Source organism: Mustela putorius, unplaced genomic scaffold (genome assembly GCF_011764305.1).
Source record: "Mustela putorius furo isolate JIRA1106 unplaced genomic scaffold, ASM1176430v1.1 tig00537350_pilon_pilon_pilon, whole genome shotgun sequence".
NCBI classification, from domain to species: Eukaryota; Metazoa; Chordata; class Mammalia; order Carnivora; family Mustelidae; genus Mustela; species Mustela putorius.
Window position 1 is genome coordinate 15070833 of NW_025422471.1, and position 144179 is coordinate 15215011.

Sequence of the window (144179 nt, forward strand, 5' to 3'; positions counted from 1 at the left end):
GATGTCTTCTTTGCAGAAATGTCTGTTCATGTCTTCTGCCCATTTCTTGATTGGATTATTTGTTCTTTGGGTATTGAGTTTGCTAAGTTCTTTATAGATTCTGGACACTAGTCCTTTATCTGATATGTCGTTTGCAAATATCTTCTCCCATTCTGTCAGTTGTCTTTTGATTTTGTTAACTGTTTCCTTTGCTGTGCAAAAGCTTTTGATCTTGATGAAATCCCAGTAGTTCATTTTTTCCCTTGCTTCCCTTGCCTTTTGCGTTGTTCCTAGGAAGATGTTGCTGCGGCAGAGGTCAAAGAGGTTGCTGCCCGTGTTCTCCTCAAGGATTTTGATGGATTCCTTTCGTACATTGAGGTCCTTCATCCATTTTGAGTCTATTTTTGTGTGTGGTGTAAGGAAATGGTCCAATTTCATTTTCCTGCATGTGGCTGTCCAATTTTCCCAGCACCATTTATTGAAAAGGCTGTCTTTTTTCCATTGGACATTCTTTCCTGCTTTGTCGAAGATTAGTTGACCATAGATTTGAGGGTCTATTTCTGGGCTCTCTATTCTGTTCCATTGATCTATGTGTCTGTTTTTGTGCCAGTACCATGCTGTCTTGATGATGACAGCTTTGTAATAGAGCTTGAAGTCCGGAATTGTGATGCCACCAACGTTGGCTTTCTTTTTCAATATCCCTTTGGCTATTCGAGGTCTTTTCTGGTTCCATATAAATTTTAGAATTATTTGTTCCATTTCTTTGAAAAAGATGGATGGTACTTTGATAGGAATTGCATTAAATGTGTAGATTGCTTTAGGTAGCATAGACATTTTCACAATATTTATTCTTCCAATCCAGGAGCATGGAACATTTTTCCATTTCTTTGTGTCTTCCTCAATTTCTTTCATGAGTACTTTATAGTTTTCTGAGTATAGATTCTGTGTCTCTTTGGTTAGGTTTATTCCTAGGTATCTTATGGTTTTGGATGCAATTGTAAATGGGATTGACTCCTTAATATCTCTTTCTTCTGTCTTGCTGTTGGTGTAGAGAAATGCAACTGATTTCTGTGCATTGATTTTATATCCTGACACTTTACTGAATTCCTGTATAAGTTCTAGCAGTTTTGGAGTGGAGTCTTTCGGGTTTTCCACATATAGTATCATATCATCTGCGAAGAGTGATAATTTGACTTCTTCTTTGCCGATTTGGATGCCTTTAATTTCCTTTTGTTGTCTGATTGCTGAGGCTAGGACCTCTAGTACGATGTTGAATAGCAGTGGTGATAATGGACATCCCTGCCGTGTTCCTGACCTTAGCGGAAAAGCTTTCAGTTTTTCTCCATTGAGAATGATATTTGCGGTGGGTTTTTCATAGATGGCTTTGATGATATTGAGGTATGTGCTGAATGAGGAGAGATCACAACTAACACCAAAGAAATACAAACTATTATAAGAACATACTATGAGCAACTCTACGGCAATAAATTTGATAATCTGGAAGAAATGGATGCATTCCTAGAAACATATAAACTACCACAACTGAACCAGGAAGAAATAGAAAGCCTGAACAGACCCATAACCAGTAAGGAGATTGAAACAGTCATTCAAAATCTCCAAACAAACAAAAGCCCAGGGCCAGACGGCTTCCCGGGGGAATTCTACCAAACATTTAAAGAAGAACTAATTCCTATTCTCCTGAAACTGTTCCAAAAAATAGAAATGGAAGGAAAACTTCCAAACTCATTTTATGAGGCCAGCATCACCTTGATCCCAAAACCAGACAAGGATCCCACCAAAAAAGAGAGCTATAGACCGATATCCTTGATGAACACAGATGCGAAAATACTCAACAAAATACTAGCCAATAGGATTCAACAGTACATTAAAAGGATTATTCACCACGACCAAGTGGGATTTATTCCAGGGCTGCAAGGTTGGTTCAACATCCGCAAATCAGTCAATGTGATACAACACATCAATAAAAGAAAGAACAAGAACCATATGATCATTATTTTTTTTTAAGATTTTATTTATTTGTCAGAGAGAGCACGCGAGCGCAGGCACAAGCGTCAGGGAAGGGACAGCAGACAGAGGGAGGACAGGCTGCCCACTGAGCAGGGAGCCTGATGACAGATTCCATCCCACCACCCTGGGGTAATGACCTAAGTGGAAGGCAGACACCCAACAACTGAACCACCAGCGCGTCCCAATGACTCTTCTTCCTCTCCCAGAGGAGATTGTCTTTTTCATCCTAACCTCACCACTCTGGGAACCACCCATCCCTCAGACCTCAGCACTTGATCGCTCTCAGTTCTGTAGATAGCTCACCCATTCAGCACTCATACTGTGCAAGAGGATCTTACTGTGTTTGATTCAAAGTAACTGTCTGTCTTCAAGTGGGAACAAGAGTTCTTTCTTAAATCAGATACTGAAGTTACTATTCTCTCCGGTATTCTTAATTTTTCTTCTCTTTCTTTTTCATCTTAAACTAACACTTGATAAATACTGTCTCATTGAACTTTGCTATTCTATAACGCAGCGAAGGCTTATCTGGAGAAAATCTGAACCTAAAGCAAGATTCCATACCCTATTTCAGATCTAACATAGTCCACTTTTCCTGATTCCATGCAGCCAGTTCCTGAACTTGGAATACCTTTCCTTGACCATTCTTCAGATTGTCACCTCAGACTGCTGCTAGGCCATTAGTGCTCTTTGTCATCTATTTTTTTTTTTAAGATTTTTTTTGACAGAGAGAGAAACATGGAGAGAGGGAACACAAGCAGGGGAGTGGGAGAGGGAGAAGCAGGCTAATGGCTGAGCAGGGAGCCTAATTCGGGGCTCGATTCCAGGACCTCGGTCGGGATCATGACCTGAGCCGAAGGCAGACGCTTAAGGACTGAGCCACCCAGGCACCCCTGTCATCTATTTTTCGAGTCTGTCAGCATAGTTTTCCTATGTTCCCCTGTATCATTCGCCTAGTTTCCTTTTAAGTCAGTTGATCAAGAACCATGTCCCATTTTATTTATGTTCAGAATTTTGTACTGTGTTACAGATACTTATATCTGCTTCTAGCTAATGAGACTCTCCAGGGGAAAGTACAATCTTCAGAGAGAAATGCTTCTTCTAAATTGTAGTATCAGTTTTATAGTTTTGTGTTAAGTTTAACTACTGGAGGGAAAAGGATAGAGATATTTTGAACCAAAGATCCCATTTTTATAAGAGATTTGTTTTAGAATTTCCTGGGTTGGCAGTTACTTAAATAAAGTTAAGAATTTAAGACTAGATACGAAGTGTCCTGCTTTTCTTTTGCTTTCAGGCAAATATCCCTAACACTGGATTCACCATGATATCACATTTGTGAAATTAGTCTTTATCATACATACTGAACATAAAGTGGTGCCTATGATTAAAACAGTTTTTTTTTTTACCTCAAACTGTAAAATTTGCAGCAAAAACAATGGGAAAAAAACATTTATAGGTGTTAGACTCTATCTTTGCTACTGTATGTGTATGTACATATATGCTCAAAATTATGTATGTATGCTCATATACATATATGCTCAAAATTACTATTCTAAGAAAGACCAATTAAAGTAAGATAGAATCAAAAGTGAAAAGATAGTAGTACCTCCCTTTTAAGTGAAAAAAGATCCCTAGTCCAACTAGGGAGTGCTGACTTGGAAAAATTGGTAGTTTGACACTGTGAAAGAAATAAAATTGTCATGAACAAAGGTGAAAAGGGATTATATTTGTCAAGAAGGGACTTCTACTGAATGAACTGTCTGAAGGCTGTGGCATGTCACATTTTGTCTTGGAGAGTTAATGACTGGTAATGTTGAAGGAATAGGTCTTTTGTCAGATCATTAGGGCAGTCCTAGTTACAACTGCCTTAAGATGTAATGACTGGTTCAGATAAGGGGCCAAAATACTTGAGGTGAAACATGACTCAATCCAATCACGTTTTCCCTGATTAGGACAGAGAAGCCAAGGCAGTTTTACCTAGAAAGCACTGAAGGTAAGCCCTAGGGCAAGAACACAGAAGCTGCTTTTGGTCCTTAGGAAACTGAGGGCTGAAGAGTTTGCTTGGCCTCCAGTTCTGTGCTTGTAGTAGACCACACGCTGCTCAGTCTTGCTCTACTATAGAATATACTCTTTTCACTTAATCATTCTGGAAAAGTGAGAATTAAAAATTAAAACCGGTAAATCAAATGAGGTTGGATAAAAAAATATTACTGTTCCTTAGAAGAAAGGACAAGATCCTACACAGTTAAGGCACCTCAAGAACATCAGGAAAACAAAGGGGGAGGAATTGTCCCTTTCCAAGGGTGCTGGAGGTCAAATTCATGCCTGGGTATAATGAAGGAGCATTGGTTTTTCTCAGCTATTACTATATCCCAGATATTAATGAGTTTCTAGAACTCATCTACTAATCTTAACCTAAGGAGGACACAGAAAGACTCCTAATGAGAAAAACACCAAAGGACCTAATTAGGGTGGGAAGTAAATTATCTTCTGAACTGCACCTTAACAGTTAGTTTTAAAGATATTTTCTTATGGTTTAAAAAAAAAAATGAAGTTTAAAATGGAGCAGTGTCTTCTTCAATACCTAGCACATGATAGGTGATCAGCAGATATTAGTGTCCTCTTATTCCCTTATTCAAAAAGAATTAATATCCTTCATTCCAACTGTAGAGTAGGTCAATTATAGAAATTTGGACAAATTTTAAAGACCATGAAGGAGAGAAAAAAATCACCTTATAATCCAACTGTTCAAAGGGAAACACTTAAGATATTGCTTATTCATTTTCTTTTTTTTAACATTTAAAAAATTAGCATATAATGTATTATTAGCCCCAGGGGACAGGTCTGTGAATCACCAGGTTTACACACTTCACAGCACTGACCATAGCACATACCTTCCCCATGCTTATTCATTTTCTTACCAACATTTTAAATACTTCACACACATATCATTGATTGAACTTCTTTTTATGATTCCTCCAGTAGTTAGATTCCAGGGCTAACAGTGATCCATTAAAGAAATATAGATCTACTAGTGAATTATTTCAACACCTAGATTCATCAGACACTAAATGAAGGATATTGTAACAGAATTGATAAGAGCTGTAAAAATTAGGTCCTTCCCCTGACAAAGGGAGAATATCTCCTATTAAGCAAACCATTTTACAAATAACAACAATACATATGGAAAAAATATCAAAAACAGTTATCTGAAAGCATGGGAATATGACCGAAAGCAATAAAAAATTGGAAGGGAATAGAAACATTAGTTGATAGAGTTAATGACACTAAGTGAATTTCCTGTTTCTCTGGGGTTTTTTTGGCCAGTTGCTGTCATGCTGGGTGACTAAAAACTAGATGGAAACCTACCATCTTATTACCTTAAAGAACTAATATTCAATTAGCCTAAAATTTGTGATTAGGTCGATACAGAGGAATAAAAAAAGCTGATGAGACAAACAGCAAGTAGTAAGGTCATAAAACTAAACACCACCAGAATACTAGTTACATTAAGTATAAATTGATGAAAAACTCCAGAAAAGCAACAAACAAAAAACCCAAAAAGCTCTTTGAAAGGATTAACATAAGTGATGAAACATCTAAGTAGACCCATCAAGAGAAAATAAAGCGAAAACACAAGTTACCAGTGTCAAGAATAAAAGGTGTATCACTATACATTTTGGGGCGCCTGGGTGGCTCAGTGGGTTAAAGCCTCTGCCTTCGGCTCAGGTCATGATCTCAGGGTCCTGGGATCGAGCCCCGCATCGGGCTCTCTGCTCAGCGGGGAGCCTGCTTCCTTCTCTCTCTCTGTCTGCCTCTCTGCCTGCTTGTGATCTCTCTCTGTCAAATAAATAAATAAAATTTAAAAAAAAAAAAAATAAAAGGTGTATCACTATACATTTTAAAGACAGTAAATGTATAGTATGGAAATAGATGAATATCTTCTTTGCCAACAAATAGAACAATTTAGATGACATAAGCAAATTCTTTAAAATACAACTTCTGCTAATGACAAAAAAATGAAAAAAATCTGAATATCCCTTCAATCGAAGAAATTGAGTTTTTTTATGAAAAAACCTCCTACAAAGAAAGCTCTAGGCTTAGATGATTTCATTGGTGAATCCTATCAAATGTTTAAAGAGGATAACACCTGTCATATATAAACTCTTAGGAGAGGTAGCAAGAGGGACCACTTCCCAAATAAAATAAATACTAGCTATTTTAAAAGCACTGCAATATAATTTTAAACAGAGAAAACATTAAACATTTGAGTCCATAGCAGTAAAAAAAAGTATCTTAGTACATTTGGGCTGCTATAACAAATTACCACAGACTGAGTGGCTTATAAATAACTGAAATTTCTTACAGTGCTAGGGGCTGGGGAATCTAACATCAAGATACCAGGATGGTTGCACTCTGGTCAAGAGAATCTGAATCAGAGCCGGTACCTTCTCACTGTGCCCTCACAAGGTAGAAGGGGCAAGGGATCGTTGTGGCATCTTTTATAAGAGCACCAATTTCCTTCATGAGGACTCCACCCTCATGACCTAGACACCTCCCCAATACCCTATCTGCTAATTTGGGGGGGGGGTGGTGTTAGGATTTCATTATAGGAATTTGTGGAGGAACTAAACATTTAGACCATAGCAGTATCATTTCTAGTTTATAAATAGACAGAAAGGGGATGCCTGGATGGCTCGGTTGGTTAAGCCACTGCCTTCAGCTCAGTTCATGATTTCAGGGTCCTGGGATGAGTCCTGCATTGGGCTCTTTGCTCGGTGGGGAGCCTGCTTCCTCCTCTCTCTCTCTGCCTGCCTCTCTGCTTACTTGTTCTCTTTCTCTCCCTCTCTCTCTGACAAATAAATAAATAAAATCTTTAAAAAAATTTTTTTTAATTAAAACAAAAATAAATAGCAGGAACAGGTGTAAGGAGAGTTCACTACCTAGTTTAATAGTTTGTGTTTTCCTTTTGGATCTTAAAAGACAGATTTATTTTTTGTTTCATAAGTTGAATAAGTAATAAATGTACATAGAAAAGAAAACAGCACCTGGGTGGCTCCATCGTTTAAGCGTCTGACACTTGATTTCAGCTCAGGTCATGATCCCAGAGTCATGAGATTCAGCCCTGTGCCAGGCTCTGTGCTGGGCATGGAGTCTGCTTAAGATTCTCTCACTCCCTCTCCCTCGGCCCCTCCCCCTGCTAACGTGCTTTCTCTCTAAGAAAGAAGAGAGAAGAAAAACAAAGTTATAAGAATGTAGACAGTGAAAGGGAAAATCTCCTTGTCCTTCACCTGCCATCCTCTAGTTTCCATTTCCTATCCCTAGAGGCAACCAGTGTTTTAATTTATTAGTTTTTACAATGATACCCGCTGCATACATAAGTATATATGGGAGTATATATATAAGTATATATGTGTGTATTAATATATATACCTATCCTTTTAAGAAACTTCTTTAAAATATAAAAGTCAAAAATTTTTAAGTATTTTGTTAAAATAATCATTGGCCACTTTATTTTTCTATGTGTTCTCTGCTATACTTCTCAAGACAGGCAGCATTGGATAGTCCTGGATACTTTGGGAATTTGGCAAGGGGACAGTTGAGTTGAGGAAATTATTTAATTTGTATTTAGGGGAATATATTTGGGTGTTTCATAGTCCATTTGTGAAGTTAATTTTTCTTTCTAGCATGCCCCCATGTAGGAAAGGTCTTAGAAATTATCCTTGCTGTCCTGACTCCAAGAAAACTGTAGAGCCTAGGGTTGTATCATGATGTGAGTATGTCCCATCTACCCAGCACTACAGGTTATATAGATTGGTGGAGGTAGTGGTAGAGGAATAAGCTTGATATATACATAGCTAAATGATAACTTGTGGATTAATCTTCCAAGAATCAGAAATGTAAAATTATAAGGAAAGAAAATTTAGGGAAAAAGGTACTCTAGAAATTCCAGGCTATTAATAAAAAATATTATATTATTTTTCTGCATTTTGTTATGTTTGTAGAACTATCTTTGTTTAAGATTTATAACTTCAAGGGGTGCCTGGGTGGCCCAGACTGTTAAGTGTCCAGTTCTTTTTTTTTTTGAAGATTTTATTTATTTGTCAGAGAGACAGAGAAAGCACAGGCAGGCAGAGGCAGAGGGAGAAGCAGGCTCCCCGTGGAGCAGGGAGCCTGATGTGGTACTTCATCCCAGAACGCTGGGATCTTGACCCCAGCCAAAGGCAGCCGCTCAACCGACTGAGCCACCAAGGCTGTCCAGTTCTTGATTGTAGCTCAGGTCATGATCTTGGGGTCATGAGATCAAGCCCTGCCTTAGGTCCCATGCTCAGCACAGAGTCTGCTTAAGATTCTTTCTCCCTCTGCCTCTGCCCCATCCCCACTCGGGCACCCCACTCTTTCTCTGTGTCTTTCAAATAAAAAAATAAACAAAATCTTTTTAAAAATTTGTGGGGTGCCTGGCTGGCTTAGTTCATAGAACATGTTGATCTCAGAGTCATGAATTTGATCCCCACAATGGGTGTAGAGAATACCTAAAAAATAAGTTTAATATTTATAAATTTGTAAAATTTAAAATTTTATAATTTGTTCTGATTTCTTTTCTCATTCTTAACATTTACTTTCTTACCTAACTTTTAATTTTAGAACTACAAATTATTTTAAAAAGGAATCTCAAAATTTCTAAGCTACAGGATATACAGAAACTGGATCTGCCCTATTTAAGGTGTAGGAGAAAAGGAAGGAGAAAGATGTGAAATTGATCAAGGGCAGGATACAGATGCTCCTTAATTCTAGACTTTAGGAGAAAAAAAAGAAAAACATATATAAATATAATGGAGGTTAAAAGTTAAATATTTTGGAGCAGAAGAAAATAAAATATATATTTCTAAAGTGATAAAAATGAGAATGCAAGCTTGATTAATTCCACAGAATATAAGAAAGAAAAAAAAAGTAGTAAGTAATATAAATTAAATGGCAGGAAGAAATATAATCACAGGGACATCTGGGTGGCTCAGTGGGTTAAGCCTCTGCCTTCATCTCAGGACTAGATCCCAGGGTTCCGGGATGAGCCCCGCATCAGGCTCTCTGCTCAGCGGGAAGCCTGTTTCCTCCCTTCTCTCTCTCTGCCTGCCTCTCTGCCTACTTATGATCTGTCAAATAAATAAATAAAATCTTTAAAATATATATATAATCACAAAAAATATAAATGAGTTAAATCCCCCTAATAATAAAAAAAAAAAAACCTTATCTAATTGAGCTTTCAAAAATCCAGCTACATGCTTTTTAAAAGAGTAAAATGTACTTTTAAATTATGTTGGAATATACTCATATCATAACCACCTAGAAACTTTTTTTTAAGATTTTATTTTATTTATTTATCAGAGAAAGCGAGAGAAAACACATGAGTGGTGGAGGAGGGGCAGAGGGAGAAGCAGGCTCACTGCTGAACAAGGAGCCCAATGTGGAACCTGGGATCATGACCTGAGCCTAAGGTAGATGCTCAACTGACTGAGCCACCCAGGTACTCCCCACCTAGAAACTTAATATCAGAATCACGTAGAGAAGTCATTACATTAGAATCAGGGGGTAGACTTTGGGATAAGGGGATTTCTTTTTTCAGAACTCTAGGAATTAAGTAGATATGTTTGGTATATCTGGGCATTGCTATACCAATGATATGCCAATTGATATGCCAAGCAGTCATTGTGGTGACTGCTTATGGAGAAAGAAATGGGGTACTGATGAGCAGCATAAAAGGGACATTTACTTCTACTCTGCACCATATGCTATTTTGGGCCCTTTAAAACTTAGTTTTTTTATTTTTAAAAATTTTTTTACTGATTGAAAAATTGTTCACCAATCAAACAATTGTACTGTTCACTCGAATAATTAACAGCTTTAATAGAATATTTGGGGGAGGTCATCACCCATATGCAATTATGTGATTTATGACAAAGGTGCAAGTCATTGATGGAGAGGATGATCTTTTGAATAAATGATTCTGGATCAATTGGTGACCTATATGAAAAATATGAACCCTGACCCCTTCATCACATTATATATAAAATTAACTCAAAATGGATAAAAATCTAATGCGAAGGGTAAAATAAAGAAACTTCTAAAAGAAAATATGGGAGAATGGCTTCATGACCTTAGGGTAGGCGATGTGTTCTTAAATACAGAAAGTACTAAACATAGAGGAAAAGACTGATAAAATAGGCTTCATTAAAAAGAAGATCCTTTGTTTACCAAAAGACACCTTTAATAAAATGAGAGAACAATCCACAGAGTGGAAGAAAAATGTAAAACAATTACTGAGAAAGGACTTATGTCTGGGCACCTTGGTGGTTAACTTAGTGGGTTAATTGTCTGCCTTTGAGTCCCACATTGGGCTGCCTGTTTAGCAGGGAATCTGCTTTTCCCTCTCCCTCTGCTTGCTGCTCTGCCTACTTGTGCACTCTCTCTGTCAAATAAATAAATTTTTAAAAAATGGAAAAAAAAAAGAAATATATTTGGACTTATGTCCAAATATATAAATTACTGTTATAAATCAGCAAAAGAAAGACAACTCAATGTTTTGAAAAATGGGCAAGACTTCAACAGTCACTTCAAAACTGTAGTATCTAGGGGCACCTGGGTGTCTCCGTCGGTTAAGTGTCTGCCTTTGGCTCAGGTCATGATCCCAGGGTCCTGGGATTTAGCCCTGAACCACCCCCCCCAAAGGTTGTTGGGCTCCCTGCTCAGTGGGGCGTCTGCTTCTCCCTCTGTCCATACCCCACCTGCCACACTCAGCACTCTCTTTCTCTCAAATAAATAAATACATAAACAAATAATCTTTCTAAAAATATACATATCTCAAAGGTCAATAAGCAGGTGAAAATGTTTTTTTTTTTCAGGTGAAAATGTTTCAATATCATTATTTATAAAGGAAATATAAAATAAAACCATAGTCAGATACCACTATACAGGAAAGTTTTCAAAATCAGATACTACAACTCTTGTACATTGCTGTGAGATGTAAATCGATATAACTTCTCTGTTCCTACCATTTCTATCTCCCCTACACACCCTAACAAATTTTTATCATGCCACAAAATTCCTTTGCTCATCACAAGGTGATAGTTTTTCCTTTATAGTTCAACTAGTAAATATGGAGCACATAAGAATAGTTAGGCACATAAATCTGTACACCCTCCTTTCTTATTCATTCATCCTAGCTTTACTTTCTGCATGCTCCTTGGTTCCTTATTATAAGACAAAGGGACCTGTGTTTCCTCACTTATTCATGGAGGGATTCTCAATCTATCATAGCTTAACAGGTAAATGGTTTTTGCATTGATGTTATTAGGAGAGAGGGCATGTGGAACAGCTCCTTAAAGACAGAAAACTTAAAATTTTGTATTAGCCTCAAGGGGCTCTGTATATACTAATCAGTCTATAAAGAGGTAATAAATTTAGCATGATTATGGTCTGAAAAAAATGACCAGGATATTATGGAAGTAAAGTTGCTCTCACACTCTTGGCATGTCAGTGGAATGACCCTCCTATTTTGTCTGAGCTTTACTTTCATTCTATCTCATATATTAACATATTTTTTCTTTTTTTTTTTAATTTGTCAGAGAGAGAGCACAAGCAGAGGGGAGCAGCAGGTAGAGGGAGAAGCAGGCTTCCCACTAAGCAAGGAGCCCAATAAAGTACTCGATCCCAGGACCCTGGGATCATGACCTGAGCAGAAGGTAGATGTTTAACTGACTGAGTCACCCAGGCGCCCCACATACTTTTTTTTCTATTATAGATGCCCAGAGAAGCAAATGAAAACAAAACAAAACAAAAAACCTTTTTCTGTTTCTTCTCATAGTCATCACACCCTGAAATCACTGTTTTCTATGGCCAGAGATTTCCTCTAGTCTCTCTTCAAATGTAGTCTGTGCTGTTCCAACTTTTTCTCTCCACAGCACTCCTGTAGTCAAATCAGAGCTTTCAGAAGCTAGAGTTTCCTCTTGATTCTAGTGATTTCAAAATTCACTTCCAGGAAAAGGAATTGATAAAGAATTCACTTTTTTCCATACATAGGTAACTCGTTCAAGGAATTATTTTTTAAAATGTAAAAAAATTTCTAATGGAATTTTAAGTTCTAACAAACTGGTTGGTAAAGGGATGGAGGTTGGTTTTTTTAGGCTAGTAATCTTCCCTGTAACCTTTCTTCTGCTCCTTATAGCTATAAATGACCTCTTTTCCAGGAAGGCTAGTTCTGTTTTCAATAGACTATAAAGTATAGCTATCTGGTCTGCTTTTAGTCCCATGTAAATTTGATCTATTTTCTTTCAGAGGTATTGCCTCAAAAAGCTAGGTAGAACTGTCAATGAGTTGAAGTTGAAAAGAGCTTTTTTTTTTTCTTCCTTCTCAGACTAAAACGCCCTAAGTTGCAAGGACCAGGTGATCTCAGTTTTTTTGGGAAGTGCAAAATGTTATTTTTCATGGTTGGTATTAAACAAAGAACAGAATGCATCATTGGCAACACTTATCTAAATCAACCTTTTGGTTATTCATAGCTTACAATGGACCTGTTTGTAGGTATGGGCCTGAATATTTAAAAAAAAGACCAGCATTCAAAACTTCTGTAAAAAGCATTAGCAGCTAATCAAGGTTCAACCATTGCTGCCTTTGTACTGAACATGCAAAATGCTTCCACTTTCAAAAAGAGATACCTTTTCAATAGTTTATAAATATATGGTGTTTAATAGTTACAGACCTGCAGTTTTAACATTTTAAAGCCAGTGCCTCAGAGTATGGAAGGTCCATAATCCAGAGTAGTCAATGGTATGTACGTGTTATATATCATACACACACATATATGTATACTGTTAATAAGTTGTCATTATTTGAAGTACAAGTAAGTAACAATGTAAAAACTCAGAAAAATATTGTGGGCTCAGTTCTTTTAAGTGTGTAAACTGTTTCCTAGTAAAGGGTATAGAACTCTTTGAGGTTCTCATTTCATTCAAACTCTTCTTCCTTGGTCTTTTTTTTTTAATATATTTTTAAAAAGATTTTATTTATTTATTTGACAGAGATCACAAGTAGGCAGAGAGGCAAGGAAGCAGGCTCCCCACTGAGCAGAGAGCCCAATGCGAGGCTCGATCCCAGAACCCTGGGATCATGACCTGAGCCGAAGGCAGAGGCCTTAACACACTGAGCCACCCAGGCGCCCCTTGGTCTTTTTTTTTTAATAAATAGTAAATATACTTTTTAAAAAATTAATAGTAAATTAACAAATAAACACCTGTTATATGGGATTTAACATTAATTTCCTTGCACCTTATTTAAAACTTGATAATGCAAAAAAATTTATAAACTCTCTCTTTGATTTGTGACATAGCTTCTTGTTTTTACACAGACATTTGAAATTGGTTATCTATACAGAAAGAATGGAGTTATCCAAGGAACTAGTGACTGTGGCCCAAGGGACTAGCAGGACAAAATTATTAGGTGTATTAATAATAATAGTTGCAGCTACCATATGTAGTACTTAAAATAAAAGGAATGACTTTAAGTCTCTATATATACAGATCATTTAGTCCTTGCAAAACCCTATAAAGTAATTATCATCCCCAATTTACAGAAGATAAATCTAAGGCAAAATACATAAGCCTAGTTAGGAACTGTCAAATTTGAACCTAGGGTCTGGCTCTGAAGCAACATTCATAACTACCTGAATTCATTCAATTATCTAATCAGTTTTCAGTCTTTAATCAAATACTTATCAGGCGCGTGGGTGGCTCAGTGGGTTAAGCCGCTGCCTTCGGCTCAGGTCATGATCTCAGGGTCCTGGGATCGAGTCCTGCATCGGGCTCTCTGCTCAGCAGGGAGCCTGCTTCCCTCTCTCTCTCTCTGCCTGCCTCTCCGTCTACTTGTGATTTCTCTCGTCAAATAAATAAATAAAATCTTTAAAAAAAAATCAAATACTTATCAAATTTGTATTATGTTCTCAGCACTGTGGTAGGCTCCAGGGCATACATGAATGAGTTTAACCAGATATGGTACCTGTTCTTATAGAACCTAAGGTCTAGCAATGAACACGAGCATTGATCAAATAACGATACAAACAAATGTAAATTTACAATGTGACTGGTATACAAAGGAGATATATGTGATACTATCAGGGTTAGGGAGATTGGGAAAAGTTTGGCTGCAGAACTGACCCACGCACTAGATATGAAGGATAGGTAAACTCAAACTAGACAAAGAAGAAAAGAAGAGATTTCAAGGCAGAAGAAAGATCACATACAAATCCTCTATGGTAAAGGGGAACAGGAGGAGTTCTAGTAATTGAAGAAAGACCAATGAGGTGGGATCACAGTGGGTAAGAAGGAGAAGAGTGCAACACATGGTTTGAAATGTTAGTAAGTCCAAGTGTGGCATTGAAAGATGTTAAACTGGGACAGGGGTGGTGGTAGGATTACATGAATGGATTGGTGTTTTAAAAGGATCATTCTGACTTTAATATTAACAGTAGAGGGCTCCTGGGTGGCTCAGTGGGTTAAAGCCTCTGTCGACTCAGGTCATGATTCCAGGGTCCTGGGATCGAGCCCCACATCGGGCTCTCTGCTCTGCAGGGAGCCTGCTTCCTCCTCCCTCCCTCTCTCTCTCTCTCTCTGCCTGCCTCTCTGCCTACTTGTGATCTCTGTCTGTCAAATAAATAAATAAAATCTTAAAAAAATATATTGACAGTGGAATAAATAATAAATGGATAGTGGATATAAATAAATGAGCAGGAAGATCACTGTAGTAGCCCAGGTGAGAGATGAAGGTAGCCTGGACTGGATTGATGGTGGTGATAGACAGAAGTGGATAGAATCAAGCTAGGGTTGACTATAGTAGGCAGAGAAATCAATAGGGCTCTCTTGCAAAATGATTTAAGCCAATTTGGTCATACACAGCCGTTCTGGCTTTTTTATTTTTTTATTTTTTTAAAGTAGGCTCCACACCCAACGTGGGACCTGAACTCACAATCCTGAGATTAAGAGTCACATGCTCCACTGACTGAGCCAGATAGGTACCCCTATTTTGTTCTTTTTGACAGGAAAGAGGAGCGACCGACTTTTGAAACAAATGTGTGGGGTACTTTGACACACCTTGATACTAAGTTAAAAGTAAGTCTCAGACCAAATTCTGGCATATTAATAGACACTTCGAAAATAAACAGTTATTAATAAAGACACTTATATACACAGGTCATACAGCCTCTTCTGTAAGCTCAGTTAAGTTCCAACTCTCCATCCTTTTATGTACTGTCATGTCGTTGTTATCTGTTGCTGCATAATAAAGGGCCCCCAAATTTAGTGACTTAACACAACAATAAATATTTATTATCTCATTGTTTCTATAGATCAAGGCTAAGTCAAATTGGTTGGGTTAGGGACGCCTGGGTGGCTCAGTGGGTTAAAGCCCTCTGCCTTCGGCTCATGTCATGATCCCAGGGTCCTGGGATTGAGCCCCACATCAGGCTGTCTGCTCAGCAGGGAGCCTGCTTCTCCCCCTCTCTCTGCCTTCCTCTCTGCCTACTTCTGCCTACTTGTGATTTCTCTCTCTGTCAAATAAATAAATAAATGATCTTAAAACAAAAAGACTGATGAATCACTGAACTCTATCTTTGAAACTAATAATATATGTTAATTAATTGAATTTAAATTTTAAAAAAAGAAAAGAAACTTAAAAAAAAAACCTTACGATGTCATTTAGGTATAAACTCCTAATTGTAACCTACATACATTCTGTTTTATATATGATACATTTATTGCCTGCTGAGTAAAGTAGGCAATTCTCATAATTATGGACAAGATTTATGCTTGTAAATCTATTTAAATTAAACAAAAAGTACCTTTCAAAATGTTTTTTCTGATTGGAATATTTTTATTATCTTGCTAGAAAATAATCTTGAGCCGATCATATTGAAAAATCTTAAATTATGGGTTAAAATGTGTTTCAAAGCAATGGTTAAGATCTTTTATATAAGTTACTACTTTTTCTCTTTGGAAATCTAATAAAGCTTTTCCAAAAAAAAAAAAAAAGACTTAGCTTTGGAAATCATGTATCTTCATTTACAGACTATCTTATTGGTTACACAGGTTATCTCTCTTTAGTGTAGGAGGGAACTACACAAAGGGTTGAAGAGTAAGGATTATTCATATTAAGGTCATGAGGGCCAATTTGAAGACTGGCTACCACATACATGAAAGGTTCACTTAAGGTAGATGTAGCACAAATTTAGAATCTTTCAAGTAGTCAGAATCCACTGAATCATGCTGGATACAGGATGTTTCCGGGATCAAATCTTGGTGCCTTCCCTAAGGATACAGATTATGGGGCTTGTTAGATTTTGATTGCCTTTTCTGATAAAGTAGAATGTCTAAAATATATTAGTCAATTCACATAGCTAGACCAACCTCAGTTTCATCAATGAAAACCAACTGCTAATATTCTTCATGTTAATTAGCAAAATTCTGGAGTTCAAGACAAATATAACTAAAATGTGTATCATCGCTTCCTCTAGAGTGTAGCCTTTTTGACTAAATATTAGCTGCCATCCCTGGGAGTATGAATTCCCAGTTATGGCAAGCAATAGCATTTAAGCTGTAGCCTAAGTCAACACACATATATATTCACAAATAGTATCACATCGTCTATGTACAATTATTTTAAAGTAAATTAGACATCATAGTACATTCTGTAATTTTGACAGTGCAACCCATAAAAAAAGTAACTGTATGGCCAATGAGTTACTGAATGGGGCTGCTCATATAGGATAAAGTAACTTACAGTGGAAATTACTAAATGATCATTAGCGCACCATTTCTGGCACTGTGATATATTGTAGAAAGCACTTACATTGTTTTTTTTTTAAGATTTTATTTATTTATTTGACAGAGACACAGGGAGAGAGGGAACACAAGCAGGGGGTTTGGGAGAGGGAGAAGCAGGTTTTCCGCTGAGCAGAGAGCCCGATGTGGGGCTCAATCCCAGGACCCCGGGACCATGACCTGAGCCAAAGGCAGATGCTTAACAACTGAACCACTCAGGTGCCCTTATTTTTATTTTTGAAGATAAATCATTTGAAACTATATTGTGTTATTTTATAGAATTACGTGTGTGAATAATTTCAAACACTTAGGACAAATGCCTGGCATGTAGTAAAATTGTTGGTAAATGTGATAATGATGATGATGATGGTGGTAGTGATCATCTAAAATTTCAAATAGATACATGCCTCTATGATTATCAGGTGTACTGGACACTGAGGTAGATCCCACTGATACAAGATTCCTCTTCAGGACTAAAGGGCTTGGTTATCCAACTGCTGGGAGTGCTGTTGGCTCAAGATGTCAGCTCTGTCCTTGAATTGTCATACCCAAGGGCATACCTACTCCCTGGGGGCAGTCTTTATCCAGTAACTGGTCATCGATGAGTATAAGAAGGCCCAGCCCCCCTACCTCAGCTTAGGCTCTGAAGGGCCACCTAGCTTCAGTCATAAAGAGGGTTGACTTAGGCTATGTTAAAACTCTATCACAAATCCTCGCTTTACCCAATTCTGCATTTTGCCACAAGTGTTAATTCCATGAAAATTCCTAATAAATTTTCCTGCATGCAAATCTCCATCTCAGGTTCTGCTTCCCAGGGAACATGACTAGAAACATCAGTTGTTAGTGAATTAAAAGTCTGCATTAACAGACATATCCTGGTGAGTGCCTGACTGGTTCAGTTAGTAGAACTCGTGACTCTTGATCTCAGGGTTTTAGGTTTGAGCCCCACGTTGGGTGTAGAGACTACTTAAAAATAAAACCTTCAAAACAAAACAAAAAAAACACAAATGTATACTTTTTTATTGGTTGGCAATGATTAACACAAGGTGTATGTTTGACATATATATATTTCATGTGTATGTGTGTCTGTGTGCAGTTAAAAGTATTATTCATTTAGATTGGACATTCGAGATCTAAAGTTGCTGGTAGAGGCTAGCAGAATAAGTCATTAATAGAAATGTTTATCATATTACATATATTCTTATTAGAAAAGCTGGCAACTTAAATATAATTATTCATCTAATGTATAGAAAACACGGAAGGCCATGAAACCTTTTTGTTTTGTTTTGTTTTTTGAAAACTTTTAATATGGGCAGCATTACTGTATAGCATCTATTTGACAGGACAGGCTAGGTAATACTGCAGTAATGAACTATAACAAAATCTTAGATGTTTATCACATAAAAGTTCTTACTCAGGCAAATCTGCTCTAAGAGTCTAGGAATTTCTCCAGGGCAGCCCTTCATGTAGTGGCTCAACATTCAACATCACTTTCTTCTTCAGATATCTCCATCTCATTTTGATGCTTCATTCTTTGTGCCAAGATAGACAGCATCGTGAATCATGTACTAGAAATAACACAGCAGCTCTGGCCATTGTCTGTCAGTAGAACTAAGACATACCACCTTTTACATATCCAGAGAAGGGAAGAGAATGGAAGATATTGGTGAACATTGGTAGTATTAGTCACAAGGACAGTCTTAGACACTATCTAAGAGAGGTTAATATTTTAATATCCATGAGAATCCATAAGACCATATCCATAAGTATCCATAAGACAACTTTACTCTTGAGACAAACTCTCTGTGTAAATCTTATCCTAGCACAGGAATTAATTTTAAGCTCCTGTGTTTATCAAGAAATTTAAATGGAAATAAATTTAGTCAAGTATTAACAGAATCAGCAGCTAAAGCAAAACCTGGCAAGATATGGATAGTCTCTTTAGTCATAAGATAAATAGTAAAAAAGTAGATCACAATTGAGTGAGCTGTGGAAATTTATGTAAAAATCTTTTCCAGGGGCTTCCTTGAAAATGTGATTATAAAGTTAAAAAGAAGAATAAAATATAAACAAAAATGGGCATTGCCTAAATTTAATTTTGCATTTGACCATTTACTCCTCTAAGGAAAAGGAGTAAAAATTACCATCAGGTAAGTACACCCTACACCCTTCTTTCTATGGCATTCTTCAACAAGAAAAATGTTTCGTATGAGAAACATTTCACATTATTGATTACAAGATAGCTAAACATAAAAAAGCCATTGAAAACAAAAAGTGAATGTAGATACAAATTTACTTGCTTTCTAGAAACTTGAATATAAACATAGTTTTGTATGTCTGTCTAGTTCTCTAAAGTTTACCACATGTAATAGATTAATGTGGTGATCACCACAATTAGGATACAGAACTATCCCATTCCCCCCAAAGTAACTCCCTCTTGCTACCTCTTTATAGTCACACCTTCCTCTTACTCTAACCCCTGGCACCACTGATGTGTTCTCCATCACTGTAATTTTGCCATTTTGAGGATGTTGTATAAATGGAATTATACCTTATGTATTCTTTTGATCCTGGCTTTTTTCAGTCAGTATAATGGCCTTGAGATGCATGTAAGTTGTTGTGTGTATGTTGATAGTTTGTTCCTTTTTATTGCTGATAGTGTTCCATGATGTAGATGTACCACAATGTATTCATTCACCCATCAGAGGACATCTAACTGGTTTCTGGTTTTGGTCTGTCACATAGAGTTAATATGAAAATCCATGCATAAATTTTTGTGCAAACTCAAGTTTTCATTTCTCTAAATACTGAGTAGTTAGATGTTTATGTGTATTTAACTTTGTAAGAAACTGCCAAACTGTTTTCTAGAGTAGCTGTAGTATTTTACATTTCTGCCAGCAAAGAGATGCGTTGTTCTACATCTTGTCAATACTTGGTATCATAAATATTTTTAATTTTAGCTAGCCATTCTAACAGGTGTGTGGTGGTATCTCATTGCTTTGTTAATTTGCGTTTTCCTAATGGCCAATCATTTTGGACTGTAATGATGTCATACACCTACATAGTGTTTTACATTTTTACAAAAATTCAGTTAATTCTTACTTCTTACTTCTGTAGTGTGTTGTATTTCAAGTGATAAAAAGATGATATAAATCTGGAAAAGACAGACAAATGTAATTACACCAATGGAGAATCGAAATTTTAAAACTTGGGGTGCCTGGGTGGCTCAGTCATTAAGCATCTGCCTTTGGCTCAGGTCACGATTCTAGGGTCCTGTGATGGAGCCCCACATCGGGTTCCCTGCTCGTCGGGAAGCCTGCTTCTCCTCCCACTCCCCCTGCTTGTGTTTGCTCTCTTGCTGTCTCTCTCTCTCTCTCTGTCAAATAAATGGATAAAATCTTTAAAAAAAATTTTTTTTAAGCTCAAACGGAACCGAAGGTAATTTAGTCAAACTTTCCCATTTTACAGAGAATGGTGTATCAGAGAGGTTGAATGATTTCTCACACAGCAGGAATCATACAAAAGCCACACTTCTGTTGCTTGAATCTCTTCTGTAATATCCAATCAGGTAGGTGAAAGTTTATGCCCGAATCTTTCAAGTGACTGTGAATTCACTTTTTTTTTTTTTTTTTGCCAGTTCCATTAACAAAGTTTCTTGACATTGGGCTGAAATGGCCTATAAACAAGTGAACAAGTCTGTAAGTGTTTTGACATTGAACTAAAATGGCTACTATAGTTCCTGCCAGTGGGTCTAGTTTCATCCTCTGGGAATTTGCTGAGGAAGTGTGGTCCCTTTTCTACATAGTTCAGATAGTTGAAGACCGCCATCATGCTCTCTAGGCCATTTCCATTTTCCTCTAGCCATGTCTTACATGAGCTCCTTTATCATTCTTCCTGCTTATATATAAACTGGCTCTAGATTTCTTACAGTGCCAAATACTGAATAAAATATTTCCAGTAACACAGAGTGTACACATTTTCCAATTATACGTATTCACTGTAGGGGATAATGAGACTTCTTTGCCTTTCACAGAGTGTCGTTATTTAAAATATTTAAGCTGAATAATGTATTTTTAAAATTGTATTTTTTGTTGGTTGTGTTATGTGCACATGGCACAAAATTCAAAACGTTCAAGAAAGTTTATAGTGAAAAGTCATGATCCTTAGCCTTCCGGTTTAATATAGTATAATATAAGATATAGCAGAAATGCTCTTTTTAAGACACTTAATACTGATTATGATTATGACATCCCATCAAATAAGCTGTATATATCTCTTACATTTTTTATTTTATTTTTTGAAGCTTTTATTTATTTGTCAGAGATGGATGGGGCAGGCAGAGGGAGAAGCAGGCTTTCTGCTGAGCAAGGAGATGCATGTGGACTTGATCCCAAGACCCTGGGATCATGACCTGAGCCAAAGGCAGATGCTTAACTTACTGAGCCACCCAGGTGTCCCTGTACCTATCTCTTAAATCATTCATCTTATATTTTTTTGCTAATATAAATAATCTGTTATGGACTTCCCTCTGTATACTTTATGTATATATTTTAGATTATTTCTTAAAGCAGTTTTCTAGAAAAAAAAAAAAAGCTGCATTGCATAGTATGACTTATATACAATAACTTTCCCCCAAATTACCATTTTGTATTTACTCCAATGGTATGTAAATGTCCATCTCACCACATCTTTGCAAACATAAATACTATTATTTATTGATTTTCTTTAAATTTGTTGTCTCAATTTCCTTGTTATTGAGAATACACTTTTAAAATATGTTTTTATATCTTTATTGGCTATTTGTTTTTCCTCCTTTAGGTACTTAAGCCCTGATTAGTTTTTAGAAAATTGTATGAGCTAGAATAAGAAAATCAGCCCACTGTCATATTCTTGAAAAATATTTTTTTTTCGGTTTGTTAAACTCCTAAAGATGTTTTACACATGCTAGAGTCAGTTCATCTTAAGCAGTTATATGTAGTTAATTTTTTAAAAATTTTTACTAAATATGAGGCTTTAAAATGAACTTATGGGGCGCCTGGGTGGCTCAGTGGGTTAAGCCGCTGCCTTCGGCCCAGGTCATGATCTCAGGATTCTGGGATTGAGTCCTGCATCGGGCTCTCTGCTCAGCAGGGAGCCTGCTTCCTCCTCTCTCTCTCTCTCTCTCTCTCTCTGCCTGCCTCTCTGCCTACTTGTGATCTCTCTCTGTCAAATAAATAAATAAAAAATCTTAAAAAAAAAATGAACTTGTGTTGTGATATAACTTATCTCTTTATAAGTCTGTTTCACTCACCAGATTTTAAACTTCTGTAATCCAAGGGCAATAGTTTAGTCATCTTTCTAAGGCCTACAGAGTAGAATTTTCATAAAGTTGTGATGTCTAAGTGAGAGAATAAACTTTAAAATCCCTGTTAGGGGGCACCTGGGTGGTTCAGTGGGTTAAAGCCACTGGGATCGAGCCCCGCATCAAGCCCCTCCTTTCTTCCCTTCCTCTCTCTCTGCCTGCCTCTCTGCCTACTTGTGATCTGTCTGTCAAATAAATAAAATAAAATATAAAAATCCCTGTTAGTTGGCTGGACTCTGCATGGGTACAGACTCCCCAAACTTTATGAATTTTAATTATGACTACCTAGAATTTAGCCAAGTCAACATTAAGCTGTTCAAAGGTTTGTAAAATATTCTGCCCTTTCCACTTTTAAACTGGGTAAAAACTTGATAAATATAGGTTCTGTGTCCTCTCTCAAATCAGTGAAATGCAGTGTTGACCCACTGTGGTTCTACACTAAAAACCTTTGGAGAGGCTGACTGACCTCTAGGATTCAGTACCCTTTGGCAATGAAGTCATTCCTTGAAGGTACTATCACCTACCTCCTCCCAATACTCAGTCCTGGCCCCAGTTACTCAAGAATGTGAGGAAAAATGTCAGTAATGCCTGTTGGGCACAGATAAATATGGCCTGCTGCATTTTGTTGGTGTACTAGTTAGGTAACCCTCAGGAAAAAATGAAATTAGACAAATTCCAGTTTGCAAACCCATACTATATTTGGTTGATTACTGCTTTCTCTTATAGATGTTCTCAGAGGATCCTTTTAATATCCTTTTAGATTCTTCCATAGGATCAATGTGGTGCTGGCAGAGAGTTGGAGATGTTAGGGACTCTCAACTGAATGAATAAAGTCCCAGTCAATGAAAGATTGAAGGGAACGCTTCCAGTGATATGGATCTCCATTTTTTATCCCTGGAACCTTTTAGTTGCCTATAATTGTTTCTATTACTGAAGGTTTGTGACTGCCAGGTTATATTGAAAAAGTACTTTTTCCAAGGGTAGTTTGGACAGGATTGAGTAAAGTATTGGCATAGAGCCAGCTATTAGTGCTGCTATACAGATCAAGAGGGTGGGGAATGGAAAACATTTGTCAATCAAACAGAGGCTGTCTCTGATGACGTAAAATACTCTTTGGGGAAGCTGATTATTGGCTTGGTTATCATGGTTTTGGCAATGCATGGGGTAACCCTTCAAGTCTTTTTCAAACTCTGACAATCTCTGTCTCAGCAGAGACTGTATGGTCTATATTTTGCTAACGCCAGTCTGGTTCACATATTCCCTCCATGATGTCCCTCAGACTTTCTCCACCTTCTACCATCCATTTCACAACACCCACCCCCATCCCCTGTGCATTCCTTCCAACCCAAGAAAACCTAAGCAACTTAAAGATGTTACTGGATTCTTTTAAACTCTGTGCACTAACTTTATAGGGCTTCCATAACAAGTTACCACAGACTGGTGACTTAACAATAGAAATTTATTATTTTACAGTTCTGAGGCCAGAAGTCTGAAGTAAAGATGTAAGCAGAGCTGCACTTCTTCTGAAAGATCTAGGATAAAATCTCATTTTTTACCTCTTCCAGCTTCTGCTAGCTGTCACCATTCCTTCAGTTGTGGCCACATTACTCCAGCCTTAGGCTCTGTGCTCACACTTCCTCCTCATCTCTGTCCCTTCTCCTCTGTCAAGCGAGGATACTTGTCAGTGAATTTATAGCCTGGCGGATAATCCAGGGCAACTTTTCCCCTCATCTCAAGATCCTTTAACTTAATTACATACACAAAAGACCCTTTCCCCAAAAAAGGGTAACATTCACACTTTCCACAGTGGTGGGACATGGATGTCTTTTTTGGGTGCTACCATTCAACCCACTACATCTTGCCTGAGGATACAGTTTTTTCCTTCTTTCAAGCTGTACCTTGAAGCTTTGGAGAGATCCAAGAGGACTGTTCTTTCATCATCACCTTGGTTTTCAACACTTGTGTCTTCACTTTAAGTAATTCTTTGGAAAATTCAGTCTGTTCCTTTGTTTCAGTTGCTTTCATTTGGAATTCTCCCCTCACTGGGCAAGTGAATACTACACCAATGGGAGGAACATCACTGAGTCAAAAAGCAAATAATTCCAAGTTTTAAATTTCCATTTCTTACCCTACGGCAGACGTTTGTCCATATTTTATGTTCTGGCACCTGTAGTTTCCCATAATTCCTCAGTGACGGGGATCATTGTTCTCAGGCCTCATTTGTGCTCTTCTCACTGGCCTTCCGCTCTAACGCCCACAATAAGAGCTGTTCATATCAGCTGACATAATGTAAACTGGAGCTCGTAGGTACTTTTTAAGAATTTCTTCCCCAATTTGGGAAGAGTACTGTTTCCTGCTTATATTTTTCTGACTCTTGAATATTAATAAGTTGCTATTTATTGTCACTACTGTGAGCCTAGCTTAGCCTTTTGAATGTGTTACTTCATTACTCAGAACAATACTATGAAAAAAATATGGTTGTCTCCATTTTATAGAAAATGAAGGGGAAAAGAGGAAAAGGGGATGCAGGGTTATATAAGAGAATATTTATATACCATAAATATATTTTAAAATATATTATATTAAATATATATTATATATAATATATATTATATTAAATGTAATATAATATATTATATTAAAATAAAATATATTATAAAAATAAATATTATATTATATATACTTTATAAGGTTATATAAGAGAATATTTAATTCTCTGTTTCGACACTTTGTATTTATATAACTACAAAGTGTCGAAACAGAGAATTAAACTCAGATTTGCCTGACCCCACAAACACACATAGTTCTTTCTACTAAGTCCACCTTCTTCTCATGTTTCTTTTGTAGAGAATGAAGCAAAATAATATTTAGGGAGTTCTGCTTTCTCTGTCAGCTCTAACGTTACACCAGAAGCTGCAAGTGGGCTTTTCCCTTCCTTGATCATCTTCTGACTCTGAATAGAATTTTAAAAAGCCCATTCTTTGTCCTTTCTTAACATTTTTTTGCAAGTCTCACCTCATTTGGGGGTTTCAGTTTCCTTGACACTATTCTTTTGGGCCCATGTTACCTTCTTATAATTATCCTTGTATGTGGTTGCTTTCTCCCAAGGTTTCTGTCACTTCCAATTAGCCAGGCAATTCCTCCTTGTTGGTCAGAATTAGGCTCCCCAGTTGCTCTGCTGGGACATCAGATCATGAGAAAGGCAAATCAAAAACTTCTCAAATGTTTGCTTTTAGCTCAATAAAACTTTTGAAAGGTGTCCTGTATTTGAATTTTCTTTTTTGATTGGTGCGCTGCTACAGCTATTGACAAATAGTGTACGATTGGGCACTGTGGTATCAATAATGAATTCTTTTATAAATAATTACACGTGACAGTACATATTTGGAACCAGTTTTAAACCTCTCAAATAAAGCATTCTAAAGCAGTTCCAAGCTTCCCATAAACACCTGGTTATCCTAACACATTCCTGTTTCTCATCTCTCACTCAAGTTCACTGGAGAACTACATACAATATTTCTTTTTGTTTGTTTGTTTTGTTTTTATTTTTTATTTTATTTTAATTTTTTATTTTTTATAAACATATATTTTTAGGGACGCCTGGGTGGCTCAGTTGGTTAGGCAGCTGCCTTCGGCTCAGGTCATGATCCCAGCGTCCTGGGATCGAGTCCCACATCGGGCTCCTTGCTCCGCAGGGAGCCTGCTTCTCCCTCTGACTCTGCCTTCCACTCTGTCTACCTGTGCTCTCTCGCTCTCTCTCTGACAAATAAATAAATAAAATCTTAAAAAAAAAACAACAAAAACAAAAACATATATTTTTATCCCCAGAGGTACAGGTCTGTGAATCACCAGGTTTACACACTTCACAGCACTCACCAAAGCACATACCCTCCCCAATGTCCATAATCCTACCCCCTTCTCCCAACCCCCCTCCCCCCCAGCAACCCTCAGTTTGTTTTGTGAGATTAAGAGTCACTTATGGTTTGTCTCCCTCCCAATTCCATCTTGTTTCATTGTTTCTTCTTCTACCCACTTAAGCCCCTATGTTGCATCACCACTTCCTCATATCAGGGAGATCATATTACAGTTGTCTTTCTCTGCTTGACTTATTTCGCTAAGCATGATACGCTCTAGTTCCATCCATGTTGTTGCAAATGGCAAGATTTCATTTCTTTTGATGGCTGCATAGTATTCCATTGTGTATATATACCACATCTTCTTGATCCATTCATCTGTTGATGGACATCTAGGTTCTTTCCATAGTTTGGCTATTGTGGACATTGCTGCTATAAACATTCAGGTGCACGTGCCCCTTTGGATCATTACGTTTGTATCTTTAGGGTAAATACCCAGTAGTGCAATTGCTGGGTCATAGGGCAGTTCTATTTTCAACATTTTGAGGAACCTCCATGCTGTTTTCCAGAGTGGCTGCACCAGCTTGCATTCCCACCAACAGTGTAGGAGGGTTCCCCTTTCTCCGCATCCTTGCCAGCATCTGTCATTTCCTGGCTTGTTGATTTTAGCCATTCTGACTGGTGTGAGGTGATATCTCATTGTGGTTTTGATTTGTATTTCCCTGATGCTGAGTGATATGGAGCACTTTTTCATGTGTCTGTTGGCCATCTGGATGTCTTCTTTGCAGAAATGTCTGTTCATGTCCTCTGCCCATTTCTTGATTGGATTATTTGTTCTTTGGGTGTTGAGACATATAATATTTCTAATTAACTTTTTGTGCATCTCATTTTTAATATAATCCCAAACCAGAAAGTGCATGGTGGGGTGGGGAAAAATGACGTTTCTGAAGTAAAATATATAGAGGGCTATGAATTTCAATGGGAGAATATTATACCTTAATTTTTGCTACCCTCTAGGTGAAAGTTAGCATTTCTTTCTATTGTAACATATATAATCAATTACAGTGGTACCATAAGTACTGATGACTTTTTCACTAATAAAAATCACAGATATTTTCCCATCACATTACTACCGTTGTAGTTGGGTTTTGTTTTGTTTTTGGTGTTCACTACTTTTAAATTTTAGACATCATTAGATCCTCTCCTAGATTTTGTTATTGATGCATTAATAAAGAAGCACATATATAGCACACTTCTGTTGAATACCTTGATTACTGTATTTTAATATAATTTGTTTCATTAACAATTCTATGCATATATTATACATTTAAAAACAAGACTCTAAGAAGGGCTTTATAAGCTTCACCAGATTGCCAAAGGGAGCCATGAAACAAAAAAGATGAAGAATGTCTTTTGTGGGAGCACCTGGGTGGCTCAGTGGTTTAGGCCTCTGCCTTTGGCTCAGGTCATGATCTCAGGGATTGAGCCCCACATCGGGCTCTCTGCTCAGCTTCCCCCTCTCTCTCTGCCTGCCTCTCTGCCTACTTGTGATCTCTGTCTGTCAAATAAATAAAATCTTTAAAAAAAAAAAAAAAGAATGTATTTTGTGGACTCTGGCATTGTGGTTAAGAGCAGGTAGTTTGGTCTCACATTGCTTGGGTTCAAATTCTGCTCTGTCACTTACGGTATGATTTTGGCTAAGTCATATATACTCTTTGTGCCTGAGAGTCTTCATGCGTATGATGGAGATGATACTTGCCTGAAAGTCTTGCTATGAAAATGAAGTAATACCTACAAAGACCTAAACATGATGCCAGGCACACAGTATATTATTTATTTTATATCCACCCAGATGGTAAGGTTTCATTCAAATCCTGTATACATTTACCCTGTATACAGATTTTTTGCACTATACTGTCACTGTCTAAAATTTTAAATTATATTAGTTGGCTAGTTTCAAATGAACATTTGTAAAATATATGTGTGATATAAGGAAGTATGATACAATGAATATCAGTATGTCCTCCATCCAGATTAAAAAGAAGAAAGTTGCTTTAGAAAGGATGAACATATAATTTATTATATAAACCAGAGCACATTTGAGAGTGACAGTGCTATTTGTTATAACACCAGGAAAATAGGTAAGCCAGGACTGTTTTGGCTAAACCAAAATATAAATCACACTACTTTCATGTTCTTGTGTGCCCTTCCTTATTCCATTCCCTTCCTTCTATAGCTAGAGAAAATCACTATTTTGACTTTGTGGTTATCATTCATTGACTTTAATTTATAGATTTATATCTTATGCTTGTGCTCTTCAACAACAAATTGTTTACTTTTATTGGCTCTTTAATTTAGAGAAATGGAATCCTACTGTAATATTCTTTTGTGAATTCCTTTTTCGGTTAACATTATTAGATTCATTCATATCCATGGATTTGTAACTCATTTTTTCCACTGTTGTATTCTAATGTATGAGTATACACAATGTACTTAACCATTCTACTGTTGATGGACAGTTGGACTGTTTCTAGTTTTTGTTGTTATAAGTAACACTGTTAAGAATTTTCTTTCTTATATACACTGGAACACTTCTCCTGGACCATAGAGGTTATACCTCTTCAAGTTTAGTAGATAATGATAAATCATTTTCCAAATTGATTATATCAATTTATACTCTAAATAGCAAAGTATGTGTTCTGGGATATTGTCACTTTTAAATTGTTGCTTATGTGGTAGGTGTGAAATTGCATTTCCTTGTGTTTGAGCATTTCTTCAGGTTTTCTCATCTATGAATTGTCTATTTGGGGTAGTGGGTATGGTGTAGAGCATTATCTTTTTTTAAAAATTAAATTGTACTAGTTCTTTACACAATATGAATGCTAATCCTTTTTTTTAGTAATAAGGGTTGTAATGATTTTCTTCCAGTTTATGGCCTGTCTTCTACTTTCCTTATGGTGTTGTTTTTTTTTTGCTTTTTATTGCAGGAAATTATTATATATTCTATTTATATTATATATTCTATTTATATATATTATATAATATATGTTCTATTTATATATTATATATTCTATTTATATTATATATTTATATATCTATATATTCTATTTATATATATTATATACTCTATTCTATATATATTCTATTCTATTTATATATGATATTTATTCTATTTATATATTCTATTTATAAATATTCTTTTCTGTTTATATATTATATATTCTATTTATATATTCTATTCTATTTATATTATATATTATATTATTATATATTATATATATTAAAACATATATAAAAGTATACAGAATAGAATCATGAGTTCCCATTTACCTATTATCAACTATTATCAACTCATAGCCAATTTTACTTCATTTATGCAACCACCAACTTTCACCATTTCTTATTATTTTAAAGTATATCGCATACATTATATCATTATATCTCTACATGTTTTAATATATATCTTTAAAAGATTAAGGGGCTTTAAAATTATTATTAGAACATAATAAATAATTTATAAATACATAATATTATCAAATATTCAGTAAGCATTCAAATTTCTAATTATCACAAAACTTTATTTTTAAAGATTTTATTTATTTGACAGAAATACAGTGAGAGAGGGGACACCACAAGCAGGAGGAGTGGGAGAGGGAGAAGCAGGCTCCCTACTGAGCAAAGAGCCTGATGCGGGGCTCAATACCAGGACCCTGGGATCATGACCTGAGCCAAAGACAGACACTTAACAACTGAACCACCCAGGGTGTCCCTATCACATCATACTTCAATTTTTTTTGAAGTATGCTTGAATAATGATCCAGACAAAATTCTGTGGTAAGTAGGTTCCAAAGTGGCACCCAGTGACTCCTACTCCCTAGTATTCACACCCTTGCATAATTCCCTCTCACAGAGTATCTTGGTTTGTATGTGTGATCAAGATGATCACCTATCTGTTTGATGGTATGTCACTTTTGAGGCTAGATCAAAAGAGATATAAAAGCTATAGTAGCCTCTGCCCCTCTCTCTTGAATAACTTGCATTAGGGGAAGCCAGACAGCTCTTTGGTGTGCTGAGGAACTAAAGTATTATGCCCAGCAGCCAATAAGGAATCTTGGCAATAGCCCCAGGAGTAAGCCATCTTGGAAGGGAATCCTCTAGCACCAGTTAAACCATCAGATGATTGTAGCCAGCTGACAGCTTGATCGGTACTTCACAAGACACCCTGAGCTAGAACCATTCAGCTAAGCAGCTTCTGGATTTCTGACCCTCAGGCACTGCATGAAATAGGAAATGTCTCTGTTGCTTTAAATATTGAGTTTTGAGGTCGCTTTTATAAAACAAAAAGTTAGTAAAGATTTTGGTATCTGGAAATGGGGTACTGCCATAACAAATATATAAAATGGAAGAGTGTCTTTGAAAGTGGCAGTCGGCAGAAAAGTGGAAGGACTTGGAGGACGGTATTAGTGAAAGCTTGAAAAGCCTTGAAGAAATTTGTTTGTAGATGCTTGATAACTTTGAGGAGGTGGCAGATGAGGTCGTGTCAGATTAGTAGAAAAGTGTTATTGAAAATTGGAGGAAGGTGGCAGAAAGTTTAGCAAATTTGTCAGCTGAAGTTATATATAAGATAGAAAATACTCCTAATTTCCAACCAGAATGTTAAAGATGTCACCTGGTTTCTTCTCGCTGCCTACTGTAAAAATGAGAGGCAGGAGATAAGTTAAAGGAAGGACTGGTAAACAAGGAGCAAGAACTTGCAGAGTTGAAGATTCCCAACTCTCTAGGTGATGAATGATGTTAAAATTAGAAAATGGCTCTGAACAAAGAACAAATCCAGGGACTAACAGGATAATATGAAGTTAAGGGTGTAGTTAGTAAATCCCTTTAGACCTCAGAAAAATCTAACATGGCACCTCAGAATAATTTCATACAGACAAAAAGGGTGTGCCTCCCAGAACCTCTCAATCAAATTACGGGACTTCTAAATTCAAGGGTGTGGTGCATCTTCCCAAGGTAGAGGAGGGTTTAAATGGAAGAGAAGTATGGCTGTTGCTTTGTCTAATGGCATGAACTCAACTAGAATTCACATGAACTCAACTAGAATTCACAGGAAACCCACAAAGTTTATAAGAGAATTATAATAGCAGAATATACTTTTTTCGGGCGTGTGGGTGGCTCAGTTGGTTAAGCGACTGCCTTCGACTCGGGTCATGATCCTGGGCTCGAGTCCCACATCGGGCTCCCTGCTTAACAAGGAGTCTGCTTCTCCCGTTGACCTCTCTCCTCTCATGCTCTCTCTCTCTCTCAAATAATAAATAAATAAAATCTTAAAAATATATATATACTTTTTTTAAAAGATTTTTATTTATTTGACAGACAGATCACAAGTAGGCAGAGAGGCAGGCAGAGAGAGAGGGAGGAGGAAGCAGGCTCCCTGCTGAGCTGAGAGCCCGATGTGAGGCTCGATCCCAGGACCCCAGGATCATGACCTGAGCCGAAGGCAGAGGCTTTAACCACTGAGCAACCCAGGCACCCCAAGAATATACTTTTTTTAAAAGAGACATTTTAAAGAGAATTATATTACCAGGCTGTTTTCCAGCCTGTACCGGAAGGAACAGAGTATCAAATGAAATGAGGTTTTCGGACATCCAATTTTCTATAGGCAAAAAGCAAGCAGTGGGTGTTGTGGAGGGCATGTATTGCATGAAGCAGTTGGTGTGGTGCATAAACAGTGAATTTTGGGACACAAAAAAAATTAAATAAAAAAAAAAAGAAAGACTACTATAGTTATAAACATGGACACCGAAGAATAACTCAGTGTGTGGATCCAAAAGACCAGAAGGCAGAGTGAAGAGTCATGGAAAATTACTCTCAGGTCTTGAGTCTTTATCAAGGAACTACCAGCCTGTTGCCAGGTGGATTTAGTAATTTCTGTCAACCTGTGTGCTCATTCCCCTCCTTTTGAATACACATGTCTATAGTATAGGAGAGTAGTTATCCTACCCATTTTCCATTACATATGTGGAGACAGATATTGTGTCTTTAGTTTACAGGTCTTCAGAGCAAGAGGAACTCCATTTAAGGAGCTTTGCTTAAGGAATTATACATGAAAAACCTAATCCACACCTGAGCTTGATTTATATTTCTAAGATTTGAATTAGAGCTATAATGGGTTGAGAGTTTTAAGGGGTTTTGAGATAGGATGAGTATATTTTGAATATTGGAAGAATGAATCTTTGGAGCCCAGATTGTGGTAGTTTCCCTCCACATTGCATCAGGAATCATCTGTGGAATTAAGGAGAAGTAATGGGATATCATTTTGATGGCTTTGTCTTCCTCTGTCCTTTTCTCAGTCACTTGGTCTGGGAAAAGCCAGGTGCCATGTTGTGAAGACACTTAGGCAACCCTGTGAGTGAGCCATCTTGGAAGTGGATCTATCACCAGTCAAGCCTTCAGAAGACTGCAGCTCAGACGACAGCTTGACGGCAAACACAGGAGAAACTCTGGGCCAGAATACCTAGCTAAGCCATTTCTGGATTCCTGACCCTTAGAAACTATGAGAGAAGTATTTTCAGTTTTAAGCTATTAAGTTTTGGGATTATTTGTTGTATAGCAGTAGATAACTAATGGAAGTTCACATATTGCTTTATATGTGTTATTTTATTTTTAATTAATTAATTTATTTTAAGTAAGCTCTGTGCCCAACATGGTGCCTAAACTCATGACCCTGAGATCAAAAGTCATATGCTCTACCAACTGACCCAGCCAAGTGCCCCACTTTATATGTCTTTTATTTTTTTCTTTTATTTTACTTTTAATTATGCTCCACACCCAAAATGGGGCTTGACTCATGACTCTGAGATTGAAGAGTCATGTGCTATCCTGACTAAGCCAATCAGGCACCACTTTATATGTCTTTTATTTATTTATTTTTAAAAAAGATTTATTTATTTGAGAAAGAGAGAGAGCACATGTGTGCGGACAATCGGGGAGGGGCAGAAGAAGAGAGAGAGTCTCATGCAGACTCCTCAATGAGTGCAGAGCCTGAAGTGGGGTTCAGTCTAACAACCCTGAGACCACAACTTGAGCTGAAACCAAAAGTCGGTGGCTCAACTAACTGAGTTACCCAGGCACCCCTATTTGTCTTTTAAATAAGTCTCTTTTAATCTATCACTTTCTCTATCCTCCCTCTCTGGCAACATATTTGTTAAAGTTAATTTGTCCCATGATTTTCCATAGATTGAATTTTCCTGGTGTTTAACATGGTCTCTGTATTTTTCAGAACTAGGTTCAATTTTTTTGTCAAGACTTTTTAGTAAGTGATGATGTGTTTTTCCATTCAGAGGCATAGAAAAGCTTCCTTGTCCATCATGTTAGTAGCTGTTGATGTACTATGAATAAATTTATTTATTCACTAGGAATCTCAAAATGGCAACTTTCTAATTCTATCCTTCTATTTTCATTATTTAGAGAAACTTAACCTCGTTTATTATTTGGTTACCTATAGTACAGTGCACATTAAAAAGGCAGGACAAATGCTTGATTAATTTTATAATATATACTTTTTTATTGGTTTTCAAAATAATGAGTTGATTCCAGAGCATCCCCCAGTGTTGACCAAGTAGATGATTTTTGTTAGTCTTACTATTATTATAAACTAATGGATTTAAACACCACTGATAATCTGATATGTTCCAATACACTGCTTTCGTATGTTCCTGTGCTCAGGGAGATATCAGAATTTCTATAAACCTGTATGTCCTGACTGACAGTAAAGTTGGCCTACCTTTGGGCAGTGGGATGACTCTCAGTAATCTCCTGAATCCATTTGACATGATTCTAGGACAACTTACTTGCTATCTTGCAAAACAAAATGTTCCAGGCTCATCTTCTACATTTCCTGTACCTAACTGAAATCAACTGCTACTCCAAGAGCTTTTCGTGTCCTTTAAACATGGGTTTTTAATACATTTGAATATAATTCTTTTTTCTTTATTGAGTTAGCATTTCCCTACCATAAGACCATAAAGATAATCTTGCTATCTTATCTTTTGAAGGTTTAATGGGTTTTCCTTTCACATTTAAATTTTAATTCACCTTGAACTGATTTTTCTGCATGGTGTTAAAATAGGGAGCTCCAATTTCATTTTCTTCCATATAGAATATCCGGTACCATTTATTGAACTGCTCTTGCTTTTCCTGCTGGCCTGCAATGCCATTTCTGTCTTAAACCAAGGTTCCTAATAAGAGTACATCTCTTTATAGAGTTGTATTCCAGTATAAATCATTTTTTCCATCCCTAAGACAATATCATACTATCCTTATTACTGTAGTTTCAACAAATTTATTGAGATGTAATTCACATACCATATAGCTCACCCATTTAAAGTGTTAAGATGGGATGTTTTTTAGGATATTCACTGATATAAGCAACAATTGCCATAGTTAATTTTAGAACATTTTCATCACCTCAAAAAGCAATCCCATTTCCTTTAGCTATTACTACCCTGTGCTCCCATCTCCCTAAATCTCACCATCCCTAAGCAATTACTAGTATACTGTCTCTATAGATTTCCTATTACAGAAAGGTTATATGAATGGAATCATATAATATGGTCTTCTGTGATTGGCTTCTTTCATTTAGGATACTATTTGCAAACTTCATCCATGTTATAGCAGGTATCACTACTTCATTTCTTTTCTATAGCCAAATAATATTCCACTGTATGGATATACCACATTTTGTTTATCTTTTGGTAAGCTGATAGACATTTGTGTCATTTCCACCTTTTGGCTATTATGAATACCTAACTAGTATAATTTTGTAATACTTAGTATCTGACAAGTTAACTCTTTCCATCTTAAATCTGCTTCTGGAGTACCTCGAAATTCTTGATCCTTTGTGCTTTCATAGAAACTTCAGAATTCGCTTGTCAAGTTTCTGGAAAAACTCAGCTGGGATTTTGAATGCAATTGCTTTCATTGTAGGGGAAATTTGTTGTCTTAACTCTAGAGTGTCTAAATCCTTGAACATGATATATTTTTCTTATTAGACATTCTTTGATGTCTTTTAATGTTTTGTGGGGGGTTTTTTCCCTTGAAGGAAAAAGATTTAAAATCATAAACTTACTCCTATGTAATTCATGTTTTCAAAATAACATGGTAAATGGTATTGTTTAATAAATCATTTTCTAATAGTTCACTCTGCTGAAGAGAAATGCAATTCACTTTTGAATATTAACATTATATCCAGAATCATTATAAAGTCTTATTTTAAAATTTATCAGTAAATTGTTTCTTCATTTTCAATCTTTTTATCTTTTTGTTTTTACTGTCATACAATGTTGGCTGGAATCTCCAATATGGTACTTGTTCCTGATTCTAAGGGACTGTTCCAAAAATTTCAGTTAAATATGTTGGTTGTAGGTTTTATTCTAATTTGGCAAAAGGTTTTATCCATGGCTATGTTAATTTTTTCAAAGTCTTTTTCTGGGCAATGTTTTCTTTTTGCAAAATTTCTACTGATTCAGTCTCTTACATAGTAATCAGACCATTCATATTTTCTATTTCTTCTTAAATAATTTTTGAAATATTACATTTTTCTGGAAACCCTCTAGTTCAATTATATTTTCCCATTTGTTGTAATAAAATTGTTCATGACCTCTCCTCAATCTCGACAGAATTTGTAATAATGTCCCCATTTTCATTTCTAATATTCTTTGTGTCTGCTTTCTTTCTTGGGTCATCTTGTGGAAAATTTATCAATATTATTATTAAAAGGTAAAACTTCGGGGCACCTGGGTGGCGCAGTGGGCTAAAACCTCTGCCTTCAGCTCAGGTCATGGTCCCAGGGTCCTGGGATCGAGCCTCACCTCGGGCTCTCTGCTCAGCGGGGAGCCTGCTTTCCCCCACCCCTCTCTGCCTGCCTCTCTGCCTACTTGTGATCTCTGTCTGTCAAATAAAAAAATTTAAAAAAAAAAATAAATATTTTTTAAAAAGGTAAAACTTCTGACTTTTTGCCTCTCTGTATTGAATATTTGCTTTTTTGTTTTATTCATTGATTTAATCTCCATTACCCTTTTCCTAATCCCTCAGGTTTAGGACAGATTATCAGATCTAGAATTTTCAGTCTTCCTTAATTTAATATTTGAAGTTTTCAATTTCCTTATAAGTACTGTTTTAGCTATTCTGTAGGTGTTAGTTTGTAGTATTTCTGTCATTGTCCAGTTCTGAATATGCATTTTCTATTTTTCATTAAGAATTCTATTTTAATTTGATCCAGCATATATGAGAATGAATTTATTTTCCAAATATATGAGTTTTCTTAGATTTCTGCAAAATTAGTTATACTGTGTTTAGAAAATGTGATCTAATAATACCAATTGTTTTAATTTTTTTTTTTAAGATTTTACTTATTCATTTGACAGAGAGATCACAAGTCAACAGAGAGGCAGGCAGAGAGAGGGAGAAGCAGGCTTCCCGCTGAGCAGACAGCCCAACATGGGGCTCGATCCCAGGACCCTGAGATTATGACCTGAGCTGAAAGCAGGGGCTTAACCCACTCAGCCACCCAGGCACCCCTTACTTTTTTTTTTTTTTAAGATTTTATTTATTTGGAAGAGAGAGACACAGAGAGAGAGGGAACAGAAGCATAGGGTGTGGGAGAGGGAGAAGCAGGCTTCCCGTAGAGCAGGGAGTCTGATGCAGGGCTTGATTCCAGAACCCTGAAATCAGGACCTGAGCCAAAGGCAGATACGACTGAGCCACGCAGGTGGGCCCAATTCTTTTAAAGTTTAAACAATTCTTTTATGATTAAATTTCATAAATAGTTCATGTGCACTTAAAATATTTTTTTATTTCTATTTTTTGTAACGATGTACTTGGTAATTTAGAATAGTCCTTCTTCTGTAAACAACTAGAAAAGCTGGACAAAATATAAAACAAACATTTGACAGCATTAGAGAGCTAATGAAACAGGGGTAAATCTAGAAGAAAAAAAGAGTTGTTGAATCCAACATTCATGATAGCTTTTCCTCTGAGGTATCTGCTGATTCCTGAGAAGATGATCAAGAAACCTGAATAGAGCTTCTGTCTAAATCATGGAGTTACTAAGACAGAAATTGTAGTTCAGGACCTGCTCTGCTAAACTCTACAGGCTTCAGGTTGAGACCCCAAAGATCTATACCCTGGCAAAAAGTATGAACTAGAAGTAGACCTGCTCAGAGTCCAATCATCTCAATCACTGACTTGATTAAATTGATTTTAGCTTACTAGTGCCCAAAACTTCTGCCAAGAAACATAAATCCTTTCTGCAGAAAATATAATTTTAGACCTAAAAGTATAATTTCTTCCCATACTAGTTCTAGTATTCAATCAATAATAACAACATAACTGAACAAAATGTTATAAATAAAAATAAACATAAATAAATAAAAAAATAACATAAGTAATACAAAATAAAAAAATATGAGTACAGAGGCACCTGGCTCACTCAATCAGAAGAGCATGTGATTCTTGTTCTTGGGGTCATAAGTCTGAGACCCATGTTGGGTATAGAGATTACTTAAATAATTAAACTTAAAAAAAAATATGGAACATATAACTAGATGAGACAATATTATAAACAACCACAACAAGAAACAAAGGAGCTTCAGATAGTAGCAGATCCTATAGTTAATATACAGAAGTTTTAAAATAATTATGCTTAATGTGTTTGAGAAAATAAAAGATTAGATTGAGACAGATAACTGCTAGACAACTGGAAGCCATAAAATGGAAACCAACAGAAATGCCCAAACTGACAACAACCAAAAAAGTAGTAACTGAAATAAATGAGTCAACAGATAGGTTTAATAGTAGTTTAGAGACTATTCAAAGGGAAACAGTGAACTCAAAAAAAGGTAAGAATTATCCAGAATGAACCATGAGGAACAAATGAATGGATACATAAGGGATAATGTGAAATGATCTAACATACATTTAAGTGGAGTACCAGAAGGAAAGGAGAAGGGAGAAGAATGGGGGAGAAGCAGTACCTAAGAGCTGGGAATTTTCCAAAACAGAATAAGAACATCATATCCCAGATTCAACAAACATTACAAACCTCAAAAAGAAAAACAAGAAAACCTAAAACATTTAGTTATATCATAATTCAGTAAAAATGTTCTTTGAAAACAAGGGTAAAATAAGTAGTTTCAGGATACAAAAACTGAATTTATCATCAGCAGACATTACAAAAAGAAATAATGAAGTATGTTCTTCAGGAAGAAGAAATAAGACCCCAGGAAGAAGCTCAGAAACTCAAGGAGTCACAAAGCACAAGAGACAATGGTAAATGGTTGAGTAAATATAAATGCACAGTACTTGTAGAAAAATGATGCCTTGAGGAATTTAAGACATTAAGTAAGAGATTAAGTATACACTATGTATATAACATGAGGTGGGGTAGTAAATGAAGTTGATGTGTTTTCAGGTTGTTATATCATCCAGGAAGAGGTTCAATACAAACTACTAAAATGATATTTAGCTCTCAAGCTGGGAGAAATAGAATAGGTAAAAATTAATCTAAAAGAATGGAAAAAAGGGCAAAATCAACCTAGGAGAGATAGGACAAATAAAGAGCAAATCATATCTTAATAGATTCAAATCTAGTCATATTAGTAACTGTTATATGTAAGTGGATTAAATACTTCAATTAAAAATATTATCAAAGTAGATTTAAAAAAATATATTGTTTTATCCACTCCTCAGGTTAAAATGACTTTTTCATCACACTCAGAATAAAATCCAAATCCTTTCCTGGTTTTCAGTGCTAATATAACTTAGCTCTTTCATACCCCGCTAAACTTATTCTTTTCTTAGTCACCATGCTCCAAACAGGTAGGCTTCTTTGGTTCTTGAAATATTCCAAATTAGTTCAAGCCTTACGGTTTTGCATTATGGTCCCCTCTGCAAGCATGAGCAAGGGAGCAGGAGGGGCAAGGGAAGAAACAGGATCCCCAATGAGCAGGGAGCCAAACTTGGGACTCCATCCCAGGACTCTGGGATCATGAGCTGAGCAGAAGGGAGATGCTTAACCAATGAGCCACCCATGCATCCCTATGTCTGTTCTATTTGCCATTATTTCCCCAAGTCTAGAACAGTGACTGGGACACAATAGGTAATTAATAAATATTTAATGAATAAAAAGTTAATTTAGGTTTTAAACAGTTGATATTTTCTTATGATTTTGCTTGCTTATTGCTCTTGGTGGTGGTTCAAAAATTTTCCTAGTAGCAAAGGTATCAAACGATACCAGGATCACATTTATGTAAGTTAGTGATCCTTGAAAATGTGCATTGTATAATTTGTGTACAATTTGCAGTAGTTATTCTAATTAACTAGGTATGTGATATGCTCCTAGCTTTAATTATGGTAATATATAAATAAAGAAAAGTTTCAGAGGAAGACTACTGAATTAATTAGAAGGTTGCAGGCGCCTGGGGGGCTCAGTCGTTAAGTGTCTGCCTTCAGTTCAGGTCATGATCGCAAGGTCCTGGGATTGAGCCCTGAGTAGGGCTCCCTGCTCAGTGGGAAGCCTCCTTCTCCCACTCCCCCTGCTTGTGTTCCCTCTCTCGCTGTGTCTCTCTCTGTCAAATAAATAAATAAAATCTTAAAAAAAAATTAGAGGTTGCAACGTACTTCTGAAGAGCTTTATCTGTTTTGTTATTCCCAAATTAGGAAAATGAGAATTAAAGGGAGGTTACAAAGCATAATTTTGGGAAAGAAAGAAAAGAAGCTCCTTTCATCCATTGTTAAATAAAATAAAAATTTTAAATTACCCCTTTATGGGAAGGTTTAGAAGGTAATTCTAGGACTGGTGATTGATATATTTGGTTACTTCCTTTTTTACTCTTTATGTCTAGGATTTTTCTTTTTCCCACATCAAAGCAATCACACTGCTTACAATTTTGTAGCCTGCTCTTTTAAGTTGGAAAATAAACTTTTCCCGTTAGAAAGACTAATTACTTTTAAAAGTAGCTAAGTAATATTTCAATAAGTATACATGATAGAATTTGACCAATCTCTAATTGCTAATAATTGTTTCTAATTTTTTACCATTATAAGTATTGCTATAACTAACGTTTTTGTCCATAAAACATTTTAAGAGCAATGTAACTGAAGTGATTTTGTCCACAACATTTATTTAAGTGGTATTTCTTAGGGAAAGGAGGTGTTCAACGCAAACGCAAAAAGAAGGTTCCACTTTATAGGCATTTGTGTCCAGTTAGGAAAATAATATATGTTTGCAAAATTACAAAGGCCATATAAGCACATAATAATCATATTTATTAAAGAAAAGCAAAAGTAATAGAAAGTTCTCAGAAGGGAAGTTTATCAGGAAAAGATTTTGCAAAGAATATAGAACTGGCCTTTGAAACAGTGATAGGTGTTAATGGTTGAAAGTGTTCCAGGTCAGTGTGGGTGTTGAAGCAGGACTTTTTGCTGGTGTTCTTAAGTATTTGATAACAGTTCTCACTTAGGAAACTGCAACTCAAAACAAAGCCCTAATAAGCAACTAGCACTTTTATCGAAGTTATCAAAGATTGGACTTCTGATTCCCTTGCAAGACTACTTAATTTCTTGCTAATCTCCATTGTGCACATATTTTATTCCCTTTCATAATTTTCTCTTTTCTTTGAATCTCTTAAGACTCATCTACTTTAAGGAATGAAAATAGGTAAATCCCTCAACTTCAATATATGTAAACAATACAAAACATTATAATTATTCTGTGGGATAAAAAAGACTGGGAGGTGCTGCCTTTAAACATATATGGTATGCATTTTAATCTTTAAAAAATGTTCCTTGTAACAGATTTTTTCACCTTGTAACAGAAACTGGAATATTAAAGGATATTAACCAAGGGTTATTTATCAACTTATCAAATACCTAATAAGGAACACAGAACCCCATGATCTATTAAAAATGATAAGCAGATAACGAATACTGACTGTGATTTCCTTTCATGGTTTTACTCTGGCAGGAATAGATTCCATCCTGATAATAATTCCAGTCTTACTGTCACATAGAAGGAGATGCTTTGTGAACCTCAATGAGGCTGCCAGGTTTAGGACGGATGTAAGAACCAAAGTGTCAGAAATGAAAGAGTAAGACTTCACAGAATGCGTTGTCACTGACAGACTGATAGCCAGTTTCCTTCTTCACCTTTTCTTCCTCAAGGATAGCAGCTGCTTCCCACAGATACACAAGCAGAACGACTCTAATCCTCTCTACCACACTTAGCATCTGCAGATGCCCTGGGGCATGTCTATTTACAACGTTGTCCCTATACAGCAGAGGTAGAACCCTCAGGGAAGTTCTGGATTGATTCTCAGCAGGACTGTTTCACAAACTATTTCCCAGCCCCAATCCCACCTCCAGCTGTTTTCAATGTTAGTACTTACAATTCTTCTATCTTGTCCGCCACATTATTCATCTCCCCCCAAAGGAGAATTCAAAGTAAAAACAATTCATAACTCAGTCTCTAGCCCCCCTTTTTAATACAAAGCAATTGCCCTGTGCATGCTGCTTCTGGATGGCTAAGAAGTGATTCCAAGGGTCTTCCAACCATTTATAGACTGGACGTCAGGCTCTCCAGGTACTTTGACAAGGAGGGTGAACCAACATCCATAGCCACCCCTGCCTGCTCAAACTTCTTAACCTCTTGTCAAGCGTCCTAGTTTAGCTCCCCAGTTCCAGCTTTATGACAAAACTAGACAGTGGCAAAAAGAGATCTTATCAATGAAATTGTAGATACAGTCACGTCTTAAGCAAGGGCCCCCAAGTTGTGAGACTAATTTCTGGGTTAAAGGTGTTCTGTATGTCCACTTCAACCCTGCTTCCAGTACTGTGACTTACAGCCAAATAAGAAGGCACAGAGTGGAAGGGTACAACTCTTGGGAAAACAACAACACAAATTTAAGAGGTACATGGGAATTTCGTGTGTGTGTGTGTATGTATCAACATCCACTAAAAAAGTGAAACTCCCATGCGTATGTGTGTATGTGCATATATATATATACTTTATAAATAAAAGGAAACCACCCATATTGGAAGGTATTTTAAAATAGGCAGAATTCTCTCTCTGGTTACTCTGGTCTTGGTAGATGTTCTTCTGGCTTCCACTGGTATATGTGAACGGTGAAGAAACGTCTCAGGATCAAACTCCACTGCCGTAAGGGGAGGGCTGCAGGACGCACTAAAGCAGGTGAAGGAGACGACAGAGGGACAGAGAGGTCTGTGGAGATCCGGAAAGTCTCCGACGACGGTCAGCCTGGAAAAGGAAAAGGTAAAAAGGGAGTGGCTCCGCTGAAGAAACCACTGTCGTCCCAGCACGAGCACGGCCTGTGGTTTTTCTCCCTCACTAAATCCTCTCGGGTCGGCTCCCAGCCGGTTCATCAACCTGCCCTTCCATCACCTCCCAAGGGCGAGAACGCGCTCGGGCCCGAACCACCCAACCTACCTCAGGATCCTCACTGGCGCCGCAACCGCGCGCCCGCCACCCGCCCACCTACCTGAGCTGCGCCTGCGCCTCCCTCGCGCGCTCTCAAGGTCAACACCGCCCCCAGCTTCTAACCTAGCACCCACGGAAGTGGCATTAGAGGACGTCCTGCGTCTCCTCACCTCTGCGTGGCGTGGGGTCGCCAGCGTTCAAGAGAGGGGAGGGACTTCCTGTCCCGCGCGGGCAGAACTTCCGTCAGAGCCGGAAAACTCTTTCCCTCGCGTTGTTTAAGAGGCTCCTGGCTGCAGGTTGGGGAGGGAAGGTCCAGGACGGCCCCGGGGACTCCAGGGCGTCGGGCCCACGACCTGTCCTTGGCGCCATGGTGAGTCTTTCTGTGAAGGCTGGAGTAACAGTGGGAAGCTAGGGGCCAGGAGGTTAGCCCTGTGAAGGTAACCAGTCGGGTGCCTAACTGAGGATGGAGCGGGCGAGAGCAATGGGATGAACCGCGGGGCAGGACTCCCTACCTGTCCCGGAGTTCCTGGGCCCCTGAGGAAGAGGCATCTGCCCTGCCCAACCGTGAAATCTGCCCAGGAATGTGGAGTACGTAGCCAGAATGTTCGTGGCCCTTTCCCTGTGTACGGCGTGTGGCGCCAGGTGGTCTCAGAGTTGACCTTGCTGGGTTGATCATTTCCGCCCCTCCCTTTTTCTTAGCAGCCTGGTAGTAGCCAAGAACTTAAGATCTTAGAAATCCCTTTAGCATTTCCGGGTGCACACAACGGATTCTTTTGTAGAAGATCCACACTTGTCACTAAGAGAAAAGGAAAGTCAGCTTATCTTTCATACTCAGCCCATTTGAAATTGGGAAGGGTGTCAAATGAAAAATTCAGACTTAGTAAGGAGAGATTTTATTGGAAAGGAATATCGCAAGGGCTTGGGGAACTAGGAAGAATGCCCTAACCGTAAGATAGCAAGAGTCTCGAAGATTTGGCAAAAAGGTTTTTCTCTTTATTAGGGAGGAGTAAAGCAATCCTAGAAAGAACCTAGTGTGGGGAAGTGAGATGAAAGGGAAGTACCATTTAACAGTAGATCAGATTGTTTTATCCTCAGGCCAGAGAAGTTTTTGCTGCTTCAGATTGAGGGTGGGCCAAAGTTCAGGAACCTCAGGAAAGAGGATCTTAACCAGAATTTGAGTAACAAATATTTTGTTCCGGTTAATCTATGGGGACATGTCATTCATCCAGTCATTTATGAAACAAAAAAATGGGAATTTGCGGGCTTTGTCTCTGACTTTGTCAAAGGTACACAAGTGAGGGCATCTTTGAGTCTTACCTAAGTCCTGTGGGGACCAGTGTTTCTTTGCATTAAGCCCTTTCCAGAACACAAAAGGGCATGGGGGTGTGGGGGTGGGTATTAACCTTTGGTGTTTTCCAAGATCCCAGGCCTCTGGTTAAGTTCAACACTGTTAATTATTTGCCTATATAAAATATTTCAAATTTTCATCCAGAGGGCATTCTGTCTTGGAATCGCCTCAGTGTACCATGCTTTTTCAGGACCAAATGTTGACATTATTCAGCTTATAGTGTTGGATGTTGGACTTTTGAATAACTTTTAGAAACAATGTGAAAGAGATGCCTGGGTGGCTCGGTTGGTTAAGCCACTGCCTTCAAATCAGGTCATGATCCCGGAGTCCTGGGATTGCAAGTCCCATATCGGGCTTCCCCTGCTTTTCGGGGAACCTGCTTCTCCCTCTGCCTCTCCTTCTGCTTGTGCTCTCTCTCTCTCTAATAAATAAATAAAAATAGGGCTCCTGGGTGGCTCAGTGGGTTAAGCCCCTGCGTTCGGCTCAGGTCATGATCTCACAGTCCTGGGATCCAGCCCTGCATCAGGCTCTTTGCTCAGCAGGGAGCCTGCTTCCCCTCTCTCTCTGCCTGCCTCTCTGTCTACTCTCTCTGTGTGTCAATTAAATAAACTCTATAAATAAATAAATAAATAAATAATTTTTTTTAGAAAAGGTGAAAGAAAAGAACTTCAAAATAATGTGGTTTCTGGTGTGCTCTCCCAGCTAACGTAACCTTTGAATCTTGGGCACTGTGTATGTCTTTAACCTCAGTGAATAGCTAATGCTTTGTATTCATAAAGAGGGTTTTTTTTTTCTTTTTGTATCAGTGAAATTAGACAAAGATACAGAATAGTAGAATGAGAAGGAGGGAAAGAAAACAATTAGCTTAACCACCTCCACCCCCTGCAAACTTCCCTAATTTTACATAAAGAAGAATCTGAGGTGTAGAAATAAGCATTGGTTTATCTAAGGTAACAATAGTTTGGCATAGTCTGGACTGAAACTCAGATCTCCACTTCCTAAATTGAAGCTCAATTTTTTACTTCTTGGTCTGAAAAGTTAAAAAGTATAATAAAAATCCTTAAGATAGTCACAAAGAAGCTCAGTGTGAATTTGTTCCAATATTCTGTAATACTAGAAGAACCCATCTCCTGCCATCTCAAAATTATAATTTTGTTTTAGGTTAAGGTAAACTCATGCTCTTTCTCAAAATGTCACTTAAGAGAATGTCATCTGGAGAATGTCACCAGCTACCAGCCCAGTAGTTGACTCCGTTCTGGTATTGCTCACATTTCTGTATTAACTCCACTTTAGTGTTCCCAGTCATGAAATTGATGATATCTGTTTATGCATGTTTGGTCAGTGCTTGGAATACCTCAAAGAAAAGTGTTTAACTATTAAATGAAGTGAGGGGTTGAATTTATTTTGAATACAGCTTGGTTAAATTAAGAACCTTTGCAGTGCTTGGGCCTAATGATATGCAAAGCATGTAGTACTTGAACTCAGAAGATCCAGATTCTGCCCATTCTTAGTTACATGAATTTGACAGAATCACTCAACTTGGTAAGAGTTCCAGTTTCCTCCTGCATAAGAGCAATGGGGATTAAAACACCTACTGACTCTCACATTTCTGATTCTCTGACTTCAGGACATTTTTCAGAATAGGTATATGTTTCTGATTAAATAAAATGTAGCCTGATTTTCACAATTTTCTTTATCCTTTTGATTTTTCTTTAAGATTTTATTTATTTGACAGAGAGAAAGCACAAGCAGTGGGAGCCTTAGGCAGAGGGAGAGGTAGAAGTAGGCTCCCTGGTGAGCAAGGAGCCTAATGTGGGGCTCCATCCCAGGACCCTGTGATTGTGACCTGAGCGGAAGGCAGATGCCTAACTGACTGAGCCACCAGGATCCACCTCCCCTTCCCCCTCCGGCTTTTGATTTTTCAAGTTTCTTTTGTTTTGTCATCTTTTCTTTACTTTCTTTTTTAAAAATACATTATGTAGGAATCTTTGGGATCTTTGTAGATCTGTTTGGGCATGTATTTCAGTACTGTCTTAAATACTACTCCAGAATGGAGAGTGAAGCCTTGGGACACCTTGATTTTACTTATTTATTTTCTTTGTAAAGATTTTATTTACTTATTTGACAGAGAGAGAGATAGTGAGAGAGGGAACACAAGCAGGGGGAGCAGGAGAGGGAGAAGCAGGCTTTCTGCAGAGCAGGGAGCCTGATGCAGGGCTGGATCCCAAGACTCTGGGATCATGACCTGAGCCAAAGGCAGAAGCTTAACGACTGAGCCACCCAGGCACCCCATACTTATTTATTTTAAGAGATTTTATTTATTTATTTATTTGAGAGAGAGAGAGAGAGAGAGTGCCTTTGGCTTAGGTCATGATCTTGAGGTCCAGGGATTGAACCCCAAGTTGGGCTCCCTGCTCAGCCGGGATTTTGTTTCTGCCTCTCCTTCTGCCCATTCCTCTGCTGTATGTGTATGTGTATGCTCTTTCTCTCTCAGATAAATAAAATCTCTAAAAAGTAAAATAAAATCTGTGGGCAGAGTTATTCATAGTGCTCCTTTATTAGTCTTTTAATGTCCACAGGGTCTGTAGTGATGACACCTTTCATTTCTGATACTAGTAATTTGTGTCCTTTCCATTTTCTCATTTAGCCTGGATAGAGGCTTATTGATTTTATTGATCTCAGAGAACCAGTTTTTGGTTTCATCGATTTTTCTGTATTGATTTTTTTCCAATTTTATTGATTCCTGCTCTATTTATTATTTCTTTTCTTTCTGCTTGCTTTGGATTTAATCTGTTGTGGGTTTTTTTTTTTTTTTTTTTTTTGGTTTTTTTTTTTTTGGTTTCCTAAGGTGGAACTTGGTGTTCGATTTTAGATCGTCTTTCCTAACATTTGCATTCAGTGCTATAAATTTCCATTTAAGCGCTGCTTATGCTGCATCTCATAAATTTTGATCAGTTGTGTTTTCATGTAATTAAAAATATTTTGAAGTTGTCTTGAGTTTTCCTTTTTGAACCTTGTGTTATTTTAAAATGTGTTATTTAGTCTTGACATGTTTGGGGATTTTCCAGTTACTTTCTGTTGCTGATTTCGAGTTTAATTGCATTGTGATCTGAAGGCAGATGTTGTGTGATTTCTGTTATTTTAAATTTGTTAAGGTGTGTTTTATGACCAGAATGTCATTTTGCTTGGTGAATGGACATGTGTATATTGAGGGATAAATTTTCAGGATTTTTATCAGTTAGCGGTACAGTGGCAGAGATGTGTGTTTCTTCTCAGTTCTCTGACTTTTCCTGTGACTTCTCTCCACTGCTTCTATCCTAAAGAAGCTTAGCTCAAATAATAGAGACTGTTCAGGGTGCCTGGGTGGCTTTGTTGGGTAAGTGTCAGCTCTTGATTTTTGCTCAGGTCATGATCTCAGTGGTTGTGAGATCTAACCCACATAAATCTTAAGAACTAAGGCTCTCCCTCTTCCTTCCACTAGCCCTTTCTCACTTTCTTTTCAAAAAAAAAAAGAAAGAAAGAAAAAAAAGAATAATAAATAAAGAAGTAGACCCTATTCTTTTGGTTAGCATTTGGTGGATTCAAGATTAATTTTTAAATACTAGCTTATACTCTGGACTATGGTCCACTTTTTAAGTAATTTAGTTCTTTTGTTTGGCCTGGAGTAAAAGCATAAAGGGAAGTTTAGTTGATTTTAGAAAATCAGAAGATATTTGAAAGTATTCATTTCTAAGAGTGATTTTTTTTTTTAATCTTCTTAATATTGTGCTGTGGTTTTGCCCATGTTTAGTAAATCAAGCATGAACACAACTTGTTGCCAAGAAGCTTTGAAGAAATAAACTTGTCTGTAAATTCTTTCTACTCTTTATGTATCACCACCTGCCCTTGAGTTAGGGGGGAAAAATCTTTGAAGTTCTGGTAAAAGGAACATTCTCTTGGTTTTGATTGGAATGATAATACTTTTTGTTCACCCAACATTTAAAAGTCATGCTTTTGTCTCAAAAATATTATTCAGTCAATCATTCATTATTTATTAAGCATTGTCTGTATGTCAGCTATATCTATATTCTTGGCAACAGGGATATAACTGTTTATTAAACAGAGACAATCCTGCCTTTGTGGAGCTTATGCCTTACTGGGAGATTCTGATGATAATCAAATGAGACATAATATGTGTTGGTGGTGATAAATGCAACAAAGATAGATAAAGTAGGGTAAGGGATAGAAAATGATTAGGTTGGTTATTTTAGATAGGGCATTCAGGGAAAGCCTTAACGAAGAGGTGACATTGGAACAAATATGAGAGTCATATATGCCTGGTATCTGTGAGTACATATTTATGAACTGTGCCCTAAAAAAATCCTGTAATACTGGCCACAAAGCTTGTATTGTCTGTAGCTGTGTAATTCTTTCTTTCTTTCTTTCTTTGTTTTTTTAAGATTTTATTTATTTGAGAGAGAAAGAGAGAGAGCATGAGAAGAGGGAGGGTCAGAGGGAGAAGCAGACTCCTTGCCAAGCCAGGAGCCTGATGCGGGACTCAATCCAGGAACTCCAGGATCATGACCTGAGCCGAAGGCAGTTGCTTAACCAACTGAGCCACCCAGGCACCCTGTAATTCTTTAAGTAAAGTTAAACATTAATCATTTTTCCAAAGAATGAACAGGAGAATATTTTTTTTAAAAGGCTCTGGTAGTAGGTGATATTTAGTAGATTGATTTATGCCACCTATTTTTTTTTTTTAATTATTTTAAAGAGATGAGAGAGAGTAGGGCAGGGAGGGGCAGAGGAAGAGAGAGATTCTCAAGCTGACTCCAGGCTGAGGGTGAAGGTTGACTCGGGCTGGATCATCATGAAGAAATCAAGAGTTGGGTGCTTAACCACCTGAGCCACCCAGGTTGACACTGTGCCACCTGTGTTTAGTCTTTTAAGCTAACCTGTAGTTCTTGAGAGAATACGACTGATTCACTCAAAATACCCTGATTTTGTATTCATGTCTTTCAGTTATATAAAACAGACTTAGTAATTCCATTGTTAAGGTAGATAAAATATCTTTTGTGTTTGGCCCATAAAGAAAAGATTTAGAATAACCTGAAATCATTTCAGCTTTTGATACTTTGATATGGAGACTCAGGATCTTAATGTCCTATGATAAAGTTTTATTTATTTTTAAAAAATCTTTACGTAATATGAAAAACCTATCTGCTCATACACCTGTATTTTTTTTTTTTTTTTACGATTTAAAAAAAAAATTTGTTCATCTGACAGAGAGCACATGAGAGCACAAGCAGGGTTGAGGGTCAGAGGGAGAGGGAGAAGCAGACTCTGCACGGAGCAGGGAGTCTGATGCAGGCCTTGATTGTAGGGCCCTGGGATTGCGATCCGAAATCAGAGGCACACACTTTACCAACTGAGCCACCCAGGTGCCCCAAGGCATACGTATTTTTAAAAATGACTAGAGAAAGTACAATAAATCTATGGCATGGAAAGTGTGCTTGAATTAGAGTTAGATGGCCTTGGTGGTATGACTTAAGTTCTGTGATTGTGAATATGTGAAACTGAATGTTGTTGATGTAGATTTAGTTCAATGAAGGGAAGATAGGAGGGTATATTCAGTTTGGAGTTTCGAGTTTCACAGAGGATTGATTGGATTAAGTCTTTTAAGGGTAAGTAGAAGTTAGGTGGATAAATTGAAGTTTACTTTTCTTCAATAACAGTAATAGTGACTTTTACTTAGGTGTTAGTATTTATCTACTCTACTTACATTAACTTATTTGAATCTTCATGACGTATTTAATCTTGGATTTCTTTAACCACCACTTGTTTACCTACTTTTTTTTTAAACCTCTATTCTACAGGTTTAGAAATAGAGGCATAGCAGGATTGGAGTAACACTTCCAAAATCATCCAGCTAGTGGTGGTGGAATTTGACTTGAACCCAGGTGGTTTGGCCATTATACTGTTGTGCCAGTCTTTTTGTTTATATTTGATAGGTTTTAACTTAGGAGAGGATTAATTTCTGAAACATTTTCCTATAGAAATAATATGCTCTTACATTTCTAGAAAATCTTTCCCAACCTAGTTGATAACTAATACTACATCTCATATAGTATTAGAGAAATTGTTGCTGACCTTCATGGCACTAAAGTTTAGCCTGACTCAGGTGCCAAACATGACTGACACTGCTGTAGTCATAATAAAGATTCAGTCATTCACATTCCCTCCACCTTAACTGCATCCAGTTAAAGCATTTCTTCTCATACTGTATTAGTTTCCATTGTGCTTAGGAATGAACTTCTAGTAACACTGATCAGGTGAGGAGTATTTCGAGAATTGGGGATGAATTGGAATTTCTTACATTGTAAGTATTTAGTGTGTCACACTTGTTGCAAGCCTGTCTCACAGTTAGCCCATTTCTTTTTCTGAGGGCTCCTTTTCCTTTCATTTGGACTGCCTGTTTGCAACTAGAACTTAGTATTATCCCTGAGTTGTGAAAAAGAATGTATTGTAGGTTACCTTACTTTCCCTCCCATATATTCAGCACACATGATAAAGGTTTTTACTGCTAGGAGAGTTTTAAAAGTCACCTTCCTGTGTTACTTGCAGCTGACCATAAACTGTTTATCATAAAGATCTTTTAGGGAAAAAAGTAGAGGCTCTAGGTGATATTGATGAGTCTCTGCAATAAATTCTTTGAAGTAGAGAGGTTTGGATTGTGAAGAAAAAGTGAGATGGAAAATATTAAGGGACCTTGGAGAGAGGAAAGGGAGACTTTCTCCACCAGAACTTACTTACGAAGAAGGAACTTGAACAAGCTGTTGTGCTCTGTATTATAAATATTTGATTATAGACTGCCATTAATTAATGTCACAAGTAAGGCACTGTAAGACTATGCAAGGCTATGGCTGCTTTACTTTTTTAAATAAACGTAACACTTTTTATCTCTGTGCTAAGTAGTAGAAGCCTTTTGAAATACTAATCTGATTGCTTATTTTTTTATGTAGTTATCTATGTCTGCCCTTTACATAGAACTTAGCTGAGTTTTGTTATCTTTTACCTCTTGATTGCCACTGTTTCCCAAATACAATAATGTACTTAGAAAAGCAATGCCACACTTTCCTTTTTTTCCTAAAAGAAAATGTCTGTCACATTGGAGGATTCTGCTCCATCATAATTCCTCTAAGTTGAATGTTTATTAAATATTTTTATCATTTCAGAAGATTTTGGTCATTTTTATGATCAGTATAAATGACTGACTAAAAATGTTTCTTTATGGTTTAGGTATTCAGGTATGAGTGTTTTTATGACTAGAATCATTTGTTTCTGAATACAGTCTTGCTCAAAAAAGAAGCCATAACTTTTTTTCCTGAAAAGTTTTGCTTTTATTAATAGTTAAAAATACATTTTAATTCATGCTTAACTGTCTCTTTCCTCCCTTCCCCTATTAGATTAATTAACATGAGGACAAAGAAGCCTCACTGTATCATTTACTAGACAGCTTAGTTGGTTGGGTAGGTCAGATGCTAATAGAATACAAATAAGTTGCAAACTAAATGTGTTTTTTTTTTTTTTTTAAGATTTTATTTATTTATTTGACAGACAGAGTAAGAGCACAAGTAGCCAGAGTGGTAGGGAGAGGAAGAAGCAGGCTCCCTGCAGAGCAGAGAGCCTGATGGGGGGCTCGATCCCAGGACCCTGGGATCATGACCTGAGCCGAAGGCAGTTAACGACTGAGCCACCCAGGTACCACCTAAATGTGTTCTCTAATCAGGAGGGACAGATAAGAGAACTTGGGTAACATTCATTATAATGTTAAATTATAACAGTAACTGAAACATTAGTTCTTTAAGACTAACACGATTTTGTAACTTGATTTTAACTATTATTTGAGTGCTTATTCTTGGTTTTGATAGAGAGCTTCTCAATTGTAGCAGAAGTATTTAAAGTCATCCTAGTTCTCTTGATAAAAGAAAATTACAGATTATGAAGAGAGTGAATCATTTAATAAGAGAGAATTGGCCAAGTATCTGAGATAAACTTTTAAAAAATTTCAAATTAAAACAATAGGACTATTGGTATTCACAGATCTCTGTGAGAAATTCCTATGCACCACCATTGAGGGGAGAATGCTGGGAAGTGGGCTGGGTATACTCTTTCATATCAACTTGTAGCCCTGATTTACTTTCACTTCTATAAATGTTAGTTCATTTAATCCTTATGAAGAAGGGATAATTAGTCCTGTCAGCAGTAACTACACCTCACAGGCTTTGTAGGTGGTTTAGAAATGGTAAATTTGTGAATGCCAACAATCCATTATGTTTTTAATTAAAATATTGCAGTCATCAACAATAAGATCTTTGAAGATTTTGGAGATCATTTGCCAACACTTGTCATTCTGTAGATAAGGAATGAGTCCCAGAGAATACTTGTCTAACTGCTGTTTGTGTCAGAGAATTACTTTGATTCTAGTATGTTTAATTATTCAGTACATTAAAATATTTGCGATAAGTGCATGTTTCTGATAGTTACCATTAGTGCACATTAAATTTTCTTGGCTTTTGTATATGGCTTAAAATTTAGCGCTAAGCTGAAATTTTTATTTTAAATTATTTGATGAATATTTGTGTACTTACCAAAGTTGTAATTTTTAGTTTGTTTAAAAGCAAGTATTTCCAAGGCGTACTTATTGCAGTAAATTGAGAAGATTATCTTGAAGAAATAGATAAACCTGTTTCTCTGAGATGCAGTATATTGTCTGTTGATCTTAAAGTGAATAATTTTCTTCTTTATGCTGAAGTTCAGTGGTTGGCACATACTAGGAACTTTAATGTAGTGAAGGACAGTGGGCAAATTTATGCTTTATCTTTTTATTTCATCAGCGTAACTCGAAAGCCTGTCATGTTAGGTACTCTCTGGGGAGTGGGTTTAGGACTTTAGAAATGAGATGAATACATTTTCAATGGGGGAGAGACCCTCAAATTGTTGGTGATGGTTGAGCATGATAAAAGCTGCTCAGAGTTGTGCATATGTTTTTTTAACAAGGAAAGTTTTATAAATGCAGTGAATGTTGAAGAGGTGTTGGGAATTGGTCTGAAGTAGATGACTTATAAATGTCAAATATAAATTTATTAATTTTGACTAAGAGCTTTGGATATAGATCTGTAAGGATATTTTCTCCAATGTCAAAAAATACAGTTAAGGAAAAGTATCAGGTTTAAAGATCTTTTCTTCCATTGAACCTTTTATTTGTTACTCATCAGTACTACAATGAAACACGCACGTGTTAGAAAGAGGTGAAGTGGCTTGCTAACATCTTTAAAAATATTTCATTCTTCATCAATGTTTTAATTTTTGGCTAGTATTACTTTATATGAGATACTGTATCATTCACTCAACCTACTGTAACAGGAAAATTCTCTTTTAAAATAAATAACGGTTAATTTCAACACTAATATGTTGAAATGGTTAATGAGTTATAATTTATTAAAATGCACTCTATTCTTGTGGAAAAAATAATTTATTTTTGTCCTGTTTGTTATTGGTCTTCCACTTTGGCCTTATCAATTTATATCAGAACATGTCTTAAGTTTTATTTCTAAATTTAATCAAATTCCAAGGAACGGTTTTATTTATTTATTTTTAAAGTTTTTATTTATTTGAAAGAGAGCATGGGAGGGGAGGTCAGAGGGAGAAGCAGACTCCCCACGGAGCTGGAAGGCTCATGAGGGACTTGATTTTGAGACTCAGGGATCATGACTTGAGCCGAAGGCAGTCGCCTAACCAGCTGAGCCATCCTGGCATCCCTAAGGAATGCGTTAGAAGTCTAGAGCTGTTGTTTTTGAATATAGTTAGGTCAAATTCATGCATTCTTCTACCATGTATGTCTAATTAAGATATTTAGGACTACCAAGGCATTTTATTAAGGGTTTTTGATTTTTGACCTTAAAGTACATTAAATTTCTTATTCTGAGTTGGAAAATGGCAAAAATTTCTGCTCATACTTTTTACTTTAAGAATTAAAAAAACATATTTTGTGCTGTGAAACGTGATGCTAGCACACCAAACAAATTCTGTAAGCAATTAAATGTGAAAACCTATGTGCTTGAATTCAGATCAGAGCTGTTGATAATTGTGTTTTACAGTTTTCTTTCTCTCATTTCACCTTCTCTCTTTTGAAATATATGAAATTGCTGTTTTGTAGGTCAAAACAATTAAGTATGATTTCACATAATTCAGTTAATAAATTTATATTAAATCAGTAAGTAACCTTATCCTAATTCTTTGCTGGCGCTAAATAACCTTTTGTTATTTTCATTTTTTTTTTTTTTGAGATTTTATTTCTTTATTTGACAGAGACACAGTGAGAGGGAGTACAAGCAGGGGGAGAGGCAGAGGGAGAAGCAGAGCGGGAAGCCCCAGGCAGGGCTCCATCCCAATCACCACCTGAGCCGAACGAAGGCAGATGCCCAATGACTGAGCCACCCAGGCACCCTGTTATTTTCATTTTATTTATTTTGCAAAGTTTTCCTTTTTTTATATCCAGACCTGTTTACTATCTATAAGGGCTGGAGCTATATTAAAAAAACCAGATAAAGGCTGGAGTAGACCACGTGATGAACCCTGAGATTCTAAAAATGGCCTATGGGCAAGATTTTCCTTGCCTGCTCATGATTGTTTTATGCTGTTTTTAGCTGCATTGGAAGGATTTCCCATCTCGATTAAATCTAGACAGTCCTCAGTCCTATCAAAGACCCTATTAGGAGTAATATTTTAAAAATCAGCTTGGGTCTGTCAGTCATCAACATGTATAAGTTTATCAGACCTTTGTTCCCTGAGTTTCTAGATCTCCCGGTCACATTGTCAAGATCCTAACCTTGGTGTGGTTATTCTTCAAGGTCTCTCAAACTTTGTCCACTCAGTTTTTAAACTTAATACAACTCTGTATCTATTTGTGTTTCTCTTTAGTAGAACAAGGTCTCAAAGTTTTTTCAGCTTACACCTTTGGTCTCATCTTTTTCTGATTCTTACGTGATTAAATTCCCACACACTTCTTTCTAGAATATTCACCACCACCCCCCAACATTTGTTCCTTCCCTTTTGCCTTAAGCATGTATATTTTCCCCATTATGAAGATATATTTTTTATATATTTTTGTATGTCAGTTATTCTCATATCCATTAGATTTTCCTCTTCTCAGTTTCTTCAGAAAATAATTATGTTCATTTTTTCCATTTTATCCCTACATAATCACTTAAGTTTTAGCCTTACTTACTGATGATACTGTCTTTGCAGAGATAATTATTAATCTTATGTCTAATTCCCTTTTTTCTCTAAAAATCTTTATTTTTTGGTTTTGCTTTTGCTTTTTTTTTTTTTTTTCCCTTTTTAGTAAGGTCAGTGTATAACGTGGGCCTTAAACTCACAACAGTGTGTGCAGGAGTTGCACAATCACTGAGCTTACTGACTGAGCCAGCCAGGCACCCCTGGTTTTGCTCTTGTTTTTTAAGCTGTTTTAGTTTAGGCTCTTACAGTGTTGGACTATTTCAAAGGACTTCTAATTTACCTCTTTCCTTCCAGTTACTTTTAACTTTTCGCTTTAATTTTAGACCATAGTGGCATTTGGCTTTCTAAAATATATTTGACTTGGTTCATTCTAGCCTTGAGATCATGGACTTACTTCTAAATACCTGCAGAAAAGTCCATTGTGTGCAATACATATCAAAGTCTACAGCATATGGAATTGCTCATTATTTGGGATCATGCCATTTACTTTCTTTGTATAGGTGGGTATATCTGAACTTTTTTTTTTTTTTAACTTCTCTGTGAGAGTGGGATACATCTTTAACCTTGTAAGACTAGTTCATATGTCACCTCTGTAAACCAGCTTCCCCACGCTCCCATTTAGATTTAATCACTGCTTTTCTTGGAGTGCTCCCGTAACACAGGCATTGACCTCTACCATACCTTTATCACACATAATTTGTAGGTAGCAGTTAGGAGTAGCTTACACTTTAAGAGTTTGATAAAATTATGAAAGATACGGTGAAAGAGTTGTTTATTCACCTTGAACTTCGATATGGATTGGTTCCAAGACCTAAGATAGATCAGACTGTAGCTAAAGCAGTGCTATTTACATACCAAAAGATAGACTAACTTTTAGATAGGTTTTTGTTTAAGGAAAGAGTAAATCGGAATGCAGCTTTATCAATTGAAAATCTAGAAGTTTCGAAGGCCAGAATTGAATGTATTTATCCAGAACTAACTATTAAGGGTTGAGATTATTTCACATTCTAGCTATTCTGTATATTTAAACTTTAACACTGCCTGACTGCTATCCCTCAGTGCTACCCTTTGGTCTAAATCATTCATTACTCACCTTGAGGAGCCTGGCAGCTCAGTTGGCTGAGTGTCCAACTCTTGATTCCATCTTGGGTCATGATATCGGGGTCATGGGATCAAGGCTGGGGCTTTTGTGTTCAGTGCAGTCTGCTTGGGATTCTTTCTCCCTTCCTGCTGCCCCCCACCATGCCCTTCCCCTACTTAACACTCATGGGTTTGCTAAGTAAATAAATGAAGTCTTTAAATAAAAATAAAAGTAAATTATTACTCACCAAGCAGCCTCCTTATAATTTGACTTCCAAAGGATCATTAAGACAGTGATCCAGTGGAACGCTTAATGAACTTGAACTTCTGATTTCCTTGATAGTTTGTTTCACTGTAAATTAGTTGATAAAATTGTTACAACCTGATTATTGTTAGTCAGTTTCATATAGATTATACCAGCAAAGCATGTATTCCTTTGTTTTCTGAAGCTGAGGACCAAGCCAGGTTGCTGTCCTTGGGAGACCTACTTAAGACTTGTTAGTCCACTTGAGTTTCCTTCAGTCTACAGTTTTCCTGCCCAGTGGGTGTAGGAGTCTGTCAGTCACTCTGACTAAAACATCCTGAAATAATCTTTGAGATATTCCTCATATTTATTCTACCGTTGTTTTCCTTCATGTTCAGTCACACTCAAAGTTAATCTGATTGGTTTTCTTTTGACATACTTTTATCTTTTTTTTTTCCTAGTTTCAACTACTTCTGCCTTAATCTTAGGTTTTCTCTTTAATTGATGAATGTATTGCTATATCTCTTTTTTTCTTATGTTATTTGCATTATTTTATCCTCATACCTCTGCTTAAAAGTGTTCCAAGGTGATCTTTTTAAACATCTCAGCTAAATATGCTCTCGTGATTATAAAGACTCAGCAATGTAAAATTTTGTTTTCATCATATTGCTCACAGTTCTTTGCCATATGATACTCAAGTTTGCTTCGGTTGAGCTAGGATTTTCACTGTCCCACAGTTACCCTGTGTTCCTGTTTGTTATTTAACCTGGAATTCCCTTTCTTTTATTCTTCATCTCTGATTTCCGTTTTCATGTTAGGTTTCATCTGTTAGAAACTTTCATATTCAGTTTTTTCAATTTTTATTACTTTTGTTCATAGTACTATGCAATTTTATTCTGTAATATTTTCTTGACATAATTTTTGTTATCTAGTATGATAATCTTGGATTTTAAGTTCTGTTAAGACTGATTCTTCTGTAGTGATCCCTTTCATTCAGTCATTCAACAAATATCAAATGCCCTGTTACATGCCTTGAACTATTCTAAGTGTCATTTTGCTAAGTATTTGGGATATAATAGTGAAACAAAAAATTGCTCTGCCAAGTTGCTGATAACAGCCAGCAGGATATTGGACGTATGTTAGGCAGACAGCCTGTACTTGTAAATTAAATTTTTGTTTGCTTTTATTATATATAGATATAAATAATTTCTATAGTAATATGAGTTGGACTTACATGATTTTTAGCATTGAGTTAGACCCTAACTCATTTGTCACATGATATATAGCTCTTAGCACAGAAGTAAAAGACACTATACCCATAGTACTGCTACTGCCTTTAGTACAGCTCTTCCTTTCCTGATCTTAGCTGTCCTAGTGCTGCTGGCTTATCCCTCATCCATTCTTGACATGCTATTCAGAGCGATTTTTCTTAAATAACGATCTGATGATACTACCTTTAGTGGGTTTTCTATAGCCTTCAGATTAAATTCTTTTGTTTTGATGGCTCACCAGACTGAGTTCATTGGGTTTTGACTTGGGCTTTACCTTCCAAAATGTCCTTTCACAGCTTTTTCTTCCCCTTAATTTCTCTCTCTCTCTCTTTCTCATTTTGCTGTGTTCTCAGAATCTTGTGCCTATCACTTTGTATCATAATGATGCATTTACTCTCCTGGTTCCCTGGCTGCTTATTGGTGGCAGGAACTGTGTTATTTCTCCCTATTGTGTGTGAGTGATCTAATGATCATCAAATTCGTTGCTCATCAAGTGTTAATCAAATGCACTGAATTGATTTAGTGGAAAAAACATTAGGTTGGAAATTAAGGGTCTGGGTTTTGGACAAGTCTATAACTTTGATCTTAGTTGTTTGAACCCTGATTTCCTCATTTGTAAATTGTTCAGTGATGGTTTGTTTAAGTGCTTAAAATGTGAATTTTATGTTTTGTGTAAAAATAAAACTAATACCTTTAAATTATTTGAGTGTCCTTAAGTCTATCTCAAATGTTTAGCTATCACTAAAATGTAAACAGTCAAGAGACCAAAAAATAGGAAGGTCATTAGATAATGTGGGCACTCCAGTCGATTGGCAGGGCCACCAAATTTGGGGTGTTCAGATTGGTTGGGGGCCAGCAGCACAGGCTCTAAAAGAATTCACCTAAGGCAGAGCAGTGGGCAGGACAGCAGAGCAGAGACTATCTGCAACTAGGCTGTGGTGAGGGGCAGCATTTATTGGGTAAACTAAGGAAGTATGAGGGCATGGAATTTTCTGCTCTTTTGGTAATCTTGGGAACTGTAGTTGGTTGTAATTGGTCAATTAGGCGTAGCAGTTATTTTAAGATGGGTGCTTAATGAGCTTCTTCACATTCAGCTCCATGGTCCGAAATGATTGTTCTTCTAGAGACTTAAAGGCAAATAACTGTCTTGCTCTTCATGGCCTCAAGTTAATTGATATGGAAAGGTTGAAACCTAAGTTGCCCTAATGTTTCACCTTTCTTGGGTGCTTAAGAGCTATTTCCTAGGGGCACCTGGGTGGCTCAGTGGGTTAAAGCCTCTGCCCTCGGCTCAGGTCACGATGAGCCCTGCATCGGGCTCTCTGCTCAGCAAGGAGCCTGCTTCCTCCTCTCTCTGCCTGCCTCTCTACCTTCTTGTGATCTCTGTCAAATAAATAAACAAGATGTTTAAAAAAAAAAAAAAGAACTATTTCCTAAATGACTTTTCCCAGTTCTAGTTATCAAGATAATCAGGGCCTGGGGCAGTGAATTTAGACTGAAACCATCTTTTTGGTCAAGTTATTATTTTGATACATTAATAAAAGCATTAAGGCTACTTGAATCACTGATCCATATGGCTGTTTGAGTCTTCAGCCATGATGGACTTTGTAACCTCACTACATCTCTGCAGTTCTAATAGTTTTCTGTTCTGGAATATATGGTTGTTTAAGGTCAGATTTATTTCATCATTCTCACTAATTAAAAATGAGAAATATTTGGGGCACCTGGGTGGCTCAGTTGGTTAAGTGGCTATCTTTAGCTCAGGTCATGATCCCAGGGTCCTTGGAGCAGTACAGGGAGGGAAAGGAAGAAGTAAGCTCCCCACTGAGCAGGATGCCCAATGTGGGCTCTATCCCAGGACTCTGGGATCATGACCTGAGCTGAAGACAGACACTTCACTGACTGAGCCACCCAGGCACCCGATAACCGCTGTAATTTAAAGGTTCGTTATATCTGGTCTGGGTCATTGTAAAAACCTAGTTGATGCTCCTAATTTTAATCAAACCATTTGCTGATTTTTGTTTTTTACCTTCATATGATTTACATCTTCCATACTGTATCTATCAGTGGTATCATGCTTGGTGATTGGGAATAAGAGGAGAGAGTTGAACAAAATCTCTTTTCTTCCCCAGTTCATCACATTCCATCATATATATATTTTCCATATTGGTCTTTCTGAAATGCTATTTAATGCCTGTAACATTTATTAGATATGACTAAGATATGATTTCTGCTATTAAGGAGCTTACACTCTAATAAACTGGTGTATATGTTGGTGAGAGATTATACAAAATGACCTTGAAGATTCTGTGATACTATCACTTATTGCTTTAAAGACTAGACTGAGATTCACTTTGTCCACAAAACTTTCCTGACTAAAAACTTATTTTCTGCTTTTACGTATATAATCTCAAATAGACCAACCTTCTGACATACTCGTTAATATATTTCTTGGCCTTGTTCTGCCTGAAAGAGTTCTTTGTAATGGCATTCATTGTATGGAGATTGCAGAACTTCTATCACAAACTACACAGAAAATAGGATAGTAAATTCAAGTGATAGGAAATGTGAAAGTAGAAAGGTAAAAATGTAACCTTTGATGTTAGGTGAATATAAAAGTGGTCTGAACTTTAACCCAGTTGGTAGAATTTAAGGCAGTAAAATATCCACAGTAAAAACCAGGGTTGAGGCAGGTTTCAGAAGCATTTTAAAAGCAGTCCTGTTTAAGAGTCATTTTTACATTTTTTTTTGGAGAACTATCTGTTCATGTTTTTTCCTCATTTTTTAATTAGGCATTTGGTTTTTTAGTACAGTAGTTACCCGCCATCCCCCTCTCCCAGCCTACCATCCTGGGTTTTCCTTTCCATGGTTTTTATTACCTGCTGTCAACCATGGTCTGGAAGCAGATGGTTCTCCTTCTGACATACCAACAGAAGGTCAGTAGTAACCTAATACTGTATCACAGTGCCTGGGACATTCATCTCATTTCATCTAATCACGTAGGATAACTATAGAATAATAAGATATCTTCTGACAGAAAACACATTCATTTAACTTATGTTACAGTATGTCATTTTAATTGTTCTTTTTTGTTATTAACAATTCTTTATCTCTTATTGAACCTAATTTATAAATTAAACTTTATTGTAGGTATGTATGTATAGAAAAAAACACTGTGAGAAAATGTTCAACATCATTCAGCATGAGGGAAATACAAATCAAAATCACAATGAGATACCACCTTGCGCCAGTCACAATAGTTAAAATTAACAAGTCAGGAAACAACAGACGTTGGTGAGGATGTGGAAGAAGGATTCCCCATTTACACTGTTGGTGGGAATGTAAGCTGGTGCACACACTGTGGAAAACAGTATGGAGGTTCCTCAGAAAGTTGAAAATAGAGCTGCCGTATGACCCAGCAATCACACTACTGGATATTTACCCCAAAGATACAAATGTAGTGATCCGAAGGAGCAAGTACACCCCAGTGTTTATAGCAGCAATGTCCACAGTAGCCAAACTATGGAAAGAGCCCAGATGTACATCAACAGATGAATGGTTAAAGAAGATGTAACATATACGTACAATGGAATACTACTCAGCCTTCAAAAAAAAATCAGATCTTGCCATTTGCAATGACATGGATGGAACTAGAGAGTATTATGCTAAGCGAAATACGTCAGCCAGAAAGACAATTACATGATCTCACTCGTGGAATTTAAGAAAAAACAGCAGCATAGGGGAAGAGAAGAAAAATAAAGACAAAATTAGAGAGGGAGACAAACCATAAGAGACTTAATCATAGGAAACAAACTGAGGGTTGCTGGAGGGGAGGGTGGTGGACATTAAGGAGGACATGTGATATGATGAGCACTGGGTGTTATATAAGACCGATGACTCACTAAACTACCTCTGAAACCAAGACTACATTATATATTAATTAAGTTTAATTTTTTTTAAAAGAAAAAGCTTAAAGGAAAAAAAAACATTGTGTATGTAGGATTTGATACTATCCAAGGTTTTAGATATTCAAAGGGGGTCTTGGAACATCTGCAGAATGGGGGGGGGCCGGAGTGGGAGGGGGGACTACTGTAGTTGATTCATGAGAACTCTATTTATAATATAAGGAAGTAATCCCTTTGTGATGTGAGTTACAAATGCCTTTCCCAGTTAGTCATTTGACATGATACTGTTCTCTATTACAGAAATTTGATTTTTTTAATTAATAAAGCAGTTTTTGGTTCACAGCAAAATTAATAGAAAGTACAAGAGAGTTCCTGTATACCCTTTCCTTGTACATGTTTAACCACCCCCCACCATGATTTCCCCCCATCACTGGTTCACTCCACAGTAGTACATTTATTACAGTGATGAACAGTCAGTCGAACAGTTTGTTATAATTAATGAAGTGTGATTTTTTTCAACTTACTTCTTGGTTTTTTTATTACTTAGGAGACTTGTCATTTTATGATATTTATTCTCTGTCTTGAAATTTAAAAAGTTGTCTTATAGAATTAAAACAAAAACTTTAAAAGAGTTATCCTACAATAGTAGTAATAACAATGACATTAACAACAAAAAGTACTAATACATATTGAGTTTACTCTGTGTTAGGCATAATCCCTTAACCACGTTAGGTAGGTTGAATTAGTAGCTTTATTTTATAGGAGACATAATAGAAGTACAAAATGTTTAAGTAACTTGTGAAAAGTCATGCAAGTCGTAGATAGCTGATTTTTCCCAGGCAGCTTGGGTCTAGAATCCGTGTTCTTAAGCCTGTATACTGTACTGCTTCTTTTTAAACACTTTTATATTTTCTATGGACTTTTTTGGTTTAATAGGTTTGAGGTAGGAATTCAACTTTATTTTTGGACTGCTTGGATAGAGGGAAGAGCTAGCAAAGAGGAGTATGAAGACTTGTTTGTCATGCTGTGAGTAAAGTAAGGCATGTTGTAGATGTTGTGGGATACTGCTGTGATTTAAAATAAGGAAAGGTAATTTTGCAAGATGAAGTGATCTTGATGGTAGATGTTTCAGTGGAATGGGCTGAAGCACAAGTCAAATAGGAACTGTGTGGGGGCATAAGAACATAGAAATAGTGAAAACAAGTCTTTTGTCAAGTAGCTGTGAGTATGAAGGAAGAGGGCTATAGAATGAGGGAAAATTACTGTTTTATTGCAGAAAGATGAGAGAGACATACAGATGCTACAATGCTGGTAGGAAGGATTCAGATGCAGAAGAGATTAAAGAAAATATATTAAGTAAACTATTCAGTAATTGAGGTTCCTGAAAATCAAGAGGATAGACTCTGAAGCACAGATGCAGGGATTTGTATAGAAGATGTTCCATTATTTCTAGAGGGTGCAGGAAAAGATGGGTGCAGATACAAGTGATTGTGAACTTGTTGGTAGCAAGTGAGAGTTCCCATTTGATGGTGTTTCTTTTCTTTCTTTCTTTCTTTAATTGATTTATTTGAGAGTGGGGTGGGAGGATCAGAGGGGAAGAGAGAATCTTGGATAGACTCCCTGCTCAGCAGGGAGCCCCAGGAGCCCCACCTGGGGCTCGATCTCACAACCTTGAGATCATGACCTGAGACGAAATCAAGAGTCTGATGCTTCCCTGACTGAACCACCCATGTGCCACAGTGATACATACTTTCTTTGTGAAGTTCAAGATGTCCTCTACTGAGTGGAGAGTTAGAAGATTGAGGGAGATTGGAGGTATAAGGAGTGGGCAGAAGGTTTTGAGTTAGTTAGTTGAGAACAGGCAGGGATTAATGAAAGTAAACTAAGGAGGATTTTGTACATTGTTGAAGGCCTATCCATTAGAAGTTGGTGATGACATCATGAGTGAATTTTTTTTTTTTTCCTAGTGACTTTCAGGCCGATTCTGTCATCATATTTACTGTAGTTAATGTTCTTTAATCATTTGCTTATTCATTTAATTGTCAGTACCAACTTAGAAGTAAAAGGTAGGGCATACTCCTTTTAAAGCTTGCCAAACTAGTGTTTTAAATGTGTTGAATAGAGTAAGTTTGGAGAAAGATGAAAACACTTCATTTTGATACCCTTAAATAATGGAGAAAAGTTTCTTGGAAATTAATTTTAAATGTGCATGCTAACTCATTTAACTTGTATTAACATAGATGTTATCCTTGGGTAATTTGTACAGGATTATGAGATTAGATGTCTTGAGTTTAAACATGTGGTCTTGAATGTTTAAATGCCAGAATAATATGTATTTTATTAGTAAATTCATGTTTTTTTAAGGTATAATTTTCAGAATGTATAGAAAGGTTTCCACCACTGTCCTCAAATTTAAATTCATTCTTTGTTAAACTTGTTTTGTTTGTTTGTTTTATACAGGGTGTGATAGGTATACAGCTGGTCGTTACCATGGTGATGGCCAGTGTCATGCAGAAGATTATACCTCACTATTCTCTTGCCCGGTGGCTACTCTGTAATGGCAGGTAAGGCAAAGATAGGCTGATTGTGTCACTTTCAAATCTCAGGCTGATTGACTTGCCAGAAGTAAGTTCAATTAAGTATGAATTCCTATTTTTTTAAAAACTTGACAAAAGGAACGTTATGAGAATAATTTAGCTTCCTTCTTTTTCTTACTTGAGATATTGATACTTTATTTTTTTAGTGTAGAGGTAATTGGATCATGGTGAAGAATTCACTCCTTCCTCCTGTCCACTTTTGTCCATGGCCAATGAAAATACCAAATAACTTTTCTGTAGTTTACCTTCTTAAAACATTGGCCAGCAGGAGGATGAGACTATAAATTGAAGTGTTTAAGTATTTTCACTGTTGCTGGAAAAAATGACCGAGAGTATGTGTTCTACTATTGGTGACTCAGTTGAGACTTTATTATAAGAATTAGGGATTCTTTGTTCTGCTGCAAAGAATTTTAAACTTTAACTTGACAAGGAGAGAGCAAAGTTACTTTTTATGGTTTTAATTGTGTCTACTGCACTATAAGCTTACTACTATTCCCAGTCCCTCCACAAAGGAACTAAGTTTCCTTGCTGATATTTGTGCAATAAAATAATAAAATTGAAAGTAAAGATGTTGAATTTAGGGGCTATGACATAAATGCAGGAAAATTGCATATAGAACTAATTCTCAAAATCCTATGTAATTATGAAAGGGAAGTTGCAGATTTGGTACCATGTTTATAGTTTTATTCTAATTATTCATCCCAGTAAATAACCAAATTCTGTTTACTAATTTGTAGGTCCATTTTCTTTTGTTTAGACCTTTCGGACTTAGAAAACAATGGATAGCTCTTATTCTCCTAATGATTTCATACACTGCAAGACAAATAATAAGCCTTTATTATTAGTTCAAGGCCATTCTATCCACAAAGCTTAAATTTCCATTAAAATTTGTTTTCTAATTTAGTATTCTTTATGCTTCATACTTTTTTCATATTGTTTAAATATAGAAAAATATTGGACTGCTTAAATTTTTTTGACCACTAATACACACACACACACACACAGAATAAGAAAAAAACAGCTGCTTAAAAACATCTTTTATTAGCAAAATAAATAATGACTAAAGTTTCAGTGAAGGTGAAAGCCTCTATCAAGAGTTATAATTATAAGAGAAAAATCAGTCACCTACAACTAGTTTTTAACTGTGTACCCCTATGCCCTATATGTAGTCTTATTTACTTTTTTGCTGATTAAATAAATCATGAAAAGATAAATATCAGTCAGGCAAATTATCATTCATTCTAAATAAATGGAATCTGAATTAATGAACTAGATAAAAAATGTGTTAAGGTAATAACTTGTTTTCTACCAAGAATTTCATGTTTATAGACTCTATGATGAGTCTCCAGTGAGACTTCCATATCTCTTACTGGCTCTAAAGATCTGGGCAGACTTGTTTTAATTTCCATTTTCTTACATTATCTGCTTTCCATTTGTTTATAAAACTTAAATTCACCAGTAAAAACTAAAACGGCAGAGATTGAAAACTGAATTCTTTTCTCTTTGATAATATTGGAATTACATATTATAATTAAGATCTTTACTTTTTTGATAAGACTGTTTAGTAAATATACATAATACTAATTTGAGGGGGGGTCAGCCCTAAATATAAACATGAATTTGGTAATTTTTTTTGATCCTGGTTTTTGTGAACAGATTAACTTTAGTGTTAATTAGTGCTGTTTCTAATTCCAAATCAGGTTCTAGGGATAGCAATCAGGATTTTCTAGTAATAGTTAACTTTTATGCCATAATTAATTTCATTTTTCGTTTTCGTTGTTTTTTTTAAGATCATCTGTCTTTCTTTAATGTTAATCCTGAAATTTTTAGGTCATGAAGTCAAATTGCTAAATGTTGTTGCCAACCTGTTGAATATGATCATTGATTTTACCCTTTTGGCATAATTATTGTTATATCACCCTTTTATGTTACAAAATTATACTGTTTTAATATTAATAAAATGTAAAATGCCTTCTAAATTGCTCTTGTGAAAATATTGATCAGAAATGACCACTTGCGTTTTAAATCATATGATGCTGTTGAGTTTAAGAAAGAGATCTGAGGGCATTCTTTATCGTCTGTAAAATGTCTAAAGGAATTTAAAGGGTGAGGCTTATGGCTTGGGAGTGACTATATTGAATGGAACTATTGAATAGGACTATTCAAGTGAATAGACGTGTAGATTGCATGATAGCTTAATCATGAGTATGACAGAAGAGACATGTTTTTAAGTTCTGTTTCTATTGTCCTAATATTTGTTCTACTAGTATCCCATCTTCATATTGTAAATAAATATTTTTCTTAAAAGTTATGGCTTGTCTTTTGTGTCACAAATTTATGTCCATGTCTCTCATCAGTCTGTGTCTTTTTGGAATGGAAGGTTTAAAGTGCCATTGGATTTTATTATGTTTACTTAATGAGTAAGCCTCCCACCATTTACTTGAAGAAGTCATACCTTGAAGGAATAAACAGTTTTGCTTTAATATTAGCAGCTTATTGATTTATTTTTTATTTATTTATTTTTTAAAAATATTTTATTTATTTATTTGATAGAGACACAGTGAGAAAGGGAATATAAGCAGAGGGAGTGGGAGAGGGGGAAGCAGGCTCTCCACTGAGCGGGGAGCCCGATGCGGGGCTTGATCCCAGGACCCTAGAATCATGACCTGAGCTGAAGGCAGATGCCCAGTGACTGAGCCATCCAGGCACCCCAGCAGCTTGTTGATTTTTAATATAAAAAAATCAACTAGTTTCCTAGCTCTTGTTAAGTAATATATATTGCTATTAGTGTTGTATATCTCTAGTTTTTTTTTAAACTAGTTGTTAACGTGGCTTAGTTAATATTGCTTTTATACTATTATAAAACTTAATACTGATAAAAATTTTTATGTCTGTTATCCCATTTGGATCTGTACACTGAACTAGATAGGAGAGGGGATGTGTTCGGGATATGTTAAGGCCTCAGAAATCTCAGTGTCTGAATTTAGTTTCTCATTCCATTTGCCCAGGTGGGAATCAGGGTCAGATGGGAGATTCAGGAAGGGATTGGACAGCTCTCCAGGTAGTTTCTTCATGAAATGATATTTTAAGGATTCAGCTGTTCTTAAAGTGGTGACTTAGGGAGTCTACGCTTTTTCAGACTTGTTGGCTCTTTTGTTCTTCCTGCTACCTTGGAATCTTGTGTTACAGATGCTTTGTCACTTGGCAGCTAAAGGAAGTAGACTGTGGATCTTTCAGGTGATTCAAGGGGCCAAGCTTAGAAATCGATCTCTCAGTTCTGCCTACATTGCATAGACTGGGGCCCTGTGACTCCAGGCCACAGTGCAAGGGAATCTGGGAATTCAGTTGTCATTGTACCTAGGAAGTAAAAGCAAGATTGCGGTCTGGTCCTTCTCTGCTGCAGGTGGTGTGTTTATAGATGAGAAAACAAGGTGTTTTGTTTTGTTTTGTTTTGTTTTTTAAGATTTTATTTATTTATTTGACAGAGATCACAGGTAGGTAGAGAGGCAGGCAGAGAGAAAGGGGGAAGCAGGCTCTCCGCTGAGGGGCTCAATCCCAGGACCCTGGGATCATGACCTGAGCTGAAGGCAGACATTAAACTTACTGAATCCCCAGGCGTCCCTCTACTGGGCATTTTTATTTATTTATTTTATTAAAGGTTTTTTGTTTTTTAAGATTTTTTATTTATTTGACAGAGATCACACAAGTAGGCAGAGAGGCAGGCAGAGAGGAAGGGAAGCAGGCTCCCTGCTGAGCAGAGAGGCAACGAGGGGCTCAATCCCAGGACCCTGGGATCATGACCTGAGCTGAAGGCAGAGGCTTTAACCCACTGAGCCACCCAGAAGCCCCGAGAAAACAAGTTTTAACTTTACTCGTATTCGTGAGTAAATGAAACAGATCTAGGCTTCTTATCATGAAGTTCAGTTCACAGTGTAGTATTTATTTAACGTATGGCTGCTCATCAACTCTAGATACTGTCCTGGAACTGACGTACTTAAACAGAGTTTGGAATTTGGTGGTGGTGAACTTTTCTACAATTACTATGACTTCTTTTGGCAGTTAACAGAGTAATTTATTTAAGATTTTTTTTTTTCTACCTCTGTTCCTAGTGGTACTTAGCCGTGTATAAGCTGTCCTTCAGGTTATATGTAGTTGGTGTATAATTTGTCTTTGCTTATTGTATTCTGGCTTTTCTATGACTGCATAGCCACCTTTTATTTTGAATGATAAGGCACCTCAACATTGAGTTTGATGACCACAGATGTGCTTAGTGTGAAGTTGAATTTTTAAAAAATCATCTGTTCAAATTATACCTCTCACCTCACTATTTGAAATTAAAGTTATACCACATTACGAAATAATAAATATTTTGTATTCCATTCTTCCAATTTTCTTTACTAGAAAAATATTTTTCTTCTCAAAAATGTTCTTAGTTCTCCTTTTTTACATGCCTTTTTATGTGACTGTCAGAGTTTATTGATGGGATTCTGCTTTAACAAGAATTTAGGTAACAAAAATCTCTTCTTCTGTAACCTGTGAGCATCTATTACTAACCTTGAAAATCAACTGTGAGGAGTCTGCTGCTCTCACTGTTCCATTCCTCCCTCTTTCCCCAAAGGGAGGAAAAACTATGGGGAGTTGGTTTCTTTGTACCTTTAGTGTAAACTGCTGTCCCTAACATAAAGAACACTTCTAACAGTTGCTCAGATCATCCAGAGATTTTTTTTTTTTTATCATGTCCAGCCTACCACTGTATAGTAGCCAAAGAATTCTCTACTTTCTATTGTAATTAAAGTTCCTTTTTGTTTTGAAGTTTGCTTGGCCCCTCTTTTCATGGAGAGGTAAGTGATAGGTTACATTCTTTGTACATTTGAATAGTGGGTTTTGCATGAGGAAGTAGGATTTTGCTTTTTTTTTTCTTTTTTCTCCCCTATACTAGCTTCTTTGCTGACCTGCTTTCCATTTCATTGATTGTTTAGCTTAAACCTGCATTCTTCTTTACCCCCTTTATCTCCCGAGGCTCTCACTTTGATCTGCTACTTCTTATCATATGTTCCTCGCTGGAAACATGTTATGGTTGGATTTATTCTGATTTTGTCTCATCCTATATTGAGTAAATGGCGTGCAACACCTTCATATTCAGTTGCTCTAATTCTTTTTGCCTGTCTCTTTTTGCATGTTGCCTGATCCAAGAATCTGCAAGTTCCCTTTGGTGAGAGAAACCTACTATTCAAATGCACAGTAGGTGGGACCTAAGACCCAAGGGAAAGTTTAAATTGTCAGCTACCACCCTTACGGAATGCCTGAGTCCTTGCTCTCCTTGCCTTTAGTCCTCTTAACTTCCATCTAGTTCCAGAATGCCATGCTGTTCTAGTAAAGCTTCCAGTAAATAATGAGAGTGTGTATGTATACTGATATTTTAGTTACATGTGCTGAAAGGTTTCTAGGTTTTAAGTGGTATTTGTTTTCTTTAATTTTTTTTTCACTTGTTATAATTACTGAGACTTAGAATGAAGACTGAGAATATCTATAGTTCATTGAACACTATTACATCAAAAACTCGTGATGTACTATATGCTAGCTAACTGAAATAACAAAAAAGTAAAAAATAAAAAAATAATAAAAAAGGAAGTATCTATAGTGACCTGTTTTGAAATAGTTTTGTATAATTAATTATGTATTAAGATCTTTTTAGCTTGCTCTCAGTACTAAGCTTTTCTCTACTTGTTCATGTTTGGATTTCCATTGTAAATTTCTGAAATTTTTACTTTTGAAAAATTTTAAAGTGGTTTGCTTTAAATGACATTTTTAATTTGGTTTATTTATTTATTTATTTATTTTGAAGAGTCTGGATCAATGCATTCTGTATTTTCTGATACCTATATTTTCAGCGCTATTGAACTTTAGTAAGAAAAGTTATAGTCTGATGGTATTTTATGTAAGAGGCTTATATAAGAAAAGTAGTAAAAAATTATTTCAGTGATTTAGTGAAGTAGAACATCAGGTTGGCTTTATTATCTGAGACACTGCTGACAATTTGAACATAGGTGAACAAAGCCACTGAATAGCCAGGTATATGTCATAAAATACCCTGATATTAATGCATTTAACTTAAATATAAGAAGTTCAGTTTTTTAGTGAGATCCTCCTAATACTTTTTATTTAAAATTTTTTTTCTCTATTTCAAACAAGATAATAAATTGCTGAGAAGGAAAAATAAGAGGTAATGAACTATATTCTCATCAGCTAAAGATAATCACTGTGTACATTTTGTAGTATTTCCTTCTAATCTTTTCTGTTCAGAGGTTGTAATGTTCTGTTCATGGTTGTAATGATATTGTATGTGAAATTTTGTAATATTAACACAAAACATGTTTCTCTAATTGTATTTTTGTAACCATTCTTATTAACTGCTACATAGACTCTAAAGCTAATTAGCTTTCATATGTCTTCCAAGCCCATATTAGAAAGGCATGGTGCAGCAGTTATAAGCACGTTGCAAGTTATTTTGCTGAAATAGACATACCAAATAGCAAAAGGAAAGGCTAAAAACTGAGACCAGAGGTTAAAGTGTCTAGAACATGGGAAGCACATGGTATGGAATCCAGCTATGTATGAAGCACTGTCTCTTAAAGAAAACTGTGCAACTGTACTTCTAAGTTTTACTTTGAACTTTCAGACCTTAGCTATTCCATGCTGCCTGCCAGTCTTTGTCTGCTCCACGTCTCGGGCAGCTTTCAACTCTAAACCTTTCTCCTCAAATTCTGTGTATGCCTGCCTCAGGCTCAGCTCTTGAAACCAGAGCCCCACAATCAATTTCTCGCCACCAAACCCACAGCCCTAGTTACATGTGCAATCCATCTTTATTTAAAAAAAAAAAAAAAAGTTTGTAAATTTTAATTTTGGCTTGAGGAGGTGGTATCCTGTCTCTCAGGGCCCAGTTACTGCATTTGTGCACTATCCCTCTTTTCCGCTTAACTTTCACGTACTGCTTCCTTTCTTCCTTGTCATTAATTGCTTCACTTCCTTTGGATTATTCCTGTTAGCACACACACACACACACACACACACATAATTTTTTTTTTTAAGATCTCTTATTAAAAGTAACAATATATAAAGAAGAGTCATAGGCCTGCCTCCCTTCTGCCTTAAAACACGAAGCCCCTTCCATGTCCATTTCTTAGTTTTGGCCTATTTCCCTTTTTTCTATATAGCAACATTTGTCACATGAATTGTCTTCATGAACTCTACTTTTCACTTCCCCCTTTTTTTTTTTTTTTTGAAGATTTTATTTATTTGAGATAGAGCGAGCACAAGTTGGGGTGGGAGGCAGAGGGAGAGGGAGAAGCAGGCTGTCCACTGAGCAGGGAGCTTGATGCAGGACTTGATCCCAGGAACCTGGGATCATGACCTGAGCTAAAGGCAGCTGCTTAACCGACAAAGCTGCCCAGGTGCCTCTACTTTTCACTTCCTTATTAACTGTTAGACTTCTGCCATGTTTTATTTTCCCCTTAGGTGATGTTATTGATTCCATAAATACCACAATTACCTAATGACCCTAAGTTATCTCTGAGCTCTAGATTCCAATAAATAGTTGTCCTCTTGATGTTTTCACATGATGTCTCATAGATACTTAACAACTCAGCATATTTAAATTAGTGGTTCTTCCTATTCTGCTCCATCTCAGAATATGTACTACCATCTTCTTCAAATCAAAAGGGTAGATACCCTTCATTCTTTTTTTCCCTACTTCCTCCTTTTAGTCCATTAGCAAGACCTGTTGACTCAATGTCCAAAATATATATCTTTCTCTTGCCTGCTTCTGATTCACAGAGTAGCAAAGAGATCTAAAAGGCAGATAAAGTTATTGCTCTCTCCTGTTTTGAGACCATTATTTTAATATAAAATCTAAACTCCATACTTGACAGAGGAGGCTTTGCATGATCTGTTACTTTTTATCTCTTCAGCCTCCCTCATACATTTCTCTTTGCATGTGCTACAACTGCCTCTTTGGCCTTTTGGTTACTGCAGTGTTCTGTGTTCTTTCATGCCTTTGTGCTTTTGGACATGCTCTTCTCTGCCTGGAATGCTGTTCCCCTCCATTCTTCTCAACCTTTAGGTTGCTGGGTAAATGTCATCTCAGAGGGATTTTCCTAACCTACAGTTTAAGTCTTGTCTCTCATTTCCACCATTTGTTTGGTTCTTTTGTGTAGTTTCCAATTTTGTGTAGTATCCAAATTTGTGATTCTTTTTTTTTTTTTTTGGTCATTTTTTAATTGGTTAAATTTTGTCCCAGCTAGAATGTAAGTATCAAGAAAGCAGGGACTTTGGCTTTATTGTATGTGATTAAGTCTCCATTGCCCTGCAGAGTACTTGGCTCTAAAGGGACTCCGTAAGTGTGTGGAGAATGAATGGATGGATGGATGGCACATGAGTAGCAGACGAGAAGTGGCCCTAAGAGCCCCTAGCATCCTTAGGTTCCAGCTTTGAACAGTAATTATTACTGATGTAGATGACCTGAGTTTCCCAATAAAAAGTATAATAAGTGCAATCCATTTTAGAAAAATGGATTTACAAAAATGAGATTAAACAAGTTTGAGTATATTTAAAAAGAAAATGAGTCCTAAAAAATGAAGAATCTTAAAATTTTCATTGTCGTAGTGTTCTAAAAGTAACTTAAGTTTTCCTATACTAAGAGTTCCTTCATTGATTAGCAATAATTAGTAATTTCTCAGAGCTAAATGACTAATTTTAATCTTTTTGAGTTATTGCATAATTGGTCTTCTAAATGTTATGCACTCAATCTTTTTATTCATGGAATCTGTATTTGCAGTCTGCGTACTTGCTGAAGTTCATTTGTAACCCCCAAATTCATACTTGTGCTTTCAAGGTCATTCAAAGACATATCCAGAGTGGCAAAAAATTTGAGTGGCCCAGTGCCCATGTTCCCAGCTGAGGCCTTGTTTTACCTTTCATATCGTAAACAAGTGTGCTTTTCATGGTCTGTTTAGTATCATGTTGTTCACATTTTAGCTTTTTGTTGATTTTACCATTTAAAATGGCCTCCAAGCATGGTGCTGAAGGGCTTTCTAGTGTTCCTAAGCACAAGAAAGCTTTGCCTTATTGAGAAAATTTGCTAGAAATACTCACAGAACTCAGGAAAATACTATGTTTAAGATTACAGTTGTTAAGTAAGCTTTATTTAGGCATGAGTTATAGTGCTGTTGGCTGTGAATTAAATGTTTAATAAATCAACAGTATAAATTAAATAAGGTGTCTTTAAACATAAACACACATAAAACAAGGTTTTGTATTGATTGATGAAAATGTTGTGACCAGAGGCTTGCAGGAACCTAACCCTGTATTTCCCCTAGGAGCAATGTTCAGTGTTCGCGGCGACTTTATAGAACATAACTACCGCGAATAACAAGAATCGACTGTAAGTTAAAATTCTGGACTTAAATGGAAATTTCAGGAAGTGCCTCTTCCCCCATGTTAATTACAGTTTAGAGACTTTTTGGTTGGGATAAATATTTTATTTTAAAACCTTTCAACTATGAGGAGAACTGAATTCATTTGGTTCGGTGATCCTTTTTGAGCACTTACTATATGCCAGTAACTGTACTAGTTTTGAAGCATACAGAAACAAGTCATAAAATCTTTCCTCCAAGAATCTTTCAGTTAGGGGAATATTTCATTTTAATCCAACTGGTCTGATACCAACTGCAGTTTAATTTTGACACTACCTGGAGTTAACATAGACTCCATTGGTTAAAGACAAAGTTCTCCGTAAGAATGCCAAGGCTTCAAATGCCAGCTGAAAGTTCTTGGAATCTCCAGGTCACCCATACTTCTGAAAACTGGCTACTGGCTACAAATTGGGGCATTTCTATGACACCCCTCATGTTCAGTAATTTCGTAGAACAATTAGAACTCAGGAAAGTTCTATACTTACGATTACAGTTTTATTATAAAGATGATAGAGGAATAGGTTTGGGAGGAAGTGCAGTTTCCATGGCCTCTCTGTGAAGTCAGGGCATGTCACCCTCCAAGCACATTAGTGTTTTGGCCAGCAAGGATGCTCCTCAGAGCTTCATTGCCTTGAGATTTTACGGAATTTCATTACATAGGTATGATTGAATCTAATCTCTAGCCCCCATCTCTGCAGATCAGGTGTCTAAACATCCCAACTCTAATCACATGTTGCTATTTCTGGTGACCAGCCACCATTCTGAAGCTATTTGGAGGTCCACTAGGAGCTCCCTTGTTAACATAATAAAGACACCCCCTCTCACTCAGGAAATTCCAAAGGCTTTTAAAGCTCCTTGCCAAGAACTGGGGACAATTACCAGATATATTTATTTTTTATACTACAGGACAACTTGCCTTACAAATAGTAGAAGGTAAATTAGGTGTTCGCCAGATGGGAGCATAGATGTTTATGAGCAGATAGAAGAATATGTGCAGAAACATCAAGGGATGAACAAATTTGTGGAATAAAATGTTATTTAGTTAGCTAGAATGTCATGTTTAAAAAGGTAGTTGTTGAAGGTGAGTCCGGTAAAGTAGGTAGTCCGATCATGAAAGTCTGTGGAAACAGGTCGCAAATCCTGTGCATATTTGGGCCTTACAATGTGTGTTCTAACTTCAGTGGAAAATTTCAAACATGTGCAAAGAGTAGACAATAATACAGTGAATATATAATGAAAACAATGATCTATGTACCTATCACAATTAACACCTGGTGGTCAACTTGTTTCATCTGTGTTCCCCTTCATCTCTCCTTTACCCAACATATTATTTTGTAGCAAATATTATTTCATTCATAGATATTTCTGTGTATATCTTTATGTGAGCTTTTAAAAATAACTATAATCCTATTTTTACAGCTAAAATTTTTCACAGTAATTTCCTAACATCATCAGATATCCAGTCATTTTGCAAATTGCCAATTTTCAAAAACAGCAGATCAGTTGCTAGCATTTTTTAATTGAGATACTTTATTTTAAAAATTTAGATTTTGTAATTGAAAAATTGGAAGTTTAGCAATACTAGGGATATGTTTCTCCTTTATAAAAACGGGGCCTTGATCAAAGTCTTTGCCTAGCTGTCTCCTCACTGCTTTACCTTGTGAAGACTCTTGGAAAGGATTCCAACAGGTGCTTACCTTGATAAGATTTGCATTATGGAAAGATAACTAAAGTTGGGATCAGAATGCATTTGTTGGGGGGAAGAAAAAAGAATGTATTTAGGAGAGTGTGCAGGGAAGACAAGGACTACAGTTAAAGAACAGAATTAATGATGATATGTGGAGAGGGCACATTGAAAATTAAACTTGAATATCAAGTTGAGGTAGTTGGTAGATAGGAAATTCAGGTGAGACAGGAAATTGAAAATGAGCAAGTGGGTGCTTGGGAGAGAATAAGTGATTTGTTTGGGTGTTTTGATGGTGTGGTGGAGGTAAATACACCCAGTTAATTGGAGCCCTAACTTTAAGGGTTTTATAAATATGATTTACTCTTATTTTTGTATACATAAAGTGTGAGAATTCTCCAACTAAATTAAAGGAGGGGAGGACAGGAAAGGAAAGCAAAGACTACTTTTATTTTGAGGACATTCAGAGAACTCTTTTTAAGACAACTCTCAATTCCTTCTGTGTAAATGAAGGGTGGGTTCATGCCAGCTTGCCTGCAGAGTTCAGTCCATTTACTTTTAATTTACTTTTAATAGTAGGCCTATATAGCCTTACTATATATTAATAATTGTCGGTTATAAGAAATATACTTATAAACAGCATTGCAGGGTCTGGCATCTAGTAAGTGCTTGGTAAGTGCTGGATTTGAATCAAAAGCCTTTTAAGGCCTGAGCAGTAGTATCTTAATTCAGATTAGAGTTTTTCACCTGATATTTCCCTTCAGTATCTTCACAAATAGGAAACTCAATAAATATTTGTACAATAAATGAATAATTCTGGTGATCTTAATTCCTTTATTTAAAAGGATTCTTTTTTCCTTAGTTTGAGATGGTATCAACATCCTACAGAAGAAGAATTAAGAATTCTTGCAGGGAAGCAGCAAAAAGGGAAAAGCAGAAAAGATAGGTAAGTTACATTGTTGAGCTTATAAAGTGTTAAGTATTTGACACAATTTATGTAAATCGATCTTGTACATTGGTTAAAGGAACTTTTACTAATAATGCTAAGAGCGTTTGATAAATTGGAGATTAAAACCCATGATCTAAAATAGTTTTGAATTACCTTTTAAGAAAACCCAGTATTTAGTAATTTAATATATGAGCACAGAAGTGATTATTTTACTTAAGAATGGTTAATTTTATTCTTTGTATATAAATTATGAAAATAGTATAGCCATCATATTAGAACTTGGTGGGGGTTGACTGGGGAGAAAAACCAGAGCTCATCTTTTTACCCTGTAACTCATTTACCTGTTGATTTGGGTTCTTTCCCAGGTTTTGCTGTCATTCAGTATTATGAGATGGGGCAAATTTATGTGCTTTTAACTTCTTTTTATTTTTTCAAATAGAAAGGGTAGACAGAGTAACTTTGTAGGTACCATTCAGTTGCTGCAAATTATATTGGCATTTAAACCTTTATGAAGAGAACTGCCTGCTAATAAACTTCATTGAATAGACCACAGCAGTCTTATCTGTTGAAATGGAAGGACGAAACAGTAATTTTGAAGGATCTTTCCAGCTTTGAAATTTTTATCTCTATTTGAATTGAATTCTCAAGTAAAGTACATGATAATTAGCCTCTCTATATGGGCCTTAGTGTCCTTAGCTGGGGAGGACTTAGGACCCAAAACTATGATTCTGATATATTACAAAATGTCAGTGACAAAAAAATAGTCACCACATTTCTCATGTGTATAATAAAAATGATATTAACCTGGGCTAATACATTTGTAAGTGCTAAATTTTTTTTAAAATTTTAAACATTTTTAAAACGTGATTCTTTGGCATGAAATTGGAAATTTTAAAAAGACTTTTTTGATCTTGCTACCATTCTCTTTTACACTTATCATTGCAAATATACCTTGAAGATCATTGGAATATTAAATGTAAGCCCTCCTTCTCTTTTTATTTTGAAAAGGCTTTACATGTACAAAAAGATGCCAAAATGGCACTGTCTTATTCCTGGTAGCAATAATTACTGTTTAGTTTATTGACATGAATTGATATTTTTACTGAGTTTTTTCCAGAGTAAATGAAAATTGTTTCTTGGTATTGTGATTAATGCTTTTGAAACGTAGTTTATTACTTTTTATATATATGTGATTGTCTTTTAAAAATTAAATTTAGGAATGATGCACGGGCACCTAAAGAACTCTTTTATTTCCCCCATTCGTGATTCAGTAAAAGCAACTCCAGATGAGCCTTTCGCCTTACTGAATTTCTTACACACATAAATCTTAATATATTTCTTCAACTCTGACTTGTTTATAGCTACAGGTCTCTTTATACGTATGTGTGGACATAGATAATTTCAAAGAGAAATGCATTTTTGTTTCATTGGCTTTTGTTCTTGCACCTAAGAAATAGTTAAATTGTTTTGAAGTGAAATACTAGAAAAGATGCCAGTTCCTTGCCTTTGCTTTCTTAAGTGAATTTCATGTCACAGAGGAGCCACTTTATCCTCTTTAAGGTATTCTGAGGTTTTCTTCCGTATGTTTAAATATTGTGTGATAATGGTGTTTCTTTAATTTTTTATTTGCTTTTACTCTTGTACCTAAAGGAAAAGACTTAGTTGTCTTAAAATCTACACAGGGGAGTAGGAGAAATAGGGTGAAGTGCTAAGCTAATAATTAAGATTTTTTCACTAATTTAGGTAACTCTTTTTCTTGGCAATCTGCATACTCATAATAATTTACATCCACATTTTGTAGTCTTCCCTTTAAAAACTACCTTTGACTATTGTACCTCCTTTTTGATGAAATATTAAAAATTCTGCTTCTTTTATACGGTGAAATTTAATACCCCATTTCTGATTAGTTGATACAAGCGCTTTAATAACAGTATAGGTAACTTGCTTTTTGTGTCACTTGTCTGATTTTTATAGGAAATATAATGGTCACATTGAAAGTAAGCCACTGACCATTCCAAAGGATATTGATCTCCATCTAGAAACAAAGTCAGTTACAGAAGTGGATACTTTAGGTAAGGGAAATCTTGGTAAAGTGTTCTGTAAATCTCAGTTTTCTACTATGCTAGTGAAAGTACTTTCATTTTATCTATTTTTTGTTTAGTTTTTAATCATTAAGTCCATTTTACGGAATATGAAATCTTTTTCAGAACTTAGAAGCTCAAAATGACTTCATTAGAATTGAATTTCTTTTTCAATTCACTTAACCTGTACTAAGAATTATTTTTCCCATTTTTCAGAAAGGCTGACTTACATGTTTGTTATGCACTTTCTGTTTTATGTCGAGATCACAGTGACTTTTCAGCATTTTGAATTCTAGACTTCTTGCCATAAGTGCCATTCTGTTCCTTTTATGGTGTGGCTTGCACAAATGCTTTTGGGTGTTTGTTTTTAATTACCTGAACTTTTATGCTCATGCTTAGTAGACAGGAAAGTGGCTTTAGAGCAATGATCTGGATTAGGAATCAGAAAACTTATTCAAGATTTACTTTTGCCCATGGGATATTTCTGATAAGTTAAATTTGTTTTTTTCCTCCTTCCTGTATATCAGTGTTTGTAATTGTATAGTAACTATAATGATTTTATATTTAAAATAAAATTTATATGAAATTATTTGAATCCTGTAAGGGAATGGCATCTAAGATGACACGATACTAAACACTGATTTTCGAACCTGACTGTCCCTCAGAATCCCTTGAGCAGCTCTTTAAAAAGAAAGATTTTTCATATCTACCCCTGGAGATCAAGTAAATCTAGAGTGAGTTCTGGGAACTTGTATTTTTTAAAATGTTCTTAATGGTTCTGACTTTGTACCAGGTTTGAGAACTAATGGTTTACCTGATAAGTGAGGCATAAAAATAACATGTTAAATAATTTTGGTAATGTATAAATATCATATGTAATTTGGCCCTTCTTGTGTTAAATCATAACCACCCTGAAAAACCTTAGTAGCTTCATGTAACATCTCATATAGAAATTATTTAGTGGTACAAAATGGCTTCAGGATATTTGAAAGTTGATTCTATATTTACAGAGATTTGTACGTGTGTATTCTATACACACACATACACACAACACATATTTTTTAATATGTTCTATATAATATTAGAAAGGGTGTCCTAGAATCCAAAAAGGTCAGTGAGGAACAGTATAAGACTTATTATGGTTATGACTTATGACTTATTAAGACTTATGACTGGTTATGTCATCCTCTTTTTTCTTTTTAACTATTTTTCATGCAAAATCTAAAACATTTAAAAGCACTTTTTGACTAGTTGTCACATTGGCTTTATTAATCTCTTATGTATGTTTGCATGTATAAAATGTTCTTAGACATGTAAATATAAGAATATATATACATTCTCCCTGATTTCTAGTACAGATTTTTGTCATTCTTACTAGTAACTCATGTTAAATGAATAATTATCAGCTTATTAACTTTAATAATAGCTTAAATTTAAGTATTTATCAGGCATTGTTTTATGTGCTTTACTTTAATTAGCCTTCTTCCAGTTCTATTAGGTGTGTAACTTTTATTGACCTTTTTTTATTCCCCCTTGAACTCATTGAATTCATATAGTTCAATAACTTGGTGTGGGTAGTATGCCAAATGTGGTAGAGCCAGTTAGTGAGACCTAGGCTATTTTAGTGAACTTAAAAAGATTAAAATTAAGGCCTTATCACATAGCTTCTTCAATATTTTGTTTCATTAATACAGTTTTGAAACTAATTGCAAATGGTAGTAGTTTAATAACTGGCCACATAATTTCAAGAGCAGAGTAAAATGGGGAGATGTTTTATTTATGTTTCTGTAATCATTTGTGAGTGCATGCTCTGTGTGTGTGTTTAGGTAAAAGTAGAGGGTTTTCTCCTTGAATTTAATAAGGTACACTCATGAGTTTAAGGCAGATCACTAGGTTTGATGAGTTTTCTTTAGTTTCCAATAGCCTAATAAAAGGCACATAGATAATTATATTATTGAATACAAAAAGAATATAATACTTGGGTAAAACACGTAGCCAAGATTATGTATAATTTGTTCTTTTGTTGAATGTATATATATTACTGGTATCCCAATAAGTATCTTGAAAGTCTGTCTTAATTTGTATTAGCTTTCTGTTATAAGAACCTCTAAAAGTGCCTAAAAATAGAAAACTACTTGAAATGTCACTTACCTATTTGCTATGAGTGAATTTCCTGGAGGATACCTCTGAATGTGGGCAGCACGAATTGGAACACTTGCTTCAGTTCTTAATAAAAATTGAAAGCTTTTAGGTAAATGGATGTCTGTCTACCCAACTAGATATTTGTCTGTCTGTTCTTCCCATTTCCCTGTCCTCCTTCTGAGAAGTCATTGATTCCAGATTTTAGATTTTAGGGTGATTTTAGAGGAGAAGTGAGGTGGCTAGAGGGTAAGAGTCCTTCAGCTACTTCAGGGTAAATCTTTCAGACTGCTGCTATTCATAAGCTAATATATTTATCAGGAGCAAAAGAAAAAAAAACCTAACACAGTTAAAATAACTAGCTGCAAATTAAAAATTTACCCAGTCATAAAAGGATTTGTAATTTTTGTTATAAAGATAAGAGTTAGTTGTTTTAATATTTTAAATGTCTTACTTTGGTGTTTTATTTTCAAAATACTTTTTCTATAAATGCATGATTCTAAGTTATTCTCAGATACTACATTTTGCAACTAAAATTTTTCCACAGCAGTGTAGATCATTTTATTATGGAAACATAGGAATTGATGTTTATGTATGTGACTTACTCCCACATTTTCAGGAGGTCTTCTGCAAAATGATGCTGACACTTTGGACTGCACTCAGGCAGAAGTAAAACAGAATATCTTAGATGAAAAGAGAGAATCTGATTTACTATCGGAGAACGCTAATTTTAATGTAAACCCTCTGTTGGAAGGGCTATCGTTTTTATAGAAGGCATTTCATCGACTTTTCTTGCAGGAACACAAGCAAGAATAGAAAGTAGATGTATTGGTTATTTCAATCTGCATTAACTCAAAAAATTATTAATCTTCCTTTAATGCATGCAGTTAATAACTATAGCAAAGCTTAACTCTCTTACTTCACAGAAATGAAAAATGTAAATAAACTTAACTTTGTACACCAATTTATACCTTCATGTTAAAGTATCATACTTTAGGATCTTAAAAAAAACATCTTGAGGGGCACCTGACTTCGACTGAGGTCATGATCTTAGGATCCAGTCCCTGTCTGCTGCCTGCTCAGTGGGGAGTCTGCTTTTCCCTCTCTCCTTGCCCTCCCCCTTGCTCATTCTCTCTCTCTCTCCTTCTCTGTCTCTCTCTCTCTCTCACAAATAAATAAGTAAATAAAATCTTTTTAAAAATTAAAAAATATATTTAAAAGAGGGGTGCCTGGGTGACTCAATTGGTTAAGCATCCAACTCTTGGTTTCTCAGGTCATGATCTCAGGGTCACAAGATTGAGCCTCCCACCAGGCTCTGTGGTCAGTGCAGAATCTACTGGAGATTATCTCCCTCTCCCTCTGTTCCTCCCTCTGCTCCTGCTTTCTCTCTAAAATAGTAAATAAAATCTTAAAAAAATTTTTTTAAACCCTGATTTTTTAATTTCTGTAAAAAACAGCTAATTAGCTGAGAAAATACCAGCTCATTTTGTAATCATATATTTTTAAAAACAGTTTAAATAGTTTTTGGTAATCATCCCAGGTCTTAAGAAATTATTTAATTTGTGAGGTATTAAAATTTAATTTTGAATGTCAACATTCTCTGTTTCCTGCATTTTTAGATTCTCATATTTGCAAACCTTACATTGCATATCAACAAATGAGAAAGTTTAGCATGGCTAAAGTTAATTATAGTTAAATCCTCCTAAGCTGTTTATTTATGAAAGTTTAAGTAAACTTTTTTTGACCTTTATTTTTCAGCATTGCATTATTTTCCAGAATACCAGTGGCTGGTGGATTTCACAGTGGCTGCTACAGTTGTGTATCTAGTAACTGAAGTCTACTACAATTTTATGAAGCCCACACAGGAAATGAATATCAGCTTAGTCTGGTGCCTGCTTGTTTTATCTTTCGCAATGTATCCTTCAGAACATCATTAGTAATAATATATAAGTTTGTGCTCCTCTTGTAGCTAATACAATTAGATCTCATCTCTTATTTGAAAAAAAAAATTGGGGTAGAAAATTTTTCTTTGTTGAAATCCTCTTTATTTAATAGAAAAAACTTGACAAGTAGAGGTAAATAGTTTAAAAAGTGAAATACAAGAAAAGATGCCAGTTCCTTGCCTTTGCTTTCTTATGTGAGCTTCATGTCACAGAGGAGCCACTTTCCCCTGTTTTAGATATTCTGAGATTTTCTTCCATATGTTTAAATATGGTGATATTTAAATGATGTTGCTTATGGTGATAATGGTGTTTCTTGAATCTTAGGTTATTGCACCTTTCTCCCCCTTCCTTTTCCTTTCTTCAGTTCCTCCAGAATAGTAAGAAAACAACTGTTTTACCAAATCAGTAGTCAGTTTTTGTGATACCTATGAAAATATTATTTATAGTAAGAATTATAGTGTTTTACCACCTTCCTTGAACAATTTTTTATTCTTGTATGTAGACGCTAAATTTCTTTACAGAATTCTAAACCTCAGTAGTTCAAACACATCATTTCATTTTTGTTTTCCATTGGAAATAGCCTCCTGGAGCTCTCAATTCTGTAAACTTAACTGCATAGCTGTTAACCTGGGATTTTCTTTACTATCTTCCCTTAGAATTCCTTGTGCCTCTTTTTGGATCACATGATCTGCTTGTCTTTGGTTGACTGACCTTTGGCAGAGTACTTGCCCCTATAGTGCCCTGGAAAGGGGTGTTTTTAATTTTGAAATCTGCATGCCTGAAGTTATTTTCTCCTCATACTCAGTTGATAGTTTGGCTCAGTACAAATTCTAAGAAAGAGTTTTTCCTGAAAGTTTTGAATGCTCTCGAGAAAACTCGATGCCTTCCTGCCCTTTGCATATGCCTCTCTTTCCTCTACGTCCACCCTCTAAATACTTTTTCTCTTTTGGTATTCTGAAGTTTTCATCATTAATTGGGTTAAATTCTAGGTTTAGCTTTTAAATCTGGGGACTCCTCCTTTTTTACTTGGCAGTTTTTTACCTTACTTTTATTAAAATTAAACATTACCTCCTCCGTTTCTGCTTCTCCAGAGATAGCTCCTTTTTGTTTGATATTTACATGAATATTTCCATGTGGGTAAAAAGCTCCTACTTGATTTTAGTTTTTGGCTTTAACTGATAACTGTTTCTGTGTAAATGAGGACTTGGCACATACATGTGGCTTGTCATCTATCACTAATCATTTCCCATTCACCTCGCCTTCTAAATAAAGATACTGTCATTTTTTAGAGGAACTTTCCTGCTTTTTTTCTTCTCACTCATTTTATTTATGTACGTAAAAACAATTTTTTTTTAATATACTGTCATTTTGGTGTGGAGGGAGAAACCAGAAGTCAGTGGATGTGCTCAATCTACACTTTTTTCCAGAAATTTTGTACTGACTCTGTGATAAAATTCTGTTTCCTGTCATCTTTTTCAGGGACTCATTGTAATAACTTATTCTTCCTTTGAATGGTTCTTTAATATTATTTCCCTTTTTCCATTTATTTTATTTTCTTGATTTTTCTCTTAATTTTCTCTTAAACCTTTTGCTGAATTTTTTTATATGAACTTTTAAAAAAAATTTTGAAGACTTTGATGTTCTATTTCCGTATCATTCTTGTGTCATGGTTGTGTAACATCTTTTTAGTTCTAAGGATATTAGTATCTTTTAAGTTTTAATTTATGCCTAGTGTTGTTTATTTTCTGAGTATCCCTCCCCCCTGCCTTTTTAATTGTCATCATGTTAGAGATTGGTCTTAAAATGTTGAATGACTTTTGATTATATTTAAGAAGAAGGCAGTTAAAAATTAAAAAGTTTTGTACAAGTGGCTGGAACTTGGTAGTGGCCTTTTTCGCAGATGACTGAGTGGGGGACTTTATAATATCCTGGGGGACCTCTTAATATCAGTGTCTGCAGGTTGTTGGGTTGTCATTTTCTCCAACAAGAATTGTCCATTCTCTCATCTTTGGGGTATAAATCTGACAGCCAGTGTTGCACTGACTGGGGAAGAAGGCTCAGATATTTAATGTAGAGGCATTAATTTAAATGCATTTCTGTGACTCCCCAGTGCCTCTTGTTTTCATGTCTTCATTGTCACCCTAAGTTTTGCCTGGTGCTTCCAAGCCAGATCTTTGCTGATGTATTATCTTCAGATAGTATTTCTTCTGGATTCTGCCAGTATTGGGGAAGGGCCATCACCTAATATGAATGATTAGGCAAGAAAAGCTCTGGCAAGTCTGGTTATTGCTAATATAGTCATTCAACCTATCATCCTGTTTTCATTCATCCTGCAACTTCTTCACAGGTCCCTGCTGTCTCCATTTTCTGAATTTTCCAGAGCTTATGAATGAGTTGGCTTTCTTTTTACTGGGTTTCTCCCTTTGTTGACCCCAGCGTAACAGAGAAAGTGGAGGCCTAAATCCGTTACTGCTTGTTCATCTGTTTAGACTGTCTTCCAAACTTTTGTTGACATTGCTTTTCTAGCAACTGTCATCTTTTCCTCTTCTTTGTTTCTGATGGCTTTTAGTTTCTTTGCTATATGGTTTAGTCAGATTTCGGGAGTAAGCAGAATAAATGCATATCCTACATCTTTTACATTCAACTAGAGACTGCTGAACTGTCTTAAAAATATAAATGGATACTATTTTGAATACATGATAGGATTTGACATTCAGCATCCCTATGCTCCTTGTTGACTCTTTGGGTTGATTTAGGTGTAATGTAGGCCAGAAGAGCCAGAACAAAGTCTTTAAGAGTTGACATCTTCACCATGTATATATTCTGCTGGATAGAAATACTGATTATATATGTCAGTTGAGAAACATCCCCAGATATCTTGTACTATACTAATCTCAAGAGGAGATAAAGTTGATAAGCAATTAGAATATTACTTTTTAATTCTATAGTGTTAAATATGTAAAAATACTATGCAGTCAGTATAAAGACCCAGCCGTAGACGTCAAGTTACATAAACACACTAAAAATATCTTAACTTGATAATTAGCATTGGCTGACTACTTTTTTTTTTATACTTCAAAATATTTCTCTGAAATACTGCTTATTTTGGAATATTCTTCATTTTCGTCATAGTTGATGGCAGGATATTAAAATGGTCTTTGTGGTATTTATGTAGAAATGCATACTTGATATCCAGTTTTATTTAATGTTCTACAACGCTTAATACCTATTTACCAGAGAAATTAGAAAAATGTACCTCTTAAGAGCTACTCAGATTATTGTTTATGTGAATAAATTTCATCTTTCATTTCATTCAGTAATGCCTAATAATGCGAGAGCAAAGGTCCCACACAGTGTTCTGCACCGAACTGGCTCTGCTTAGTTTTAAGTAGTGCACTTGTGAAATGCTCCAGACAATAGCTTCTCTGCGGGAATCTGGTAGCTGGCTGTCTCGCCATCCTAGAGAAGACAGAAAGTGCTGAAGGGCTTTAGAATCCAAGCTATTTTCTGCCAACTTTAACCCTGCACAAAGGGGATAGGGAAGAAGAAGGAAAGGAGAATTGTGTGTATGTTTAGGTATGTGATTTTCCTTCGATCTTGTAGCATGTGAGAAAATGACCTACTGCCTTCAGTGGTATGCAGGAATCCAGAATTCAATGTGAGCTCTCCAGATTTAACGTCAGGGAGGAGTCTGTTTATAGCCCATCTTTTATTTTAGTTATAACATATCTGGTTTGCCTTTCACACCGTATGAACAGTGTGTAACTGCAGTGACCCCTGTCTGGCTTCTCTTCATTTTCTTATTGTATGTGCCTACTTATTAATCAAACACATGTCTCCATTGATTACATAGGACAATAGTTCCACTTAATTCCAGAGTCACACATACATCAATTGATTCAGAAATTCTCTGCAGTTGTTAACTGATAAAATGTCCTTTATTAATGTGGTCCCAAATTTAGACATGTAGAACTTAAACAATTGGCTCACTTAAAAGTGAGAAAGAAAACTGTTTCATTACATGGTCATTTTGGTTTTTTCTCCCCATCAGTTTTATTTGACATACTCATGTAGGACCACAATTACAACTTATACAAAATCTTGAAAGTTGTAAAAGCCCAGGAATGAGGTTTTTTTTTTTTAATGTGTGACACTCAGCTCTTGAACCCTCGTACCTAATACTGGGCTGTCTCTTACCATCAGCTCTGCTTTCTGTTTCGACAGAGTTGTACATGCATCTCAGCTATTACACCTTCTGGCCTCACTCCTAAACCCAGGCTCATTCTCAGCTTTACTCCTTTGCCTGTTTGTAATTCTAACCACCTCATTTGATCGAGTGTCTGTGTTCCAGGACCATTTATGCTGAGTTACATGGTATGGGGAAGACAAAGGGTAAAGAAAGCCTTAGAGTAAGGATGGAACAGTTGTATTAATTGTCTTTCCTACATGATGACCCATGAAGTCTTAGAGGCACTAGAGAAATGTCTCCTGATTTTATAATATGAAATAATATAATTTTCATTTATGAACAAAGGAAAAGCAAAAGGTAAAAATGATGCTTACAAAAAAATTCAGTAATCCTTTGGTAAAAGTAAAACTTTTTAAAATTAAAATACTTTATAATCGATGGTTTTTTTTTTTCCCAAAGAAACTGTCTTATGAATAAGCTGTATCACACAGTAATATTGAGTCAATTACGTGAATTTGAGTGAGAAGAAAGCTGTTCTACAAAGAATGATAGAGCTTCTCAGTAGTCCTATTATATTTGGTTAAAGGACTGGATCATTAGTCACATTTCCACATTGCTTGTATTTTACAATGTGGATGGTTTAAGGTACAAAACCCTATTATGTATGTTCTTAAGGCTATGTTTTAAATTTTTAATTTGCCTTGGTTGCCAGACATGCAAATTTCATACAGTGCCAAAAGTTGGGAATGGTTTAAATGGAAATAAATTCTAAGGTTTTCTGTGTTAAATATTAAGTTCTATATGTAGATTTGTAAATTAAAGTGTGCAAATTAAATGCTATATTTGTTTGCTCTAGTAAATAGACCGCTATAGCAAACCATCACAACTTGGTCACCTTTTCTAAATTCCTTCAGGGATTCTAAATTACTGTATTCGTATTTTATAAAACGTTCTGCTTTATATCAATAAGAAAAATGAAACTCTAAACCCTGAAGTGAACTGCATCTGTAAGCCATCAAGTCTCCTGGTGAGAAAGGAACAGAGTAAAAGCTGTTGAGTCTAAACCAAAGTACTTGGTTAAAAATTTGTACGTAGCATGGTATGTCAAAGATTGTTTCTTTTACAGACTTTTGGAGAACTTCTGTAAAACCATTGTTGCCAGTTTATTTGCCTTTCAGGTCAGAAGCCCAGAGTTAAACAGCGAACTTACTTTGGGAGATAAAACCCATATTTCTGGATTATTAATTTATAATTGAGACTTTTTTCCCCCCTTTTGGCTAGGAAGTGATAATTTTCCTCCTACACCTAAAAGTTTAAGGATAATCTTCATTATTTTGCTTTATTTTAATCCAGATGACTAGTTAATAGTTTCTTGTTTGCTTGCTTATTTTTAAATAAAACCTATATTTTATGCTCCCAAAAATCCGTGACTGTTTTTTCCTTCTACAATCTGGCTAGGTTGAGGAGAAATTCTAAACATGCATAATAGTTTTGGTTTTGTTTTGGGGGGTTTTTTGTTTATGTTTTTGTTTTTTGCCTAATTCTGAGAGAAATTTAGGTGCACTGTTTTCTCTTTAAAGTAATTGAACCTTCTTTTAAGAAAATATGAAAAGATCATTTTAGTTTAAATTATTCAAGTTGGTTGTTCTATTTTTTAAGTTGGAAGACAGACTCAAATCTTAAAATGATTTTACTTGATAGGTCATAAGGATTAATGTACTTGTTAGTTTTCAGTGTATGTACTGTAGCAGATTCTTGATACAGATTTTAGGCTTTGCAGTGACAGTGCAAAGTACAATGTGTTTTTAGTTATTGGTTGCTTTTTCTTACATAAAAATAGCTGTAAGAGGGTTAGCCATTGAATAGAAGAAACCTTTTTATTGTTAGTTGTCACAAAAACAAGACTATAATTGCTCATGGAGTAGAAAACTTTCAGTTTACATGAAAATGACTTAGTTGTGTGGAAAGATGATATTTTTTAAAAAATACTATAAATTTTTTGAAAAAAATTTGAGAAACTTCTGGAAAACCTCTATGTTTATTCTTAGGATAGTATCCATTAGATTCATGTATTGGCCACAAAATTCTTTCATAATGGGATCTCTATTTCCTTCCTTCTCAGAAAAAGCATTGATAAATATCTTTGAATAATTTCAGGATGTTAGGGTATAGAAGACATTTTCTTAATATGAGAATTCGGTCTTTAAAATAATGCAAGTACAAATTAAATTAAAACAGTGTCTTTATAAGTAGGTGTTCTGTAAGTTGCTAACCTAGATCTGAGAGAAATTTGCCATTTTAGATCTAAAAATTAAGCCTATTCATCATTTAAAAGCTCTTTCTCCAGCTCAAAGGTAAATATATTTAAGATATTTCCTACTGATTAAATCTTTCCACTTGTCCTTGATTTTTCTTACATATTGAAATTTTGGTGTTTGCCTGTATAGTTGCTTAATTCCAGTTGTGAAAAATGTTGATATTACATTAGAACTTTAAAAATGTCAGCCATTTGGCAGAAAAAAATTTATCCTGTCTCTAACATTGTTTTTATTTTAAGGGTTGAGATTTTGTTACCTAAAGTAAAATAAGTTAGCCTTTAAAGTATGTGGTCCATTCAGCTGGGACTAAGGGGTTAAAAAGGAAGAAAAATTATTAAAAGAAAATGACTATTTGTATCAGTAGTTTTGCATTTGCTGTTTTGAATATTTACTAATATATTCTTTATGAAAGTCTAATATACAGGATGATCTATGAAAATAATAGCAAGATAAAGGTAGTAGAAGAGTTTATTTAAAGTACTTGATCATTATTTCCATTAGATTATAAATCAGGAAATGTTTTGTCTTCAATGTTTTTTGCAATACATGTCTGTAAATATAGAAGCCTAATTTTTTTGTATAATAATGTTATTTACATTATCAGGTTGTTTTTATGTATGAAAGGATAAAAGTAAGTGTATCTTACTTGGAAAAAAGAACAGATTTAAAGGAACTAAGTTAGAGAAATTAATTTTGAAAGCCATTCCTATCATATTTCAGGTATAGTCTGTTACTTATTTTTTATATGAATAATTTACAGTTAGTAAGCATATTCATGGGATTAGAGCATAAAAGGATTTTTCCTATTTCAAAATAATCTATTATATTTAGGTATTAGAGACATTTGGTAAGTAGCTCAACAAAAACTTTGTTACTATCTTAGCTAGTATAGAGAGTGTCTGTAAGTGGTCTCAAAATAGAGTTACCACAGTTACTGGTGAGGAACTCTAAATGGGGTACCACAGTGTACTTATTTCGCCTGCTCAAAAAATAAGCCAGTTTTATATTCTGATATGTCAAATGCTAACAAAAGTCTTTCTTCATAGGAAGTTTTTCTTTAGTCTGCTACTATGTACTATTTAACAAGTTTGGACTTATTATATATTAATTGAATAAAATATACATTGCTCCAAAAGTTTGGCGAAACAAGCAGATGAGTTTTGAGTTGAAACATGGTGAAGAGTCTACAAAATAAAATCCCATGATAGACTTCAGTTGGTTCAGCAGATCTTTGCATAATTCTTTTGGCCAGGAATAAACTTTCAGGCACAGGGGTTATTGCTGGAAAATACACAGATACTGTTCTTTTTCCTTTCCTTTCTTTTTCTTCTTTCTTTCGTTCTTTATTTCTTTCTTTTTAAGGTTTTATTTATTGACAGGGGCACAGCGAGAGAGGGAACACAAGCAGTGGGAATGGGAGAGGGAGAAGCAGGCTTTGCGCCAAGCGGGGAGCCCCATGCGGCTCCGTCCCAGCACCTTGGGATCATGACCTGAGTTGAAGGCAGATGCTTAACCGACTGAGCCACCCAGGCTCCCCAGATATTTTTCTTTTGGAGAAAGAGTAGAACTCTTGGAAAAGCTGCCCGTTTACTTGTTTATAAAATAGTTAAATGTTTGTTCTGTTCTCTTCTGGGTTGTGTATACATCAGGCTTTTGCCAGTAGATGATTAAATAGGATTGAAATCATAACAGTTTCATGGCATTGAAGCATTTCTAACAGTTGGTTAATACTAATTACCATTAACATTTCACTATATTTTAATAGGATGTGGAAATAATTTCAGTGCATGAGATTGAAAAGGTGGGAAAGCAAACATATGTGCTTTATGCTGTAAATTCATAGTTATTTAGGTTCTTTTAAACTCCAGGACACATTGTACCTTTTTTTCTGGCATTGGTGGGGGGGTATGTTGTAGATCAAGACTTTATTAAAGCCTAGTTTGAATTTCTTCAAATGTTAATGTTTGTCAAACAATGTGTACACATAGGTTATATAGACAAAAGTATTTAATACGTTGTCTTGAAAACTAAGTCCACTCTCTGATACCCCTTGCCACTTCTGTTCGTGTTTTAGCTGGTTATTTTGGCTTTTAAAGATCTTTGTGTTTCTAAATATAATGCTAGTACTACTAACTGTTAATTCAACAGTTCTGATAGGTGAGGATTTTCCTTAAATTATGCCAGCCTCTCTGCTTCCTTTCCTTTAAGTTAATTACTTCACAATTTTACTGAAAAGTTTCAATAGCCAGTAATTATTACACCTATGTAAATAGTACTCATATCTGAGCATTAAAAAGTATTGTAGCTTCTTGTGTAATTTTGTTCATTACTTTTAAAAATTTACTTATTTTTGTTTGTATTTCTTATTAATTCCACTAACTTCTCAGTATTGTTTTCCACAAAGTCGCTTATAACTTGTATTAGTTCCCACACGTTTCCCCTTCCCTGTGGAGATACCCTTCCTAAAGACTTCATTCTCTAGCTTCTAGCTGGAGGATTGGCCTCAGGCCTGCCAGACAGCCATGATTCTGGGACATACTTTTGTTATCTTGGTGTTTTCTTTGCCTTTCTCCTAAGTTTAATTTCCCGTTTCCAGAATTCAGTGTTTTTCTCTTTCTTGGTTTGTTCAAATGTTTTGGTGGGCTTTCTGATGACGTGGTGTGCATTCACGGTCACTAGTTTTAGACTGCAGTCTGCAAAGTGTCTTAATTCTGTATTCTGGTTAACCTGGATATAGAATTACAGGTCGTTGATATTTTTCTTCATAATTCTGAAGAAGTTTCATTGGTCTCAACCTCAGACTTTACTGTTAAGTACAGTGTCATGATATGTAATCTTGCATGTGATTTGTTTTATTTTTCTTCTCAGGAAGTTTTTACAGTATTCTCTGACTGGTTTCTGAAGATTCATAATCGTATACCTGTTAGAAATTTTTTTTTTTTTTTTTTTTTATTCTTTGTGCTGGGCTTCTGGTAGGCTATTTTAATTTAGAAACTTTGATTTTGGAAATATCTTTTATGTTGTCTTTGATAACTTATTCCCTTTTGTAATCTCCCCACTCCCTGTTCTCTTTCAGTCAGATACTATACCTCCCAGATTGATCCTCTCATTTTGTCATAGTTTATGCTTGATGGAACTTTGCCTCAACTTTATCTTTGAAACCTATTTTTTAAAATTTATTTTGCCTAGGGCGCCTAAGTGGCTCAGTCAGTTAAGCATCTGCCTTAGGCTCAGGTCATGATCCCAGAGTCCTGGGATTGAGTCCCACGTCAGGCTCCCTGCTCAGCGGGGAGTTTGCTTCTCTGTCCCTGCCCTGTCTCGTGCTCACTCGCTCTTGTCTTACTCACTCTCTCAAATAAATAAAATCTTTAAAAAATTTTGTGGGGCACCTGAGTGGCTCAGTCATTAATCGTTTGCTTTTGGCTCAGGTCATGATCCCAGGGCGCTGGGATCAAGCCCTAGATCTGGTTCCCTGCTCAGTGGAAAGCCTGCTTCTTCCTCTCCCACACCCCATTCTTGTGTTCCCTCTCTTGTTCTGTCTCTCTCTGTCAAATAAATAAAATCTTTTAAAAAAATGATTTTGCCTGTTCTATTGATTTTTGTTTAGCCTAATGAAATAATTTTATGAAATACAGATACATCTCATATGTAGATATCTGTGTATAAAAACATACATGTAAAAAATTTTCACTCTGTTGCCTTTATCATCTTTCTTTTCTCCAAGTTACTTTTTCCCCAACGCTGTTTTTTTCTCTTTTACATAAGGTGCTATCCTCTAATACAGAGATTGGTAAACTGGCCTACTGCTTCTGAGTTGCATTGCGTTTTTGTATAGCTCTTGAGCTGAGAATGCTTTTTAACATTTTTAAAGGTTGTTTAAAAATGATTAAAAAACAGAAGAATATGCTGCAGAGACTGTTGATGATCCACAAAGCCTAAAATATTTACAGTCTGTTCCTTAACAGAAAGTTTTCTGATCCCTGCTTTAATGTCTGTAGATTCCTTGCTTTTCTTTCATGGTTAGGAGTCAGACACTACAAGTGAGTTGGAAACTGTGTAAATAGGGCTTGGTTAGCTTTCATGGAGATAAAAACTTGTTAATGCTGAAGTTAGTTTTGTTCTGGGTAGACTGTAATGTCATTATCTGTTGGTCTTTTCTTTGGGGCCTTTTGGTTTCACTAGAATAGAGTCTGTTCTCCTCACCTGAGGGTGTGAGCCTGCTGCACATGTTCTGAAGGTGAGAGAACACCTTTGAGTATGTAGGCTTTCATTTATTCTGATTTCAGTACAGTTGCCTTAATGTAAATTGTGTACTTCAGAATCAGTTTCTTCAGAGGCTAAATCTTCATCTTCTGCTGGAGTCACAGTGAAGTTTGTTATATGACTGCACAGGGAGTGGAGAGTTGGGCATCCAGTTTCTACTCACATAGAAGTCAGCTCCCTTCCTCTCTCTTCAGCCTGACATGACACTGCTGTTATGTAGAATATTATACCTCCTAGATTAGATTTTCACAAAAAAGGTTGAAAGATTGAAATATAACTGGGAATTGTATATGAAGTAAAATTAACTTATTTTTTTTTTAATTATTGTATAATCTATTTGTCCTTGTATACAATCTCATACAACTTTTTGGTATTGAAGTTCATTATTTTATTCCATTATATAGAAAACATCATTATTGCTAAAAACTACAAAGAAATCTTTAATATTCAGAACAGCCCTCTGCGGTTTTAGATGTATTAGTTGTTATTTTACAAATGAAGAAATTGGAGACACAGAGTGGTTAATTAACTTTTACTTGGAGGATCACATAGTAAGAGTAGAACCAAGATTCAAGCAGGCAGCCTAGATCTAGAGAATGCTTTCTTTCCATCTGTGTTACACTATAGTTCAGAATAGCATATGATGGGGCGCCTGGCTGGCTCAGTCACTTAAGCATCCAACTCTTCGATCAGTTCAGGTCTTGATCTCAGGGTCATGAGTTCAAGCCCTGCATTGGGCTCCATGCTGGCGTGGAGCCTAAAAGATAGCATCTGATAAACATAGCAGGTGAATTTGAATAGTGATGCTGTGAGTTCAGAAGAGAGAGACAATGGGCTGGAGAGTTAATGGTAAGCTTTACAAAGGATATAGAGCTTCTGTTTTTGAGTAGGTAGAAGGGAATAAAGTAGTTCAGATAATAGGTTGTGATCCAAGACAGTATAGCTGTTACCTTTAGAAAATGTTAACACACCATTCTGATTTAAGTAGAGGCTTGGGGACTGTTGAATGAAAGCTTGAACATATGGATGTAGCCAGATCATAATATTACATTTCAGAATATTGTATGTGTATTTTACACTGTGGGTTATGGGAAGGTTTTGTTCTCATATGGGATTCAATAGAAACTTGGTTTCAAGATTCATCCAATATTCAATATGAATTGAGGGTGTGGAGGTTATAACAGTTTTAGGTGTTTGTGGTTAATATATTAAGGTAGAAGTGATACAAGGAACATTATGCTTCCTGTCTGGATTACATTGCATCTAATTTTGTTACTTTCTTCCCTTGAGTGTTGACATATTTTGTAATTTAATTATTCTATGGTAACAAAGTATTGAGGTGGGTGTAATATTTGAGAAATTTCATTTTGGTCATTTCATAGCACTTTTGGCTAAGATTTTGTTTTGCTTTTCATTGTAAGTGAAGGAGTTGGAAATTGTCTCTAGATTCTTGTATCCATTTTCAGTAAAAATGAAGCAGTGTTTTTCCAGCCTGGGCTTAGGGCCCTCAGCCAATGAGAGAGAGCATAGGTAGCTCTCAAAAGCAGTTCAGTTGTGATTTGGGGGAGGTATGGGTTGTATTTTGCTTTTAATCTTACTCCATTTTCCTTATTCTTTCCCAGTGTATAATGCCAAGAAAGAGGTGAATGTATTGTGTTTGATATAGTAAAATGAACCACCAATGTTGTTTCTTTTATTTTTAAGTTTTGGAGAAGACTTAAATGAGTAAGGAACATAGGATTCAGATTATCCTAGAGGGAAAAATTGGAGCATCCGTATTCTAGAATTTCATCATCAATCTTAAACATTGTTTTGTGTTTCACTCCTTTAATGCTGAAAGTTAAGATGAAGTTTAAAAGACTTGTAAAATTGTTCTAACTTGCTTTCTTAGAAAACTTGGTACTCAGAGATAGATTCTCTGCTTCATTATAAGAAAAACAGTGATTTGCATGGGGAAAAGCTTTAGTAGTCCTATTTATTGAAAAAGTCGGATCTTTTTTTAATTGCTTTCATAATGTTAACACTTAACCTGGTTTCAGCTCTTAATAAAGTGATTGATATCACTTAATCATAGATATAATGAGGTTATGCTTTTATTAATGCATTATTTTAAGAATAATTGTATAGGGGCACCTGGGTGGCTCAGAGGGTTAAGCCTCTGCCTTCGGCTCAGGTCATGGTCTCAGGATCCTGGGATCGAGTCCCGCATTGGGCTCTCTGCTCAACAGCGAGCCTGCTTCCCCTCCCCTCCAACCGCCCCCGCCCCCGTCTGCCTCTCTGCCTACTTGTGATCTCTCTCTCTGTGTCAAATAAATAAAATCTTAGAAAAAAAAAAGAATAATTATATAATAGGAGCTTATGTGTGTAATACTTTTCTTCTCTGAGTAGATGTTTGGAAGTTTTAAACAGAGAGGTCTTAATTTTGTAGTTTTTTAAAAGTAAACTACTGGAAACTGAATCATAATGTAAATTTAAGCTACAGTATGTTTTTACTTTTGTTAATTAGAAAATGGTCCCACAAGCTTAGATTATGCATGGTGGTTTAGGTTAATACTTGGTAGCTTTTTTCTCTGTATGCAAATGCAACCCCTCTCAGAAGTATCTTTCACTACAAGCAATGTATTTTCACCCAGTTTAATGGAACAGGTCTATGTTGATGGCAGGGCAGATCCCTTGCTGGAAACTCTTGATTACTGTCAGGGCCCTGTGTGGTGTATATAGTCTTAACCATTCCCCCCCCAACCTTTGGAAAGTCTTTATACTTTAAGCAGCTGTAGACTACCAGTGTTTGTCTTTGATGTGAGAGCATAAATGCAAAAACTCTAAAATCAAAATATTCTTACTTTCTGAGAAAAATATAATGATAGGATATATGCAGTGATTAAGTTGTAAAACAGTTAAAGAATAATTCATATTACATCTTAGAATGATGTGGAACCTAAATATGCTTTGTTAATCTCTCATTAATCATTTTAATTGAAATTGACATACTATCATTTTAACAATCCTGCTTAAGCTGAATATTACAAAGTCCTGCTAACTTTTGCAATGGTGCGATATACTCTTATTGCTTGTAAATGATTTAGTAGCTGTTAGCCCAGATAGGAAGAAGATTGACAAATATGTTAGGGAGAACTTGTACAATAATGTTGGCTGATTTAAGAAAGAATTGTGAAGGGATAACACATGGACTGTCACAAAATATGGCACTGCAAAATAAGAACAATGTAAATATCACTCTTGAAATTCTTACTGTAAATTGCAGAGATTGTTGGTTTTTCAGATTTATAAGACTTGAGGATTTATAAAAACAATTTAGCTTCCCCTTTCCCCTTAGTGCTCAATATCATAGAAACTGACATCTATTATTATGTGGGTTAGCTTTTTCACTTCAGTTGAGTTTCATATTTCTCTGTTCTGTAACTAGAGTACCACAGACTTAAATTGAGCAAGATAACTTGGTGATAGAATACTGAATATTTGCTGAGGGTAATAACTAAACTAATGGCATTTTCTTATTTATTAGTCTTATTTTTTTATAACATTAAAGAAATAATTAGTTCAGATACTTAAACAGTATATATTTAACTTGAGTTATGGTGGATATAAGAAGACATTTAACATACCTGGTAAATGACTTCAGAAGTTGTATGCTGAAGTTCTGTATGTGTATTCTGGTTTTACAATACCCTAAAGCAGGTTTTCACTATAGTAAATATGAAAACATGCAGAAGTCTTTTATATAAGAAGTTCAGGGGTTATCATTTAGCTTTTCAATATCTGGTTTTGTCTTATCTTAGAAGCAAATTGGGTATTTATAGAATATAACATAAAAATATTACAATCTATGAAGAAATATATTACTTGAAATCAGTTTCTTATACAGTGATTTGTAGGTAGTATCTCCAAACTAATTTGTAGACTGTATTCTAAAATGCTTAGAAATAAAATAATACCTTTTTAAAGAAATAATGCTATAAATGGCATCTCCCCCAGCAATATTAGGCAATGAAAGTTCATTTTGTCTGTAACATAGTATACAAGACCATAATTGTCCAAAGAAAATAGCGCTATTACGAATAAGTAATTAGGAAAACAGATTAGAGAAAGTATTTAACTTGCATCATGGTATTTAAGAAAAAGAAGAGAGATTTATGTGAAAAGGAGGTTATCTGGTATTGCAGTAACATGAAGAGATGAGAACAGTGAAAGGCAGGGAGGGGATGCTACTCACTGAAAAATGAACCGAGTAAAGGGCGTTAATAAAATACCCAGCACATACTGTTCTGGGGGCCTGGTTCATCTGAAACAAGTGAGTAAAGATGAGCTATTCCTGTACTACCTTTTTTTTTTTTTTAACATTTTAAAGGGGAAACTACCCGCTAAGTAAGCCTTAAAAACAACGCCATACCCTTTATAAAACTGAGGCAGTCCTTTAAATTTATAACCATGGGTGATAAATAATTTATATTTTTGTTATTACCAATAATAAAAACAGATCTTTAGACTAAAACTTTTTCTACCTTGAGTGGGTTTTTTTGTTTTGTTTTGTTTGTTTTTACTTTGAGTATATTGTCCCAGGAAAAAAGTGTGTTTTTGATATCATTTTCAAAAGATCTATTTACCCTTGCAGCATAGAATTAATACTATTTCTACTTACCTAAGCTGCCATGTAAAAACATTTCTGTGGCAAAATTCATTCACTGTTTGTTTTGAGTACCTACTATGTGCCGGGCATTTTTCTTGGAACTTTAACTACAGCAGTGAACAAGAGAGAAGAATTCTTGATTTAATGGACTTTACATTCCAATAGAAATTTATCTCAAGTTCCATTTGAAAAATGCCCAAAAGTCATCTATCTTTATTACCTTTAAGTTGTCTTACTTTTGGATAGGTGACCTTAACTAGAGCAGTTGGGACACTACATTTCTATCCAGTATGCTAAATTGTATTAAAAAAAATAGAATGGGCAATAAGTTTATTAACCCATTTTTTTTTTTGTAAAGATTTTATTTATTTATTTGACAGAGAGAAATCACAAGTAGATGGAGAGGCAGGCAGAGAGAGAGAAGGAAGCAGGCTCCCTGCCGAGCAGAGAGCCCGATGCGGGACTCGATCCCAGGACCCCGAGATCATGACCTGAGCCGAAGGCAGCGGCTTAACCCACTGAGCCACCCAGGCGCCCTATTAACCCATTTTTAAATAGGGCAAAAAAGAACAGCTTTTTGAGCAGCAAGGGTGAGAGTTCTTATCCTTTCCCAGCTTTCCGTGAAGGATTCTTCTGATCATGAGAATGTTTGAACTGTACACATCTTTCATGGCAGCTCTGTTTTTAGGTTTCTTGTGTTACTGCTAAACTACCACATGACTTAGGTGCTATGTACAGTTTAGAATAGGCAGTATTAAGTGAACATTCTGGATCTAGACTGCCTAGATTTAAATCCTTACTTCCTCTAAGTAAGTTGTGTGCTTTTGGACAAGTTACTTTTCTGTGCCACAGTTTTTAAAAATCTGTAAAGTAATAGTAATAGTTGCCTAATGGGAGGATGAAATTAATTAGTAATGCCTAGCACTTGCAAGTACTAAATGACAGCTATTACTCTTTTCCATGCTTGACATGGAGTTGATGTGAAAGTTGCTTTTCTAGATTTTTTTTTTTTTTTTTGGCATGTACCTCATTAGTTTGTTTGGCAGGTTTATGCTTTTAATAACAATTTAATATAATGGAAATCTGGATTCTAGCTTTGCATTATCCACTGGTTTGATATTCATTTGATTACTTAGTTGGAGGAGTGGGGAGTTCAGATAAAAAATCTAATATTTTTACATAAAAACTTTTTTTTTTTTAAATAACTGAGCATGTTGGACCTTTGGCTGTTTTTGAGTACTCAGCTGGACCTTATTTTCTCTAGGTGTTTTGTTTGATGGCAATCTGTGAAATGATGATACCAGCTTATCAGTGACCATTAATAATTCTCATATTTTGAATTATTGGGTGATTTACTGATGATTGCTGTGATGTTTGTTTGTGTGTTTAATTCTAAATGCAATTTACTCAAAAAACATGCCAAAGAAAAGGTAGTTCCCTAAAATAACCTCTACTTTGGCTTTTCATGTCACTGAGAACCTATTTCATAAGTTTATTATAATAATCTCCTGATAAAACTTGAATCTGATAAAACAAATATATTCTGTCCCTAGTTACAGCTTAACATGTATATGTGCACTTTTCATTAATTTTAAAATGTTACAAACTTCACTAAAATTTGCTTTGTTTTTATGTCCTATTTCCTGAAAGACTAATCAGATTTTCATTAGTTTTTCACTTCCTTCCAAAGGGCACCTTGTAGATAAGCATGTTGTAGAATCAAAATAAATGTTGTAGTCAGATGTTATTGGAGTTTAAGTCCTGTAAAGATGATTCTGTTTAACTCCCACAAAGTTACCTGCGGTTTTTCCTGAACTTTATCTTCTGCAGCAAAGTTCTATTTTCATTAACTACACACTATTTTAAAGTAGAAGATGGTGGTGAGAGATCAGTCTGTGTTACCTTTGGATTTTTTTTCTTTGTGAAAGCAATGGCCGTCTTGATTGTAACAGAGAATTATCTGGAATTTGGACTCGAAACAGGTAATCATTTCATACAAGTTTAAAAATCAGTTTTGCTTTATCAGGTGTTAATATTTTTTACTTCATTTAATTATGTTTTATATTTGATGTTTTTAAAATTAGATTTGAGATGTACAGTAATCTTCTAAATAATTAACCTTTATTATCCTTAATTTTCTTTTTTTGTTTGTTTTAGCTAAATTTTTTGTTAGCTTTTTCCAAAATGCTGTCCCCTCATTTTTTCCTTAAAGTTAAATTTAAGTTTCTGCAGTGCTGAAGTTTATTCACATAGATAAAGATGCAAATTTTGATGCAAATTTTATGCACACTTATGGAATGTACAAATATCAAAGGGATGTTTTCAAAGACTGTTCCTGCTAATAACCAAATTTTATTGCATTATGGCATACTAATTAGCACATGAAAGAGCCTAAACTAGTCACTTCACGATTTAAGATGTTCTGTTTCCTAACATTTTATTTCCTAAGAAAGAGTCTATATTAAGAATAATTTTTTTTTTCCCCTGCAGGGTTTACAAATTTTTCAGATAGTGCGATGCAGTTTCTTGAAAAGCAAGGTTTAGAATCTCAGTAAGTTTTTAAAAATACTAAGTATCACTGAAGTTTAAATTTTTTCATTTTTTTGTAAAACATTTACTTTAAGTGGCTTTGTATTTTTAATCCTTGAAAAGAGTTCTTTTTTCAGGACTTTCAGAAATATCCTCACTTCTAATGTTTACATATGTATAAAGTTAATATGTTTGATAGAATTCTTATTTGGATTTGCTCTTATTTGATTTAATTTCTATGCCGCCAGAGATTAAATAGCCATATATCTGAGTCATATATCAAATTCTGTGTTGAATATGCAGATTGTGTTGTTATCAGTGTGGCTAGAGATGCTAGTTCACCAAAATCCATTGTAGGTAATTGAGTCTGAATAGTCTTTTTTTGTAAAAGTTTATTTAGTTTTTGTTACTATGAATTGTGGTTTGTAAAGTAATTAGAAGAAAGGAAATCCCTAGAAAGTTACAGAACTTACTACCTTTTTTTTTTTTTTTAAATTTTATTTAGGGGTCCTGTTTCAAAACTTACTTTCAAATTTTTCCTGGCTATTTTCTGTTCACTCATTGGGGCTTTTTTGACATTTCCTGGATTACGACTGGCTCAAATGCATCTGGATGCCCTGAATTTGGCAACAGAAAAAATTACACAGTAAGCGGAAAATGTACATAAGCACATGCAGATAAATATATGTTTTTCATCTTAATGAAGGTATATTATTGTAATGAAATCATAAATTATTGTATTGAAAATTAATAAATAACCATTTGATGTCACACTACTTCTATAAGCAGGTTTCTTTTTTTTTTTAAGCAGATTTCTTTTATTCACTTCTAAATTTTAAGTCCTATGACTAAAAACATAACAATTACTAGATTTCTTTTTTACTTGTTAAAAAAAGGAAATATCAGTATTTGTTAGAAGTCAGTGTTTATGATACCATAATCTCTACAACTGAACTGAGGATCTATGGTAATTCACTTAAATCAGAATATTTTCATTAACATATTTAAATTTTATGTAAATCTTAATTTTTACTTAAAAGTGTTTTGAAAGTTAACTCTACATAAATTTGTGTTTTTCCTGTATTACTGATTGGCTTATGAGACTTAAAACAATATTTTATTTGGGGATTGCTGATACTCTACAGTATTAAATGCCATAGATTACTTTTAACTGCCAGATTCTATTTCAGTTCTCAAATGGAGAAATCATATTTGAATCTCTACATAAAGTTCAAAGCCCATTTACTCTATTTTTCATGGTTGTTACAGATGTTTTTTCTTGATGTTAGACACCTTGGCAGAATGGCTGGTTTATATCTTTCAGTTCATATCCAGACACAAATTTCCATCTTGTCTTTATGTATTGCAGTAGACTCCCAAATTGAGAACATTCCATTTTGATATATGTATATACTCTGAGTTTCTCTGATCATTTTTCTTAACATTTCTGCCCTTAAAACTGTATTTAATGATGCTGATTTTGTAGTCTTTTCACATTCTTCTCTCTTACGTATGTCATTTTCCTTTATTTTAATTTTGAATATTTTTTGTTTTTTCCTTAACCTCCATTTTTGTACATATTTTGTCTGTGAGTGTGTGTGTGTGCGTGCGCGCACATGAGTGCAGGTGTCTGTGCACACGCACACTTGTCTGTGCGCACACGTGTTTACCTGTTCTCACCTCCCAGTACCCACTTCTTCATTCCTCTTTTTTCCCCTCCTTTTACTCAGCATGCTGTTGGCTGCATCCTGCCTTTCTCCCAACATCCATCCATCTCTCTAATGGCTTCTTTTAAAAACAAAACCGGGTTCTCCCCCTCCTCCCTACACATACACTTCAGTCCACTAACCCCAGTGTTAGGATTTAAATAAGCTGAAAGGGTGGGTGGAGGGGAGCCCTTCACCAGCTACTGAAACCGCTGTGGGCTGCTCCTTGATACTAGAGTGTTCCCTAGCAACACTGCATACCTAATACTGCTGCTTTCTTCCCTGCACCCGGTGGTGGTTTACCCAGGCTGGGGGATGAAAGGATCACTTTATAAAAACATTTAAAGCATTTAGTGGTGGTTTATGATTGGGAGGGGGCACATCTTACTTTCCTTTTCAGTAAAATGTAGCTTCTTTTTAAGGGTTTTTCCCCCCCTTTGGGGTTTGGAGCTTTATTTTCAATTCATTGCAGCCCCCGATTGTGTTACAGCGCTCTGCCATGATAACAGGAGTGTGGGCAACCTTGTTCTGGTGTGAGAATAGCATGACTGGCACAAAGAACAGCGTTCTCCTCAGCCCTGTGTCTAGGCACTAGTACTTGTTTAAATGCCAGAGCTTAGAACCGAAGTTCCACCTTTGTCTGTGAGGTGTTCTGATGCAGCCCTGTTTTCCTCACGTAGATCATTGCCCTGTTTTCCTTACATAGATCATTGTCATTTTCACTGTAGTGAAGATTTTGAAATGTGTGTGTGTGTGCATGTGTTGTGTATTTAAAACCTTCCAGTTCAGCCCTTCACTGGTTAATTCTGAAAACAGGACATGGTAATAAAATAGAAGAATTTGCCTTTTTTCTGAAATAAGAATAGTCTTTACAGTCATCTGTCTTTGTATGATACAAACTTGGTACAATAATTAACAATAAAATTATAGCTCAGACCTAAAACCTTTTGGTGTATTAGGTATATTGCCTTTCTGGAGTAATGTAAATTTTCTTGGTATGTGTAGAATAGGGAATTTAACTTCATAGTACTTCATGAAGAAATTAAAATATATGAATCATTTATGATTTTAACAGTGTATTAAAACATTATACATGATCATTGCATATTGAAAATTTCCTTAATTGTAAGTTGTTGTGGTAGGTTCCATGTGCCTTAAGCCTTCTAGTATTAAGGACCTTGCTAGTCACTGGCTCTCTCACTTGTAAATAATAAGGAGGCACTTTGTTTTAGCTTGTGCTGAAAAAGTGTCAAAAGATGATGCCTCTATACTGAAAATCTATTGGATTCATTGACTGTGTAAAGTTAGTCATTTAAATACCTGTGTATTGAATCAGGGATATAGTAGGGGATTGTTAAAGAACACTAGGATAGAACTGAACAGATTTAGATTTTAGTGCTACATTTGCCTTTAACCTGTAATATTGCCATGAACAAGTCATTTAACTTTCCTGAATCTAAATGTTCTCATTTGAAAAATTCAGATAATGAGGTAGTTTTGCAAGGGCTCAAATCCGTGTCGAGTGATAACAATAAATAGAAAATAATGATGATAGTAGTACCTTAATACAGAATACTGAAAATAAGTTTCTACCTTCATTTTGTAATTTCCAAGTATCTGTAGTTTATTAGTGTATTTTGTTCCTGGGTTTTTATATTTATTTCTTACATACTTTCAGAACATTACTTCATATCAACTTCTTGGCTCCTTTATTTATGGTTCTGCTCTGGGTAAAACCAATCACCAAAGACTACATTATGAACCCACCATTGGGTAAAGAAAGTGTCCCTTTGTAAGTATGGGTATTTGAGGGCTAATTTTTGATTCCTTATAGAATCAAAACTGTTTTCCAAAGTGGTATATACTGTAATTTAAGTTTTTTAATGATAACACTAGAATACTGTATTTTTAAAACATTAATAGAAATGCTAAAAGTTGTGTTCTAAAACAAGCTACAAATCATCATTTAACTTTTTTATGATCTTCATTAATGAATGAATGTTAATATACATTAACAGTTATCTTGTATACTTCTAAGTTTTTCTGCCTTCTCGCTTAACCCAGTTGTTACCTGACATTTTTATGTCTTGGCCCTATTTTTAAGATAGTTTCTTCAGTTCTTTTTTTCTTAACTGTGAAAATTAAGAGGATAAAATAAGTAGTATAAATGGAAACTCATTCAACCCCTGTAAGGGATATTAATATATTCCATATTTGCTTTACCCCTTTTTTGTTTTGTTTTAAAGATTTTTTAAAAAATCATTTTAACAGACAGAGACCACAAGTAGGCAGAGAGAGAGAGAGGAAGGGTGAAGCAGGCTCCCTGCTGAGCAGAGAGCCCGATGCGGGGCTCGATCCCAGAACCCTGGGACTATGACCTGAGCCGAAGGCAGAAACTTTAACCCACTGAGCCACCTAGGCACCCCTGTTTTGTTTTTTTGATGAAGTAATTTTTCAAGTGAAGTAGAGGTCTTAACATTTTTACCCCTAAGTACATGAGTATGTACGTCTAAGAAATAAGGACATTTTCTGACATAATATTATCATCATGCTTATCCAAAAAAATGCCGTAACATTATTATCTAATACAGGTCATAATTCCCCTTTTAACAAAAGAAGATGTAAGGAAACACAAACAGTTTATTAAAAGATACTAATAACTGTACTTAACATATTACCTCATTAGCCTTATAGAGCTATGTTAGAGTAATAGAAAGATTGAGAAAAAGCTGGTTTGAACGCCCGTTATTAAAACTGTCACTTGAGGGAGATTAACTTCACCGAGCCTCTGTTTCCCCATTTGGAAAATGAAGATAATAGTATCTACCTCAGAGTTATCATCGGAATTAAATGAAAGAATGTGTGTACTGGAACCAGCTGGAAGTAAATGCTTAATCCATATTTCTTTCATGGCTCTGCCTCATCAGAATTAAAATAGAAAACCTTGACAAGTCATTGACTCCACAATATACATTTTATATTATGTATTTCTTTTAGAGCCTGGTACATATTTGTCTTCCAGAATATAATCAGTGATGACCAGGACTTTGTTTTTTTTTTTGTTTTGTTTTGTTTTTTTTTTAAGAATTCTCTTTGAACTAGGGAAGCATTCATTGAGGTTAGAATGTCCCCCCCACACACACACACACAAGTAAGTCTTAATGGTAATTTTAACTTGACAGATTTACAACATGTTTATTTAAAAGTAAGTTCATACATTTCAGCTGTTCTGTATTAAGTGCCTGATGTGTGCTAGAGTTTAGAACAGATAGGGAGCATGGTCTAGGTGTTACTTTCAAATTACTCACAGTGTTACCTTTTATCAAAGGAGAAACCCTGGCCTTTTGAAAACATTAAACCACAAAGGACATCAGAAATTACCTTTTCTTTCTATAGTCCTTTAAGGGGCCCTTGTCAGTCAACTGAAAAAAATATCGTAAGGGTACTTCTTCTACCTGGAATCCTCATTTAGTCTTGAGGAATTGTGCCCAACTGAGCCAGCTTGAGCACATAGCTTAAATAACTTGCTGGAGAGGAATCTGAGACATCCAATTTCTTCATAATATATCAGAATCTGGTTTTCCTGTGATCCCAATCAGGAAATCAGCAGAGTGACTGATAACCTGTTCAAATATCTGTATAATCAGACAAAACTGTAGGCATGGGTTGTTGACTTGATAGTCCCACAGGCAATCTCCTGTGGTTTCTTTCTTTTTCTTACTCTCCAGTTTAACAGCACCCAGCTTCTCTCTCCATTTCACAACCAGGTTTTTTCCATGGAGGAGGGTAGAGAGTGAAGAGGATCCCAGTTACTTTCTACACTTTTCTTCTAGATATCTATTACTACTGTTCTTAATGATACAATTTTCTATCTAGGTCTATTATACAAGTCAAATTATTATATAGATAAGTTTGTAATGTAGTAGAATACTTTTGTTTTATATCTCCAACTGTAATTAAGTATAGATATCCTATATTTTATATGGTGAGCACTGACACATTTAACTAGCATGCTAACGTATTTTGGTCTTTGAGAGCACCATGTCAACTTTTTGATCTGTAGAATGACAGAAGCTACATTCGATACTCTGCGACTCTGGTTAATAATCCTGCTGTGTGCTTTGCGGTTGGCCATGATGCGCAGTCACCTGCAAGCTTACTTAAATTTAGCCCAGAAATGTGTGGATCAGATGAAGAAAGAAGCAGGGCGGATAAGTACAGTTGAGCTACAGAAAATGGTAAGTTTCGTACTGTAGTCAAGTGAAGAACAGCAAGCACTGTATTGTAAGAAAACAAAGCATTTAATTTTCCTTAATAGTAATGTTAGCCCACAATACTCCTGCCGTTGAAATAAATGGCATAATCTTAAATTGACAGATAATGAAGAGCCCGCAATCCAATTTTGGTGCTAATTTAAGAAAGAGTCTCAAGTCCTCTTCTTGCCATAGTACTTCAAGTCCTTTAGTTTGGGTTGCAATGCTATGGTATATCTACTATTGCTAAATGGGACCCCCAGTTGATTTGGAAGACATGACAATATATTACTGTCTAGCCTTCAAGACTTATGGGGTAGGAAATACTAGTTTTAGTGACATGTAACATTATTCCAAGTATTTGAACACGAAATGTAAATATTTAACTTAATGGGAATTCCAGAGAAAGAAAGGGCCAGGAGTCCATCCACCATTATAGTTAATTGGATTTGTATAACCGATCATGTCTTTTTTAGAAATCTGGTGTTGGGTGTTCTGTTTTTCATATTCTTTAATAGTCAGGGTGTTCATCAAGATTCAGAGACTTTCCTATTGTTTTTCCTTACATATTTTTGTTCTCTCTATGATTTTTCCTCAAATTTTAGTTATATATGTTCATGCAGAATTGGGGACTTGATGTTTTTATTTATGAGGGTTTTATGACTCATCTGTTACTTTTATTTAGCTTGATTTTCTGATGTCTGCCTAGAGATTCTAACATTTTGTTTCATATTTGAAATATAAGTGAATATACCATTTAAATTTAAGGGATTATTTTCTCCAATTTATATTAACCACTTAACTATTTTCAAGGAATTTAGTATTTCCACATTTAAAACGTATCTTCAAACTGAGCCTTTCAAAGTCAGAAGTCAGTTTGGGTGCATTTATAATGAAGTGCAGACCTAATAACATTTAGCTTCCTTCCCGTGATGGGATTACTTATCTCTTAAGCAGTTCATTTTGACAATTATATGAAAGTTTAATTCACTCCTAACATGTCAGCCAGTGTTAGATACTTAAGAATTTTGTTGGTTGCAGGTGGCTCGAGTCTTTTATTACCTTTGTGTCATTGCCCTGCAGTATGTGGCACCTCTGGTAATGCTGCTTCACACAACTCTGCTTTTGAAAACACTAGGTAGGCTTGCCCTGGCAACTGGGAAATGTGTTTGACTTTCTACCTATAATTAATACTGCGTTTTGTTACCTACAAAGAAATATGCTTCTTTAAATTATTTTCTTGGAGAGTTCTAAAAAGAAACATGGGAAACTTTTAAAAGTTGATTCGTCATCTTCAGGTCCATATAGTTTTACAATATTATGCTTTACTTATAAGAATTATTTGCTAAAGATTAATTCCCGTATTTACTGAGAAACTTGAATGAGCACTCTTGGTCTTAGTTATTTTGTATTTTAAGAGGGTGATGAAAGATTTTGTTAGTGCTTGATCATTTCAGTTACTATAAGGTAGTTGTATACTTACATGAATCCAGGATCCTTTAGTGAGCTCTACTTTAGATATTGATAGGATAAAGATTTCTCAGCAGAAAAACGAAGTTCTCCTATAAGTCTGTTCACTAAACTATCAAGTTCCTGTGTGGTGGTATTTGAGAACTATTCATTATTTTATTGATTATTTCCCTTTTGAAATACAGTGTGGGGGGGTTAAGAAGCCCAAAGGAACTAAAAAAGTATTATTTGGGTGGGCTTCATAGATACTATAGAGCTGATAATAGATATAAATGGCCTTTAGGAATCTATGAAACATAAAGAAGTAGCTCAGTTATAAATTATGTGACTCATATCCTATCCAACATAGGAAAATATATGATGAAAACTTTCTGGAAGCTATTAATAGTCTCTCACATTGAAATCATAGATAGTTTCTGAGAAAGAAATTTATTCTGATATTCTAGAGGTAGAAAAGATTTCTAAGAAGTTACTGAGCTTGTACCTGTCACTCCAGTAGAAGTAGTTGATTAATGTATTATACAAGGAAAAGAATTGTTTTTATTATTTTACCAGATTTTAGTGCAGTTAGTTAAAAGTAAATTAGATTTTTATGTGTACTCTTACTGGTAAGACCAGCTTGTAGTCTAATCAGGTTAAATGAATTTTTTACCGGATATGTACAAAGGTTATATTACTTTATTTTCAACATGAAGTAATTTGTTATGCCACTAAACTTCCTGTTCTTAATTTCAAGTATAATTTTAAAACTTCTTTCTTTCTTTCTTTCTTTCTTTCTTTCTTTCTTTAATTAGAGGGTTTGGAATTAGTCTTCAAATTTTATTTGTGTCTTGAATTTTCTAGGTAATCATTCCTGGGGGATATATCCAGAATCTATCTCTGCCTTGCCAGTGGATAATAGTCTACCCTCCAACTCTGTTTACTCTGAATTACCATCTGCTGATGGGAAGATGAAGGTAACTGTTACACAAATAACAGTGGCACTGAGCAGCTTAAAAAATATTTTCACTCCTCTGCTTTTTCGAGGACTTCTGTCTTTTCTGACCTGGTGGATTGCTGCTTGTCTCTTTTCTACAAGCCTTTTTGGGCTTTTCTATCACCAGTATCTGACTGTGGCATGAATCTCAGTTAACAAAAAAGGATATCCAAGTCACACTTTGAATTGAAATGCTTGTGCCCTTGAAGGGCTGTCGGAAACCAGAAGAAAGCAAATACAAAGGAAAAAAACATATCAGAGTATCTTGTTTTAAATTCTTCCTCTGTATTCTCAGGGTGAATCAATGGTATAATATTTAAAATTACAGAGTAGATTATTAACTGCTATACTGTGGCATTGGAATTTTAACTCCTTGTATTAACTGATGTGAGAGGGCTATCTACAGGGGTAATACTTTGATTACCTTGGTTTACAGAAACCTCCAGCAGTCTTTGAAACTTCTCATATGACTCCAGTTATTGATTAATTGTTCTTAATGGTGTAAAGGTACTGTTAATACTCATAGTGGCTGCCTATATAGAACAGTCTTCAAACTGAGCCATGCTTTGGGAGAGGGAAAGGAGCTAGAGTCACTTCTGTTGGTAACCTTTCAAACAACAATAGCAAAATCCAACAGAAAGGAAGAAATAGCTACTGTATATTACAGTAAAAAAAAGCTGCATAGTTATTTTAAATTTAAAGCAGATGTACATGCTTAATATCTATAAGTACTGCTGCTTGAGAGTAGCAAGAGTATTATTTTAAAATATATTCTGTCCAACTTGAGGGATCTTTTAAAATGATTGGCCATATGAATATTTGCAGTCTAATAGGCTTGGAACTCCCATATTTTATTTTATTTTCTGTGATCCTAAATACAGTTCTTTTAATAGTCTAAAGATATTTATCAATATTGATCAGACTTTAAAAAGATACTTTAATCCTGCTGACTACCTGTATGTATTGTATTGTATATATATTATATATTAAATATATAATATATTGAGATTATAAAAGGTGAAAATATTGGATCCTTATAATATTTTAAGTTGCTGAATGTATATTAAATGTGATTGAATGAGCTGTGTTTGTATCTAGAAATTTTCTTTCTTTTTGGAATGAGATTAAAATACATTTTGAAAGTTCATCAGATCAAGCAATTTATTTGCGTTGCCCATGTGTGAGACTGCTTAAAATTTTATAAATACTTGGATGAATTCTCTCAAATTAAAATACTTTTTCTGTCATTTTCAAACATCAGAACCTTTCCCACTAACCAAATCTACAGGAATAATTTAAACCCATGTTAAATAGGATTTGTTTTAAGTTTATAGTGTTTAGAATAATTGAGATAATTTGAAGGAAAAATTCATAGGAATGAAAAATATATGTAAAAATTTTTTTGATGCTTTGTTTATCTAAAACCTAAAATAAAGAGTTTCATTTATAAAGGGAATGAATATAAGAGATAAATAAGGTTTGTTTTCTTTTTTGAACAAGTAGTAGAATTTATAGATAAACTTTATTCCAAAGAATATTCTTGAGAGGCTATATATCAATGCTATTGTCACTATTGAAAGCAGTTTTGAAGGTCTTTTGAAATTACTTCCAAGGCTTGTGGTTCACATTCATTTGAATAATCGCAATACAGACAAGTTCCTGTCTTTTGGTATAGATTAGGTATTTTGGAATTAGCTGATATTTTTAAATATGAGTGAATAATTAGTGCTTAAGTTGGATAAAACTCTGGTTGATCAGAATTGTTAATATAGCCTAATGGTAGTTCATGTGAATTTCCAAAAGAAACATTCCAGATACATCTTGAGATAACACCATCCACTAAAATAACTATCTTTTAACAAGATTATAGCAAAGTATAACATTTATTTTGTATGTGAAAGTTCTCACATGTTGGACTTGAAAAGAACCTTACCTGATACTTAAAACCTTTTTATTAAAGAGCTACATTTTAAAAACTATAATTTAAGTTATTTTGAGTTTCAAAGATTGTACTGAGAAGTAATACGGGGTGGGAGGGTGGGTGAGAAGACTTAGAATTTATTATTGGATGAAATCACGTGCATTTCTAAAATACTATTGATTCACTCTTTTTAGACTTGAAATCTCCCTGAGTATACTGTGAATGTGTGCAAACTGCATATTAAAGTAATGGGTTTGATTTAGGTTTTTTTAGTCTTTCCAAACAAATTGAAGAGAATGATGGTTATAACTACTGGTTTGTTTAAGCATCTTGTCTCCACACAAATTATATTCCTGAGTGTAAAGGGTTTATACTTTATGTAAGCCAAATATTTTTTTAATTGAGATAAAATTGACATAAAACATTGTATTTGTTTTAGGTCCACAACAGAATTTATATATATAAATTCCCAAATGACCCAAATTATATTTTAATATTCTTAATTAGGCCAGTAGAATTCTTTTTATGTTGAGCTCTAGTTAATATAAGTGCTTCATTGGTCAGTTATTTTATATTTCTACTAAATTAATAGGAATCCTTAGTAATCTTGCTCCATATGATTTGTGGGATTGCATTTGACAATTTGTTGATTCCTGCCCCCTACCCTCTCCCCACTGCACTATATAAATCAGAGCTGTATTCTCCTTCTACCCCCATTGATATGTCTGAAATGAAAAGCATATAATTTTATCTTAATATCCGTATGCATTTTGATTATCTTTGGCATTTTCCCCAGAATCCCAATTGCTATGCATAAATGACCAACGCATCCAAGCAGAATGGGCTCATTGTCTTATTGTTTCTGATATAAATATCATTGGTAAAATAGTGACATTTCTTCTTGAGTTATGATTCAGAACAGATATTCATCCATTAATGGAATTGATAGGTCCAGGAAGCACTAAGTAGAATTCATTATGAAATCTATAATTGGAACTTCACTGGATAGATTTTATTCTTTCAAATGAAAGATTAAATTCTCAGTACTGAAAAGCATAGGGTCTCAACATTCTCTGAATTCAAACACACTTTCTGAGCCATCTCATAATTGAAAATGGTCTATCATGGTATATGGCTCTATTCAGCAAAATAAAACTAAGTGATTTTTGAATGTGGATCATCCTGCATCTTCACAAACCTTTAGGTGGCTTAAAAAATCAGATTTGAACACATTCATGATCCTAGACCATGAACTGAGTATCTCAGATATTTCTACAATATCATCTTTTAACTCTTACTTGTCCCATTATGTCTGTTTCCTGTGTTCATAGCTGAGCTGCTTATATGCCATGAAAACTCTGACATAGATACAGCATGATCACAAAGCTAATACAACCTTTCTCTCCTTTAAAATGGTAAACATTTTACTTATTGTATTTTCTTCCTAAGAAAAAAGAAAAACCAGATAAAGTCTCTTCATAAGTTTGTCTTCCATTAAAATTGAACTTTTTTTCCTTAAGCTACAAACTATTATGTTGGATGGGCCTATCTTCAGTGATTCAGAAAATGTGTATTTCTCTATTTCATTGCTGTTCTTTACTTTCTTTCTCCCTTACAACTAGCTATGTGTGGTTACTCCCCTCCTTTCTTCCACTTGGTAAAAGACGATACATTATCTTAAATGAAGAAGCAACATAATTTTGTGGAAAGAATGTTAATTTAACAATTAGGAAACATACCATTACTGACTTCAGTTAGCTATTTTTTGTACTTAACTAGGCATTCAACTATACTAATGAAATAGAACTGAATTATCAGTGTTGACCTCAGTTTTATCATAAAATAAAATAAGGAATTTACATTAAATATGTGGCTATATATTTCTACAGCTGGTATCAGTTTCTTTTTATGTTAGCCTGAGAAAAATGAATAGCAATTTTTGGCTTCAGGAATGGTCACAGATCATGTTAGAAGAGATTCACTTACCGTTCGTTGAAAATGACTTCACAGAGAGTGTTTTCTCCAGGAACATTTGTTTTGTACTCGTTTAATTATTCATTCTTTTTAATTATTCTTTTTAATTATTTAATTATTCTTTTAAATTATTCATTCAGCAAATCTTTATTGAGTACCTATAATATTCCAGAATTAACCTATAATATTCCAGAAACTGCCCTACATAACAGCAGTGAACAAAATACCAAATCCCTCCCCTCAAGGAGCTTAGAGTTTAGTGTGGGGATGCAGCAAAATAAATGAGTCAAATGTAGGATATGTTAGATAGTGATAAGTTCTAATGAGTGGGGAAGGTGGGGAGAAATCAGGGAAGGGAGAGAGAATATGAAATTGGAGGATAGGAATAAAGCTAAAATTTTAAGCAGACCATCCAGAGAAAAAGCCTCACTGAAAAAGTAATTTCTGAGTAATGACTTACGGAAGGTAAGACCTATCATAGTGGGTTTTTCTTTTTCTTTTTCTTACGAGCAGTTTTCTTAGTAATTCATTGGTTGACAAAACACCCCGATTGCTTGAACTTTATCATTTGTGTGCTCACTAGTGAAATTTTTGAAAAGATGGACAGTATTATATATTCCCTTTTTCGGGTTGGTGTATTGTACAGAAAGAATTATAGGCATTGAATTTAAATGCTGCTTGTTTGCTACTGAACAGCAAAGCATTTAAGAAATATAATCTCCTGAGTCCGCTTGTTACAGTTTTTCTGTCAAGTGCTTTTTAACTTAATTCAAACATGTTTACATTTTTTTTTTTTTGGTAGAACTTTTAAAGACTCAAAGGATTTCAAATGAATTGTAGGACCCTAGAGCAATATGATCTGTCCATTTGGCAGACACATTTTACCCACTAGTTTTTTAATCTGTTAGATAATCTGTTGCACAAAGGTAATTACACAGACGGTAACATGGCTGAGGACAAATTTGATTAATAGCATCTTATCAAAATTTTAAATATTCTAACACCATTTGAGTAAATCAAGTGTACCCACTGCTGAAGTATTAAAAATGAGAGAATGTATTTTTTTAAATAGTGCTCTACAAAAATTAGCTTTAACTTCTATTTTATTTGGGATGCATTTTTCTTTCTGTAATGCTAGTGAAACAGTTTATATTTATGAATAAATAATTCCAAACGACTAAAGCAAAAACTATGTTAGTAGAATTACTTCAAATAAGAAGCAGTGATAAAATGCAGAATTACTGTGATTGTGTGTTTATGTGTCTGTTTACTTGTTCTATAACATTTTCTCAGAGCATGAAATGTAACTTTAAAATTTAAACATATGAACTTTTAAAAATTTAAATATATTAACTTTTTAAAATTTAAACGTATTTAAATTTCTATCATTATAGTAGGTAGCCTTTGTACCAGTTTTGGATAAGTGACTTAAGTTTAAAGTTAATAGTCCCAACTGGACAGTCCATTGAAACTGTGTATCAGCATCAGAGAAGAAACTGAATTATAGGAATAAACCAAATTTTATTTAACAAACTTTAATCATTAAAAAAAAATTTTTTAATTGAATAGTGAAATTCTAAAGGAGTAACACTGCAGTAATGCTGAAAACAGAGTCATTTCAACTGTTGGCACTAGAATAATGAGATATCCACATTTTTAGAAAATGAACCTCAGTTTTTCCATTTATAGTATGTAGTACCTCAAACTACACACAAAATTGAATTCAAGAGGGACCATATTAACTTGTTGTAAAAGCTAAAACCATATAGTTTTTAGAGAAAGTCATAAGGTAACAGTTTGGTAATTTTAGGGTTGGGCAAAAGTTCCTTACTATGTAAGCAATAATCATAAAATTTATTTTAATGATAAAACAGATTTCATAGCAATTAAAAATTTCTCATTAAAAAACCTGTTAAGAAGATAGACATGTCATAGTTTCAGATAAAATATTTGCAAAACATGAGGAGGACTGGTGTTCAGGATATAAACTACCAAAAAAAAAAAAAAAAAGATAAAGAAGTGGGCAAGAAATTTAAATAGACACTTCACAGTTGACCATAAAGCAGACAATAAAGTCCTCATCCTCTAGCAGTTTACTGTGGCGATCCTTCTTAAAATTTTCTTAAATTTCTTATACTGAATTGAGATTCTTAGATCACTAGGTTTTTTATCTCAGGTCAGGTTAAAGAGTGACTAATTTTTCTGTCTTGAGAAAAGTAGTAGAAGTGCAGTTGCAATGCATTGTTGGATTTTACAATTTTTTTGACAGCTCTTGCAGAAGAATGTGTTGAAAGAAGAGTGTTCAGTTCTTAAAAGTTAGGATGGTTCAATAAAATGTTAAGTACTAGCACTATCTAGATCACGCATAAAAGGTTTTTCAATTATATGAGCAGACATATGCAATAAATTTGATAATAGTTTTCTTTACCTCTTTAAGTATTGATTTTACTTGAGAGTATTAGGGTTCTTGGCAGAAGGAGTGGATTTTAGTTTTCACATTTTAAGTGAAGAGCACTTTCTTGTCTTGTTACTTCATTTGAGTACCACTTAGAAGTACCATGTTTGTAATTATTAAGCTATATTTGTTGCTGATTGTAAAGCAATAAAACAATTTTTTTTTTAATGTGAACTCATTCAACAATTCATTGACACGGTTTGGTTTTGTTTAGGTGATTTTTTCCTCTTGGTGTTTATTTTGTATAGTTGAAGTTTGTTTGTTTGTTTGTTTGTGGGGATGGATAGTTTTTAATCTGGTGTTTAATTCGTCCAGTGTGTTTCACCTTGGACCTTTTTTTAATCTCTAGAAGTTCAGTTTGGGTCTTCTATATTTCCTACATGACTCTCCTTAATAGGTTTATACTTTAATTTCAAGTAGGTTCCACACCCAGTGTGCTTGAATTTATGACCCTGAGATCAAGACCTAAGCTGAGATTGAGTTGGATGCTTAACAGAGTATGCCACCCAGGTGCTCCAATTAATTTTATCTTCTGTCTTACTTTCCAACATGTGTCTGTTGATGGATTTTTTTCTTTTCATTGTGGTTCAAATTTTCTAATTTGTTTGCCTTCCTGAAAATCTTTGGATGGCAAACACTGAATTTTGCCTTTTAGGGTATTGGATATTTTTATATTTCTTTAAATACTCCTTGACCTTTGTTCTGAAATGCATCTAAGTTCCTAGGAAACCTAGGAGATAGTTTTGATTCTTTTGAGACTTTCTGTTAAGACAAGAGCAGACTTTTAAGTTGATGCTACTTTTTACCCACTGCTGAGAAAAATACCCTTCTCAATACTCTACCAATGCCCACTTTGGAACCATCCCACCCATTTGAGTCCCAAGGATTGTCTGCCTGTTCCTTTCTGGTGATTCTTTCCCCAACATCAGGTGATATCCTCAAATGCATCCATTCATCAGAACTCAGCTATAGACATGAAAGAACTCTGCCAATCCCCAGAGCTCCCTCTCTGCAACTCCCCTTTCTGATACTCTTTCCCTGATTTTTAGTTGCCTTTTCTTCACCAGATTTACAGCTCAGAGAGATCACTGGGTTCAGGTTTGGTTCTTTCTTTGCTGTCCTGTGGCTTGAGTGTCAGTAAACTGGAGTGGAGTTCATCTGGTAATTTTCTTCTTTAGGGGTTACTGTCCTGTGCTTCCCTTTCAGTAATTCTGTAAGATAGAGTACATCTGATCCCTATTAATTTCACTGTGGCTGGAAGGAGCATGCCCCAAATTCTGGGTTTTAATTTTTTATTAGAAACATTCTGTTTCCCATGAAGAGTCTGTTCAGAGACAGCCTTCCATTCACATAGTATTTTAAAATATATATCATTAACATCGTTTGTCACCAGGGTAATGCAAATTTAAACCATAGTGAGATACAGCTGTATGCCTACTGTAGTAGCTAAAATTGAAAACTCTGGAGACATATTGGTGGCTCAGTTGGCTAAGTGTCCAAGTCTTGATCTCAGTCCAGGTCTTGATCTTAGGGTCATGAACTCAAGCCCGGTGTTGGACTCCACACTGGATATGGAGCGTACTTAAAACACCAAAAACCAAAAACTTTTGACCTGACAAAATGGTGACAAGGATATGAAGCACCTGGAACTCTCCTCCATTGTGCTACAGCTACACTGGAAATGATACAATCACTTTGTTAAAAATTGTAGATTTGTTTTTTTTTTTTTTTATAAAACTAATAACATACCTGCCCAACAACCCAGCAATTCTATCCTTAAATGTTTACCCAAGAGAAATAAAAATACATTCACAGAAAGACCTGAAAATATTCACAGCAGCTTTATTCATAATAGCCCCAGACTGGAAACAATTCAGGTGTCCATCAATAGTAGAATGAAGTATATATATATATGTTCAGTGGAAAACTTAGCGTAGTAGTGCATAGCAATACACGCATAATGACTTCATTACAAAGGGTACAGGATGGAAACAGGTGGGAAACTAATTTTACAGTGGAGAAACCTGATAAACCTCATCCTAACAAAGTGATCAAGGTTAACATCAGTAAATTATATTAATAACGTGTACCTTTACTATAATGAGAATGGCACTTTTCCACTGTGGTGTTATTCCCCAGAACCCAAACACCAGTATGTATAAACATGAGAAAAACATCAGAAATGGGTCCCAGTTGAAGGACATTTTACAAAATACCTGACCAATAGTTCTCGGAATTTTCAAGAATATCAAAAAGAAGGAAATTCTGAGAAACTGTTAGAGACAAGAGGAGACTGAGGAGATAAAATAACTAAATAGAATGTCGTATCCTAGATTGGATCCTGGGAGAGAAAAAAGGGCATTAGATAAACTAAGGAAATTGAAACAAAGTATGGACTTTGGGTAATAATATATCAATATTGGTTCATTAATTGTGGCAAATGTGCCATAACAATATAGAACGTTAATAAAAGAAGTAACTGGGTATGGGGTATATAGAGCTCTCTGTACTGTCTTTGCAGTTTTTCTGTAAATCTGAAACTGCTCTAAAAGTTTATTTTTAAAAAAATGAAGTTTATCTATAGCTTATTAGAGTTATATAACTCTTAGACTCCAGGAATGCTCAGTAAGAATGGAGTATTAGGTTTCTGAATGCAGTGGAGTGTTTATTCTTGTGTAGCAAGATAAGGAGACTAGGACAATGTAATATATTCTTCATGAAGCTAAGTTAATAAAATTTTAAGGTTCTTTATTCTAAGATTGTTTCTAGAGTTTGGTGTTAAAATACCTTTTGCTTTGAAATGAGACTAATAAATAGATTTGGTCTACTACAATACAATCATAATAAAAGTTGATTATTAGTCCTGAAATTAAAAAAAAAAAAAAAAAGACCTGAGAGCCACAGGTTTTATCAGTTTATTTCCTGAAAACTTTCAGAAAATTTATCTTCCTGCTGTGTAGCACTGAAATACTGTTGCTTTATGGTATTTCTCATCTACCTTAACCTGGTTTAAGAGTCTAGATAGGTACCTGATCCTTTCTGGCACCCTTGAGCAAAGGAGGAAAAAAAAAAGGCAGAAGAACCAAGGAGAGTTCCCACGATCTCATCTCACATCCATCCAGCGGTGAGAAGAAATGCCAGGATCTTCTGAAGTTCAGAGTCCAAGAGAAGAATTCTTTCATCAACTCTTTCTTACGAGTGAGGTGGGAAATGGAGGCACCTTCATAGGACACCCCAGGGCAATGCATTGAGAAAGTAGTAAGAATCCATATATAATGGAACCCAAAAAGGCTAATCATGGTTTTTTATGTTTTAGGGTGGAGTGAGCTGGGATTTTTTGTTCCTACGTTTATTTATATTTATTCGTAATTTCTTCATTATTTCCAGATAATGTGACCTTTTCACATTATCTGGAAATAATTTAAACCTTCATCAACTTGTACAACTGCAATTACATTATATGGTAGTACATTTATTATTTTTTTAAGGTTTTATTTATTTGAGAGAGAGAGAGAGCAGAGGAAGAAGGAGACTCCCTGCTGAGCAGAGAGTCCAATGTGGGGGCTTGATCCCAGGACCCCAAGATCATGACCTGAGCTGAAGGCAGATGCTTAACCAGCCGAGCCACCCAGGTGCCCCATATGGTAGCACATTTTATTTATTTATTTATTTATTTGACAGAAATCACTTTAGGCGGGGGTTGGGGGGCAGGCTCTCTGCTGAGCAGAGTACCTGATGCAAGGCTCGATCCCTGGACCCTAAGATCATGACCTGAGCCGAAGGCAGAGGTTTAACCCACTGAGCTACCCAGGCGCCCCTATGGTAGTACATTTTATAAAGTAAGGTGAAGTTCCAAGTGTTCTAGTTGATAGCTGTATGTCTGTATGTTAAGTATATGTTTAAGTGATATGTATCCTTTATTCAAGTGTGCATTAGTTTGCCCAGCAAACATTTAGTGGTTACTGTTTGCCACTATAATGTGTGCTGTGCATATAAATGTGAACAAGATCATCTTAGCCTTGAAGTGGTTCCTAATCTCTTTGAGAGACACAATTGCCATACAGTATGATAAGTACTTTGTTAAAGATTAATGTGTATTTGATTTTTAGGGAAAACTTTATGAAGGACTAAAGCTGTCTTGGAAGTTGTAGTTTGTGTGGATGAATTAGCTAAATGTTAAGAAAATCAAGATGTAAATTAAGAGTTACCAGTACTCTTAATGTTAAGAGTAAGAAGGTAGAAATTTCAATCTTCATAGTTGGAATGATATTGAAAGAAAAATATATTCACCAATCACAGATACGGGGGCAACAGTATGAACCATTATTTAAACTACTATTTTAGAGATCTGAATCTGAATTATAAACTTGGTTTTAGTAGGATTCCTTATTTGTAAGTGGGGGGTAGTCTATCAAGGAAGAAAAAGAGATGGTTTATATCTGAATCCTTTGCTTAATCTTTTTATCTTTGTAGCTGCTAATAGAAAACACTAAAGGTAGGGTGCCTGGGTAGCTCAGTGGGTTAAGCCACTGCCGTTGGCTCAGGTCATGATCTCAGGGTCCTGGGATCGAGTCCCGCGTCGGGCTCTCTGCTCAGCGGGGAGCCTGCTTCCCTTCCTCTCTCTGTGCCTACCTCTCTGCCTACTTGTGATCTCTGTCTGTCAAATAAATAAATAAAATCTTTAAAAAGAAAGAAAGAAAACACTAAATGTATAAAGCAGACATGTTCCAAAGACAGAGACAAAAGCTAGAACAGCCTAGAGGTGGAGTTTAGATTAGGGACAGTGGAAGATGGGATGAATTGTGTGGTACAGAGAGAGGAAGAGGTGGTTCTACAGCAGAATATCTTTGCACATTCATTGCCAATATAAAGACCATGTAGTCTCAAATGAAGGTAATTATTGGCTAGTAGGCAAAATGAAGAAAGTTTAGGCAACCGTTTTCCTGAATCTCTTCAATTTTAACATTTTCTGCAAAATGTACAGTTTAAGACAGCTGATTCAAACTCACACTAACCCATGGTCGCTGCTCCTGATGTTGGATGGTGTTTGAAGTTTGTGGGGCATCCATCTAAAGGGAAGTTCAATTACAGATCTCTGTTGTTCAGGTTTAGTGGGGTATATTTTATGTGGATTTCTGTCCCTTTCACATGCAGTTATTGTTGGTCATCCAAATAAAGGACTGGCTTCTAGAATATTTCTTAATTCCCATTCTGCTGACTCACTCATCCACCATCATGCCATGAGATGCTGGTCCAAAGATACGCCATTTAATAAAAATATGTTGTTTTGGGGCTCCTGGATGGCTCAGTTGGTTAAGCCTCTGCCTTTGCCTCCGGTCATAATCTCAGGGATTGAGCCCTGCATCGGGCTCTCTGCTCAGCGGGGAGCCTGCTTCCCCCTCTCTCTCTGCTTCTCTGCCTACTTGTGATCTCTCTCTCTCAAATAAATAAATCTTTTTTAAAAAATATGTTGTTTTTCTGGATTTTGTGACCTAGTTGTTATTTTCAGTGTTTTAATAATTCTGTGATTTTTTTCATTGTAAATACCTATTCATTTTTTTTTTAAGATTTTATTTATTTATTTGACAGAGATCACAAGTAGATGGAGAGGCAGGCAAAGAGAGAGGAGGAAGCAGGCTCCCTGCTGAGCAGAGAGGCGGATGTGGGGCTCGATCCCAGGAACCTGAGATCATGACCCGAGCCCAAGGCAGAGGCTTAACCCACTGAGCTAGCTACCCAGGTGCCCCACCTATTCACTTTTTAACTGAATTCTGTATACATAATTACATATTCAGAAAAAAAAAAATCTGAATCTGCCCATGTTTAATTCATCTAATGGGACTTAACTCATTTCTTCCTTCTGCTCCAATAACCAATCAATCAAACAAAGAAGTGACAACAATAATTTGTCCGTCTGTCTGCTGATGCATGTAAGTATGAGAAGGTAAAATTTTATTTCAGATTTAGACTATAGATCTTTAAAAAGGAACTACTTAGTTGAGGTAGTGTTTTCACCTTCCTCTGTTTCAATTATGTACAATCAGTTACTCCAAAACTCTTGAATACCATATAGCTCCTCCTTTAATACTGTGAGAGATGAAAGACACAGGATTCATTCTAGAGATTAGAATACATTGTCACCAAAGAAGTAAACCAGCCAGAAGAAGGAGGCTGAGAATTCAGAAAGCCAAGACCTGCCACATCCCTGTTTATCATTATCCTGGTTTATAAACAATTATAAACAGAAGCTTTGGACAAAGGAACCATTCCTCACTGGGAAACTTTTAAAATTAGTTTTCAGTGGCCCTAAAAGCTGGGCTGGTTTTTAGGAAGCTGCCTCCAGAGACCACTTAGCAAGAAGATACTATTAAAATAATTTTGTAAATCTCCTGAGAGGTTTGGCAGCTTTGGTAGACTTGATTTTTCTCAGATGAGTGGGAAAATGGTCAAAAGATTTAGCATGTGGAGGAAGCTGATGGGACAGATGAAGTCTGAATATACAACGCTAGATTTAGTTGGGTGACTTTTGAGGGTTATTTTGTAGGTAAGAATATGTAAGTGGACAGATCTAGGGAAGGAAGACACATGGATTTAAATCCTAGCATATTTATACTACTTGGTATGGCCTAATTTACTGTGCAGTACTCAGAAGGTAACAATACCTTCCTGGGTATTCAGGGTTGTCATGAAGAATAAAAATAAATCCATGACTGACAGAAGATCAGGGGTTCATAATCTGGGGTATGCAAATGATCTTGGAGAAGGAAAGTAGACTTCTTTAATAGCTCAGCAAACCCAACATTTCATTCAAATATTTCTGTGTCTGAACATTTAGGAGAGAAAGTGGTTCGTACTATTCATCAAATTCTCAGATTTGTGGCCAAAAAGGTTAAGAGTCTGAAGTAGGAGCTCATTTATGTTTGAGAATAAATTGCTGAGGGAAAGGTCTGAAATCTCTAGAAGTAGAATGGTCACCAAAAAGTAAAGGCTGGACAGAAGAGAAGGTTATAGTGGGAAAAGTAATCAAATCGACACTGATGAAATAAAGTAATTCTGCATTTGTACTCGGTAGTAGTCTTTGTAAGTATATTTCTGTTTATATAATGAAAAGAATGTAAAATATTTACCTCTTTTTCATGCCACAAGAGCATGGTTGATATATTTTCAGTGCAAGTAATTTTTCAATGCAAGTAATTTAAAAAGAATTGGGATGGGTTTAAAAATGAATGATGTAGTCCTGGCACTACCACCTTAAGATTTATGTGAGTCTCATGCAAGTCATTTGCCTCAGTTTCCCCAGTATAAAACAGTACTGGCAAACTACTTCTTTTTAACAATAATGTTTTAAAAATTGACTAGCAAATGAGAATATGTTGAATTTCTTTTAGGAAGGAGCAACTTAAAATCAAGGTGTTAGAGCATATTTTTTTCTTTCAAAATTCAATCTCTACAAAATTTAACAGTAATGATGCCCCAGTTCATTTTAATCATTTATTGAGGAGCTTAAACTATTGGTATCTGCACTTTACAGGCCTATCATACTGATGGTGGATACCATAATTAATTTCGTTTCATGTCTAGTTTTTACACACTTAAACCACTGATCGTGTGTTGCCCAAATCCAAAATCCCCATGCCCCACAACATACAGACTGCTACTCGTTCACCCACCATCCAATTAACTCTATGAATCATTACATCCTTAATGTAAAGACCACCTTCTTGGCAGGGTGGGAGTGGGCTTTCTTCAGTCTACAGTTGAATAGCTTCCTTCCTTGCAATTACTTGTTCAACTCTTGTTTTCTCTGCCAGACTTTAAGGACCAGTTGGCAGGAACTGAGGGTTTTTTTTCTTCCTCTTCCTACTGTATCTCAAAGACTTAGCAGACAGCCTGTTTTATTACAAGCCCTTATAAAAATGATTATTATTACTTTAATTTTTTTATGAAACTATCTTCATTTTTAAGTAGGCTCCACACAGGACTTGAACACAAAACTGTGAGATCAAAACCTGAACTGAAATCAAGAGTCAGAGGCTTAACCGACTGAACCACTAAGACACCATAAAACTATCTTAAATTTACATCTCCGTTTCAAATACAATACAAAGCACTTATTTAATTTCCTGAACTGTTTGATAGTAAGTTGCTCACAAAATGCCCTTTCACTTCCTAAACCTATAGTGTTTTCTTGCCAGAGACATTCTCTTATATAATCAGTACAATGGTCAAAATCAGAAATTTGGTATTGATACATAACTTCTATCTAAACTTTAAGCCACACTCAGGATTTGCCAATTCTGTTGAAAATATCCTTATGTAATCCAGCATAGAATTCCACTCAATTTAGTTGTCATGCCCTTCAGTCTGAAATAGCTTTTTAATCCTCTTGGCTTTCATGGCCTTAACCACTTGAAGATTTTAGGTGGGTTATTTCCCTCAGTTTGGCTTTCTCTTTTTTTTTTTTATTTAAATTTTTAAAATTAAAATATAATGTATTATTTGACCCAAGGGTGCAGGTCTGTGTATCGTCAGGCTTACACACTTCACAGCAGTCACCATAGCACATGCCCTCCCCAAAGTCCATAACCCAGCCACCCTCTCCATAACCCCCTCCCCCCGGCAACCCTCAGTTTGTTTTGTGAGATTAAGAGTCTCCTATGGTTTGTCTCTCTCCCGATCCCATCTTGTTTCATTTGTTCCTTCCCTAGCCCCCAAATCCCCACTTTGCCTCTCAAATTCCTCATATCAGGGAGATCATATGATAATTGTTTTTCTCTGATTGACTTATTTCGCTCAGCATAATACCCTCTAGTTCCATCCATGTCATTGCAAATGGCAAGATTACATTTTTCTTTTCTTTTCTTTTTTTTTTAAGATTTATTTATTTATTTGGCAGAGAGAGATCACAAGTAGGCAGAGAGGTAGGCAGAGTGAGAATGGGGGAGCAGGCTCACCGCTGACCAGAGAGCCTGATGTGGGGCTCAATCCCAGGACCCTGGGATCATGACCTGAGCTGAAGGCAGAGGCTTTAACCCACTGAGCCACCCAGGCACCCAAGATTTCATTTCTTTTGATGACTGCATAGTATTGCATTATATATATATATACACCACATCTTCTTTATCCATTCATCTGTTGATGGACATCTAAGTTCTTTCCATAGTTTGGCTATTGTGGACATTGCTGCTATAAACATTCGGGGCACGTGCCCCTTCGGATCACTACATTTGTATCTTTAGGGTAAATACCCAGTAGTGTGATTGCTGGGTCATAGGGTAGGTCTATTATCAGCTTTTTGAGGAACCTCCATGCTGTTTTCCAAAGTGGGTGCACCAGCTTGCATTCCCACCAACAGTGTAGAAAGGTTCCCCTTTCTCTGCATCTTTGCCATCATTTGTCATTCCTGCCTTGCTAATTTTAGCCATTCTGACTGGTGTGAGATGGTATCTCATTGTGGTTTTGATTTGTATTTCCCTGATGCCAAGCGATGTGGATGGAACACTTTTCCATGTGTCTGTTGGCCATCTGGATGTCTTTGCAGAAATGGCTGTTCATGTCCTCTGCCCATTTCTTGATTGGATTATTTGTTCTTTGGGTATTGAGTTTGATAAGTTCTTTATAGATTTTGGATACTAGCCTTTTATCTGATAATATCAGTTGCAAATATCTTCTCCCATTCTGTCTCAGTTATCTTGGTTTTGTTGACTCTTTCCTTTGCTGTGCAAAAGTTTTTGATCTTGATGAAGTCCCAATAGTTTATTTTTGCCCTTGTTTCCCTTGCCATTGGCAATGTTTCTAGGAAGAAGTTGCTGCCTGTGTTCTCAAGGATTTTGATGGGTTCCTTTCACATTGAGTTCTTTCATCCATTTTGAGGAACCTCCATGCTGTTTTCCAAAGTGGGTACACCAGCTTTGTACTTTGTCAAGTTCTTTATTTTTGTGTGTGGTGTAAGGAAATGGACCAGGTTCATTTTTCTGCATGTGGCTCTTGAATTTTCCTAACACCATTTGTTGAAGAGACTGTCTTTCTTTGATTGGACATTCTTTCCTGCTTTGTCAAAGGTTAGTTGACCATAGAGTTGAGGGTCTATTTCTGGGCTCTCTATTCTGTTCCATTCATCTTTGTCTGTTTTTATGTCTGTTATAATGTCTTGATGATGACAGCTTTGTAATAGAGCTTGAAGTCTGGAATTGTGAAGCCACAAACTTTGGCTTTCTTTTTCAACATTCCTCTGGCTCTTTGAGGTCTTTTCTGATTCTATATAAAATTTAGGATTATTTGTTCGATTTCTTTGAAAAAATTGATGGTATTTTGAAAGGGATTGCATTAAACATGTAGTTTACTTTAGGTAGCATAGACATTTTCACAATATTTGTTCTTCCAACCCATGAGCATGGAACATTTTTCCATTTCTTTGTTTCTTCTATTTCTTTCTTGAGCACTTTATAGTTTTCTGAGTGCAGATTCTTTGCCTGTTTGGTTAGGTTTATTCCTAGGTATCTTATGGTTTTGGGTGCAATTGAAAATAGGATTGACTCCTTAATTTCTCTTTTCTCTGTCTTGTTGTTGGTGTATAGAAATGCAACTGATTTCTGTGCATTGATTTTATATCCCGACACTTTACTGAATTCCTGTACGAGTTCTAGCAGATTTGGAGTGGAGTCTTTTGGGTTTTCCACATAAAGTACCATATCATCTGCAAAGAGTGATAGTTTGACTTCTTCTTTGCATATTTGGATGCCTTTAATTTCTTTTTGTTGTCTGATTGCTGAGGCTAGGACTTCTAGTACTTTGTTGAATAGCAGTGGTGATAATGCACATCCCTGTCATTTCCTGGCCTTAGCGGAAAAGCTGTTAGTTTTTCTCTATAGGGAATGATATTCGCTCTGGGTTTTTCCATGGATGGCTTTGATGATATTGAGGTATGTGTCCTCTATCCCTACACTTTGAAGAGTTTTAATCAGGAAGGGATGCTGTACTTTGTCAAATGCTTCTTCAATATCCATTGAGAGTATCATATAGTTCTTGTTCTTTGTTTTATTAATGTATTGTATCACATTGATTTGCAGATGTTGAACCAAACTTGCAGCCCTGGAATAAATCCCACTTGGTCATGGTGAGCAATCTTTTTAATGTACTGTTGGATCCTCTTGGCTAGTATTTTGGTGAGAATTTTTACATCGGTGTTGATCAAGCATATTGGTCTGTAATTCTCTTTCTTGATGGGGTCTTTGTCTGGTTTTAGGATCAAGGTAATTGTGGCCTCATAAAATGAGTTTGGAAATTTTTCTTCCATTTCTATTTTTTGAAACAGTTTCAGGAGAATAGGAATTAATTTGTCTTTAAATGCTTGGTAGAATTCCCCTGGGAAGCCGTCTGCACTGGGCTCTTGTTTGTTGGAGATTTTTGATGACTGCTTCAATCTCCTTACTGGTTATATTTTCTATTTAATTCTTGTTCAGTTGTAGTAGTTTATATGTCTCTAGGAATGCATCCATTTCTTCCAGATTGTCAAATTTGCTGGTGCATAGTTGCTCATAATATGTTCTTATAATAGTTTGTATTTTTTTGGTGTAGGTTGTGATCTCTCCTCTTTCATTCATGATTGTATTTACTGGGTCCTTTGTCTTTTCTTTTTGATGTCTGGCCAGGGGTTTACCAATCGTATTAATTCTTTCAAAGAACCAGCTCCTAGTTTTGTTGATTTGTTCTTTTGTTTTTTTGGTTTCTATTTCATCGATTTCTGCTCTGATCTTTATGATTTCTCTTCTGCTGGGTTTAGGCTTTCTATATTGTTCTTTCTCCAGCTCCTTTAGGTGTAGGGTTAGGTTGTATACTTGAGACCTTTCTTGTTTCTTGAGAAAGGCTTGTATCGCTATATATTTTCCTCTTAGGACTGCCTTTGCTCTGTCCCACAGATTTTGAACTGCTGTGTTTTCATTATCATTTGTTTCCATGAATTTTTTCAATTCTTCTTTAATTTCCTGGTTGACTCGTTCATTCTTTAGTAGGATGCTCTTTAGTCTCCATGTATTTGGGTTTCCAACTTTCCTCTTGAAAATATGCAGGGAATGATCCCAATCTTTTGGTACCGGTGTGAGACCTTATTTGTGACCCAGGATATGATCTGTTCTGGAGAAGGTTCCATGTGCAGTAGAGAAGAATGTGTATTCTATTGCTTTAGTATGGAATGTTCTGAATAGATCTGTGATGTCCATCTGGTCCAGTGTGTCATTTAAGGCTTTTATTTCCTTCTTGATCTTTTGCTTGGATGATCTGTCCATTTCAGTGAGGGGGGTGTTAAGTCCTGTACTGTTACTGTATTATTGTTGATGCGTTTGATTTTGTTATTAATTGGTTTATATAGTTGGCTGCTCCCATGTTAGGGGCATAGATATTTAATTTTGTTAGATCTTCTTGTTGGACAGATGCTTTGAGTATGATATAGTATCCTTCCTCATCTCTTATTGTAGCCTTTGGCTTAAAATCTAATTTGTCTAATATAAGGATTGCCACCCCAGCTTTTTTTTTAAATGTTCATTAGCATGATAAATTGTTTTCTACCTCCTCACTTTAAATCTGGATATGTCTTAATAAGTCTCTTGGGTCTAAAATGAGTTTCTTATTGATGGGTCTTGTTTTTTTATCCAGTCTGATACCCTGTGTCTTTTGACTGGGACATTTAGCCCATTCATATTCAGGGTAACTATCGAAAGATACAAATTTAGTGCCATTGTATTGCCTGTAAAGTGACTGTTCCTGTATATTGTCTCTGTTTCTTTCTGGTCTACTACTTTTAGGCTCTCTCTTTGCTTAGAGGACCCCTTTCAATACTTCCTGTAGAGCTGGTTTGGTTTTTACAAATTCTTTTAGTGTTTGTTTGTCCTGGAAGCTTTTTATTTTTCCTTTTATTTTCAGTGATAGCCTAGCTGGATATAGTATTCTTGGCTGCATGTTTTTCTCATTTAGTGCTCTGAATATATCATGCCAGTTCTTTCTGGCCTGCCAGGTCTCTGTGGATAAGTCCACTGCCACTCTAATATTTTTACCATTGTATGTTAACAGACTTCTTGACCTGAGCTGCTTTTAGGATTTTCTATTTATAACTAAGACTTGTGAGTTTTACTATTAGATCATGGGGTGTAGATCTGTTTTTATTGATTTTGAGGAGGGTTCTCTGTGCCTCCTGGAATTTGATACTTGTCCCTTGTCCCTTTGCCATATTAGGGAAATTCTTTACTATGATTTGCTCCAATATACCTTCTGCCCCTCTCTCTCCTTCTTCTGGAATCCCTATTATTCTAATATTGTTTCATCTTATGGTATCACTTATCTCTCGAATTCTCCCCTCCTGATCCAGTAGTTGTTTGTCTCTTTTGCTCAGCTTCTTTATTCTCCATCATTTGGTCTTCTATATCACTAATTCTTTCTTCTAACTCATTTACCCTAGCAGTAAGAGCCTCCATTTTTTATTGCACCTCATTAATAGCTTTTTTGATTTCAGCTTGGTTAGATTTTAATTCTTTTATTTCTCCAGAAAGAGCTTTTATTTCTTTAGAGAGGGTTTCTCTCATATCTTCCACACCTTTTTTGAGCCCAGCTAGCACCTTGAGACTCGTCATTCAGAACTCTAGATCTGACATATTACTAATGTCCATATTGATTAGGTCCTTAGCCTTCGGTACTGCCTCTTGTTCTTTTTTTTTGTGGTTAGTTTTTCCACCTTGTCATTTTATCCAGATATATATGAACTATATATATATCTAGAATATATGATATATATATATATATCCAGAATATATGAACAAGAGAATAAAATACTAAAAGGGTGGCAAAGACGCCAGAAAAATGTACGCTAACCAAATCAGAAGAGACCCCAAATTGGGGGGAGAAGAAAGGAGGTAAAAAGAAACTATAAAAAATTTTACATATCTATATCTAATATAATATTAGACTGGTGAATAGAACAGAGCCACCCACTTGATTTTGGGTGTATTTTGGTCTCTTAGAAGAAACTACCTCCCAAAATTTTAAAAAAAGAAAAACATATATATACAAAAATAAGGGTAAATGTGATGAAGGAATGGAATATGACTGTAAAGATAAAAATTTTAAAAAAGGAATTGATAAGATAAGTTGGTTGGAAAAAGAAAGTGGAGAGTATGTGCTCAGGCTGGAGACTAGAACTAAAGCCCTGTGGTAGATTTAGGGTATATTTTGTTTGATCTATTAGAAGAAATTGTATCCCAAAATTTTTTAGAAGAAAAATCCCTATATGTATACAAAAAATAAAGTTAGGTACAATAAAGGATAAAATATGACTATAATAATGAAGGTTTTAAAAGATTTTTTAAGGAAAGTTATTGTTAAGAAAAACTAGAAATGTTAAAAGAGAAAAGAGGAAAGTTAAAAAAATTAGAGTAAGAATAAAATAAAATGAAAAAATTTAATTAACTTGCAGGACTAAAGAATCATGGGGAGAAAGCCGTGAATTCCATGCTTTGCTTTCCCCTCCTCCCACTCTTCTCCTTGATCAGTGAGCTTGGTCTTGGCTGGATTTTCTTGCTGATCTTCTGCGGGAGAGGCCTGTTGTAGTGATGCTCAAGTGTCTTTGCCCAAGGCCACCCTTACTTAGCCCCGCCACCCTTGCTAGGGGCCTGGCTAAGTAAACTGCTCAGGTTTGCTCTCAGGAGCTTTTGTTCCCTGAATGCTTTCTGTAGAGTTCTGAAGGACAGGAATGAAAATGGCAGCCTCTCAGTCTCCAGCCCAAAGGAGCTGAGAGCTTGGGCCCCACTCTTCAGTGCGCCCTCAGAGAAAAGTGTTCAGTCAGTCTCGTCTCCCTGGTCCCCAGCCGCGCTCTGAGCTTAGCCGGCTTGTGACTGAGCATTTCTGTCTATGGTGCACAGCCCCATTTGGAGTGTCCAAACCCAGCAGATTCTTGCCAAGCTACTCTTCTGGTGGAAGAAGATGAGTCTCCCCACATCTGTCACTTGTGGGGTCCCTGCTCAAAGATCAGTGACCCTTCTGTGCTGCAGATCACAGTTTGAGGTAACCTCAAGCTGAGAGCTCACTCCTTGGCTCTATCTCTGTAGTTGGCTTCCACACTCTGATACCTGTGAGCTCTGCTATACTCAGACACCCCCAATGCTTCTGTGACCCTGCAGGACCTGAGACCACACTATCCCCGTGAGGGCTCCACCCCTACTTAGCCTCTGGTGCAATATCCCTCAGTGGAGCAGACTTCTAAAAGTTGGGATTGTGTGCTCCATTGCTGCACTGCTTGCTGGGAGCTGGCCCCTCCCCCGACGGTCTATCTTCCTGTGGCTTCGGATTCACTTCTCCGCTTGTCCTACCTTTCAGTAAGTGGTCAATTTTCTCTCTCTAGAATTGCTACTCTTCTTCGATCTCCTGTTGAGTTTGTAGGTGTTTGGAATGGTTTGATAACTACCTAACTGAAGTCCTATGACCCGATGTCATTTCATTCTGGTAGTCCGCCATCTAGACTCCTCCCTCTCTCTGATCACTTTGAGTAAATTTAGGTTATTCAACTTTGGGACGATTATCATAGAAGCGACATCTTGCTTTTCTCATTGTATCCTATCAGCTGGACACAATTATTGTTCACTTACATCTCTTGATTAAAGTGGTGTGTGCCAATCTGAATATATTTTTTTGAAATCTCTTTGTAATAAGTATTTTGTGGAAAGGCACTTTGGAAAAAACATAAATATCTTGGTACTCACCAAATGTACAATTAATTTTAAATCATATGGACTCACGTTCATTAAATGGGTCAAAAAAGCAGTCAGTCTCTTCCATCTCCCTGGTCTCTGGCTGTGCTTTGAGCTCACCCTGCCTGTGACTGAGCATTTCTATCTCTGGCGCATTTCCCTCTTTGGAGTCTTCAATCCCAGCAGATCCTCTCATCCTCTCCCTTGCCACTCCTCCTGGGGGAAGAAGGAAGGTGTCTCCCCAGATCTGCTGCGTGTGGGGTCCCTGCTCAAAAAGCAGTGGCCCGACTGTGCCACGATCACAGTTTAAGGTAACCCCAAGCTGAGAGCACACTGCTCAGCTCCGTCTCGGCAGCTGTTTTCCCTGCTCTGATCATTGGGTGCTCTGCCACACTCAGACACTTCCAGTCTTTCTGTGACCCTGACAGATCTTGGGACCACATTGGCCCCATGAGAGCTCTACTCCTGCTTAGCCTCTGGAGTGATGTCCTTCAGTGGAGCAGACTTCTAAAAGTTAACGATTTTGTGCTCCACTTCTCTACCACTTGCGGGGAGCTGGCCCCTCCCCGCACCATCTATCTTCCTATCTATTCCTCATGTTCATTTCTCCGTACTTCCTACATTCTGGAAAGTGGTCGATTTTCTGTTCCTATAATTGCTGCTCTTCTTCTTTTCTGTCTCCTATTGAGTTTGTAGGTGTTCAGAATGGTTTGATACTATCTAGCTGAACTCCTGCAACCTGATGCTATCCGTCTCCTACTCCTCCACCATGTTGTTCCTCTCTCTGTCCATCTGAATCCTTTAAGCACTGAATTGTTCAAGAGGAGGAATGGTTCAAAGTACTTTTTTTTTTTTAAGATTTTATTCGTTTATATATTTGTCAGAGAGAGAGAGAAAGAGAGCATGCACAAGCAGGCAAAGTGGCAGGCAGAGGCAGAGAGAAGCAGGCTCCCTGCCAAGCAAGGAGCCCCATTTGGGACTCAATCCCTGGTCCCTGGGATCATGATCTGAGCCGAAGGCAGCAGCTTAACTGACTGAGCCACCCAGGCATCCCAGTTCAAAGTACTTTTTAAATATCTGAATAAAAACTAACTTGAGATGTTACTGATCTTTGTCTCAAGTTCCTCCAAACTCTGTATGTATTTTATCTCCTTTTCCAGACTAATCTGGATTTCTCTGGGTATATACTAGGGAGAGCTCCTGCCTCATCAAAAGAGGAATATAAAGAGTCAGTGTTTTTCTACCTTTAACTTAATTTTTTGTATTTGTTTAGCTCAGTATTTATCACTTAGTATTTTTAGCAAGAAATGCTTTATTACAAGATTGTCAGATACACTGCAAGCTATTTTGTATCCCTAACTCTGCATTTATTATTGCCACCTGAGGCCCCCCACTTAAAAATGGGGTAACTAAAAAGCAAAAACAAAGCACTTTTACCCATTTCTAGCTGCCTTGTAGAAAGGCAACCTTCCCTTAGTTGAGGATACCCAGAGCTCTTTGCAATTTGTATAATAGCTTTTCCCTAATACATTCTTAGGTTCACACTAATTCACATGGAAACACACAGAACAGTTTACCTCTTTCTATTCTCCCATCAAGTTGGTTAGCCTTGTAAAATCAATGCTCTCTCTTTTGCTTAAAAAATAAATAAATAAATAAATAAGTGCTAGCTTTTTGGCTTGGTGAGTGTCCCCTGTTGATCCGATTTTGGGAACCTAGGCCCAAAACCAAACCCTGTTTTGTAAGAAAGTTTTCTTCTGTCATTCAAGTGTCCCTTAAGTTAAGATCCCAATGCCATATATGAAATGGGTGTTGTTAGCTTTTGAGCAGTACATTTTCATAGAAGTGGTAAATTGTTTGGGTTCAGTCAAGTCAGCTTCTAGTTTACAGTCAAGGCTATACTCAGCAGGCTTGTAAACAGAGAGTTGAGTGAGGACTGTCTCTCCTGGGTGTGCCTCCTGATGTGCTAAGGACTATTGCTCTTTCCCTGACTAGAGGAGGAAGGGCCATGTTTTCTCTGGGCCAGGAGGCTGCTGGAACAAGTTCATCCCCCTTCTTCACTGTGGGTGTGTATAGTAGGTAGCCTACCTGCATCGGGAAGATAGCACAGTCTCCAGATAGAGATGTTTCTTTGCTACTGTGTCTTAGTCCTTTTAAGCTGCTATAACAGAATACCATAGGGGTATACATATAAACAGTAGAAATTGATTTCTCACGGTTCTGTAGACTAAAAGTTCAGATCAGAGGGTTGGGTTCTGATGGGGGACCTCTTCAGCTGTCTTTTCACTATGTCCCACTGTGATAGTAAGAAGGATAGAGAAATCTCTGGGGTCTCTTTTAAAAGGGCATAAATCCTGGGGCTCCTGGGTGGCTCAGTGGGGTAAGACTCTGCCTTCAAGCTCAGGTCATGATCTCAAGGTCCTGGGATCGAGCCCCTCATCAGGCTCTCTGCTCAGCGGGGACCCTGCTTCCCTCTCCCTCTGCCTGTCTCTCTACCTACTTGTGATCTCTCTCTCTCTCTCTGTGAAATAAATAAATAAAATCTTTTAAAAAAAATAAATAAAAGGGCATAAATCCATTCAGGTGGGCTCCATCCCATGACATAATCTCCTCCTAATAACTATCACATTCAAGGTTGGGATCAACAGATGAATTTGATTTGGCCCATTGCACACTGGGACTCAGTAAGAGCTCGTTTGTGTTCTGCCCTTAAGAATCTGAATTCTTGGGGCACCTTGGAGGCTGTCGGTTAAGCATCCGACTCTCAATTTCAGCTCAGGTCATGATCTCAGTGTTGTGAGATCAGTCCTCCATTGGGCTTTCTGCACAGCCCAGAGCTTGCTTGGGATTTTCCCTCAGCCCCTCTCCCTGCTTGTGTGCGTGCTCGGTCTCTCAAATAAATCTTAAAAAGAAAAAAAAAAGGAATTTGAGTTCTTGTTCAGAGGAGAAAAAAATCTGCCCCTTGTTTCACCAACTATTCAAATATAGGAAAAGGAAATAAGGTTCAATCCATGTTATGTTTGAAAAAAAATATCACCTTAGACTTGAGAGTAAGCTTTGTATGAATACATAGTATGATTTAAAAACTTAGTGGACCCACTGCTCTGTTTTGGGTAGAACCCATGACAAAGATGTTTACTGCATAACTAATATAAGAATGTTCCCTCATACGTCCCAGCTCTTGTGCAGGTGGGTGGGGCTGTGTGACCAATTCTACTAACTAGGGTGAGCTAGAGCTGTGAGAAGAGATGTGTGTCACCCAGCCTCAGATTTGTAAGGATATATTAATTTTTTTTTAAGATTTTATTAATTTATTTGACAGAGAGAAAGATCACAAGTAGGCGGAGAGTCAGGCAGAGAGAGAGGAGGAAGCAGGCTCCCGCTGAGCAAAGAGCCCGATGCGGGGCTCGATCCCAGGACACTGAGATCATGACCTGAGCCGAAGGCAGTGGCTTAATCCACTGAGCCACCCAGGTGCCCCAGGATATATTAATTTTTATGAATGCTTTCAAGTGAACTAAATTTGAGTTGTACTAAAACTGGACATAGACTGTTTCTAAGATAATTTCCAACTATCCCGGGAAATGAAAGACATTATTACATTGTCGAATACCTTCATTCAGAAGCTAATGGTGTGGTTTTATTTGGTTTGGTTATAAACAAGTCTGAACCAGGCTTGATACTCATTACCTGAAAGGACCTAATCTGAATGGGATCAATTCAATAATTTAACGAAAAAAGCAAATTAGAAAATTGTGTCAACGTGACAATATTTTAGTGCTCATCAGCTAGTGGTTTAAGCCACAAGAAATTTGTTTTAACTCAAAATGAAACTCAGATACCGTCAAGTGCCTTAATTCACTTCTTTTCCTTCCCTTCCCTCACCTCCCCTGGCAACCTGGTACATCTTATTTCAAGGGCATTCCCAAAGACTTGCATCAGCAATTTTTGTACCTATGAATGTCCTGGACAGATGTAACACACACACACACACACACACACACACACACACACACACACACATCCCTACCTAGGGTATCTTATGTATAATCCAATATTTCTTCATCTGAGAAATTTTTAGGAGTTTGATTACTTAGTGCTATTGAAAAATGAAGATTTTGCACATTGTGTCCTTATGACCATTTTTTTTTTTGGCACTTGGTGAACAACAAAAACAAGGAGAAAAAACACAGAACAATTTCACACCTAAAATTGAAGGAGCTGATTACTGTCATTTTGATGATGTACCTTTTATATGTTTGCAGTGGTTAAGAAAGACTTTATGGTTTGGAGCATGAGCACTTTAAAGTGATTCAAAATTATTGAAGAGCTACAAATTTTATAAAGTGCTTCAATTTGTTACTGACTAGAGCAGCCGTGGAACGATTCAGCAGAGCTTTTAGTACTATGCACAGCCTGCAAATGCTCTCATAATCTTTCCAGGTGTTGCTTCTTTTACACGTGGGGGCTCTGAATGTTCCTGCCTAGAGACACTCCGTTGCTAACGGAAGCAGAAATTCTGTTTTGGAGGCCTGCGTGCCACAAAAGTGGTACTCACACACGGGTGTAATTTTGGCAGTGCTGCTAACTCCAAAGCAGCCTTCGTTGTGTCTTGGCTTTGCCAGAATTAAAAAGCTGTTGGTCTAAAAAACCACTGCTGGTCACTTAATTTAGTGTCTGCATGGGCATAGACCTATGGCGAGTACAAACTAAGTGTTGTAAGTGTGGGCAAGGTGTCTGAGATGCTGCAAAATGAAAAAGTGACCTATTAGTCCCTTTGAGACAGAAGCTCATGTTTAAAAAGTTGGTGCTTGTAAGAGAGGTCAAAATTTTGTAAAAGCAGGTTTTAGAGGTTTCTTTCTGCTTTGCCATTAGCTCGCATTATTTTGCTCGATTTTGATTTGCATGTTTTACAGCACCAGTAAGCCCTGCTCATGTAAAATAGGAAAAATAAGGCATAATCTTTGAACTTTAAAAGGACCAAGTGGTTTAGATATTGACTTGTAATATGGGGTTCCACTAAAGCATATGTATGATTCTGCCTTTTAAAATCAATTTACACCCCTGAGATGTCCTGAATAGTATAGTACACAGCCCCTCCATGCGATGGCTGTAAATGGCACATTTCATTTCTTTGGAACTAGAATTGTAGAGCTCAGCCAGCTCATCAAGGAGGATGCAATCTTAAATCAGAACAGAAGTAATGCAAAAAAGTTCAAGACATAACCAGTTTGGCATTGCTGGGGTGTAGGTGGTGGTGGCATTCAGCAGGTTTCTAGTTGTGAGTTTCTGGCGACATTAGATGTCCAGAAAACCATGGTCTATTTCATGACCTCACCCCGGTGATTCTTGCCAGAGATGACGTTAAAATCCACATTTCCAAGACTCCTGTCTCACCACTGTGCTTTTTGATCATTCATTCTACTTAAAATTATGATGCGTCCTTTTGGAAGAGGACTTAACATGTTAGAATATAGCTTATAAATAAATTCTTAAAACAACAGGAAACTCCAGTTTCTAGGCTTAAGAAATCTAGAATTTGCATTGAGATTTATTAATACAATTAATTTGAGTGCTTAGTACCCCTAGTTTAGGAAGGGCACCAAGCATTTCTTCCTATCTGGCTACCTTGGTGGAGTTTCCAGTGAATACCCCTGTGAATGCCTCTTTTATCACCTAAAATCCGAAGCAAAACATTTCTGACAAGATCCAAGACTTCAGAGCCACAGTATGGTAAGGTAGAAAGTCCTGTTCATAACATTTCCTCAAGGACATCAGTGGAGAAGTTATATGACATTTTAAGATCAGACTTTCTAGAAAAATAAATTATCTCCCCACCTTCCTTATTCTGTTTTCTCTTTAGGTGAACTAATACATGTAAAGCTTAGAGTGTTTGACACTTAACCATTTTATCATTTGTAATCATTATTTCCTCCTTTTCTTTATTCAATTACATTTTTTTTCTCCAAAGTCCTGTGTATCCTTATCTTTTTTTTAAAAAGATTTTATTTATGTATTTGAGTGGGGGGCGGGGCAAGGGAGAGGGAGAAGCAGACCACCTACTGAGCAGAGAGCCCAAGGCAGGGCTCAGTCTGAGGACCCTGAGATCATGACCTGAGCCTATGCCAGACACTGAACCAACCCAGCCACCCAGCTACCCACCCTATTCTTGTGTCTTTTTGAAATACTGCTCTACTAGAAAAATTGGAATTGATGGTGTTTCTCAACTCAGCTTCAAAGGAGGCCCCAGATAAAACTCTTCTAGGTATATGCACCAGCTCACCCTGAGTGTCACAGTCTGTCCCTATTTGTGCTCTTTTGGGGAATATTAGCCAGATTCATTTAGTTCTGCCTGATCTACTTTGTGGTTTATTTGATTAAAGTGTGAGCACCTGAATATTTGTAAACAGAACATTAAAATATCCAGACATTCTGTTTTCATCAAGAAAATCTAAGAACTGCAAATGGAAATTGCTTAAACTTCCAGTAACATAATCAGGAATGAAAGATATTTGTCATTATTTCCTAAGCAGATAATCAACTGTAAGGGACATTTGCATAGTGAATTATTATATTTTAATTCAGCTCCAAAGCTAAGCAGATATGGTCTTTAACCTTGCCTCAAGAATGTGGTTTTGTATACGAAGATGATAATGTCTAAATATCCATTCAATAACTTTATAGAGTTGATCTAAGAAAGAAAAGCTTATTTGCCTTCAGTGCTTATAAAACTGTTATTTTTGAATTTTGTAAGTCAGGCTTTTGTTTTTAAGTTAAATACATTAAATGAGTGCACACACTTTATAAGTCGGATATTAATTTGACTTAAACCCTTTATGCCATCTAAGGGCCCTTCCCATTTCTACCTATCAAAATCCTATCCCTCATTCTCTGCCGTATATTGTAATCATCCTGGCTTAAAACAATCTATCCCTCTTTTAAATGTCTATTATTGCACTAACACAGGTGACCCCTGTGACATTTATCACATGCTGCTAATATATCTTACTCCTCATATATCTTACTACATCTAATTTCCCAAACCTGATTGTCAGTTTCAGAACCTTGTTTGGACACATAGTTCATCCAGCATTTACTCAATACATGTTTATCAGCTGACTACATTGTGTAAAAGCTATGCCAGGCCCTGGAGATACAGTGGTGAAAGACATGACCATAGCCACCTTGGAGCTGATCTATAAGATGAATAGATGAATGAGGGTCAAATAATGTGTATCATTTCCAGTATTAAATATAATGCTGTGACTATTGTGATGTACTGAAAGTACTCTTTTTTTTTTTTTTTTTAAGATTTTATTTGAGAGAGAGAGAGAGCACAAGTGGTGGGGAGTGGGGCAGAGGTAGAGGGAGAAGCACGTTCCCCACTGAGCAGGGAGCCCAACAGGGGGCTCAATCCCAGGACCCTAGGATCATGACCTGAGCCAAAGGCAGACCCTTGACCACGCAGGTGCCCTGGTACTGAAGGTGCTTTTAAAGGAGGATCTAACATTCAGCGTTTCTTAGTAAGCAAACTTAGAACTACTATTGGAATGCCAACTCTTGGTGTATATGCTTTTGCTACAAATAGGACTTTCTAGTTTGTTCAAGTAGCTTTTGAAAAGATACAAAATACAGGGGCACCCAAGTGGCTCAGTGGGTTAAGCCTCTGCCTTCAGCTCAGGTCATGGTCTCAGGGTCCTGGGACTGAGCCCCGCAGGGGGCTCTCTGCTCAGTGGAGAGCCTGCTTTCCCCTCTCTCTCTCTGCCTGCCTCTGCCTACTTGTTATCTCTTTCTCTCTCTGTCAAATAAATAAATAAAATCTTAAAAAAAGAAAAGAAAAGAAAAGAAACATGATATAAATAAATAACATAAAATCCAAGATTGTCTTTTCTAGGCCTTTTTTTGTTTGTTATTTAAATTCTACTTAGTTAATAGATAGTGTAATACTGGTTTCAGGAGTAGAATTTATCATACTCCCTAATATTTCCTTACATATAACACCCAGTGCTCAACACAAGTGCCTTTCTTAATTCCCATCACCCATTTAGCCCATCTCCCACCCAACTCCCTCTATCAACCCTCAGTTTGCTCTCTATAGTAAAGAGTCTCTCCATAAGCTAATGTTCTCTGTATTGTTTCAGTTTTAGTATATGTGCTGCAGAAGCGAGCATTGTTTTTTTTAGGCTCTAAGCACTAACATAGGACTCCCTAGAAATAAATATTTTATATCCATTTCACATTTTGAAGCATAGTTTGTAAAAGAAGGAGTTATGTTTGGTCATTCAAATCATCCAAGACTATGCCTTAGAACAAACTATCTAATTTATACTGTAATTAAACTCAAGTTCATGATTGATTACAAATTGCCAATAAAAAGCAATAAATCAGATGTCTGAAATAAGTGTGAACAATATACAAAGGTTTTTAAATTTTTTAAACATAAGCTTCTAATTCAACTTGGCAGTCTGTCCTAAAGCATTAGTAAATTATAGGAAACCATGTTTAAATGTACAAAAGAACATAAGAATCTAACTACAGGGGCGCCTGAGTGGCTCAGTCAGTTAAGTGTGTCTGCCTTCGGCTCAGGTCATGATCCCGGAATCCTGGGGTCGAGCCACACATCAGGCTCCCTACTCAATAGGGAATCTGCTTCTCCCTCTGCCTGCCATTCCCTTTGCATGTGCGCTCTCTCTTTCTCTTGTTCTATATCAAATAAATAATCTTAAGAAGAAGAATCTAACTACAAAAGAGAGATTTTGTGAAAGTCCTAGGAGTTGAAAAATAGATGGAGAAGTAGTAACTAATGAACCGGGGGAGAAGCAGCCACTACCTAGAATATATGCAGGGGTGAATACAGGCAGAAAGGGGTTCAGACTGCCCCATGGAACCCTGAACGTCTCAGGACTCTTAAATAGGTGTGAGGGAGGATGAGGGTGAGATGTGTGACAAAAACCAGACATTTAATAGATTATATGTGAAATCATCAATGCCCCTACTCCAGTATGTAAAGTATAGACAATCATATCATTTTGCAATATAATGAAAGTCCTTCTGTAAAGAAATTGTCAAAGTGGATCCAGGGAACTTGTGCTGGCATTGAAACTACAGAACAAAGACTTGTGAGTTGTGACAAGTGTCTGTTCTTCAATAAAATGGCCAGCTTCCAAATTACATCTTATTAATTGAACTGCCTGTAAATAAGACCCTACCCATGTTCAGAGAACAACCAGTCAGCCATTTTACTATTTCCTATTTATAAGCAGATATCAAGAATCTCTAATCACTTGAGAAGAGCCAGCATTATGAATGAGAAAGGCCCAGAGAAAGACTTAAAAAGAAAGAAATAGACACAGAGATGATAGTATCCTGAAGGAAATAGATAGTTCAGGAACAACAACAACAGAAAAAAATCCTTAAAAATTGTAATCTGTATCACAAAAATAGTAGAAAGCATAATACATCAGTAAAATAAGAATAGGTTGGGGAAAAAAAAAAGATTATAGATGGAGTAAGTGCTCCTTGCATTTAACTTGTGATGATCAGACTAAAAAAAATTGAATGACTGAAGAATAAAATTAAGTAAATTAAAAAAAAAAAACAAGTAGAAAGGTAAATGGAAAGTATAAAGGACATGCAGAGAGAAAAAATCAGTCTTAAAAGCTAATAGGAATTTTAGAAACAAAAAAAAGACAACTAAAGAGAGGAGGTAGAGTTGAAGACCATGAGTAATTAGATTGAAGGTATCTAGTCAATGCTCAGAACAAGTAAATAAGTGCAGACCCATATTCAATATATTATTTAAATGTACAGGACACTAAGGATAAAGAGTATACTGAAAGTTTCCCTGGGATCGGGGTGCCTGAACTTTAACAACAGAAGAAGAATCAGATTCAATTGGTCTTCATAGCAGCCGTAACAAAAGATAGCAGATCTGTGTCTTAAATTTTCTTTTCTTTTCTTTTCTTTTTTTTTTTTTAAGATGTTTATTTATTTATTTGACAGACAGAGATCATAAGTAGGCAGAGAGGCAGGCAGAGAGAGAGGAAGGGAAGCAGGCTCCCTGCTGAGCAGAGAGCCCAATGCGGGGCTCGATCCCAGAACCTTGGGATCATGACCTGAGCTGAAGGCAGAGGCTTTAACCCACTGAGCCACCCAGGCACCCCTAAAATTATCCTTTATGAGAGGGATTAATGAAAGTGAAGAAAGGGCAGGATACTGTTCCTTTTCATCATAAGTCAATCTATGTTATTATTTTTAACCATATATATCTTTTACCTTAACAAAAATTTATAAGAATAAGTGTATAATTAAATACATGTAATTTAAAAATATATTAGCAGAGAGAGCTCTTCTTACAGGGATATTAATGGTCAGATAGAAAAGTCTGTCTCCTCATTTTAAGCTCCCTCATGCCCTTGCACATATCTTCCTCATATTTCAGGCCCTCTCCACATTAAATATTCTTTTAAAACAAATATTTTGCTTATTTGTCAGGGGGGTGGAGAGAGTTCAAGCAGGGGAATCAGCAGGCAGAGGGAGAAGCAGGCTTCCTGCTGACCAAGGAGCCCAGTGTGGGACTCAATCCCAGGCCCCTAGGGTCACAATCCAAGTCTAAGGCAGGCACTTAACTGACTGAACCATCCAGGCATCTTTTCGGATTAGATATACTTTGTACTTCAAAGACAGTACTTTTGGTGGGGGCAGGGAGACTACAAGTTTATCTTAGAAACACAAAGAGCATAACTTTGGTTTCATCTTAATTGTGACAGAAACATTCTCTGAAGATACCAGATTGGGAAAAACAGTGGGATGTTGTGGAAGTATCTAGAGGAGCCTAACTCAACTGAAAATTGGCATTTCAATTTTCAAAATCGAGTCAATGCTGAAATTAGGATACAATTCAATCTTACAATCTATGTCGCCCATAATAGTAACTGATATTTACTTATTTTATAATAAGTATATAAATATAATATACTACTTATTTTATAGAAAGTACATTGTATCCGTTATATTTCATCATTGCAATTACATAAGGTTGTTATTTTTATTGCCATTTTACAGTTGAAGAACTGATGCTCAGAGAGGTTAGGTAACTGGCCCAAGGTCTCACAGCAAAAAGTGAGGCCTTACAGATATGAATCCAGCTCAGCTGACACTACAGTTCATGCTGTGCTGCCTATTTATTTATTTGCCACTAGAAATATGAGTATAGGGGCGCCTGGGTGGCTCAGTGGATTAAAGCCTCTGCCTTGGGCTCAGGCCATGATCCCAGGCCCTGGGATCGAGCCCCTCATTGGGCTCTCTGCTCAGCAGGGAGCCTGCTTCCCTTCCTCTCTCTCTGCCTGCCTCTCTGCCTACTTGTGACCTCTGTCTGCCAAATAAATAAATAAAATCTTAAAAAAACAAAAAAGAAATATGAGTATAATCTCCGGATTCTTTGAAGCACTTGCTATTTTTCTGAATATTTCTTTAATTTCCATGTTCTTATACGTCGTTCAACAAATTCTGTGGCCGTCAGTTTAACACTGTTCTGTGTGAAGTACCATCTAAATGGCCAAGAGCTCTGTCTAGAACCAGACTGCCTCCCTTTGACACTCAGCTCCACCATATAGCAGTCATCAGCATCATATGATGTCGAGTGGTGAGTCAATATCTCCTGCCTTGATTTCCTCACCTGTAAAATGCTCAAAACAGTCCGTGTCTCAGAGGGTTTTCCTGGGAGATTGAATGAGATAATCCACACAAAACCCTAAGAACAATGCCTGACACCATAATTTCTTGGCCTTCCCAAGGAAGTTTCATTTTGACTTCTCCCATTTCCATCAGTTGGAAGACTTCTAAAAATAATTTAATGTATAAAGGACTACTTAATTTTATTTCAGATTTATTATATATATTTGGTATTTGTGTTCATTTTGTATTTTTCACTTAAAGAGCACTTATAGGAATTATCCTAGGAATTACTAAAAAGCTACCGCTTCTCCCATGACTCAAATAGTCAGACACTGGGGGCACCTGGGTGGCTCAGTGGGTTAAAGCCTCTGCCTTCGGCTCAGGTCATGGTCCCAGGGTCCTGGGATCGAGCCCCGCATTGGGCTCTCTGCTCAGTGGGGAACCTGCTTCCTCCGCTCTCTCTGCCTGCCTCTCTGCCTACTTGTGATCTCTGTCTGTCAAATAAATAAATAAAATCTTAAAAAAAAAAAAGTCAGATACTGAGTACCCTGCATATTCATTCATTCATTTATTAATTAATGCCTTCTCCCATCCAGGTGCCAGGTATGCTGATAGGAATAAAGTAAAGACATACCCGTGTGCTAACTCTAGCTACAAAAAGGCAGGCAAAATATGGTACCCAAATTGGTATTTGATCTTCTGTATTGTATGAATGCTAGCTGTGGTAGGAATTAAGATAATGGTATCTGCAATTCTGAATGTGCCTTTGTTAAGTCACTTGTAATCTGTTAACATTTAATAATTAAATGGTTGTGGACTAGTGCAGCAGAATGGGGCCCAAAATCCCATCAATGAATGCAAGAGGATCTTAAGCAGCTTATTGAAATAAAAAGAAAGGTAAAGTTTCCAAAATGGTATTCAGCCTTTATTCTGTGATGGAAAGAAAAATGCCAGTGCTTTAATTGCAAACATGGCTTCTTAAAGCATTCCAAGTTTTCCTTAGAGACTTTCAGAACCAGGGATTGACTATCCTTGTGCCTGCTTGGATAGAAAAGGGCTTGATAAAAGTGTGATGTCTGCTGGCACAGTTTAATCACTTAATACCTTGTTCCAATTGAAAACATAACCCAACCCCATTCAGATGATTGAGCACCTACACTTGATCTGTCTATGGCTTGTGCAGTCACTGATATTTCCAAGGAAAGTCTCGTGATTGTCGAAATGGAAATTAATTTCATAGACTTGGGCCAAATTGAAAAAAAAAATTGTTCATTGTAATCTGCTGCTGCTGATTCCTGAAAATGTTGCTCAGACGAAATAAGCTTGGGTCAGCCTGGAAGAATGGGCCTAGGTGGGGATGGCGTATTGGGAATAGGAGAGGGGTTGGGGGGTGAGGAAGAAGAGAACTGAGAACAGATTATTACTGGAAGAAAAGACAACTTCAAAGACACTATCAGAGAGCATGTTCGCTACATAGTTCTCTCTTTTTTAAAGTTTATTTATTTTTTAGCAATTTCTACCCCCAATGTG

At 36.0% G+C, this 144179-nt stretch overlaps 1 protein-coding gene and 1 long non-coding RNA gene across 7 annotated transcripts; one reads left to right on the plus strand and one right to left on the minus strand.

Moving 5' to 3' along the window:
- Window positions 1-40220: 40220 nt before the first annotated feature.
- LOC101691238 lies at window positions 40221-42728 on the minus strand. Its single transcript, XR_001180619.2, has 2 exons — window positions 42614-42728; window positions 40221-42372 (listed from the first exon to the last, which is right to left on the minus strand). It is a non-coding gene; the product is annotated as an uncharacterized LOC101691238 (long non-coding RNA).
- Window positions 42729-42764: 36 nt separating this feature from the next.
- Window positions 42765-110039, plus strand: TMEM161B (transmembrane protein 161B). Of its 6 annotated transcripts, none has more exons than XM_004759115.3 (12): window positions 42767-42922; window positions 64138-64241; window positions 76291-76374; window positions 78352-78449; window positions 82356-82512; window positions 99789-99940; window positions 100449-100509; window positions 100993-101133; window positions 103872-103985; window positions 106257-106431; window positions 107488-107584; window positions 108760-110039. In XM_004759115.3, the coding sequence occupies exons 1-12, from the start codon at window positions 42920-42922 to the stop codon at window positions 109035-109037; spliced, it is 1464 nt and encodes a 487-aa protein (XP_004759172.1). In that variant the 5' UTR covers window positions 42767-42919; the 3' UTR covers window positions 109038-110039. The 6 variants fall into 6 exon arrangements, with proteins under 6 accessions (XP_004759173.1, XP_004759172.1, XP_012915233.1 ...); XM_013059780.2 differs by lacking the exon at window positions 42767-42922 and adding an exon at window positions 73649-73713; XM_004759116.3 differs by lacking the exon at window positions 107488-107584 and having other exon boundaries at window positions 42765-42922; window positions 108760-109010.
- Window positions 110040-144179: the final 34140 nt, after the last annotated feature.

What these genes read in the sequence shown, in the direction of transcription:
- TMEM161B (XM_004759115.3), top strand. An exon ending in TGGCTACTCTGTAATGGCAG is followed by an intron (nt 64,242 to 76,290) that starts GTAAGGCAAAGA and finishes TTTTTTCCTTAG; the next exon opens with TTTGAGATGGTATCAACATC. An exon ending in TACAGAAGTGGATACTTTAG is followed by an intron (nt 78,450 to 82,355) that starts GTAAGGGAAATC and finishes TTTATTTTTCAG; the next exon opens with CATTGCATTATTTTCCAGAA.